Consider the following 143,625-nt stretch of genomic DNA (forward strand, 5'->3'; position numbering starts at 1 on the left):
GTACGGTGGGATTGGAAATGGTCGGGGATCTGTTAACTTGGCTTTCGAAGACTTTAGAAAGGCAGGGTAGGATAGATATGTTTGTACTGCTCCAGCGTCACAGAAGCTGAACTTAACCTGGTCTCTAGCAACGGCAATCGCCTGATTGAGTTACTTTTTCTGTTTCTGACACTCCTGGATACAAATGTAGAATAACAATATAAAATGTGCCACTTTGGTTAGCTCAAACCTCACAAAAAGTGAGATTCTTGGCTGTGTCAACTGTGTAAATTAATTTAATCAAAGACAACTTATTTCGATGAAACCAGCAAGCTTTTTTCTTTTATATATATATATTTTTTACCTTTATTTAACTAGGCAAGTCAGTAAAGAACAAATTGTTATTTTCAATGGCGGGGGCAGAACGACAGATTTTCACCTTGTCAGCTCGGGGTTTCGATCTTGCAACCTTTCGGTTACAAGTCCAACGCAAAATGTAGATAACACCTGCTGAAATCATCACGGTTGATTCAGATTCATTCATAGAATTGTTTTCACATGACATAAATTGAACACAAACATTGCCTTCGGAAAGCATTCAGACCCCTTGACATTTTCCAAATTTTGTTCGGTTACAGCCTTATTCTAAAATGGACTATTTTTTTTTTTTTTCTTCATCAATCTACACACAATCAACACCCAATATCGACAAAGCAAAAACATGTTTGGGGAAATTTTTGCAAATGTATTTAAAAGAATATCACATTTACATAACTATTCAGACCCTTTACTCTGTACTTTGTTAAAGCACCTTTGACTGCGATTACAGCCTAGAGTCTTCTTGGGTACGGTGCTACAAGATTGGCACACCTGTATTTGGCGAGTCTTTCCCATTCTTCTCTGCAGATCCTCTCAAGCTCTGTCAGGTTGGATGGGAGCGTCGTTGCACAGCTATTTTCAGGTCTCTCCAGAGATGTTCGATCAGGTTTAAATCCGGGCTCTGACTGGGCCACTCAAGGACATTCAGAGACTTGTCCAGAAGCCACTCCTGCGTTGTCTTGGCTGTGTGCTTAGGGTCGTAGTCCTGTTGGAAGGTGAAACTTCACCCCAGTCTGAGGTCCTGAGCGCTCTGGAGCAGGTTTTCATTAAGGATCTCTCTGTACTTTGCGCCGTTCATCTTTGCCTCGATCCTGAATAGTCTCCTTGTCCCCGCTGCCGAAAAACATACCCACAACATGATGCTGCCCCCACCATGCTTCACTGTAGGGATGGTGCCAGGTTTCCTCCAGATGTGATGCTTGGCATTCAGGCCAAAGAGTTCAATCTTGGTATATGGACTGATAAACTGTTGCAGCAGCTTCACATTTTGCAGAAAGACAATGGTCCATTGCTTACCAAACATAACATTGAATAGCTTGTTAAAATCAACCTCACAAAATCAAAGGAAATACCATCTAATTTTCCATCTCTCATAATGATTGTGTGTGTGTGTGTGTACATTCCATAAGTCAATGTGAGAGACCAAACCTGATAGTGGATGATGACGTTGGGGTCTCGGCAAATTGGATGGGGGTTCCCAAATATCTTGTCTCATCTCTGATCAAAACAAAACAGAAATAGTGATTAGAGGTTGCAGTCACGTCTGTCTGAGAATATAATAACAATAATAATAATAATATGGCGTTACATAGCCTAATACAAAGCAGACCGCATCATGGTAGACATCCTCTGATCATCTGTGCACTCCCCAAAGCCTAAACAATAGCTCAGAGAGTATCCAGGTTTCAGGCAAGATTACAGAACCATCTCTGTTACACTTACAATGTAGGTTGTGTGTGTCTTCTGAAGGGGGGATCCCTCCTTTGTGGTTCCTCCTGTAGTCAGACCACACTGGACTTGTCCATAGCGCTCTATGTACTCTAGTGATAGGAGAGGTAGTCAATGGTCACAGATATGGATGGATTAACAGTATTTAAATTACACTCCATTGAGCATGCTTTTTAGTGCAGGAACCAGGAGTAGGCTTAATCTGGTTCCGAGGAACCATCCCTTAGAAAATACAGCAGAGTGCACAGAGAAGAAATTCAAACTCTAATCTCCATACCTTTGCTCTGTCGGTGGCAAGAGCCTCCACTGCATCACTGGGGGTATCAGGCTGCAGTGCACCGACAGGCTGGACTGCACACCTGGAAACACAGTGACTGTCAGTTTTTTTTTTTTTTTACCTAACCTTAATTTAACTCTGCCAGTCAAGTGTGAAATTTGCAAATACAGTGTACTGTACACAAGACAATGATGCTGATACATTTTCATAGACTGGTTCTATGTGAAACATATTACTGGGGTTGCATTGGATGATGTACAGTGAAGATAAAATATGCACAATGTATAAAGTAAGGTACTGGTATGTATTTAGGTATGTTGCTAGCTAGCTAACTCTGTAACTTCCGCTAGCTGTAGCTGGCTAGTGTTTAACGCGTTACTTTAGCTCGGTCACTGTTTCGTGATGTGTGTGTGCAGCAGACGTCCAAGCTTTTGCTTATCTGATGTACTATAGACAATAATTGTCAAATACCAGATTCTGCAGAATATTCTGTAAAGTAAAGCGGACACACGGCATAAAATCCTTTCAATACTTGGTATGGACGCTGCCATTTTGCCTTTGACAACTAAGGGTTGAAAGGTTACAGGTGAAAGGGCAAGTAGCACATTTATTTTTGTGCATGGTCAAAGACTTTCCATTTGGACTCCAATTCATTTATCTTATGAATTTTAGTTAATTATTCATTTAATCATTTGAAATTAAACGGCAAGGTGTTGATAGTGTCCGAGGGTGTGGCAGGCAGCATGCTCGAGTGCATCGCAGCCATTTTGTAAAAATATTACAATCGAATTTATACCCAAATGTGATATTATGACTCAATACAAGCAACATATTTTGTGAGTTAGCACTGGTACTCATTACAATTTGTTTAGATAAGCAACAATAGACTTGGGATGTGAGGTAAATTGAAAAGAGAATGTACAAAACGTGCAGCGCCATCTTTCTATCCTTGAAGGCACATACAGAAAACACTGATGAAGGTCGTTCTACAACAGCTCGTCACCAAAACTCCATTTTGTTACCATGAAAAACCCATAAAGTGCATGCGCGAAAACGCATATGACGTCAAAAACGTCACAGGGTATAAATACCAAGCCCCTCCCCTTCCAGTTCATTCCTGGATTTGTTCTGAGGTGAGTAACGTCGAAAGAAATACTGCTAGTTTTGGAACAAAAACGACTGCGCAATTATTTATTTTAATCATATTCCATCATAACATAGCTATTTTAAGATTAAGGTGTGTATGAACACACGAAGAAAACAAGTGAATGTATCTTAAATGTATTTTTCGTTTTGTTTGCTCTTTTTTTCCCCTTCAGGTATTTTGAAGGAAGAGTGGCCGTCGAGGACTTTGAACATTTATTCAAAAAAAAACAGTTTTTTTTCTTCAAGTAATGGACATTTGATTACTATTTTTGCCTCCAGTTTGTTCCAGAGGGAAAAGCTAGTTTTTAGCTGCCACAACCCCGCCCATAAACCAGTTTGTTCCAGCCATAGATTGTTAACGTTATAAAAACATGACGGTTAACGATATAAAACTGATGTAACAAGAGATCTGTTGCTGTAAAGCACAATATACAGTAGTAATATAGCTACTCGAGACGCTGAAGTATTTATAGTAAGTGTTTATTTTCAAAGCAATCTGAACCTAAATTCACGAAATTATTAATTGTTTAGTCGTAGATTAAATGTCAAGTGTGCTAGTTGTTCTCCGTACGTGGTTAGCTGTTTTTTTGTAGTTCAAATGCAGCGAAGGCTAACGATAGTTTATGAGCTCACACAGGAAAGTGCAGAGTGGAAACGCTCCGGTTCTTTGTGTGTGAGACTGATACAAATCAACTAACACATGTTTTAAGTTAATCATAAGCAATCTACTCATAAAGATTGCCGTAGGAAATATTTTTTTGCCTATGAATCTGGATGTTTTTTTTAAATCTAAATAGGGGAGAGATCCTTGGAATTTACACCTACCGCAATCTATACATAAAGATTGCTTAGATTGAAGATTACGGACTTTTGGTAGTTTGCGACAACGTTGTATCGTCGATCTGGTTAGAGCAGGAAATACATTCCTACATTCCCCAGGTGTACGATATGTATACGGCAATCTAAGGATAAAGATTGCCTTATTGAAATGCGCAAGGGAGGGAAACGTCCATTCGAAATATTACAAAAGGCAGAACGGTGGTGTCGGAATTACATCAAAATGGCGGGCTTGTTGTCGTTTGTCCTTGCAGAACATGCAGCCATAATGGCTACTGTGTTTATATGGAGCGACAGTCATGTGTTTGGCTTCCCAGAATAGTGGAACGACTTTCTTCTCGCGATGTCCTTATCGCATGTTACAGCTATAGATACCTTCTCGTTTTTTGTCAATTGTAAATTATTCTCCGGCCGTGCAAATGTGATAGTATGCTAGCTGTGTTGTGTCCGGGTTAGCTGGCATACATTGTTCTTTATGTTCTCGAGGCTGTTGCAGCCACGAAGCAGTTAACAAAAGAGGGCAGGGCCTAGATGGATTGTCTGTATAACGGGTTAGTTTTTCCCCTTTTACGGCGAACTCCCCTAGCCTGAACTCGGTCATTGAACGGGATCTTTATTCTGGTGGTATGGTAGGGCGTGCATTGCAATGACATACCATTTGTCATAAAGGGCTCCCAGCTGCGTGATATTTAATTATATAACCGTGGTGCGTTTGTAAGGCATATACAGTTTCAGTAATTTGATTATCTACAGGCTTTCCCTCCATTATTTTCTATTTGTGACAAGTCATTTATTTTAGGATATCTGATTGGCATAGGCTACAAACAGCAGTAACATTGACCCCATAGGACAAAAGTGTTTATTTTATATAATAATGATTGTCAACCAGGGTTAAAACTAAACTACTAAAATATTATGTCAACAAAAATTGCTTGCTATTTATTGGCAGGGGTTTCAGCGAGTGTGACAAGTATTTGTTACGTTGTAGCTAAATGATAACATGTGATATCCCCTTTTCAACTGCATTGCTATATATTTGAGTAAATACAGCAAAGCAATTGTGTGTGTGTGTGTATGAATATTAATTTACTTGACTTCTCCCCCATTGAATTATTCTTTACTAGGCTGTCTTATCAATAACTTCATTCTGTTGACTGTGTGCGTGTGTAACAGTTGTGACATTTTCAGGAGTTGTGTGTTATTTCCCGTGTTGTGGAGTTCTGAGACTATATAAAACTTCTACAGTTAATCGGGTAAGACCAAACTGATTTCCTCACATGGCATTTCAAAATGAAATACTTGGATATTATCCAAGCAATACCTGGATACAGTAATTCAAAGTAAATAATGAATAGTCATAACCATATTATAATGACTTAAAATATTAACATGATAAGGGTTCAGTTATGCACTGAACAATGAGGAAAATGCATGCAGAAGTCCCGCCCCTGCTGTTAGTGTTATGATTATGCATAGTTTGGGTTTGAGCAAGGCTAAGTAAAAATTCTATTCCTATTTTACTGTATTGGTTTAATAGGTTAGTGGAGATTTGACTTATTTTTTTATACGTAAAGGATCCATCTATAGTCACTGGATTCTCAACTGAGGTCGGTCTACCAGTGTTCTCTTTTTATATGGCACAGTAATATGACGTCGGTATTTTCTGTTAACTATTCTTGTTTTAACCACCCACCTGTACTTGAGCCAATCTCCTGCTCAGCTTAAGTATACATTTCAAATATATTCATAGCCAAATTAAATTACTTTCTTTTGGTGAATTTGACATTTTTAAATATATTTGTATACATTTGCTTTGATACATGTATTCATTAATTAGTACATTGAAATGTGTGGATTTCTTTTGTCTACATTTGCATGGAGGTGTAGTGCTTGTACATTTGATACAATTTGTAATTCCTTGTACTAAGCTATAGGTGGCAGTAAATGCTAAAACATTCATCCACTGCTCCATGGGGCAGACCATTGAACCAAGGGGGTTGTCATTGGTTATGCTTCAGATGAAACATTCCCTTTATTTTAATGTTAATCATAGGCAATTAACATAGTCCTGTACACTTTAAGGGATGTATGTGCGAGGTCAACCACTTACAAAACCAATACTTACAATATCAATTCAAATAACTTCAATATTACTTTCAAAATAATTATTTATACTTACAAACACACACAAAAGTTAAATATGTTCCTTAGATAACTGAAATTAATAGTACTATGCATTTCTTAGAATAGGCTTCTTCTGCGCTCTGTTCAACCAACTGTATTCCTTGGAGTTCCCGTGCTACCTGAGACTACTGGTAAAGTGACTGCACCCTTCTCTATCAGTGAAGGAGCTGGTCAGTCATTCCAACTACCAGTTTAGTGCACCGCAAGCCTGAAACAATACCTGTAGACTTTCAGTTTGAGGGCCTTCCTTGTGTGTGCTTCAGTGTTTAGCTTCCAATATGTGTCTTATTAGTAAAGGGGGAAGCTACTCATGGTATTTTCCACCCACCCACACAACGTAGACTAGCATCGTCTGTTACCAGAACATCATCAGTAACATATTCTAGCTTCTACAGCTCTCGTCACCATTGACATTCAATAGGTAATTTCTCTGAGACTAGAACAGTACAAATGGCAGGTTGACAAGGCTGCTCCTCAGCCCAATGACTCATTTCCCCTCCACTGTAGGTTTACTGGTTGTTTCCTCATATCCAAGCCTAATCACTCATCTGTTTTTAATTTGCACTTACCATGAACTTGTTTATGTTGTACATATTATGAAGGCAATCATGAGTGGAAGGTTTTGTTGAAACTTATTTTGTAATGTTTTAATAATCTGAATAAAGCATAGCTACTTGAATGTATTGCGCCGGCCTTGGGGGAAGTCCACATGAACCTATTCTAAACTACAGCCCAACCTGTCATTTTCCCATAATGTCTGGTGTTGAACTGACTCCTTGCACATTTTCTCTCTCTCTGTTCTATTGAATTACTGACATAGAGAAAATGAACTAGCAGCATGGCCTATAAGCAGTCTTTGTATTAGCTTCTACCCTGCTGTCTTAGGGGAATCCTCCCGGAGCTGCTGGGAGAACAGGGACAGTAGGCCCTGTCAGTCATTACCTCTTCTCCCTCGGCTTTGGGAATAACCCCACAGAACAGACCAATCTATCCCTCCGGAGAAAATGAATTGCACATTTTTTTTAAAGAATGAGGCAACACATCAGTGAGTCATGGTGTTCACTAGTGCATAATTTGGAATGCGAAGGCAGCACCTTGGCTGGGGGGTTAGTTGGGACTGTCACTGCCCCCCTTTTCCTTGTTTTCACAGATTTCAGTGTAGCTGAAGATCTAGCAATGTGGGTATTTTTGACGTAGACCTCGGCCCACTGTGATGTTGCTCTCGGCTTTGTAGCTAGAAGGAAACAGTACAAACTGCAGTATGGATTTCAGCCTTGGTCGGTCGTGTGGTAGAGTGAAGTTTGGAGATGTCTTATGGTTTAGTACCTAGGTTGAATCGTCTGTAAGCCGTTACTTTTTGCAGGATTTAGAGATGAACGGATGGTGTCAGTTCCAAGGATCCCTCCCAAAACAAAGTCAAATCTGACATGCCTGGATGCAGTTCAGTGCAAACATCACTTTAGCAGCACATTGAAAAATAATATAACAATAACTGTTTAGTAAGCACCAGAGTTATACGATTTGATGATATCCTGTAAAGTATGTTTGTCTCTTCCTCTCTGAGAAGAGATGGCAGTGGGCCCAGTGGACCCCAGGGAGGTCCTAAAGGGAGTAGAGAACCTGCTGGGGAAAGATGGAGAGCTCCGCAGCCTGGAGGGTGTCCCCAAAGTTTTCAGGTAATTAACATACTGCCATTTTTTTTTACTTTTATGATGTGCTTTTGAACTTGTATAACATTTTTCCAGCTTTTAATGTTTAGTGTTTTTCATGAATTATTTTGACATTATTTTGAGTTGCCAGTGTAGACCGTAATGGTAGCATTCTTGTTCTGACCATTGGTTTTCTTGGTCTTTTCTCCACAGTCTCATGAAGGGCTCTCACAAGATGGTGAGCAGGTGTATGTACCTGAATATCCTACTGCAGACCAAGTCCCATGACATTCTCAACCGGTAAGATCTACTCCCATTTTATGTCATCTATTGTTTAGTAACTTGTTTAGTAACTTCACTAGGGAGTTTTCTGCCACTGTGCTACTGCTTGTTCTTTGGGGGGTTGGGGGTCTAGGCCAGATTACTGTAAAGCGCTTTGAAAATGGGCCATTTAGATTCAATTTGATTGACTCTTCCATCCAGGTTTATTCGAGTGGGAGGCTACAAGCTGCTGAACGCGTGGCTGACCTACTCCAAATCTAGCAACAACACCCCCCTGTTACAGCTCATCCTGCTAACGCTGCAGAAACTGCCCCTCACTGTAGACCACCTGAAACAGAACAACACTGCCAAGCTCGTCAAGCAGCTCAGCAAGACTGGAGAGACTGAGGGTATGTTTTTAAACAACTTTCATTTCTCTTGCGTGCCACCCTCTTCAATACACTGAGCTGACTAAATAGACCTCTATGAGGAAATAGTTTAGCATTTTATTTGTAACTCACTTTCTCACAAACCAAAAGTTCATGATACAGTTCCTAGTGGTGGTATCTATGCAGTAGATGTACATTTTTTTTTATGATCGTGTCTGAGGTTGATTTGCAACTAATGTTGTCTCTGTCTCTCAGAGCTGAGGAAGCTGTCTGCTGGGCTGGTGGATGGCTGGATGGCTACCATCCGTTCCCAGAGTGTCTCCGCCACCTCTCCTGCAGGTAACGACTACTCTCCTATCCCTCGTTCCCTCATTTTCACTTTCTTCCTCTCGTTAACTCTCCGCTCCCCTGTAATCTCAGTTTACATAACACCCTCTTTCTCTCTCTTAGATAAGAAACGGAAGAAGGAGGAGGGGAAAGTGCCAGTCCGAGAGGTGAAGGCGGCTGATGGAGGGAAGGCAGCGGAGGAGGAGAGGAAGAGGGAGAAGCCCAAAGCTCACGCTCCCAGCCATGCTAAGATCCGCTCCATAGGTAGACTACGCTCCCTTCACCGCCATCTTGTCAAACTACACGCACACCCTGTCCTCAGTTTATCACAAAGTTTCATTTACAAAATATGATTCTGTGTATAAGGTTGTCCTTCGATAAAAGACAGGCAACAGCAATATGCAAATGAAGAAGTAATTGTGTTTCTGGCTGTAGGGATGAAGCTCCTGCTGTTGCAAAAGTGCTGGATGTTGGACTATATAATATCCTGATCTGACCCTGTCCTGTTTGTTGTTGTCCAGGCCTGGAGATGGATGCTCCCTCCCCTGTCCCAGTCAAGAAGCCCCCCGTGGCCCTCCAGCTGGGAGACAAGTACAATATCAAACCATCCCAAGTCCTCAAGAGACCCAGGTAACCTACACTTCAGACAGTAATAACAGCTTTGTTCATATTGTGTATAGTCATCGTCCTTCTGCGTTTTACCAGGCAATAACAGGATACAAAAATTGCCTAACCACAACATAAAACACTGCTCAGTGCTTCCCCCTAGGTGGTTAATGAGAGTATTGACCAAACCTGTCTTTGCCATTTGTAATGAATATATTGGAACTATTACTCACTGAACCTCTCCCATGTATCTCTCTCTACCAGTTTGGGTCCTATATGGAGTCAAATTTAACATGTTTCTCTTGTCTTTCTCTCTACCAGTTTTGGTCCTCTGGACCCTCCCCCTGTGGAGAAGAAGTATAAACCCCTCAACACCACTCCTAACCACACCAAGGAGATCAAGGTGAAGATCATCCCGGCACAACGTAAGACCTCAACAGAAATCGGTATGTACTTATGGACCCCTTTACTGCATGTACAGTAGTAGATTAGACCTAACCCCTCAACATGGAGAAGATTAGACCTAACCCCTCAACATGGAGAAGATTAGACCTAACCCCTCAACATGGAGAAGATTAGACCTAACCCCTCAACATGGAGAAGATTAGACCTAACCCCTCAACATGGAGAAGATTAGACCTAACCCCTCAACATGGAGAAGATTAGACCTAACCCCTCAACATGGAGAAGATTAGACCTAACCCCTCAACATGGAGAAGATTAGACCTAACCCCTCAACATGGAGAAGATTAGACCTAACCCCTCAACATGGAGAAGATTAGACCTAACCCCTCAACATGGAGAAGACTAGACCTAACCTCTCAACATGGAGAAGATTAGACCTAACCCCTCAACATGGAGAAGATTAGACCTAACCCCTCAACATGGAGAAGATTAGACCTAACCCCTCAACATGGAGAAGATTAGACCTAACCCCTCAACATGGAGAAGATTAGACCTAACCCCTCAACATGGAGAAGATTAGACCTAACCCCTCAACATGGAGAAGATTAGACCTAACCCCTCAACATGGAGAAGATTAGACCTAACCCCTCAACATGGAGAAGATTAGACCTAACCCCTCAACATGGAGAAGACTAGACCTAACCTCTCAACATGGAGAAGATTAGACCTAACCCCTCAACATGGAGAATATATCAGGGTTGAGGTCAATTTCTTTTCAATTCAGGGAGTTACGTGAAATTCCAAGTATCCTAAGTACTTGTCTATGAGAACTTTTTGGAATTTGTTTACTTCCTGAGTTGACTGGATTGAAATTGAATAGACCTCCTCAACCCTGGTAGATACCCACACACTGCTATAAATGTTCCACTACTGGAAGGTCTTCAAGACTGAAACATTGCAGTAAACTAAGAGAGCATACAAACTGTTTCAGAGCATGAACACACATTTGTTTCTTTCACATGACATGTTGTTTTGCACCCAGCCCTGAGAAAATAGTGTGATGTGTGTAGTACACACTTTGAAACCCATCTCCCCCTCAACAAAACCTGCAGTATTTTGACTGTTAGTGACATGACTAAGGTACCCTACTCTCTCTGCAGCCCTTGAGGGTACAGGCTTCCTGGATGCCCTAAACTCCGCCCCTGTTTCTCTCATCAAGATCAAGAAGAAGAAAGGAAGGGAAGGGAGAGACCCCAAAGCTGTCTCTCCCACGTCAAACAAGGTAAACACATAACTTCCTGAGCAGACAGACCGCACAGACTACTCTCTCTGCTATTCTGACTCTACACCTGAATCTATGGGAAGGCCGTGCAAATGGAATTGAGTATTCACCCGTCTCTCTCTCTTTACATCCCTCCTCCTCTCAGCCGTGTCCATTTGAGGGTAAACCTCACTATCCTTCACCTCAGGGTGGCACCAAGCCCTCGTCCCCAGAGACCCAGGTGGCCTCCACCACCCCTCCCCACGAGGTCCCAGTAGACCTGGAGCAACCCGGGACGCCCGTGCCCGCCGACGACCCAGAGGCCATGGACACGGGCAGCGAGAAGCCCAGCGCCCTGGCTGAACCCCGCGGCGAAGAGGAGGGTCAGCTGACCAAGAAGGGCAAGAAGAAGAAGAGCGTGCGCTGGGCCGAGGAGGAGCAGCTCACACAGTACTTCTACTTCGACCTGGACGAGACCGAGAGAGGTGAGAGAACAAAAACTAACGGTAACTTCAATTCAATTTTTTCGGTCGGTGTTGTGTGTAATTGCACGTTAAACTGTGGTTGTATAGTCAAACTAGATAGCAAACAGCCCAATAAAGACATGCTCAACACTTTACATTTGACTTTTCTGTTAAATTTAGTCTTTTGGCAGGGACGTGACCCCTCCCCCCCCTGCTTTCCTGTCATTTATCTTCGAAAAATACCTATTCCCCTGTCAAAATCCAGCTTTTTCTGCTTTTCTATCTTGTCGTGATCACATCCCTGTTGTGTGCCATGGCTAACCTTCTCATTCTGCACCTCTCTCCTTCCTCCTGTTCCCTCTATCCCCCTCTCCAGTCAACGTCAACAAGGTCAAGGACTTTGGCGAAGCGGCGAAGCGAGAGATGATGATGGACCGCCACACGTTTGAGATGGCGAGGCGCCTGTCCCATGACTCCATGGAGGAGCGCGTCCCCTGGAGCCCCCCGAGGCCCCTGGCCCTCACCGGCCCCCTGGTCAACGCTGGTGCCAATAGCACAGAGAGACTCACACAGAGGGACCGCGAGACGGGCATCCTGCAGGAGATCTTCCTCACCAAGGAGAGGTACGGATTCACACAGACCTTAAAATATGGATCTCTATAGCCTAGTGGGTTACCAGGTGCTCAAAATGCCTCACATTCTATTGCGGAAACTCACCTCCTGTTTCTTCTCCTCAGTGTTCCTGACAGCCCCCATGAACCAGAGCCTGAGGCCTACGAACCCATGCCTCCACGCCTTATACCCCTGGACGAGGTGGGATATACCCTTTTCTGTCAATCACTTTGGTGCCGTTTGAAAGATGTGTTCAACTAAAATGAATGCACAACCAAACGTTTTGAACATAAAATAGGAAACATTACAAGTGTTATCCGTTTTGAATCTGAAAAAAGTTCTAAAGTCCTGTAATACATAAAGATAACGCTCAATGCTCCAAACATCCTGTCCAGTGAACTAACTCCCTCTCTTCTCCAGGACTCGACCATGGTGGATGACAGCTACATGGAGCCCATGGACACGTCGTCCCAGCCTGGCTCTGGCGTGGGCCCCGGGGGAGTGGAGGGCTCCAAGCTGCCCCCCGTCCTCGCCAACCTCATGGGCAACCTGGGGGCCAACAACCTTTTGAGTAACCTAGGCAACATTGCCCAGGGCACGCCTGGTGCCCCTGCTAACCCCTCCGTCAACGTACAGGAGTTACTCACCTCCATCATGGTAAGTGATATAGCATGAACTAATCCTGTTTTTGTAACCCTGCCATTATGTAATCTCATTGAGAAACTTTATGATTGGAGGATTACAAGTATTAATGTGTTTACCGTAACTGTTATAAAACACCTTCTGGTACCCCCGGAAAAGCCCTGTAACCAGTGTATCTGTGATGTTTATTTTAGTCTGTCATGATTTGGCTTAACCCCTCCCTCCCTCCCCTGTAGGGAGCTAGTGGTGGCCAGTCTACTGAGGACCTGATCAAGCAGCCAGACTTCTCTGAGAAGATCAAACAGCTGCTGGGCTCTCTACAGCAGACCCAGAACCAGGGCCCCCCCACTGGACCCCCGCCCGGAGGTACACACAAACCTTTACAACACACACACATAAGCACACACAAACCCCCTACACAACACACTATTGATCATAGTCTGTTGCTGGAAAAAGGTATGTGTTATGGCTTTACACACCCTGCTATATTGTGGATAAAGCGTTACCTGTCTAACAGAACACGGAGGGTGTTCTTTAATGGAAGCCTCTCCAACAAAATCCAGGCACAGTCAGGAATTCCCCAGGGCAGCTGTCTAGGCCCCTTTCTTTCAATCTTTACTAACGACATTTGAGTAAAGGCAGTGTATCTGTTTGCGGATGACTCAACACTATACACCTCAGCTACTACAGCGACTGAAATGACTGCATCAACGAGCTGCAGTTAGTTTCAGAATGGGTGGCAAGGAATAAGTTTAAATATTTTAAACCAAAAGCATTGTATTTGGGACAAATCATTTACTAAACATCAACTAAATCTTGTAATGAATAATGTGGTCATTGAGCAAGTTGAGGAGACAACTGCTTGGTGTAACACTAGATTGTAAACTGTCATGGTCAAAATATATTGATACAACAGTAGCTAGGATGGGGAGAAGTCTGTCTAAAATAAAGCGTTGCTCTGCCTTCTTAACAACACTATCAACAAGACAGGTCCTACAGGCCCTAGTTTTGTCGCACCTGGACTACTGTTACGTGTGGTCAGGTGCCACAAATAGAGACTTGCAATTGGCTCAGAACAGGGAAGCGCGGCTGGCCCTTGGATGTACACAGAGAGCTAACATTAATCATATGCATGTAAGTCTCTTGTGGCTAAAAGTGGAGGAGAGATTGACTTCATCACTACTTTTATTTATGAGAGGTATTGACATGTTGAATGCACCGAGCTGTCTATCTAAACTACTGGCGCACAGCTCAGACATCCATGCATACCCCACAAAACATCCCACAAGAGGTCTCGTCACAGTCCAGAACAGACTACGGGAGGCGCACAGTACTACATAGTCATGACTACATGAAACTCTTTTCCACGTCAAGTAACTCACGCCAGTAGTAAAATGAGATGTAAAAAGCAGATAAAAAATACACCTTTTGGAACAGCAGGGACTGTGAAGCAACACAAACACAGGCACAGACACATGCATACACACACACACACAATAACAAACGGACTATACACACATACACATTGATTTTGTGTTGTAGATATGCCTGATGGTACACACTTAATACGTTGTGAAATCTGTTGTGAATGTACTGTAATGTATAACTGCCTTAATTGTCCTGGACCCCAGGAATAGTAGCTGCTGCCTTGACAACAGCTAATAGGGATCCATAATAAATACACACCTTCCTCTCTCTAGTTCTAACACAAGCCAAATATTCTTACATTTCCTCCTACTCTTAACTGTATATCATGATATGCATACTAGAATGGTTGTTAAAGTATGTCTTTCCTCCACAGTGAGCCAGGGCCTGTTGGGCCACGGTCCAGGCATGAACAACATGCCCAACATGGGCATGCCCATGAACGGAGTTGGGTACCCTCCTGCAGGCAAGCCCCTGGGCCCTGGAGGCCCCCACTATAACCATCCTCCGCCCCCACACAACCATGGACCCCCTGGCTTCAACGCCAACCCCCGCATGATGGGCCCCCCGCCACCCCAGGGCCACGGAGGAGACAACAGCAACTACTGGGGGGACGACTCAATGAGGGGGGGCCCACACCGGGGCGGAGGGGGCCACTTCCACCGAGGGGGCCGAGGGAGAGGAGGGGAACAGGTGGGCTTCAGAGGGAGAGGACGAGGGGGGCCTAGAGGAGGACACAACATGGGAGGTGAGTTGACTTAGAAAGGGAATGTTCCTTCTACAAATGTTATTTATTTTAGACATATAGGGCCAGTCTGAAACACCACCCTGTGTTGCCCATGTAGGACTCTGCCCCACTATCGTGCAATAAAAGTAAAGACGAAGTTGATTTCCGTTTGCCATCTTCTAGCCTTGATGCAGTCAGTACAGACGTTTGGTTTGCCTGGCTAGTTTACTAACTCTGTTCTTTTCTCTCTCCTCTCAGACATGTCCAAGAGGCCAGTGTGTCGCCACTTCATGATGAAAGGAAACTGCCGTTACGAGAGCAACTGTGCTTTCTACCACCCTGGCGTCAACGGTCCTCCCCTGCCCCCCAACCACCCTGCCCACAACCAGTACAATGACCACGGACCCCAACACGGGCACTAGACCACCAACACACCTCGAACACAAATACATGACAATACCCTGATACTACCACTAGGTGGCAGAACTCCGAATTCATGAGCTGCTGGTTTAGTTTCACCACTGGAACAGAGAGACAGACAGCCCACCAGGCTAGAAAGAGAGTCGAATGTGACCATCAATGTGAGAGACAGACAAGGCTGTGTCCTGCAGCCTTAACAGCTGCTCTGGTCTGGTAATCTCAATGTGATTTTTCTGCAGGTCTGTTGAAGAAGCAGTTCCACTACTGTTCTCCTACTGTGTGACTGAGACTTTGATTTGAAGGCTCACCAGTAGCAGAGGAAGACACTGAATATAGAGGGCAGAATCAGACATTTATCTACTACTTTCTCTTCCTCTCTCCCCACACCAACACAATATGTCCCCCCAAGAAATTCTCGACTTCCTACGTCCATTTTTGTTTGCCCTGCTCGCTCATACTCCCTTGATCAGGGACAGAGGACATGGCTTGTACACCAGAATACACAGACGCTCATGCCCTGGCTTTGTAAAAGTATAGGTACTGCTATAGCTTTGAGATGATCATTTAGTAGGTTTGTTTAAATGTTTTATTGTGATCATTTTTAACACAGTTGCTTCAGGTTGATGAAGATGTACAGTAACCAGACACTATGACCACTATGACTTATGGTTGCGGTCTGTCACTTTCCCATATAGCCTATCAGCCAGCCTTGTCTAATGCACTTGTCTCTACATCTTTGTCTGCTACTTCAATCAGCACTGAGCTAAGAGGTCAGCAATGAAGATGGCAAATCAATAGAAACATCTCCAGGATCTCCCCAGTATTGAGTTGGACTTCTTGAAGCTAAATTACTCTAACATCATTCTGTTCTGTAGTTGTGTAGCGTCACTCCTGACCTGGCTGTGTCTATTGGACCATGTTCCCCTGACAGACAGGATCTTTAGCTAACCGTCAGCTCCAGAATGAGTCTAAGCCCCACCCTCCCTCCTGAATGACAATGTAGCGCTGTGGTCCTCTGAGTTTTCAAACTGTAGTCAAAAAGACGTGGCCAAATTACAATGGTCAGTACACCATTTTAAAACATATTTACGGCCAAGTGGCATGCAAGAAAGACATGCCACTTTTTCTACCGTAGGATTTCAACAGAAAACAAGACAATGAATGTGAAGTCGACCAAATAATTGTAACATTGTTTGATGTTGTTTGCCAACTTCCCCATAGGCAAGAGAGTTATCAGTTAGGAAGCACTTTAAGAGGAAAGATGAGGGCCAAATCCAAGTTGTTTCCACCAGGCAGCCTGACTGTCAGGACAGGACCCACCACGCTGCTTGTTCTACTACTATCTAGCTCCTGCTCTAGAAAGGCCTGCCTCAAACACTTCCCCTCAAGATCAAATGAATGAAACAGTATTAAGAAAACGTTTAGCTGAAACACCCATAGATGAATGCCTACGCACTGAACGAACAAACGTGTTGCGTTTTCTGATAGTGAGTACTAGTGGTCAGCCTATCACAGGAGAGGGGAACAACAGGAAAAAGCATTGCTTGATTTGACTGAGCCTTTTACCTAGAAGAGTACATTATAGTGAATGAAGTTCTGGTCTAATGGAAGCCTCTGTGATTTTTATATTTCAACAACTGTATAACCTGTACCACCAGGAGTATATATCTCTTCCATGTGACAAAAGCGATGGTTGGATGCCCTGTGACAGACACACAGTCCCCTTTTATAGAAGTGCTTCTTCATACACAGGCCTGTATTAGCTTGTATGGGCTTCAGTGTTCGGTCAGTGTTATGTCCAACGGGGTAAAACTAAGGAATCATTCTCTGGGTCAACTAATTCAAAGTGTTTTCTGTGAAAACCGTGGCCTTCATGTCTCTTGTGGGACTATAATTATGTCAAATTTAGTTTTGGGTTGGATTTATTGCATTTTTATTTTGATATGATACTGATGAGTTGGATCTCTCCAATTAGGTCCACGTTTTTGTTAAATTCTTGTATCCATTTATTTTGTACATGTATTAATAAATGTCCTAAAATGAATGTATCCGCGTTGTCTCTGCTGCTGTACTGTTTGTTGCTACTTGGCTACGTGCCAAACTTTTAATAACCATTTAATCAAGAATCTGCTATTAACAAATCTATCACTGGCTTGGTTTTGTTCTCGCTCTATGTTTTTTATTCAACTTTTTCACCCTGACAGATTCTGGGTGTGTTTCTACAGAAACAGCTAAGTAGTGACATTAACGCAATGCCATTAATTACAGTCGCTGTACTCCTAATATGGAGGAGAACTATCGCCTTATGGGTGAGGGTAAACCGAGTTGCAAGCCCAATTTCAGACGCAATCGTTTGGAAAGGATGAAACCGTATCCGTACCACCAGAGAGTACAGAAAGTAGAAAGTGTGCAGGCCAGGCGGCAGGCTGTCTGCTGATAGCACAGTCAGTGAAGTCAGCTTAGTTTCCCCCATTGAGACGGTGTCTGTGCCTCGATCTAGGTCGTGAAAAATATAAACATGATAGTGTTTGCTTTAGCAATCTCACTGAAAATAATTTTTGAAAGATACTGTGATAATGCCTCAACTCAAAATAGGACTATTTCATGTTAGATCCCTCTTCCAAGGCAGTCATAGTCAATGAACTAATCACTGATCATAACCTTGATGTGATTGGCCTGACTGAAACAAGGCTTAAGCCTAATGAATTTACTAAATTAAATGAGGCCTCTCCTCCAGTGACCATATCTGCATCCCGCAAAAGCAGAAGAGATTCTAAAAATGTTTTGCTGCAAATTTAAATGTATATAAAAACTAAAAATATATATTTTTTAATATTTTGAGTTTCTAGTCATGAAGACTATGCAGCCTAATCAAGCACTTTATAGCTACTGTTTACAGGCCTCCTGGGCCGTATACGGCGTTCCCTGAATTTCTACCGGACCTTGTAGTCATGGCAGATAATATTATAATTTTTGGTGACTATCCACATGGAGAAGTTCACAGACCCACTCCAAAAGGCTTTCTGAGCTATCATTGACTCAGTGGGTTTTGTCCAACGTGTTTCCAGACCTATGCATTGCCACAGTCATACCCAGGATCTGGTTCTATCCCCTGGAATAAAAACTGTGGATCTAAATGTTTTTCCTCACAATCCTGGACTATTGGAACACCATTTTATTATGTTTGCAATCACAACAAGTAATCTGCTCAGACCCCAACCAAGGATTATCAAAAGCCGCGTTATAAATTCTCAGACAACCCAAAGTTTCCTAGATGCCCTTCCAGACTCCCTCCACCTACCCAAGGACGTTGGAGTACAGAAATCTGTTAACCACCTGAGGATCTAAATTGAACCTTGCGTAATACCCAAGATGTAGTCGCACCTCTAAAAACCAAAAACATTTGTCACAAGAAATTATCTCCCTACCTAGCTCCCTACCCGAGCCCTGAAGCAAGCTTCCAGAACATTGGAATGGAAATGGCGCTCCACCAAACTGGAAGTCTTCCGACTAGCTTGGAAGACAGTACCTTGCAATATCGAAAAGCCCTCACTGCTGCTCGATCAGCCTACTTTCCTAACCTGATTGAGGATTATAAAAACAATCCAACATTGCAAAGCTAACTAAAAAGCAGCATTCCCCAAGAGAGGATGGTCTTCACTTCAGCAGTGATGAAGTCATGAACTTCTTTGACGAAAAGATCCTGATCATTACAAAGCAAATTACAGTCTCCTTTTTGAATCTGCGTATTTCTCCAAAACTCAGTTATCCTGAGTCTGCACAAAACTGCCAGGACCTAAAATCAACAGACACTCATGTTTTTTAATCATGTATCTCTCAAAACATTCACGAAAATTGTCATGGCCTCTAAACCTTCCAGATGCCTGCTAGACCCTATTCCAACTAAACTACTGAAAGAGCTACTTCCTGTGTTTGGCCGTCCTATGTCGAACATAATAAATGGCTCCCTATCCTCCAGATGTGTACCATACTCACTAAAAGTGGCAGTAATAAAGCCTCTCCTGAAAAAGCCAAACCTTGACCCAGAAAATATATCAAATCTCCCATTCCTCTCAATAAAAATGTTAAAAGCTGTTGCGCTGCAACTCACTGCCTTCCTGAAGACAAATTATGTATACGAAACGCTCCATTCTGGTTTTAGACTCCATCATAGTACTGAGACTGCACTCGTGAAGGTGGTAATTACTTTTTATTGACGTCAGACCAAGGCTCTGCATCTTTCGTCGTGCTCCTAGACAGTGCCGCCTTTGACACCATCAATCACCACATTCTTTTGGAGAGATTGTAAACCCTAATTGGTTTATACGAACAAGTTCTTGCCTGGTTTAGATCTTATCTGACAGAATAATATCAGTTCGTCTCTGTCGATGGTTTGTCCTCTGACAAATAAATTGTACTTTTCGGTGTTCCTCAAGGTTAGGACCACTATTGTTTTCAATATATATTCTACCTCTTGGTGAAGTCATTCAGAAACACAATGTCAACATTCAATGCTATGCGAACAACACACAGCTGTACATTTCGATGAAACATGGTGAATCCCCAACATTGCCTACTCTGGAAGCCTGTGTTTCAGACATAAGGAAGTGGATGGTGGCAAACTGTTTGCTTTCAAACACGCACAAAACAGAGATGCTAGTTCTAGGTCTCAAGAAAAAAAGAGATCTGCTGTGTCGCACCCTCGTCTGTTTCACCTGTATTTGTGATTGTCTCCACCACCCTCCAGGTGTCGCCCATCTTCCCCATTATCCACTGTGTATTTATACCTGTGTTCTCTGTTTGTTTGTTGCCAGTTCATCTTGTTTGTCTTTCTCGCCCCCCTGGTTTTGACCCTTGCCTGTCCTGACTCTGAGCCCACCTGCCTGACCACTCTGCCTGACCCTGTGCCTGACTGCCGACCTGTACCTTTGCCCCACCTCTGGATTCTTGACCTCTGCCTACCCTGAGCCTGCCTACCGTCCGGTACTGTTGCCCCACCTCTGGTTTACTGACCCCTGCCGGCCTTGACCTGTCTATTTCCTGCCACTGTTGGATTATTAAACCATTGTTCATTCGACGTTGTCTGCATCTGGGTCTTACCTTCATACCTGATAGCTGTTTGATCTGACAATGAATCATATTGGTTGTACAGTCGTCTCAAATAAAACTGTGCAGGACTTTGGCATCCCTTTGGACCGTGATCTCTCTTTTGACGAACATATCAATAATATTTCAAGGGCACCTTTTTTCGGTCTTTGTAACATTGCAAAAATCTGAAACATTTTGTCCAAAAATGATGCAGAAAAGCTTATCCATGCTTTTGTCACTTCTAGATTAGACTATGGCATTGCTCTACTCTCCAGCTACCCAGTTAAACCACTAAATAAACTTCAGTTAGTGCTAAATACGGCTGCTAGAATATTGACTAGAACCAAAACATTTGATCATATTACTCCAGTGCTAGCCTCCCTACACTGTCTTCCTGTTAGGACAAGGGCTGATTTCAAAGTCTTTACTGCTAACCTAAAAGCATTACATGGACTTGCTCCTACGTAAATCAAATCAAATTTAATTATATAGCCTTTCGTAAATCAGATGATATCACAAAGTGCTGTTCAGAAACCCAGCCTAAAACCCCAAACAGCAAGCAATGCAGGTGTAGAAGCACGGTGGCTAGGAAAAACTCCCTAGAAAGGCCAAAACCTAGGAAGAAACCTAGAGAGGGACCAGGCTATGTGGGGTGTGCCGGGTGGAGATTATAACAGGACATGGCCAAGATGTTTAAATGTTCATAAATGACCAGCATGGTCAAATAATAGTAAGGCAGAACAGTTGAAACTGGAGCAGCAGCACGGCCAGGTGGACTGGGGACAGCAAGGAGTCATCATGTCAGGTAGTCCTGGGGCGTGGTCCTAGGGCTCAGGTCCTCCGAGAGAGAGAAAGAAAGAGAGAAAGAGAGAATTAGAGAGAGCACACTTAAATTCACACAGGACACCGAATAGGACAGGAGAAGTACTCCAGATATAACAAACTGACCCTAGGCCCCGACACAAACTACTGCAGCATAAATACTGGAGGCTGAGACAGGAGGGGTCAGGAGACACTGTGGCCCCATCCGAGGACACCCCCGGACAGGGCCAAACAGGAAGGATATAACCCCACCCACTTTGCCAAAGCACAGCCCCCACACCACTAGAGGGATATCTTCAACCACCAACTTACCATCCAGAGACAAGGCTGAGTATAGCCCACAAAGATCTCCGCCACGGCACAACCCAAGGGGGGGCGCCAACCCAGACAGGATGACCACATCAGTGAATCAACCCACTCAGATGACGCAACCCTTCCAGGGACGGTATGAGAGAGCCCCAGTAAGCCAGTGACTCAGCCCCTGTAATAGGGTTAGAGGCAGAGAATCCCAGTGGAAAGAGGGGAACCGGCCAGACAGAGACAGCAAGGGTGGTTCGTTGCTCCAGAGCCTTTCCGTTCACCTTCCCACTCCTGGGCCAGACTACACTCAATCATATGACCCACTGAAGAGATGAGTCTTCAGTAAAGACTTAAAGGTTGAGACCGAGTTTGCGTCTCTGACATGGGTAGGCAGACCGTTCCATAAAAATGGAGCTCTATAGGAGAAAGCCCTGCCTCCAGCTGTTTGCTTAGAAATTCTAGGGACAATTAAGAGTCCTGCGTCTTGTGACCGTAGCGTACGTGTAGGTATGTATGGCACTAACTGAAGCTTATTTAGTGCTTTATCCGGGTAGCCGGAAAGTAGAGCATTGCAGTAGTCTAACCTAGAAGTAACAAAAGCATGGATTAATTTTTCTGCATCATTTTTGGACAGAAAGTTTCTGATTTTTGCAATGTTACGTAGATGGAAAAAAGCTGCCCCTGAAATGGTCTTAATATGTTCTTCAAAAGAGAGATCAGGGTCCAGAGTAACGCCGAGGTCCTTCACAGTTTTATTTGAGACGACTGTACAACCATTAAGATTAATTGTCAGATTCAACAGAAGATCTCTGTTGAAGATCTCACAGCCAGAAGAGGACTGGCCACCCCTCAGAGCCTGATTCCTCTCTAGGTTTCTTCCTAGGTTCTAGGGAGTTTTTCCTAACCACCATGCTTCTACATCTATATTGCTTGCTGTTTCGGGTTTTAAGATCGGTTTCTGTAGAAGCACTTTGTAGTGACATTTGCTGATGTAAAACGGGCTTTATAAATACATTTGGGGTGTGAAAATGAGATGTAATCCATTAATAGTTTCGTTTCAAGTTCTTATCTAACAGATGTTTCATTATATGAATTAATTCTTACCTCAGTTTCTTTGAAAATAACTGCCATTATTTAAACTTGTTTATTTGGAATATCAATGAAGAAGGTTTCATATAATCAGAAGACCCCAAGAAAGGAACATACAAAAGTTTCAGGGGATCTTTAAACAATCTCAAGCGTCATCATGTACATCACACAACCTAATCCAAGCTCCTACGTCCTATTACCATAGTAGTGTGTGGTAGATCCGTGTTCTCAGGGCGAGGCTAATGACAGGTGGCCCAGGTGGCAGACGATGCAATGTGTAACCGGGAGTGGCTTTAACCCGGCCCTACACTGCAAATATTGACCCGGGGACAACCCACGTCAGGAACAGAGAGAAAGGAGGATAGTCAGTGCCTTAGGAGCTAAGGACACCTCAGCATTCTGAGAGTGCGAAGAATCAAGTAAGAAAGAGAGAATACTAAGGACAGCACAGCATTCCACTGCTCCAACATCCACACTAGAATTCATGGCAGCCTGATTTCCGGTCCAATGTGATATACTACACAGCCCTATCCTTTTGCATTTCACATAGGTTAAGTAACAAACACTCCACACCAACTCATATTACATCAGAATCCCATAAATCCAGATTTGCATCATTCAAACATGGATTTATGGCACAGTGGAATAAATAAAAAAATGAGTGCAGACATCATTCAGAATGGGATTGGGATGTAATATGCATTGAAGTGGTGTGTTTTAGAGTGTTTCCTAATATGCTTTAGACCTATTTCATATTGCATTATAGTCAATGGCAAGTGATGACTAAGCAAAATGTGACAACCAATTATCTCAGTAATGAAACAAAATATTATTTTTTATTAAACTAAAAAGTAAACTAAAAAAGTGAAAGCACAAAAAGAGTGAAAATAAGGCCACAAAAAATGGGTTAACTTCCCCTTTAATCTGTTAAATCTTTTTGTTTACTTTATGAAAGGTAATTTATTACTATTTCAAATTTTAAAACAAATATTTTATCTTTAACTCTGCGTTGTTGGAAAAAGACCTGTATGTAAGCATTTCACTGTAGTTTATCTGATTTTATTGAGAATGATGTCAATCTTACGGATCTGACCTGATCCATGAACTGACTAATAGCCCCGATATCAAACAGATTGCTAGATTTAATGCTGACCTGTCCTTGGATCTGTGCCAACTATTACGATTCAACAGTTCCGTTACCCATTCTTATTATAAAAGGAAAACGTACATAACAACACTATCAAATTCTACTTTAATCAAACTTAATGATATACCTTAAAATGGCTGTCTGATAGTGAAATAATGGCGAGAAAGTTAAAATTCTAGAAACGAGGGAACTGTCTGCCTCTACATATTCCATCAGAGCTTTGGGGGAGAGAGGGAGAGGGTTGGTGTGTGGGAGGGGCCATCAGGTGAGCTTGGGGCCGGTGTATAAGAGCATGTCCAGGTGATAGAGAAGGGACACGGCAGTGCGAGTAGCAGCAGAGAAAAGGAGACTTACAAAGGTGCCACGGAGAACAGGTAGGAAATATATCTCTCCCTCTCTACCACAAATCTTTCTTCACTATCCCTTATCCCTCAATCTGATCCTTTTCCTGGTAAATGTGCCTTAAATGCTGTGAACTTTTCCAGACTCTTTCAGTCTATAAAAACGTGAACAACTCTGAATAGATGTGCAATTACTTGTAATTCTGCATGGCAGTTATTCATTATTGTTTCCACTCAGCTATACTTTTGAGTTATAATGATATGAGGACAGAAGCAGATTATCTGTGCAGTTTTGTGACATGCATGTGGTATCTGGGTCTGTATTCACAATGATACAGAATAGAGGTGCTGATATAGGATCAGTTTTGACTTGTAGATCACAATGATTAAAATGATATGGACAGGGGGAACATGATCCCCAATCATCACTCCTACCTACTCTGAGATGCTCAATAATAAACTCTTGTTTCCTTCCAGAAAGGTATTAATCATGATCCGAGGTCTGCTGTCGGTGTTGTTTGTCCTTGTGGCCGTAGCTGTGTCTTCATCTTTGGCCAAGCCTGAGAAGAACATTGCCAAGAGGGGGAAGAGGATCCCTCAGACTCTCTCTAGAGGTAACACTCCCTCCCCTTACTATTTTTCAAGGCTTATCACAGTGTGGTGTTTGAATGAATGAAAGAAAGGTTTAAAGAGTACAGTACACTTTTTCCTTATTCTCAAAGCACTGGTCTGTGTGGTCTAAGATATCTAATGAATAGAGCTGACATACGATTCCTTATTCTACATGTCAGCGGAGGCATGTCTGTTCTACGCAATATATCTCTACCTGAATGTTCTGTAATGTTGCATCTTCGTGAGCGGACCCCAGGTATTCTGACACTGTTCTTCCTTTCGGTCTCCTGTAGGCTGGGGTGATCAGCTGATCTGGGCTCAAACCTATGAGGAGGCTCTGTACTGGGCCAGGGCACAGTGAGTGAACAAACCTTTATGACTACATGCGAAATGGCATCCTATTTCTTATGTGGTGCACAATAGGGAGTAGGGTGTTATTTCACATACTTACAGTGGGGCAAAAAAGTATTTAGTCAGCCACCAATTGTGCAAGTTCTCCTACTTAAAAAGATGAGAGAGGCCTGTAATTTTCATCATAGGTACACTTCAACTATGATAGACAAAATGAGGGAAAAAAATCCAGAAAATCACATTGTAGGATTTTTAATGAATTTATTTGCAAATTATGGTGGAAAATAAGTATTTGGTCACCTACAAACAAGCAAGATTTCTGGCTCTCACAGACCTGTAACTTCTTCTTTAAGAGGCTCCTCTGTCCTCCACTCGTTACCTGTATTAATGGCACCTGTTTGAACTTGTTATCAGTATAAAAGACACCTGTCCACAACTTCAAACAGTCACACTCCAAAGAGCTGTCAAAGGACACCAGAAACAAAATTGTAGACCTGCACCAGGCTGGGAAGACTGAATCTGCAATAGGTAAGCAGCTTGGTTTGAAGAAATCAACTGTGGGAGCAATTATTAGGAAATGGAAGACATACAAGACCACTGATAATCTCCCTCGATCTGGGGCTCCACGAAAGATCTCACCCCGTGGGGTCAAAATGATCACAAGAACGGTGAGCAAAAATCCCAGAACCACACGGGGGGACCTAGTGAATGACCTGCAGAGAGCTGGGACCAAAGTAACAAAGCCTACCATCAGTAACACACTACGCCGCCAGGGACTCAAATCCTGCAGTGCCAGACGTGTCCCCCTGTTTAAGACAGTACATGTCCAGGCCCGTCTGAAGTTTGCTAGAGAACATTTGGATGATCCAGAAGAAGATTGGGAGAATGTCATATGGTCAGATGAAACCAAAATATAACTTTTTGGTAAAAACTCAACTCGTTGTGTTTGGAGGACAAAGAATGCTGAGTTGCATCCAAAGAACACCATACCTACTGTGAAGCATGGGGGTGGAAACATCACGCTTTGGGGCTGTTTTTCTGCAAAGGGACCAGGACGACTGATCCGTGTAAAGGAAAGACCCCATTCATATGGGGCCATGTATCGTGAGATTTTGGGTGAAAACCTCCTTCCATCAGCAAGGGCATTGAAGATGAAACGGGGCTGGGTCTTTCAGCATGACAATGATCCCAAACACACCGCCCGGGCAACGAAGGAGTGGCTTCGTAAGAAGCATTTCAAGGTCCTGGAGTGGCCTAGCCAGTCTCCAGATCTCAACCCCAAAGAAAATATTTGGAGGGAGTTGAAAGTCCGTGTTGCCCAGCAACAGTTCCAAAACATCACTGCTCTAGAGGAGATCTGCATGGAGGAATGGGCCAAAATACCAGCAACAGTGTGTAAAAACCTTGTGAAGACTTACAGAAAACGTTTGACCTCTGTCATTGCCAACAAAGGGTATATAACAAAGTATTGAGATAAACTTTTGTTATTGACCAAACACTTATTTTCCACCATAATTTTGATTTTTTTTCTCTCATTTTGTCTGTCATAGTTGAAGTGTACCTATGATGAAAATTACAGGCCTCTCTCATCTTTTTAAGTGGGAGAACTTGCACAATTGGTGGCTGACTAAAAACTTTTTTGCCCCACTGTATAATAGATCTGGATAACTGATGTGTTGTCTTCGCAAAAAAAGCAAATACATTTCAAGGCATTTCTTGGCATCTCCTTTCTATTCTAATCTATTGTAACCAGAACTACTTTGTCTCCACAGGAACAAGCCTCTGATGGTCATCTTTCACCTGGAGGACTGTCCCCACAGCGCATGTAAGACCCTGATCTCTAACCCCTGACCTCTAACCCCTGACCTACAGCAAATAAACTGCCACTTTATTGCACTTTCCTGAACAGACCTCAGGTCAAAGTCACTCCCTTGGCTAGTTATGCATCCTGGCATTCTCCCAAATTGTGATGCATCATTCAGTTGTATTAGATGCCAGGACTTGTTTAAACAACAATTATCAAACTCGTAGTAGAACAAACAGGACTCTGTTTACCAAGGTGTTATATATCTCCAAGGTGTTATCTATCCTAGTATGTTACTCAACTGTTAATAGATGGAGATCTCTTAAGTCAATATAATGTTTTCCATCATTTATTTCATGATCTCTTTCGTGTATCCAGCCATGAAGAAGGCCTTCGCTGAAGACAAGGACATCCAGAAGGTACTTGATGAAGACTTCATCATTCTCAATCTGGTGGTGAGTTTTAAATTCAGACTTTGGAAAACGTGACTAGAATCATGCCAAGCACAATACATACATGAATTATCTTTTGATCTATTTTATGATTTTACTTTATAGTATATATACTTTTTTGTATTCATATTTTACTTTGACTTTTGTTTTAGTTTTTTTAAACAGACATTTAGTATCTAGAAAGACATAAATAATGACGTTGTGTTTCTCTCCCTGTGTTATCAGTATGAAACCACAGACAAGCATCTCTCCCCTGATGGCCAGTATGTCCCCAGAATCATCTTTGTCGGTGAGTGATGAGGTCACGTTTTCCATGCAGCATTACATGCTAACACATTTCAATACTTTGTCTCTGATGGCATCAAACAAAAGTGCCAGATTTGAATCAATAGTTCTCTCTCCCCCTCCCCCCCTCTCTCTCTCTTTCTCTCCCCTCAGATCCCTCTATGACAGTGAGAGCTGACATCACAGGACGCTACTCCAACCGCATGTACGCCTATGAGCCTTCTGACACCCAACTCTGTGAGTACAACTTGATCTTATCTCCCTCTTGAATGTTTGATTGCATACTAACAGTTTACATACTGTTAATAAATCAGTATTTAGTAGATTATAAATATTTAAGCATTTATTCACATTTATAAGGTTTTATAAATGTAAAGTATTAGAAATTGTAACCAGACATTGTTTTATAATTCAAATATATTACATTTGGCCATTAGTGCCATCATCAACAACAACAAATTACTCCTCTGTGAGAAACAACCTGCTCTTGAACGACTCTTGTGTGACTTAGTCTTGAATTCTCTTGAGTGACTCTTCATTTTCCCTTCTCCCTACAGTGTTGAGCAACATGCAGAAGGCCAAGAAGCTGCTGAAGACTGAGTTGTAAGCACTGACAATGCATGTGACCCGTTGACCTTTGCCTGTGACTTCAGAGGTTTTCTGAACATTCTCAGAATGATCTCTGGAGCCTAGGAGTCAGCCAGTGGGATACTGTCACCATGTAAACCTAAGCACTGGAAAAAACTAGTCTTCACTTTCACAAACTAATTTAAATGTTTTGGGGGGATTTTCCCTGAAACTCTGTCTACATTTGTAATGTATTGCTGTACATCTAAGATGTATTTTTATTAAATATAGTGCAATTCTTAAATTATGTGTGTATTATTGTAAAACCAGAGTTACCAGTATTACATTTTTTGACTCAAGTTAAAAGAGCTATTAAAAAGACAGAAACTGTGTGCGCATGAATGTGTGTGTGCATGTGTATGTGTGTATCTAGGGAGTGAGTGCTGACATCCTGGTCACATCCTGAATGGGCTTGGCCATTGAGGGTATGAAAGAACTTTTTCTGAGTCACTCCTGGTTGCCTGGTTACTGAACCGGTCACAGCCTGGTTGCCTGGCTACCGAACCTCAACCAATGCCTTTGTTGTATAACGGGGCTTCCTTCTTAAAAAAAAAAAAAAACACACACATACACACACACAGTGACCTGAGTAGTTATCTTTGCTCTTCATGGGAATCTATGCAAATGATATGCCAGAAAGCAAATAAAAGCATTACTTACAAAACTGATTTTAGTTTCTTGGAAATGCTTAGGCTCCTGCTGTGAGCTGAGCTCAACATTTTGCAACTTCACAGGTTGTGTTTCTATTGAAACAGAGCACAACTAACCCAGTGAATGTCGACTGGTCAACTTGACTGGGCATCGTTGGGAAATGAGTTACTATCAATGTTGATAGGAGAACAGAAACGGGATGAAAAAGATGTAAAATATCAATTTTATTGTGATTTCTTGTACAAAGGCTCAGGTACCTAGTTCACAGAACCATCAGTAGCAGCAGCACATCCTAGCAGAGACATGATGCAGCAGCACATCTTAGCAGAGACATGATGCAGCAGCACATCCTAGCAGAGACATGATGCAGCAGCACATCCTAGCAGAGACATGATGCAGCAGCACATCCTAGCAGAGACATGATACAGCAGCACATCCTAGCAGAGACATGAAGCAGCAGCACATCCTAGCAGAGACATGATGCAGCAGCACATCCTAGCAGAGACATGATGCAGCAGCACATCCTAGCAGAGACATGATGCAGCAGCACATCCTAGCAGAGACATGATACAGCAGCACATCCTAGCAGAGACATGAAGCAGCAGCACATCCTAGCAGAGACATGATGCAGCAGCACATCCTAGCAGAGACACGATACAGCAGCACATCCTAGCAGACATGATGCAGCAGCACATCCTAGCAGAGACACGATACAGCAGCACATCCTAGCAGAGACATGATGCAGCAGCACATCCTAGCAGAGACACGATACAGCAGCACATCCTAGCAGACATGATGCAGCAGCACATCCTAGCAGAGACACGATACAGCAGCACATCCTAGCAGAGACATGATGCAGCAGCACATCCTAGCAGAGACATGATGCAGCAGCACATCCTAGCAGAGACATGATGCAGCAGCACATCCTAGCAGAGACATGATGCAGCAGCACTTCCTAGCAGAGACATGATGCAGCAGCACATCCTAGCAGAGACATGATGCAGCAGCACATCCTAGCAGAGACATGATGCAGCAGCACATCCTAGCAGAGACATGATGCAGCAGCACATCCTAGCAGAGACATGATACAGCAGCACATCCTAGCAGAGACGTGAAGCAGCAGCACATCCTAGCAGAGACATGATGCAGCAGCACATCCTAGCAGAGACACGATACAGCAGCACATCCTAGCAGACATGATGCAGCAGCACATCCTAGCAGAGACATGATGCAGCTGCACATCCTAGCAGAGACATGATGCAGCAGCACATCCTAGCAGAGACATGATGCAGCAGCACATCCTAGCAGAGACATGATGCAGCTGCACATCCTAGCAGAGACATGATGCAGCAGCACATCCTAGCAGAGACATGATGCAGCAGCACATACTAGCAGAGACATGATGCAGCAGCACATCCTAGCAGAGACATGATGCAGCAGCACATCCTAGCAGAGACATGATGCAGCAGCACATCCTAGCAGAGACATGATGCAGCAGCACATCCTAGCAGAGACATGATACAGCAGCACATCCTAGCAGAGACATGAAGCAGCAGCACATCCTAGCAGAGACATGATGCAGCAGCACATCCTAGCAGAGACATGATGCAGCAGCACATCCTAGCAGAGACATGATGCAGCAGCACATCCTAGCAGAGACATGATACAGCAGCACATCCTAGCAGAGACATGAAGCAGCAGCACATCCTAGCAGAGACATGATGCAGCAGCACATCCTAGCAGAGACACGATACAGCAGCACATCCTAGCAGACATGATGCAGCAGCACATCCTAGCAGAGACACGATACAGCAGCACATCCTAGCAGACATGATGCAGCAGCACATCCTAGCAGAGACACGATACAGCAGCACATCCTAGCAGAGACATGATGCAGCAGCACATCCTAGCAGAGACATGATGCAGCAGCACATCCTAGCAGAGACATGATGCAGCAGCACATCCTAGCAGAGACATGATGCAGCAGCACATCCTAGCAGAGACATGATGCAGCAGCACATCCTAGCAGAGACATGATGCAGCAGCACATCCTAGCAGAGACATGATGCAGCAGCACATCCTAGCAGAGACATGATGCAGCAGCACATCCTAGCAGAGACATGACGCAGCAGCACATCCTAGCAGAGACATGATACAGCAGCACATCCTAGCAGAGACATGAAGCAGCAGCACATCCTAGCAGAGACATGATGCAGCAGCACATCCTAGCAGAGACACGATACAGCAGCACATCCTAGCAGACATGATGCAGCAGCACATCCTAGCAGAGACATGATGCAGCTGCACATCCTAGCAGAGACATGATGCAGCAGCACATCCTAGCAGAGACATGATGCAGCAGCACATCCTAGCAGAGACATGATGCAGCTGCACATCCTAGCAGAGACATGATGCAGCAGCACATCCTAGCAGAGACATGATGCAGCAGCACATACTAGCAGAGACATGATGCAGCAGCACATCCTAGCAGAGACATGATGCAGCAGCACATCCTAGCAGAGACATGATGCAGCAGCACATCCTAGCAGAGACATGATGCAGCAGCACATCCTAGCAGAGACATGATGCAGCAGCACATCCTAGCAGAGACATGATGCAGCAGCACATCCTAGCAGAGACATGATGCAGCAGCACATCCTAGCAGAGACATGATGCAGCAGCACATCCTAGCAGAGACATGATGCAGCAGCACATCCTAGCAGAGACATGATGCAGCAGCACATCCTAGCAGAGACATGATGCAGCAGCACATCCTAGCAGAGACACGATACAGCAGCACATCCTAGCAGAGACACGATGCAGCAGCACATCCTAGCAGAGACATGATGCAGCAGCACATCCTAGCAGAGACATGATGCAGCAGCACATCCTAGCAGAGACACGATACAGCAGCACATCCTAGCAGAGACACGATACAGCAGCACACAATCGACTGCCAGGCTTTGTAACACTATCAGCAGAACAAAGTGTATCATATGTGTTTTCAGGTCAGACTTCCCCAGAATGACATAGTGTTGATATTCAGACGGCATAAGCAACTGACTCTTACATTAATGCATTTGGTTTAGCAGATTTCTAATCATTAGGAATGTTTACACAGAAATACACATACAGAACAACTTCTTTGTTGAATACTGTGTAGCATGATGACGTGAAGTAAAGGCAACAACAAGCTGCTTAAATAGCTGTAGTTATGTAGTTACAGCACACAACTGTCAACAGCGCGCTACAGTCCTGTTATTGAGTGTTAAAATCAAATGTACAAATATTCAATGATATCTTCAATCGCCATGCGCTCAAAATAATACAAACTGTTCTTCATTATGTCAGTCGTTGTTTGTACTACAGGAGTCATTCAGTAGTCACAACATCACAGTTCACATGCTCTAATACTGGTCTGAGCATACTGAACGCTTGCCCATCAACGGTGTATCAAATATCAAATGTATTCTCTGAAAACGTTGAATCCAAGAGATTTGTCATCGGAAGCAGAGCCATATACGTATGAGAGGTTAAATACAGGATATGATTGGGATTGGGAGTGGCTTCAGGTGTCCTATTAGGGTAATAGACTCATGCAGCATTTTAATATACAGCCGGGTCGTGTTCTTTAGGGCACACAACAGAAAACATTTAGCAACTGAAAATGTAAAGGAAAATGTAGTTCCTCCTGTCTCAGTCAGTTTTCTCCTGTTTAGTGCCCTAACGAACGCGACCCAGTTATTTTCCAGACACACACCTTTATGAAACACCACACAAAGGCCTGCCGCTGCGCTCAGCTGGTGAAAACACACACAAGTCACTCGCTTATCTACAAACACAGCCCCTAAAACAGGCGGCAAACCCACCAGGAGAGCTACTGCAGGCTTTTGCTCCGGCCCCACTTTAACTAACACAACCGATTCAGCTGAAAATGGTCCCGATGAGCAACTCATTTGTTTAGAATCAGCTGTGTTAGTGTTAGTTAGAGTAGGGCTTGAGAAAAAGCCTGCACATCCATTAGCTCTCCAGGAGGAGGGCTAGCCACTTCCAGGATGTGGGGTGAGGGGGGCAGGGCGCAGAGCCAGCAGTTGCCAGCAGTTACAGGAAGGCACTGGGATTGGCTCGAGGGTCTTTCTGGTTCCTGTATTGATACGTTAGCCACACCCCCAGGATCTGAAGCAGGAATAAAGAATAAACATTACTGAGCCCAGTTTTATCATACTGACCCTACAAATAACAGATCGTATACTGTAAATATACATTTTCATTCCCTATTAGATTTTATAAACTGCAGTTTACTGTAAGTCATTAAGTTCAATTGATTGAATGCTTGATTGAGACCCCAGACCATTCTCTGACTGTATATAAAGGGAGATCTCACCTCAGTGAAGCTGAAGAAGAGGCCTATCCCGCCCACGAAGCGCAGCACCTCTCCTGCATGCGCCTGGATGTGCTCAGCACACGGTGAACAGGAGTGGTTGGGGAAACAGGCCTGTAGAGGGACACAGAAACACCACACAGACCAGGTAGTCAGGAAAACGGCTTCACAGTCACAATACTGAATATACAGCAGCTGATATCATCAGAACCAGTTTGCTAAAAATATCAGAGCCATATCAACACAGATGTATGGGTAAACACACGTTTTTTAGACAATCCCATTTGTTGTAATGATACATCTTGATATGTACCAACAGAGCTTGTGACCTGTGATGGAGAGGTCAAAGACAACATACTGTACATTCAGATTCAGTGCACCAGAGGGTTCATTTGTTAATGCTTACAGCGTCACAGGTCCCGTTGTTGTCTACGTGGTAGAAGCCACAGCAGTTGAGACTCTTCTCTACGTCTCTCTGGGTGGTGTGAGAGTTGTTCCATCCCACCTCCAACAGTTGTTCCTAAAACAGGGGTACAACAGCAAGCACTGACCACCATAGATACACCCATATACATATACATTAGGTGCATTACAATGCCTGTATACACAGGACCAGACATTTCTAAGGTAGTCTGCTGTTCTTGAACCAGATGGAGGTAAGTCTGAATGAAATAGTGATTTTATTTTTTTTGAATTTTACCCCTTTTTCTCCCCAATTTCGTGGTATCCAATTGTTGTAGTAGCTACTATCTTGTCTCATCGCTACAACTCCCGTATGGGCTCGGGAGAGACGAAGGTTGAAAGTCATGCGTCCTCCGATACACAACCCAACCAGCCGTACTGCTTCTTAACACAGCGCGCGTCCAACCCGGAAGCCAGCCACACCAATGTGTCGGAGGCTACACCGTGCACCTGGCAACCTTGGCTAGCGCTCACTGCGCCCGGCCCGCCACAGGAGTCGCTGGTGCGCGATGAGACAAGGAGATCCCTACCGACCAATCCCTCCCTAACCCGGACGACGCTAGGCCAATTGTGCGTCGCCCCATGGACCTCCCGGTCGCGGCCGGTTACGACAGAGCCTGGGCGCGAACCCAGGGACTCTGATGGCACAGCTGGCGCTGTAGTACAGCGCCCTTAACCACGGGAGGCCCGAAATAGTGATTTTGAAAGGTACTCCATAGCGCATGGAACCGGAACACACCGTAGTGCCGAGACATGGGAGGTCCCTAGATCTGAGATTTCACCACAACATTAACCAATAACAGACACATCATGATTCATTAGCATATGTTGTCTCTGTATCTATCTAGAATTGAATCACAAGATTTCTGTGATTTGTCTGAAAAGTTGTTTTTGTTCCTATAGAACTGAAAGGAATGTTGTTGTGATTGACAGGAGTTTGTGTTCCTACCTGCTGATCCTTGTTGATGGCCAGACAGGCGCTGGAGACAGAGAACTGGACGATGAACACCATGAAGAGGATGATCATATACTGGGCTCCACTGTCAAGGAACAACACTCCAATACACACATTCTCAACACAGAGCTTTTGTAGTTTTGAACCAGTTGGTCACACTTCCGAAGGCAAAGGTTACTTATTTTCAACAGTCAACTGTTTTATTTCTCTAAACTTCTGTATTAGTAATATGGAATATTATAGATTAATACTATAATAATGTAATAATAACACTGTAATAATGACTGAAAGCCAGTCGGTATTATGCCCCGATGACTAAGCCAGAAGCAGGGGTCGGCAGTGTCTACGCAGGCTGACTACAATGTGCAATACGATACTAGACCTGGTCTCACAGATGTTATTGCGTGTGCATGCCATGCATGAATGGAAAATAGGCAGGGATTTTTCCACAACATACAGTAGGGTAGGGAGGGGTAAGATATCAGTACAGCCTGGAAAACAACTAATGGATATACCACAACATACAGTAGGGTAGGGAGGGGTAAGATATCAGCACAGCCTGGAAAACAACTAATGGATATACCACAACATACAGTAGGGTAGGGAGGGGTAAGATATCAGTACAGCCTGGAAAACAACTAGTGGATATACCACAACATACAGTAGGGTAGGGAGGGGTAAGATATCAGCACAGCCTGGAAAACAACTAATGGATATACCACAACATACAGTAGGGTAGGGAGGGGTAAGATATCAGCACAGCCTGGAAAACAACTAATGGATATACCACAACATACAGTAGGGTAGGGAGGGGTAAGATATCAGCACAGCCTGGAAAACAACTAGTGGATATACCACAAGGGGCTATGAGTCTTATTGAAATAAAGCACAGCGGGTGAGGGTAAAGGACAACGTGGAGAGGATTGTCTCTTTCAGACGATCCCTTTTGGCGAGCTGCTGAAGCTATTGGAAAAGCTTATTGAAACTTCAGTTCTTTTGAATTTAACACATCTACTTGACCTGAAACTTGACCCCAAACCTGAACTCAAGCCATAATTCAAATTCTAGACCCCAAATTCACTTGGGTCTTGGGTCAGGTCAAGTCTGCCTTGGTGGAAGGTTAGGATACGAAGAAGAGTAGGACCTGGTGGTGCTTCACGGCCCCAATGAGGCCGACCAACGCCACGAAGAACAGGAAAACGCCTACTCCAATGACTCCGCCCACCACCTGGAAGCTGGACACCAGGCCGAACCACTTCCCCCACGCAGCGATGCCGATCATCAGCAGACTCACCAACTAGAGAGGGAGGGACGGATAGACGGACCGACAGAAAGACGGATAAATAGACAGGCAGGCGCAGACACAAAAACAGAGACAGACAGCCAAGATGACCCTAAACAACAGATACAGTGGGGAGAACAAGTATTTGATACACTGACGATTTTGCAGGTTTTCCTACTTACAAAGCATGTAGAGGTCTGTAATTTTTTTATCATAGGTACACTTCAACTGTGAGAGACGGAATCGAAAACCAAAATCCAGATAATCACATTGTATGATTTTTAAGTAATTAATTAGCATTTTATTGCATGACATAAGTATTTGATACATCAAAAAAGCAGAACTTAATATTTGGTACAGAAACCTTTGTTTGCAATTACAGAGATCATACGTTTCCTGTAGTTCTTGACCAGGTTTGCACACACTGCAGCAGGGATTTTGGCCCACTCCTCCATACAGACCTTCTCCAGATCCTTCAGATTTCGGGTCTCTGGGCAATACGGACTTTCAGCTCCCTCCAAAAATGTTCTATTGGGTTCAGGTCTGGAGACTGGCTAGGCCACTCCAGGACCTTGAGATGCTTCTTACGGAGCCCCTCCTTAGTTGCCCTGGCTGTGTGTTTCGGGTCGTTGTCATGTTGGAAGACCCAGCCACAACCCATTTTCAATGCTCTTACTGAGGGAAGGAGGTTGTTGGCCAAGATCTCACGATACATGACCCCATCCATCCTCCCCTCAATACGGTGCAGTCGTCCTGTCCCCTTTGCAGAAAAGCATCCCCAAAGAATTATGTTTCCACCTCCATGCTTCACGGTTGGGATGGTGTTCTTGGGGTTGTACTCATCCTTCTTCTTCCTCCAAACACAGCGAGTGGAGTTTAGACCAATTTGAGACTGTGGTGCCAGCTCTATTCAGGTCATTGACCAGGCCCTGCCGTGTAGTTCTGGGCTGATCCCTCACCTTCCTCATGATCATTGATGCCCCACGAGGTGAGATCTTGCATGGAGCCCCAGACCGAGGGTGATTGACCATCATCTTGAACTTCTTCCATTTTCTAATAATTGCGCCGACAGTTGTTGCCTTCTCACCAAGCTGCTTGCCTATTGTCCTGTAGCCCATCCCAGCCTTGTGCAGGTCTACAATTTTACCCCTGATGTCCTTACACAGCTCTCTGGTCTTGGCCATTGTGGAGAGGTTGGAGTCTGTTTGATTGAGTGTGTGGACAGGTGTCTTTTATAAAGGCAACGAGTTCAAACAGGTGCAGTTAATACAGGTAATGAGTGGAGAACAGGAAGGGCTTCTTAAAGAAAAACTAACAGGTCTGTGAGAGATGGAATTATTACTGGTTGGTAGGTGATCAAATACTTATGTCATGCAATAAAATGCAAATTCATTACTTAAAAATCTTACAATGTGATTTTCTGGATTTTGGTTTTAGATTCCATCTCTCACAGTTGAAGTGTACCTATGATAAAAATTACAGACCTCTACATGCTTTGTACGTGGGAAAACCTGCAAAATCGGCAGTGTATCAAATACTTGTTCTCCCCACTGTATCTTATATCATTGTATGAAGTACAGTGCCTTGCGAAAGTATTCGGCCCCCTTGAACTTTGCGACCCTTTGCCACATTTCAGGCTTCAAGCATAAAGATATAAAACTGTATTTTTTTGTGAAGAATCAACAACAAGTGGGACACAATCATGAAGTGGAACGACATTTATTGGATATTTCAAACTTTTTTAACAAATCAAAAACTGAAAAATTGGGCGTGCAAAATTATTCAGCCCCTTTACTTTCAGTGCAGCAAACTCTCTCCAGAAGTTCAGTGAGGATCTCTGAATGATCCAATGTTGACCTAAATGACTAATGATGATAAATACAATCCACCTGTGTGTAATCAAGTCTCCGTATAAATGCACCTGCACTGTGATAGTCTCAGAGGTCCGTTAAAAGCGCAGAGAGCATCATGAAGAACAAGGAACACACCAGGCAGGTCCGAGATACTGTTGTGAAGAAGTTTAAAGCCGGATTTGGATACAAAAAGATTTCCCAAGCTTTAAACATCCCAAGGAGCACTGTGCAAGCGATAATATTGAAATGGAAGGAGTATCAGACCACTGCAAATCTACCAAGACCTGGCCGTCCCTCTAAACTTTCAGCTCATACAAGGAGAAGACTGATCAGAGATGCAGCCAAGAGGCCCATGATCACTCTGGATGAACTGCAGAGATCTACAGCTGAGGTGGGAGACTCTGTCCATAGGACAACAATCAGACGTATATTGCACAAATCTGGCCTTTATGGAAGAGTGGCAAGAAGAAAGCCATTTCTTAAAGATATCCATAAAAAGTGTTGTTTAAAGTTTGCCACACGCCACCTGGGAGACACACCAAACATGTGGAAGAAGGTGCTCTGGTCAGATGAAACCAAAATTGAACTTTTTGGCAACAATGCAAAACGTTATGTTTGGCGTAAAAGCAACACAGCTCATCACCCTGAACACACCATCCCCACTGTCAAACATGGTGGTGGCGGGCCTCCCGGGTGGCGCAGTGGTTAAGGGCGCTGTACTGCAGCGCCAGCTGTGCCATCAGAGTCCCTGGGTTCGCGCCCAGGCTCTGTCGTAACCGGCCGCAACCGGGAGGTCCGTGGGGCGACGCACAATTGGCCTAGCGTCGTCCGGGTTAGGGAGGGATTGGTCGGTAGGGATCTCCTTGTCTCATCGCGCACCAGCGACTCCTGTGGCGGGCCGGGCGCAGTGCGCGCTAGCCAAGGTTGCCAGGTGCACGGTGTAGCCTCCGACACATTGGTGCGGCTGGCTTCCGGGTTGGATGCGCGCTGTGTTAAGAAGCAGTACGGCTGGTTGGGTTGTGTATCGGAGGACGCATGACATTCAGCCTTCGTCTCTCCCGAGCCCGTACGGGAGTTGTAGCAATGAGACAAGATAGTAGCTACTACAACAATTGGATACCACAAAATGGGGAGAAAAAGGGGTAAAATTCAAAAAAAAAAAAAAGAAAAAAAGAAAAGAAAAAAAAAGAAAAATAAAACATGGTGGTGGCAGCATCATGGTTTGGGCCTGCTTTTCTTCAGCAGGGACAGGGAAGATGGTTAAAATTGATGGGAAGATGGATGGAGCCAAATACAGGACCATTCTGGAAGAAAACCTGATGGAGTCTGCAAAAGACCTGAGACTGGGACAGAGATTTGTCTTCCAACAAGACAATGATCCAAAACATAAAGCAAAATCTACAATGGAATGGTTCAAAAATAAACATATCCAGGTGTTAGAATGGCCAAGTCAAAGTCCAGACCTGAATCCAACCGAGAATCTGTGGAAAGAACTGAAAACTGCTGTTCACAAATGCTCTCCATCCAACCTCACTGAGCTCGAGCTGTTTTGCAAGGAGGAATGGGAAAAAATGTCAGTCTCTCGATGTGCAAAACTGATAGAGACATTCCCCAAGCGACTTACAGCTGTAATCGCAGCAAAAGGTGGCACTACAAAGTATTAACTTAAGGGGGCTGAATAATTTTGCACGCCCAATTTTTCAGTTTTTGATTTGTTAAAAAAGTTTGAAATATCCAATAAATGTCGTTCCACTTCATGATTGTGTCCCACTTGTTGTTGATTTTTCACAAAAAAATACAGTTTTATATCTTTATGTTTGAAGCCTGAAATGTGGCAAAAGGTTGCAAAGTTCAAGGGGGCTGAATACTTTCGCAAGGCACTGTATGAACTGTATAAACTCTCCACAGTCAAAGAGTAAAAACTGCACTGTGCCGGTGTGTGTGTGTGTGTGTGTATGTGTGTGTGTGTGTGTGTGTGTGTGTGTGTGTGTGTAAGAGAGAGAGAGAGAGAGAGAAAGAGCAAAAGAGAGAGAGAGAGAGAGCGAGAGAGAGAGAGAGAGAGAGAGAGAGAGAGACAGACAGAGAGAGAGAGCGAGAGAGCGAGAGAGAAAGTGAGTGTGGACATTGACCGGAAACTATCAGATAGGGTTACAGGTTATGTATGATATGTAATAAAACAAAGTGAGTGATGTTATTGCAGTGGTATAACCTGTCAGAAGGACACAAGCTACACCTCAAGACTGTGTGCTTTTAGAAATAGACAGGGGCGCAATGTCCCCAGTGAAATTTGCGCCCCTGGAAATAGAAGAAGCAACAGTCAAAAGTGGAACATAATTTTCTATCATTAAAACATTTATATGCCTGTAAATGTATATTCAGTTTAAATATAGGTCACCACTGTGGTCTGTTTTGATGCCACAAGCACTCCTGCAAAACATTGGGTCGTGTTGTGAACATTTGAGGCCCTATGTTGAGGGTTTGTATTGGAATGCTATGGAGTCTACACACACCCTATGTCCCATATAATGTTGTTTTCAGTAACAACCACTTGATAAGAGATATCAGGAATGGTTAGAGCTGAACACAGATAGGATACACCCTTGCATTGGAAAGTGTCAGGACTCAAGAGAGGAAACGAGATAGGAAATAGAGAGAGGAAATAATATATATAGGGCATTTTAAATATTCAGTTGCCTAAATACTGAATATAAATCCTAATATTTGTACGTGCTGAGGTTGCCTTTGTCAAGCAGGAGACGCAAATCGTATTCAAGACAAAGGTTCAGTTTTAATTATTTATAGCAGCAGAGCCTGGTCTGACCCAATGTATTTTTAAAACAGGCTGTACCGCAACAATGTTTCTTACACACCCGCACAGACCGCATAAAAAACGTCATATAGGCTACCGAACCAACGCCCAAAACCTGTTACAGTATAGCTTAGTAATACTCCATATGGTCAATTCTGGAATCGCATACTCACAACATAAAGGATATTGAGCGCACAGAGGCAGTGCTTGGAGCAGGTGAAACCGGAGCAGGCCATCATTGAGATTTTTGATAATAAACCAAACGAATAATAAGATAAAGCAAATCCTTGTAAAAACGAAATAAAAATGGAAATATTCCAAATCAAGACGGTTATGATTGTCCCCACTACAAAGTCTGGTCGCGAGATGAACTAGTATCCTGCCAGCAGCACAAACGTTGACGTGACTTGTGTATGGTAATGAGGAAACCTTCAAAAATAAAAGCCTACATTTCAAAACATTGCAATGAGGATAACTCGTTGCAATGTGATATTGCATTTTAATCAATGGCCACTTTTATTGTGCCAACAAGAAAATGCAATAAGTAATTTCTGAAAACAAATTACAAATAATATATATTTTTTAAATGAACAATGTTTATAATGGAAAAAATACAATGTTGACACTGGTATACTGACAATATTGGGCTGTAGGGAGAACACTTTTCTACCTTTCTCAGCTAAAGTGGGGTGAAAAATACTCACCCAAATATGGTTAGTTTTGGAGGGGAATGTTTTATGGACATATCAAATCAAATTGTATTTGTCACATGCTCCGAATACAGTGAAATGCTTACTTACAAGTATTTAACCAACAATGCAGTTTTATGAAAAATAAGTGTTAAGTAAAAAATAGATAAGTAAAACATTGAAAATAAAAGTAACAAATAAATAAACAGCAGCAGTAAAATAACAATAGCGAGGCTATATACAGGGGGTACTGGTACAGAGTCAATGTGCAGGCTATATACATGGGGTACTGCTACAGAGTCAATGTGCAGGCTATATACAGGGGGTACTGGTACAGAGTCAATGTGCAGGGCCACCGGTTAGTCGAGGTAATTGAAGTAATATGTACATGTAGGTAGAGTTAAAGTGACTATGCATAGATAAAAAACAGAAGCGTAAAAGATATGTCTGGGTAGCCCTTTGATTAGCTGTTCCGGAGTCTTATGGCTTGGGGGTAGAAGCTGTTAAGAATCCTTTTGGACCTAAACTTGGCACTCCGGTACCTCTTGCAGTGCGGGAGCAGAGAAAACAGTCTATGACTAGGGTGGCTGGAGTCTTTGACAATTCTGTAGTGCAGTGATCCAACCAGTCAGGATACTCTCGATGGTGCAGCTGTAGAACCTTTTGAGGATCTGAGGACCCATGCCAAATCTTTTCAGTCTCCTGAGGGGGAATAGGAGTGGTCGAGCTCTCTTCACAACTGTTTTGGTGTGTTTGGACCATGATAGTTTGTTGGTGATGTGGACACCAAGGAACTTAAAGCTCTCAACCTGCTCCACGACAGTCCCATTAATGTGAACAGGGGCGTGCTCGGTCCTCCTTTCCTATAGTCCACAATCATCTCCTTTGTCTTGATCACGTTGAGGGAGAGGTTGTGGTCCTGGAACCACACGGCCAGGTCTCTGACCTCCTCCCTATAGGCTGTGTCATCGTTGTCGGTGATCAGGCCTACCACTGCTGTGTCATCGGCAAACTTGATGATGGTGTTGGAGTCGTGCAGTCATGAGTGAAGAGGGAGTACAGGAGGGGGCTGAGCACGCACCCCTGAGGGGCCCCTGTGTTGAGGATCAGCGTGACGGATGTGTTGTTACCTACCCTTACCACTTGGGGGCGGCCTGTCAGGAAGTCCGGGATCCAGTTGCAGAGGGAGGTGTTTAGTCCCAGAGTCCTTAGCTTGGTGATGAGCTTTGATGGCACTATGTTGTGAGCTTTAGTCAATGAATAGCATTCTCACATAGGTGTTCCTTTTGTCCAGGTGGGAAAGGGCAGTGTGGAGTGGGAAAGGGCAGTGTGGAGTGCAATAGAGATTGCATCATCTGTGGATCTGTTGGGGCAGTATGCAAATTGGAGTGGGTCTAGGATTTCTGGGATAATGATGTGAGCTATGACCAGCCTTTCAAAGCACTTCATGGCTACAGATGTGAGTGCTACGGGTCGGTAGTCATTTAGGCAGATTACCTTAGTGTTCTTGGGTAAAGGACCTATGGTGGTCTGCTTGAAACATGTTGGTATCCCAGACTCAGTCAGGGACAGGTTGAAAATGTCAGTGAAGACACTTGCCAGTTGGTCAGGGCATGCTCAGAGTACATGTTTCAGTGTTACTTGCCTCGAAGCGAGCATAGAAGTAATTTCATCTGGTAGGCTTGTGTCACTGGGCAGCTTGTGGCTGTGCTTCCCTTTGTAGTTGGTAATAGTCTGCAAGCCCTGCCACATCCGACGAGCATCGGAGCCGGTGTAGTACGATTCAATCTTAGTCATGTATTGACGCTTTGCCTGTTTGATGGTTCGTCTGAGGGCATAGCGGGATTTCTTATAAGTTTCCAGGTTAGACCCCGCTCTTTGAAAGCGGCAGCTCTACCCTTTAGCTCAGTCCGGATGTTGCCTGTCATCCATGGCTTTAGTTGGGGTATATACGTACGGTCACTGTGGGGACAACATCATCGATGCACTTATTGATGAAGCCAGTGACTGATGTGGTGTACTCCTCAATGCCATCGGAAGAATCCCGGAACATATTCCAGTTCTAACAAAACAGTCCTGTTTCTTAGCATGTGCTTCATCTGACCATTTTTTATTGATCAGGTCACTGGTGCTTTCTGCTTTAGTCTTTGCTTGTATGCAGGAATTAGGAGGATAGAATTATGGTCTGATTTGCCAAATGGAGGGCGAGGGAGAGCTTTGTACGTGTCTCTGTATGTGGAGTAAAGATGGTCTAGTTTTTTTCCCTCTGGTTGCACATTTAACATGATGGTATAAATGAGGTAAAACGGATATGTTTCCCTGAATTAAAGTCCCCGCCCACTAGGAGCGCCGCCTCTGGATGAGCGTTTTCCTGTTTGCTTATGGCCGTATACAGCTCATTGAGTGCGGTCTTAGTGCCAGCATCGGTTTGTGGTGGTAAATAGACAGCTACGAAGAATATAGATAAAACATATTTTGGTAAATAGTGTGGTCTACAGCTTATCATGAGATACTCTACCTCAGGCGAGCAAAACCTAGATACTTCCTTAGATTTAGTGCACCAGCTGTTGTTTACAATATACATAGACCGCCACCCCTTGTCTTACCAGAGGCCGCTGTACTATCCTGCCGAAAAGCATAAAACACCCCATCTGTGTGTTATTCATGTCGTCGTTCCGCTCCAACTCTGTGAAAAATAAGATATTACAGTTTTTAATGTCCCGTTGGTAGGATATATGTGATCATGGTTCATCTATGTTTTTAACTATAGTGTCACGCGGGACTAGGTGTGTGTGCAGGAATCAGACGCAGAGAGAGAGTAACGGAGTAAAGTGCTTTACTATTGCACACCAAACTGATAAGCCCAATAAAATACAGGGCGCAGGACACTATACCAGACAACCCAAAACCACAGGGTGTCCAGTATAGAAAACAAAATACACCACGACCTAATATGTACACACGTAACAAAAGACAATCCCGCACAAAACAAGGGCGGGTCAAACTACTACATATAGGGAAGCTAATTAAACCAAAATACACACAGGTGAAACTAAACTAAGAAGACAAAACCAACAGACAAACGAAAAAGGGATTGGTAGCGGCTAGTAGGACGGCGACGACGACCGCAGAGCACCACCTGAACAGGCAGGGGAGCCAACTTCGGCGGAAGTCGTGACATATAGACTGTACAGTCGTGGCCAAAAGCTTTGAGAATGACACAAATATTAATTTCCACAAAGTTTGCAGCTTCAGTGTCTTTAGATATTTTTGTCAGATGTACTATGTAATACTGAAGTATAATTACAAGCATTTCATAAGTGTCAAAGGCTTTTATTGACAATTACATCAAGTTGATGCAAAGAGTCAATATGTGCAGTGTTGACAAATCTTTTTCAAGACCTCTGCAATCTGCCCTGGCATGCTGTCAAAACTTCTGGGCCACATCTTGACTGATGGCAGCCCATTCTTGCATAATCAATGCTTGGAGTTGGTCAGAATTTGTGGGTTGTTGTTTGTCCACCTGCCTCTTGAGGATTGACCACAAGTTCTCAATGGGATTAAGGTCTGTGGAGTTTCCTGGCCATGGACCCAAAATATCGATGTTTTGTTCCCCGAGCCACTTAGTTATTACTTTTATCGTATGGCAAGGTGCTCCAGCATGCTGGAAAAGGCATTGTTCGTCACCAAACTGTTCCTGGATGGTTGGGAGAAGTTCCTCTCGGAGGATGTGTTGGTACCATTCTTTATTCATGGCTGTGTTCTTAGGCAAAATTGTGAGTGAGCCCACTTCCTTGGCTGAGAAGCAACCCCACACGTGAATGGTCTCAGGATGCTTTACTGTTGGCATGACACAGGACTGATGGTAACGCTCACCTTGTCTTTTGTTCCCACATGCTTCAAGAGGGCCACCATTGTTCCTGTTCCCAAGAAAGCTAAGGTAACTGAGCTAAACGACTACCGCCCCGTAGCACTCACATCCGTCATCATGAAGTGCTTTGAGAGACTAGTCAAGGACCATATCACCTCCACCCTACCTGACACCCTAGACCCACTCCAATTTGCTTACCGCCCAAATAGGTCCACAGACGATGCAATCTCAACCACACTGCACACTGCCCTAACCCTTCTGGACAAGAGGAATACCTATGTGAGAATGCTGTTCATCGACTACAGCTCGGCATTCAACACCATAGTACCCTCCAAGCTCGTCATCAAGCTCGAGACCCTGGGTCTCGACCCCGCCCTGTGCAACTGGGTACTGGACTTCCTGACGGGCCGCCCCCAGGTGGTGAGGGTAGGCAACAATATCTCCTCCCCGCTGATCCTCAACACTGGGGCCCCACAAGGGTGCGTTCTGAGCCCTCTCCTGTACTCCCTGTTCACCCACGACTGCGTGGCCACGCACGCCTCCAACTCAATCATCAAGTTTGCGGACGACACAACAGTGGTAGGCTTGATTACCAACAACGACGAGACGGCCTACAGGGAGGAGGTGAGGGCCCTCGGAGTGTGGTGTCAGGAAAATAACCTCACACTCAACGTCAACAAAACTAAGGAGATGATTGTGGACTTCAGGAAACAGCAGAGGGAACACCCCCCTATCCACATCGATGGAACAGTAGTGGAGAGGGTAGCAAGTTTTAAGTCCCTCGGCATACACATCACAGACAAACTGAATTGGTCCACTTACACAGACAGCATCGTGAAGAAGGCGCAGCAGCGCCTCTTCAACCTCAGGAGGCTGAAGAAATTTGGCTTGTCACCAAAAGCACTCACAAGCTTCTACAGATGCACAATCGAGAGCATCCTGGCGGGCTGTATCACCGCCTGGTATGGCAACTGCACCGCCCTCAACCGTAAGGCTCTCCAGAGGGTAGTGAGGTCTGCACAATGCATCACCGGGGGCAAACTACCTGCCCTCCAGGACACCTACACCACCCGATGTCACAGGAAGGCCATAAAGATCATCAAGGACATCAACCACCCGAGCCACTGCCTGTTCACCCCGCTATCATCCAGAAGGCGAGGTCAGTACAGGTGCATCAAAGCTGGGACCGAGAGACTGAAAAACAGCTTCTATCTCAAGGCCATCAGACTGTTAAACAGCCACCACTAACACTGAGTGGCTGCTGCCAACACACTAACACAACTCCAGCCACTTTAATAATGGGAATTGATGGGAAATGATGTAAATATATCACTAGCCACTTTAAACAATGCTACCTTATATAATGTTACTTACCCTACATTATTCATCTCATATGCATACGTATATACTGTACTCTATATCATCGACTGTATCCTTATGTAATACATGTATCACTAGCCACTTTAAACTATGCCACTTTGTTTACATACTCATCTCATTTGTACATACTGTACCCGATACCATCTACTGTATCTTGCCTATGCTGCTCTGTACCATCACTCATTCATATATCCTTATGTACATATTCTTTATCCCCTTACACTGTGTACAAGACAGTAGTTTTGGAATTGTTTGTTAGATTACTTGTTATTACTGCACTGTCGGAACTAGAAGCACAAGCATTTCGCTACACTCGCATTAACATCTGCTAACCATGTGTATGTGACAAATAAAATTTGATTTGATTTGATTTTTTCCAGACAAGCTTTTTTCCGGATGCCCCAAACAATCGGAAAGGGGATTCATCAGAGAAAATGACTTTACTCCAGTCCTCAGCAGTCCAATCCCTGTACCTTTTGCAGAATATCGATCTGACCCTGATGTTTTTCCTGGAAAGAAATGGCTTCTTTACTGTCCTTCTTGACATCAGGCCATCCTCCAAAAGTCTTCGCCTCACTGTGCGTGCAGATGCACTCACACCTGCCTGCTGCCATTCCTGAGCAAGCTCTGTACTGGTGGTGCCCCGATCCCGCAGCTGAATCAACTTTAGGAGACGGTCCTGGCGCTTGCTGGACTTTCTTGGGCGCCCGAAGCCTTCTTCACAACAATTGAACCTCTCTCCTTGAAGTTCTTGATAATCCGATAAATGGTTCATTTAGGTGCAATCTTACTGGCAGCAATATCCTTGCCTGTGAAGCCCTTTATGTGCAAAGCAATGATGACGGCACTTGTTTCCTTGCAGGTAACCATGGTTGACAGAGGAAGAACAATGATTCCAAGCACCACCCTCGTTTTGAAGCTTCCAGTCTGTTATTCGAAATCAATCAGCATGACAGAGTGATCTCTAGCCTTGTCCTCGTCAACACTCACACCTGTGTTAACGAGAGAATCACTGACATGATGTCAGCTGGTCCTTTTGTGGCAGGGCTGAAATGCAGTGGAAATGTTTTTTGGGGATTCAGTTCATTTGCATGGCAAAGAGGGACTTTGTAATTAATTGCAATTCATCTGATCACTCTTCATAATATACACTGTTGCAATTCATCTGATCACTCTTCATAATATACACTGCTCAAAAAAATAAAGGGAACACTTAAATAACACAATGTAACTCCAAGTCAATCACACATCTGTGAAATCAAACTGTCCACTTAGGAAGCAACACTGATTGACAATACATTTCACATGCTGTTGTGCAAATGGTATAGACAACAGGTAAAAATTGTAGACAATTAGCAAGGCACCCCCAATAAAGGAGTGGTTCTGCAGGTGGTGACCATAGACCACTTCTCAGTTCCACTTAAGAAGCAACACTGATTGACAATAAATTTCACATGCTGTTGTGCAAATGGAATAGACAACAGGTGGAAATTGTAGGCAATTAGCAAGGCACCCCCAATAAAGGAGTGGTTCTGCAGGTGGTGACCACAGACCACTTCTCAGTTCCTATGCTTTCTGGCTGATGTTTTGGTCACTTTTGAATGCTGGCGGTGCTTTCACTCTAGTGGTAGCATGAGACGGAGTCTACAACCCACACAAGTGGCTCAGGTAGTGCAGCTCATCCAGGATGGTACATCAATGCTAGCTGTGGCAAGAAGGTTTGCTGTGTCTGTCAGCGTAGTGTCCAGAGCATGGAGGCGCTACCAGGAGACAGGCCAGTACATCAGGAGATGGAGGAGGAGGCCGTAGGAGGGCAACAACCCAGCAGCAGGACCGCTACCTCCGCCTTTGTGCAAGGAGGAGCAGGAGGAGCACTGCCAGAGCCCTGCAAAATGACCTCCAGCAGGCCACAAATGTGCATGTGTCTGCTCAAACGGTCAGAAACAGACTCCATGAGGGTGGTGGTTGTGCTTACAGCCCAACACCGTGCAGGACATTTGGCATTTGCCAGAGAACACCAAGATTGGCAAATTTGCCACCCTGTGCTCTTCACAGATGAAAACAGGTTCACACTGAGCACATGTGACAGACGTGACAGAGTCTGGAGAAGCCATGGAGAACGTTCTGCTGCCTGCAACATCCTCCAGCATGACCGGTTTGGCGGTGGGTCAGTCATGGTGTGGGGTGGCATTTCTTTGGGGGGCCGCACAGCCCTCCATGTGCTCGCCAGAGGTAGCCTGACTGCCATTAGGTACCGAGATGAGATCCTCAGACCCCTTGTGAGACCATATGCTGGTGCGGTTGGCCCTGGGTTCCTCCTAATGCAAGACAATGCTAGACCTCATGTGGCTGGAGTGTGTCAGCAGTTCCTGCAAGAGGAAGGCATTGATGCTATGGACTTGCCCGCCCGTTCCCCAGACCTGAATCCAATTGAGCACATCTGGGACATCATGTCTCGCTCCATCCACCAACGCCACGTTGCACCACAGACTGTCCAGACTGTCCAGGAGTTGGCGGATGCTTGAGTCCAGGTCTGGGAGGAGATCCCTCAGGAGACCATCCGCCACCTCATCAGGAGCATGCCCAGGTGTTGTAGGGAGGTCATACAGGCACGTGGAGGCCACACACACTACTGAGCCTCATTTTGACTTGTTTTAAGGACATTACATCAAAGTTGGATCAGCCTGTAGTGTGGTTTTCCACTTTAATTTTGAGTGTGACTCCAGACCTCCATGGGTTGATCAATTTGATTTCCATTGATAATTTTTGTGTGATTTTGTTGTCAGCACATTCAACTATGTAAATAAAAAAGTATTTAATAAGAATATTTCATTCATTCAGATCTAGGATGTGTTATTTTAGTGTTCCCTTTATTTTTTTGAGCAGTGTATATGAAAATTGCCATCATACAAACTGAGGCAGCAGACTTTGTGAAAAATAATATTTGTGTCATTCTCAAAACTCTAGGCTAATAGGACCGATGGTGAATGGAGATTACCTACTCGCTGTCAGATCCTTTCAAGGCACCCAGACCTTCGTTCTCGATATCTCCGTCTCTTTCTCCTGCGAATGACAGGGATGAGGGCCTTGTCGGGCGTCTGAATTAAATCCTTCCCGTCTGACTCGTTAAAGAAGAAGTGTTCCTCCAGTACGAGGTGAGTAATCTCTGTCCTGATATCTAGAAGCTCTTTTCAGTCATAAGACACGGTGGCAGAAACATTATGTACAAAATAAGTTACAAATAATGCAAAAAAAACACTCACTTAGGGGATTGTAAAACGGCAGCCATCTCCTCGGGCACCATTATCCATATACATTTAGTCCTGCATGTATATTAATTCCAAAACAAAACATGAATGTACTGTTGTTGTGTTTAATGTCAGTTGTAACGACAAAACACTTGAACACTCTGTTAGCTTCCCGTGTGAAATAAAATGTAAACAATAGTGGAATGGCGTACCTGTTAACAGCCTAGCCCAATGGCGATGGCAGTGGCTGCACCTTGACAGATGTAAATCAGCCCAAGGCCAGCATTGATGTGTGCCAAAAAATGCATCAGGTCATTTTCTAGGCCTTATCCTAGTAAACTCATGTTGCTATAAGTTTAGCCTTCCAACAATTTTCTTAAACCCACCTTGGTCGCAATCAATCCAAAGGTTGGCCTCTTGGACAATACAAATTGTAATTTGTGAGAAAATACAAATGATTATTACTTGGCCTTTGTCTTATTAGAAGACCTGTTTTATTTAAAGTCCTAAGCAAGCACAATACCAGGATGAAATACCTTTTCACCTGTTTAATATTTGATTAAATAATGGTTGTTTTAACTTGTGCTCCTTCGACCTTGCTTCCTATTGCTGGGTAACATTTCCTACAGAAATCTATCATTTGATAGGCCTATCTGTTAAAGGGGAGGGGTGGCATATCCCCTCAACCAGTATGAAAGAGTCTTAAAGCATACCCTACTTTCACCAGTTTTAAAATGTCTGTAGTAAATTGAGTTACAATACCATGATGCATCTACAAATCTTAGATGCATCTGTCTTATTTTTTTTTATTGTACATTTTCGCCTGTATTTTGTACATTTTCACTCCAAATTCCCATTTGCGAAATTCAAATTAATTTTATGAAAACATTTATTTTGAAAAACCTAACTTATTTGAATAAAACACAAAATATGTTGCTGTAGTTTGTCTATAAATCATAAAAAATGTATAATAGTTGAAGTTTGCATTACACTACAATGTTTATTACGTACCAACACTGTGTCTGAGGACATACAGTACCAGTCAAAAGTTTGGACACACCTACTCATTCAAGGGTTTTTGTTAATTTTAACTATTTTCTACTTGTAGAATAATAGTGATGACATCAGAACTATGAAATAACACATATGGAATCATGTAGTAAGCAAAAAAGTGTTAAACAAATCATAATATATTTATATTGGAGATTCTTCCAACTATCAAATCAAATCAAATCAAATCAAATGTATTTATACAGCCCTTATATAGCCCGTACATCAGCTGATATCTCAAAGTGCTGTACAGGAACCCAGCCTAAAACCCAAAACAGCAAGCAATGCAGGTGTAGAAGCACGGTGGCTAGGAAAAACTCCCTAGAAAGGCCAAAACCTAGGAAGAAACCTAGAGAGGAACCAGGCTATGTGGGGTGGCCAGTCCTCTTCTGGCTGTGCTGGGTGGAGATTATAACAGAACATGGCCAAGATGTTCAAATGTTCATAAATGACCAGCATGGCCAAATAATAATAATCACAGGTCTCAGAGCGAGGGACTTCGCCGATTGAAACGGTATTAGCGCGCACCCCGCTAACTAGCTAGCCATTTCATATCGGTTACACTAACATAATTGCAGAAGCGTTTTCTAATGATCAATTAGCCTTTTAAAATTATAAAATTGGATTAGCTAACACAACATGCCATTGGAACACAGGAGTGATGGTTGCTGATAATGGGCCTCTGTACGCCTTTGTAGATATTCCTTTAAAAATCAGCTGTTTCCAGCTACAATAGTCATTTACAACATTAACAATGTCTACACTGTATTTTTTTTAATCAATTTGATGTTATTTTAATGGACAAAAAAATGGCTTTTCTTTCAAAAACAAGGACATTTCTAAGTGACCCCAAACCTTTGAACGGTAGTGTATATTTGTCTTAATTAAACATGTATTTCTTTAAATATAGCCTACACAAAAGTCTTCAACATACCAGTTTTTTTGTAAACTTTCAAAAGAAATGCTGTTATAAATAATACAATATTACACATAAAATACTTCAAATTATCCATTTATTTTTTCAAAGGTGGTTGCAATGCTGTGTAAAACAGTTGTACTGCACTAGAGTCATAAAATACATCGACATTCTCAACATTTAGCATGTCTTTGCAGGGGGGCTATTCAAATAAAAATGTGTCCGCATCGTGCTGCCAGCATAATATTCTGCTGCTAGGAGAACAGTAATGCGGGATGACATGCCTAAAAGGGAGGTTGCTCTGGAGCTTCCACAGTGCTCTGATTGGTTAAAGGATCACGTTTGTAATTTATATATAAATAATTGCGGTGATGCGGTGGCAGTGATGATGGTAGAGGGTTTCAAACTGTTGTCTCACCGCCAGACAGCTCCAACTGGTGCAGGTTTTGGGTGCCTTCCAGATAGATAGCCCATATTTATGTGCTTCCTTTGCCAGTGCAGAATGTCCAGTATGTGTCTGGAATTTACCCAATCCCTCCCCTTTAGTCTGACATCTAAAGTTCCAAATCCAACTGTAGGCCTTGACTCCAACTAACCTAATTTCTCAGGACACATGACAGCCTCCTCTATATCTGAATACCCCCATGAGAATTGGAGCTGGCTAATTAGTTGAGGTTCTCAGTGAGAGTGCATGTGTGGAAGTGCATGTAAGGCCAGAGTCACATTACAGATATAGGAAGGCCTAGTTCATGAATAATTCATCATCCTCTGTGGGTCAATCAGGCCCTGCATGGCTAGGATCTCCATGCTCACCTGAACCTGAACACAGACAGACAGAGACAGGAAAACAAATACAGACAGACAGACAGGTTTGGGTATTGGGACATCCAGATACCCAGAAATGACACGCACGCACGCGCGCGTACGCACACACGCGCACACACACACACACACACACACACACACACACACACACACAAACACACACACACACACACACACACACACACACACACACACACACACACACACACACACAATATCTATGTCAGAGTGAAAGCTGTTCAGGCATTTACTTGACCTACATGCACCAATAAGCTGAAACCCCCAAAGAGAGTGGACTCTCATGCCCTGGATGAAGTAAAAACAGTCTGATATCAGGTTATGGCTCTAGTGAATATTACAGTTTTCTTTTATTGCTTTGGAACTATTTTCACAAGTTTGTGGTACATTTTCACAACTCTTAGTACAAAACTCAAAACTGGTCACACGTGTAACGCAGTCAGTCTTTCATTGCAAACCTGTCATTGTGCATTCATTTGGATTGTAAACATCTCTCCCCACAAAACTTTTGATTCAAAATATACAGTACGTTTATTGTGAAATGTAATGAGAACACTGGTTTAATCACCAAAACACAACATATTGATAGCTTTTCAATTTAGTCGTTTTAACTACTAGTTAATCCAATAGCAAACAATGCCCTTAGAAGTGCTGAAAGTAATATGCTACAGTACTGTAGATTACAGTAGATTACACAGTTTTCACATAAGGCAATACACCTACATTACGCAAAACAATTGACAGAAATCTATACCAATCAAAGGTGTGCTCAATGAAAACATCCTCTACGATCATTCATGCAAAAAAAATAAAACAAATCCTGATATAATTGCAACTGTCTCTAATCAAATATAATAAATTAAATGAAACAAATTAAATGAATGAAAATAAAACATAAGGCTTAGCACATATTCATTTGCATCAAGCCTGTCTTGAGCATTTGGCCGATGTGTTTCATAGATACCTGGTGCCACTTCAAAAGGTGTCCGATTGTTGGTAGGCTGAGGGATGCCACATTGGCAAAGGTGTCATCGTTTACCTCAACGGCCTGATTTATTTCAGACAACCGTCTGTCATTCCTGGCCCTCACCATTTCCACCACTGTCCACTCCTCCTGGTCGGTCAGCACACGGCCACGGCCAACAATATGGGCTGTTCTGTCAATTCTGAGGGTAGAACAGAGTATACTGTCAATATATCATACTGTAAGAATACTGGAACATGTTCTGTGAATTGACATGCATTATAATATGTAATTTCCTGTAAATGTCATGGTGAAGCATAGTTCATATCCTGCAGACTTACTGGTTTTCTTGGCGAAACGTTATCATGATCAAATTGACAGTTGATCTTTTCAGATTGGGGTGAAATAATCTGGCAGATTTGTCCATGGTAAGGCCTCTGTTTACCACATGGTCAGCGGAGATGCTTTCTATTTCGCAACAAAGCCTCCTTCACTTACGCCGCCAAACTTACCCTTGTAAAACTGACTATCCTACCGATCCTCGACTTCGGCGATGTTATCTACAAAATAGCTTCCAACACTCTACTCAGCAAACTGGATGCAGTCTATCACAGTGCCATCCATTTTGATACCAAATCACCTTATACCACCCACCACTGCGACCTGTATGCTTTTGTCGGCTGGCCCTCGCTACATATTCGTTGCCAGACCCACTGGCTCCAGGTCATCTATAAGTCTATGCTAGGTAAAACTCCGCCTTCTCAGTTCTCTGGTCACGATAACAACACCCACCCGTAGCACACATTCCAGCAGGTATATCTCACTTATCATCCCCAAAGTCAACACCTGATTTGGCCGCCTTTCCTTCCAGTTCTCTGCTGCCAGTGACTGGAACGAATTGCAAAAAATCGCTGAAGTTGGAGACTTTTATTTCCCTCACCAACTTCAAACATCAACTATCTGAGCAGCTAACCGATCGCTGCAGCTGTACATAGTCCATCTGTAAATAGCCCACCCAATCTACCTACCTCATCCCCATACTGTTTTTATTTTATTTACTTTTCTGCTCTTTTGCACACCAGTATCTCTACTTGCACATCATCATCTGCTCATTTATCACTCCAGTGTTAATCTGCTAAATTGTAATAATTCGCTCCTATGGCCTATTTATTGCCCTCCTCCTCATGCCATTTGCACACACTGTATATAGACTTTCTTTTTTCTACTGTGTCATTGACTTGTTTGTGTTATTGGCTTGTTTATTGTTTACTCCATGTGTAACTCTGTGTTGTTGTCTGTTACACTGCTGTGCTTTATATTGGCCAGGTCGCAGTTGTAAATGAGAACTTGTTCTCAACTAGCCTACCTGGTTAAATAAAGGTGAAATAAATCAAATAAATTCAAATGTTGATAGAAATTGCAAGTGTTCACACATCCCCTTTAGCATCTATATGGTGACCAACTGTGGTTACCACTATGTGAAATCAATTAGCAATAATGAGTAGTCATTACGTAAGGTTATCATGTATCCTACATGTCATTTAGATGTTTAGACTTCACACACATTTCTGTAGTTCTCAAAATCCATATAGAGTAGACAAAATAGTTACAAATCTATAGGTTTACCAAACGGTTAGTTTAGTGATTAACCATTAAGTGCAGTTGGATTAAGTGATGGTCAAATGTATTTAAATAATTAAGAGAATCGTGTGAAAAGTATTGTGAGCATTGCATTGTGAAAGGCAATTACTTTATATGAAAGGTATTTCTAGATGAAACACGGATTTAGGTTTGATGAAAAAGTTAGTGTGATTTCATGTGTTGTACTTAGTCAATTGAAAAGGTGCTTAAAGTTTTGAAAAAACAGCCTTTTTGTTCATCTGTTTGGAGTTTTGTACGGAGTTGTGAAATTGTACCACATACTTGTGAAAATAGTACCAAAGCAAGAAAAAAAAAGGGCAGGCAACATGCTGCTCTGAGAAACAGACCTACAGTAAATGCAGTAGTATGGCGTTGATGTAATTCTCTAGTTCTACAGTGGAGGTCCCTGTTGCTCATTAACTCCCTGGAGTCTATGACCCAAATGGCAACCTCTTCCCTATGGGCCCTGGTCAAAAGCAGTGCACTAGATAGGGATTAGGGTGTCATTTGGAATGCAAACCCAGTTTGTTTACCCAAGGTCCATTAGAACTCTGGGCCTTTTCACTTGAAGCACAGGACAGAGGTCACAGTAGTGTCAACAGCATTCCTTCACCTGGCCTGTGTATACGCAGGGGCAGAAGCAGGTGCATGAAAGTTACACAACGATTGGCAAGACTTCACCTCTCTTTAATAGCCATCACAATCACCCACTTTCTCATTCAGTTCTGAGTTACTGAGCACCGAACTAATTAGGAAGTCTTTCAATAAACTCTCTTAACCTCCATCAGACATATGAACAGAAGCCTTATTTACTTGCCAATTTATTTAAGAATACAACACAGAAACAATACTAAACAAATGAATACATAGAAAAACACTTTATTAATAAAAATATTAAAGCATTGCCAAGTTACACAAAGTTGAGTTTTCATAAAACGAGGATGACAATCTACTGCAGATTGAGGTCTTGACTTCCTCTCTAAACATGAACAATGTTGGTAAAGGGAGTTCACTGACTGACCTCTAATGAATCCAATTCTTAAAAAAAAAGAAAAAAGCTTAAATATCACAGATGGGTGGTCTTGATAGATGACATCTAGTCTCCTATCCTCCTGAAGTTGAGTCGGAGGTCCCGTGGTTTTTCACTGAGGGTTGCACTGTGATTGAGGAGTCTAGGACCCCTGGTCGATTAGGCAATATGGATGGGCGTGTTCCAGGTCGTTTTTATTGATAGATGACATCTAGTCTCCTATCCTCCTGAAGTTGAGTCGGGAGGTCCCGTGGTTTTTCACTGAGGGTTGCACTGTGATTGAGGAGTCTAGGACCCCTGGTCGGTTAGGCAATATGGATGGGCGTGTTCCAGGTCGTTTTTTATTGCAGTCACACTGCACACATTATCTCATACTTCTTACAATGCCTGGATAAGTATTTATCTTGAATGTAACAGGAACCACATTAATATGATAGTCTAGCAAATCTTCTAAAAATACGAGATGGGGACTACAGGCTGATTGACATATACAGGCCACAGGATGCAGCAGACTTCAGAGTTAGACTCCTTGTTGGGTTGGTCTGCTAGTCCTCCTCTCCCTCAGACTCGGACTCTACATGAGAAAATATACAGATTATTATTAAACAGCTCCTCTTAGTGGTCAAAATAGGAATTACAGGTGAGTGCTCATCACAGCCCAAGTCTACAGAATGTTAATAGTCCAGTTTCATTGATTCAACAATGATTTTCTGAAAATGCAATGGCTTTCTTTTCAGTTATTGATTAGGTTACCTGTAACTGTAACCTGTATTTAACCTGTAAATGGTACCTTCTTCTGCATTTTGCAGCCACTCAACAAACTTCTTCATCTGCTCGACAAAGACACCTTTCCCTTTGGTGGTGTGAGTGTCTTTGTACCACCTCAGAATGGCCTCCTCACTCAACACATCAGCTGGGTGGAGAGAAGACGGACAGAACAGGAACATTTAGCATAGCACCACAAGGAGAAGTTATGTGAAATTGGAATTTCAGTTTACTTCCTAAATTGAAATGGAATTGACCGCAACCCTGACTACTAAGACAAATGAAAGAGATACTTAAAAACTTTGGTTTTTTTATTTTTTTATTTTTTTATTTTTTATTTCACCTTTATTTAACAAGGTAGGCTAGTTGAGAACAAGTTCTCATTTACAACTGCGACCTGGCCAAGATAAAGCATAGCAGTATGAGCAGACAACACAGAGTTACACATGGAGTAAACAATTAACAAGTCAATAACACAGTAGAAAACAAAGGGGGAGTCTATATACAATGTGTGCAAAAGGCATGAGGTAGGCGAATAATTACAATTTTGCAGATTAACACTGGAGTGATAAATGATCAGATGGTCATGTACAGGTAGAGATATTGGTGTGCAAAAGAGCAGAAAAGTAAATAAATAAAAACAGTATGGGGATGAGGTAGGTGAAAATGGGTGGGCTATTTACCAATAGACTATGTACAGCTGCAGCGATCGGTTAGCTGCTCAGATAGCTGATGTTTGAAGTTGGTGAGGGAGATAAGAGTCTCCAACTTCAGCGATTTTTGCAATTCGTTCCAGTCACAGGCAGCAGAGTACTGGAACGAAAGGCGGCCAAATGAGGTGTTGGCTTTAGGGATGATCAGTGAGATACACCTGCTGGAGCGCGTGCTACGGATGGGTGTTGCCATCGTGACAAGTGAGCTGAGATAAGGCGGAGCTTTACCTAGCATGGACTTGTAGATGACCTGGAGCCAGTGGGTCTGGCAACGAATATGTAGCGAGGGCCAGCCGACTAGAGCATACAAGTCGCAGTGGTGGGTGGTATAAGGTGCTTTAGTGACAAAACGGATGGCACTGTGATAGACTGCATCCAGTTTGCTGAGTAGAGTGTTGGAAGCCATTTTGTAGATGACATCGCCGAAGTCGAGGATCGGTAGGATAGTCAGTTTTACTAGGGTAAGCTTGGCGGCGTGAGTGAAGGAGGCTTTGTTTTACATAGAAACTGTGAAACATTGTCCTGTATAAAATGATAACACTGACCTTTGTAGAAGAGCACCACTATCTTGGAGAAGGACTTCATGAAGTGGATATTGTCATAGCAGTACTCCTGGATCCTCAGTAGCAGCACCAGCTCTGACTGGCCCTGGGTGCTGAACGCTGCTAGCAGGGGGGCATAGTGCTGGAGGGGAGAGGATACACACCCCATCAACTGTCATTATATTCATGGTTGATGTTAGCGTTGTGCAGTACTTCAAGGTGTTTGAGAGCCTCCACAGTGACCAGCTCTCATGTTATAGAGTGGTTGGGTTAGGAGTGAGATAAGTTATTAATGGTTGATGTTATGATGTACTTTAAGGTGTTTGAGGGCCTCCACAGTGACCAGCTCTCATGTTATAGAGTGGTTGGGTTAGGAGTGAGATAAGTTATTAATGGTTGATGTTATGATGTACTTTAAGGTGTTTGAGGGCCTCCACAGTGACCAGCTCTCATGTTATAGAGTGGTTGGGTTAGGAGTGAGATAAGTTATTAATGGTTGATGTTATGATGTACTTTAAGGTGTTTGAGGGCTTGCTCGGTGACCAACTCCTCCTTCTTGTTCCACTCCACAGCATTCATGAGAATGTTCCACAGCAGACCAATCACAGCCTGCTCCTGGAGAGCACTCCTCTTCATCTCCTCCTTCACGTACACCACCATCTAGAACCACAGAATAATTCTTTACTGTCCATTATGTTGGAGAATGGAATTTATCATTTTTGCTTCTACAACCCAACCCAGAGACAAACACACCCCAATGAGGGGTTGAAAGCAGAGGGGGACGCAATGCAGTGCTCTTGGAGCTTGTTCAAGGGCACAAAGGCAGGACATGGTATCTGGTATTACACCTCTCGTATGGGGCAGTCCTGAGAGAGGCGCTCCTGCAGTTCTTTCTGCAGCTCCTTGCGTGTTCCCTGAGACTGCTGTACACGCATAAAGTCTGACAGCTCCTTCAGCCCCGCCTCATTGAAGTACTTTGAGAAGTGCTCCATGTTCTGCTTGTTGGCAGGAAACAACTCCTAGAGAAACAACAAGAAGTCTTGACTCAAACAACTTCCAATGAGCTTCAACCCTACAAATTCACTACAACAGTTCCCTTTTGTGGCTGAGCACAGTAAAACAAATTGTAGCACTAACCTCTAGGCCAGAAGTTCCCAACCTTTTCCGTTCCAGGGTTCAAAACCACTGCTCTAGGATACCTGCCTAAAAAGTGTTTCTTACCAGGAGTTTCTTATCCAGGTTAGCCTTCCTCAGGGCTGAGGTGACTGCATTGGCATCTTTCTCAGATATCCATGCCTTGAACATCTTCACCGCAAAGGATGCAGAGATACCTGCAAGATACCAATAACAGACAAGAGTTAGAGAGCAACTTGGAAGAAAGCCAGAGCTATGAATATATGGCAAAAATATATGCCTCAAGACCCCCCCCCCCCCCCCCACCCCCACACACACACCTTCCTTGACAACATTGTCACTGAAGAGGCTGGTGAGGATGGGTGGGGGCAGAGTGCCGTTAGCCAATAGGATACCAGTCAACATAGCCAGCTTGGTCTGCTCTGATTCGCTGAATGCCTTCAGGAACAGCAGAAGCTACGGGATAAAACATCAGGACAGGAAATTATGTAAACTAAAGACAACAGGATAAAAAATATCTACACAGTTGAAGATGCAAAGTCTAAGGATAATCCAAAACATAGGATAATCCAAAACTGAAGTAGAACTGCTGTAGCGACTTCATACGAGCGTGTTTCCTGTGAATACTTTACCTTTTTGATTTCCTCCTCGAAGGCATTCTGCAGGTACTTGTACCTCCTGATAAGCTTGTTAAAAACCTACACAAACACACAGAGGGACATGAGATTCAGTGACAGACACAGAGAGCTGGGACAGAGAGAGACAAACAGATCGTGAAGGAGTGCAGTGACTTTAATCCAGGAGGATAATATAAAAATTGTTGTTGTGGACACACTGGATACTCCCAGGGGATTGGTGGGTATTAGCAGATCTAATACCACTCCACTGCGGGTGTCTCCCTCCGACATCCCCTTCTACCCCAGTCAATGGTAAAACAGAGAGAGTATGTGTATACATGTGTGCTCACGCATTCATGAACAGCCATGGCCTGTTCACCCCACTATCATCTAGAAAGCAAGGTCAGTAAAGGTGCATCAAAGCTGCGACAGAGAGACTGAAGAAAAGATTCCATCCCAAGGCCATCAGACTGTTAAATGGCCATCACTAGCCTGCCTCCACCCAGTACCCTAAATTTGGTCACTGTCACTAGTCGACTACCACCTAGTTACTCTACCATGCACCTTAGAGGCTGCTGTATTTGATTGTGTGTGTGTGTGTGTGTGTGTGTACCAACCTGAGCATAGTGGCGGAGGTTGGCATGGTTCTCCTTGGTGGTAAACACACAGTGTTCTGTCACCTTGGTCTTGTCCCCCTCGTCAATGCGTGTCCCACCGGGAGCTGAGACAGACAGTTATTTACATTACGATTGTAGTGATTGAGAGGGCAGAACCAGCACAGCCGGAGAGGGTAGTGACCCTGGTGCCATAAAGATCAACACACCACTTCAATGACCATCTATCCCGCCCAGCCATAAAGCGATTAGAAAGAAGAGACGAACGGACATAGACAGACGGACAGAAAGACGTGGCAAGTCATCAGGGTCAAGGGTTAAAGCTTTAGCCCCGTTAGCTAGCAGCATGGGTATGTCCTTCCTGTCAGCTATAACTGTAGAATAATCAGAGCGAGACCTACCTATCTACCCTATGTTCATGATTGATTGATTTAACAAAAAGTTGTGGATATCATGGAGATAGTGGCGCATAAGGATGGGAGAGATCAGACCCTGATGTACAGTAATTAGTAATCACACGTTAACTGGATTATTACACAACATTACTACACCCATTCACAGGAAGGAGAGAGAGAGAGAGCGCGCTTTGTTTCCGCCTAGTCAATCATCTATTTACTATCATCTCTCCATTTTTTCCCCCTTTATCTGTTCCACCCCTGAGGTGGCTGTTGACATAGGGTGATCCATTGTTGTATCCTGTTTGGGCTAAATGAGGATGTATGTGAGGGCTTAACTACTCACTACACTTTCTGAAGTCTTAGAGCCGACCTGTTAGATCTGGATCTAATGTCTACTATCCCTGTTGACTTCATAACTGCTTCATAGGACTGCGGTGGATTAAAAAAAAATCATCACTTACTGTATGTATTCATGCAAATATCATACCGTCAGTGTAGCACATTTTATTAATAGTGTGCCTGCATGAACCAGGTACCGAGAGGCTGGTTCCTTTCATGTATCCCTGGTTTCCATCTGAGCTGCTGTCTCTCCCCTGACACTGCCAGGCTCTTATTATAGGAGCAGGGTAAACCGGTTATCTCTAATGGGCTTGACATGCAGTATGCAGTGACTGACACAGGCCCCATCCTGTGTGTGTGTGTGTGTGTGTGTGTGAGAGACGGAGACAGATTGACAGAGACTTTACATTCAATTCATTCTACAAAGATTACACACTGCAGGATGTGAATGAGCATGTGTTTGTGAGTGTGGTCAAAGACATACTCTTTGTGAGAACTCCATGCCATGTAAACAATGAGTGTGTGGGGAGAAAGACAGTGATTATAGAATAAATCTACCAGCTTAGGTCTGCAGGGTCACACTGACCACCAGTTAACAGGACAAAGGGTTCAGCATATTAATCAATGCCCCACCCCCCACCTCACTGAACACAAATATGTGTTCAAGTACCCTCATCTATTAGTGAGGAAAACGTGGGAGTTAGAACAAGTGAATACAGCTCAACGAGCAGTCCACTGACACATACAGGAGGAACAGTGTATCCGGTTCTCTGATAGGCCAGGATGTCTTTGACCCTGGTAATCTGACAAAGCCAGCAGTGATCTGTTTGTCCTTGCCTGAGAGGACATGGGCATGCTTGGTGCCCTAGTGCGAATACTGATACGAAGGGACCAGGATGGCCCATTACGGAGCAGTGAGCTGAAACCAGGTGCAGATGGCCATGATACTGTAGCTACCTTAGTACAACACCTAGCAACCTCATCAAGCGGGGCAGACCTCTTGGTGTAATGGCAAAGATTATGTACTGACAGTCCTGGGACCTGGATTCAAGGCCCGGTCGGGCTGCCTGCTAAATTCGGCGCAATCTACTCACCGAGCATGCTCCCCGCGATGAGGATGTCGAAGAGAGTGTCGGCATAGCGACGGTAGTCGAGTCGGGACCCGGTAACGTCCAGGAACTTGGCTACAGCATCGAGGTCCCCTCCTGCTTCGTTGAGGCCCAGAATAATTGTGTCTCTAAAAACTGTGGGCTCAAACTTCTCCTTTTCATCTGGGTGGGGAGGAAAGGGCAGAGGAGAACATCCTTGTTGCATGTACACTAATGTGTGTTAAACCTTAACACAGTTAACATCAGAAAGTGAGGTATGGTAAACCATGCATAATACAGTAGATTCCTTATGCCAGGGATCATCAACTAGATTCACCTGCAGGTTGATTTTTTTCTTGAGTGGATGGTCAGGGGGCCAGAACAATAATTACAAATAATTGGTAGACTGCAAATTGACCGCAAGAAGCCTAAACAGATTTAATATTTGACTAAAACAATCACGCTTAAATTTGTATACAGATTTTCCTAAATTAAAATCACTTGAAGCGTATTTTCACAATCTTTTACAATACAAATAAAATAAAAATGTGCTCAGAAAACTTGTCGGGCCAAATAAGACATCCCTTCAGTTCCCTAGCCAAGGTGTGATGAGGACAAGGGACCCTGCCCTGATGGGACACTACTTACCCTGGGGGAGAGTTAGCCTCCCCGATTGATCCTCTGTGGTTTTCCCAAAGAACAGTGTCCAAACGATATCCCCTTCATTAACAGATCACTGGGTATCAACACACGGCTCAAGAGAATCAACAAGGTGCCCCACGGAGTATGAACCCAATGTCCCTACGACACTACACGTTCTTCTGCTCTGTGAGTAATATATATAACAACACCCACTGCTTCTGGACTGGCAGGAAGTTCAGCTATAGCCTGGTCCCAGATCTGTTTGGGTGGTCATGTCTGGGAGTTGCCAAGAGAGCACAAACAAGAGAGCTGACGTTCTAGGAACTTAAACATCTTATTGACTGGGAGCCAGCCTGGATCGCAGTAGGTGTTGTGTAAGAGGGAATGTAAAGCCACAACAATCCATTGCTGCAAGATAACCCTAGACACAAAGAGTATTTATAGTCTGTTTATGTGTGGAGAGGACAGAAGAGAACAGGAGAACCCTGCTAAACCTTTGCTGGTCCCTTACTAAGAAGCAGATCTTAATAGGAGAAATCTACGCTAAAAGTGTGCATTGACACTCTGGAGGTCGTGAGACTCAAAAAGATAATCAAGACATCTCACAGTCTTAAAGAGGCAGTTGATTTAAGAAACGGGTTCAATTATTTGGTACTGCAACGTAACATTGTCTGTCGTCTTGACAACATATTGGTATTGCAATTTCACACCATGCATGTTGTCTTGCCAACATACTGTATGTGGTAAACATTAGGCATTGACATTGGGCGTTGACAGCTGTCTGTGGCTGTAACTCAACTCACCCCTTTTCCTGGTCTTGAACCGCTGGCCTGTTAGCACTGGCTTCTGTTGCTTACCGGTATTCATAAAAGTCTTGAGGAAGAAAACACACACACAGAATCAGGAAATGAGCAGACCATTAGCACTACAACATACAATAGTACCATTCCATCGAATGACAGAATAACTTTGTTTCTGTCGGGCCTACTGCAACAGCAGTCTGTAAACAAAACATATTTAAAGGCCTGTAACATTATTTATACGTGTTAATATGCCCAAAATATACAATGTCTGACAGTTTACTAACAGCCAACAAACCATTTAATAATAGTTTATAAGCGCTTCAGTCCACCTCAGACCTTCAAAATGTCACTGAGCAACCATTTATTTTCTACAGGCTTCCACAACTAAAAGTCTTATTTTCTTATGCCCAACTAGAGTCCAGACGGCTAAAGGAACAGGTGAAAGCTCTATGCTTACCGGCTGTGAGTCCCTCTTACCAGTGACAGTGAGTTATTTAGAGTGTCACTGAATGCCCTGTGAATGTATCAGACTTGTCCTGCCTGTCAACCTTGTGCCCTGTGCTATATACTGTATGTTGTAGGCTCATCCCGGTCCATGTCCCTGCAGCGTAAACTAGTCTCTCCCTGATTCGCTCAATCTAATTCCCTCTGAATCCCCCCTCGCCCTCTCTTAGACGCGTGTCAAATTACACCAAGGACATGTCGGACCACGGTACACACACACACTCACACACACACAAAGGTTCTTTGAGGGCACACTCCTCCTTAGGACAGACATATACAGTCAGACAGGCCAGTACTAGAGGGTCAAGTGATTAAGGTACTGTATAATCTACTTTACCACACCAAGACATGTTGTCTGGAGGGGATTCCACAGAGCACACAGTAGTAACCTTGTCCCAGACCTGGATGTGCTTTAGCCAACTTCTCTGACTGGGTGACATATCATAATTGGTACAGCAGTGTCAGGGTACAGGCAAAAGCCAGGGTGACAAGTCTGCTGAAAAAAAATGGAAAAAAACCCAAAACATTTCTGGACAGCTACTAAACAAAAATGCTGAGGATGGCAAATAAAATAGCAGAGTACCCCTCCCATTTGGGTTCAACTCAAGAGTTTGCGCTCCTGCCGTCCAGGAAGCACTACAGACTCCCATGTGTGCCACACAAACTGACCCTGATGAATAAATAAGGAGAACAATAGGGACATGCCATCTCGCTCACCATTTCGCAGTGCATTCTCTTGTACGTAAAGCAAAAATCAGACATTTCGACAAAGAAATATCTAATATGTTTGGCATGACAAGGAATGAGCAGAGCAGGGAGGACTTGTCTGAATTTTACAGATGGGTTTAGGCTGTCTGTATCTGAAATCAAATAAAAGGTGTATTGGTCACGTAAACAGATTTGGAGAAGTTATCACAGGTGCGCCAACAATAGCTAGAAAACAATATGCAAATAATCCCAAAGTAAAAATGCACTCATCAGAACGAGCAATGTCAGAGACCGTAATATAAATACAGGACCAGTCAAAAGTCTGGACACACCTACTCATACCAGCGTTTATTTTCACTATTTTCACTACTCCAGAGTACAGGCCTCGGTGTAACACCCATTCCTCCGACGCTAAAACGCAAATCCGACCATCACCCCTGTGTCTTGTTTTGTCTAGGGGTTTTGTAGTCTATGGGGTTGTGTTCAGTTGAGTGTTCTAGGTAAGTCTATGGTTGCCTGGAGTGGTTCTCAATCAGAGGCAGGTGTTTATCGTTGTCTCTGATTGGGAACCATATTTAGGCAGCCATATTCTTTAGGTATGTTGTGGGTGATTGTTCCTGTCTCTGTGTTTTGCACTAGTTAGGACTGTTTCGGTTTTTCCACGGTTTCTTATTTTGTATAGTGTTCACGTTTTCATCTTTCATTAAAGATGTTTAGAAATTACGACGTCCTCCTCTCCTTCCCAGGAAGAAAACCGTTACACATATATGCTTATTACAATCTATAAAGCATTATAGATGCAAGTGTTACCAACAAATCACATTTGATGGTTAGGGGTTACTTAAGGTTAGAGTGAGCCTCTTGTCTCCCTACAGCTCTGCACAATGTTTATTCTGTAAAAAGACCTCTAGAAAGCACCAGACAATACCCACGGCTTCAGTCTTTTTACCACAGTGAGAGCACAGAGAGCTGAGGACGGATAGTCTGCCTTGGGGGATGGTGGAAGTGGTCCCACAGCAATTATCAGTGTGGAAGATGTAAACAGGACTCACCTGATGTAAACCTCCACACAGTTGTGTCACCTCAGATGTAACATTGTGAAAAGGAGAAGAAAATCTGACATTTTCTGTGATGAGGAATTCAATCTGAATAATGTCCCTTTTCAATACTAGGTGGGGGGGAGATAAAAATCAACCCTCCTTTCACAATATTACTCCTCTGTTCATTTAGGCATCTAGAGCCAAATCTCAGGGTAACAGTCTGTCACGAGAGACTCCTCTGTTAGTGGACCTCTACTCTACTTCATTGACTCCATGACAGAGGACCAATTTGATGTGGATGGCTGCGCTAGTAACGTTGCGGACCAGTTTCATAACCACACGTAGATATGGTCAGTCACAACTAGGGTTGCAAAGGATAGGATATTTTCCAGTAAATTTTCCATGGGACGTTAAGCCCTGGAATTAGGGGAATTAAAAAAACAACAAGTTAGCTTATAACAGTGAACCTTTTTTGTGGGATAAACATGAGGAAATTCTAGGTCCTGCAGGATATTTTGGTTAAACTATCCGCAATTGTATGCACAGTGCACTCTTCCATCACATGTACAGTGCATTCTTCCATCACATGCACAGTGCACTCTTCCATCACATGCACAGTGCATTCTTCCATCACATGTACAGCTGATTCTCAAGATCTTCCACACTAATGAGATGCTATTGAGCTCACACTACTACACTGTCTGAGCCAAGGACTACATGCTTTCTGGTAAGTTTTGATTACAATACTGGGTGGGGTGAATATAATTTTATATGACACTATTTTTTTATTAACTAGTAAATAGTAGCTTACAGCAACGTGTGTTTAAAATAATTTCTAATTTAACAATTTCTGCTAGTTAGTTTTTGCTACCATGTGGGTTTTAGCTTGCTTGAGCCTGCTAACTGAAGAGTGTTAATGCACCTGTTTCCATACATGTTTCATTTTAAAATATTTATCTTACAAAAAGAGTTGAGTACATATGCAAATACTGTGCCAAATCATACGTGAAGAATGTAAAGATGCAGAATCATCTTGCCAAGTGCATAAAGTTCCCTCAGCGCTCACAACAAGCAAACTGACAAAAGTCCCTCTAGTTCTAGTCGAGGTGAAAAGTGATGAATCAGACACCTTATCGATAGCAACAGCTCATGGTCCTCCTGGAATTAGAAGTTGTTTTTTTTACTCAATGGAAGAACATAGAGAAATGCTGATGAATGTCTTTCTCGAGCTGTGTATGCAACTGGTTCACCTCTGATGCTCACAGGCAATGTGTATTGGAAGAGATTTCTGAATGTTTTTCCTCCCAGCATACACACACCTCCAACCAGACATGCTTTATCTACTCATTTGCTGGATGCAGTTCAACAGAGTTCAAGTGAAGGTCAAGCAAATCAGAGAAAGCAGACTGTGTTGCAATCGTCTCTGATGGGTGGTCGAATGTTCATGGGCAAGAAATAATTAACTACATCATCTCAACTAGTATTCTATAAGAGCACATACACAAGGGACAACAGACACACTGTTCTCCACATTGCAGATGAGCTGAAGGCAGTCAATGACCTTGGACCACAGAAGGTATTTGCACTGGTGACAGACAATGCTGCGAACATGAACGCCCATTGGCTGTGCTGCTCATGCATTGAATCTGCTCATCAAGGACATCATGGTACTGAAAAGAATGGAAACACTCTACAAGAGAGCCAAGGAAATGGTTAGGTATGTGAAGGGTCATCAAGTTATAGCAGCAATCTACCTCACCAAGCAAAGTGAGAAGAATAAGAGCACCACATTGAAGCTGCCCAGCAACACCTGTTGGGGTGGTATTGTCATCATGTTTGACAGTCTCCTGGAGAGGAAGGATTTCTCTCCAAGAAATGGCCATATCACAGTCTGCCGATATGGACAGCCCCATCAAGAGGATCCTCCAGGATGATGTATTTTGGGGGAGAATGGTAAGCAGCCTGAAACCTATAGCAGTAGCCATTGCACGGATTGAGGGAGACAATGCCATCCTGATTGATGTTCAGACTCTGCTTGCCGATGTAAAAGAATAAATCTGTACTGCCCACTTCACTGTTGTGCCAAGCAGAGGAAATTCTGAAATACATCAAAAAGAGTGAAGAGTTCTGCCTGAAGCCCATACACGCCGCAGCGTACATGTTGGACCCCAAGTATGCTGGCAAGAGCATCCTGTCTGGTGCAGAGATCAACAAGGCCTTTGGTGTCATTACTACCGTGTCTCACCACCTTGGCCTGGATGAGGGCAAGGTTTTTGGCAGTGTGGCGAAGTACACTTCCAAGCAAGGGCTTTGGGATGGAGATGCAATATGGCAGTCGTGCCAACATATCTCATCAGCCACCTGGTGGAAGGGACTTTGTGGATCTGAGGCTCTTTCCCCTGTTGCCTCCATCATCCTCCAAATCCCACCAACATCAGCCGCCTCAGAGCGCAACTGGTTCTTGTTTGGGAACACACAAACACTGACCAATACAAGGGTTGAAAAATTGGTGGCCATGTGGGCAAATTTGAGGTTTTTTGAGCCTGACAACCAGCCATCCTCAAGGTTGGAAAGTGACAGTGAAGATGAGGCCTCAGAGTCTGATGTTCAAGAGGTGGACATTGAGGAGGTCCAGGGAGAAGACATGGAAACCTGAGAGGAAGACAACCAAAGCTTTAGTTTCTAGATCATTTTACAGATTTAGGAGATGTGATGGATCATTCAATATTCCCTTTCTTTTGTTGTTCAGTGAAATCATCCCATGTGAAGAGTCAACTAATTTAATTAAAATTAAATTTGTAACTAAATTGTTTTTAAAAATGATTTATATTGGAAGGATTTAATCATTTGCAATTATGTCTACGTATGATAAGGCAAAAGGTTTGTTTGTCTCCATATGATATGGTAAATATATTCAATGCAAAAAACATGACATTTAAATGGTATTTATATGCATATATTCCCGTTAATTCCCGTATATTCCCGTTAATTCCGACGGAATGTTTCCATCTGTGAATATTCCCCAAAATGTGCAACCCAAGTCACAACCAGTGCTTTCAAAAACACACCCCTTGTGATTTCACGTCAAACCATGTGCATTGTCACCATCAACACACGTCTACCTGCCACCAACATGCATGCACGGACACATATCAAATGTTATTAGTCATGGGCCTTCCGGGTGGCACAGTGGTTAAGGGCGCTGTACTGCAGTGCCAGCTGTGCCAGCAGAGACTCTGGGTTTGCGCCCAGGATCTGTCGTAGCCGCCCGCGACCGGGAGGTCCGCGGGGCGATGCACAACTGGCCTAGCGTCGTCCGGGTTAGGGAGGGCTTGGCCGGTAGGGATATTCTTGTCTCATCGCGCACCAGCGACTCCTGTGGCGGGCCGGGCTCAGTGCACGCTAACCAAGGTGGCCAGGTGCACGGTGTTTCCTCCGACACATTGGTGCGGCTGGCTTCCGGGTTGGATGCACGCTGTGTTAAGAAGCAGTGCGGCTTGGTTGGGTTGTGTATCGGAGGACGCATGACTTTCAACCTTCGTCTCTCCCGAGCCCGTATGGGAGTTGTAGCGATGAGACAAGATAGTAGCTACTAACAATTGGATACCACGAAATTGGGGAGATAAAGGGGTAAAATCCCCCCCCCCCAAAAAAATGTTATTAGTCACATGCTCCGAATAACACCTCACAGTGAAATGCTTACTTATGAGCCAAGTAATTAAAGAGCAGCAGTTAAATAACACGGGGGGTACCGGTACAGAGTCAATGTGCAGGGGCACCAGTTAGTTGAGGTAATATGTACATGTAGGTAGAGTTATTAAAGTGACATAGATAACAAAAGAGAGTGGCAGCGGTGTGAAGGGGGGGGGTAGCGGCACTGCAAATAGTCTGGGTAGCCATTTGGAATAGGTTTGTTGAGCCCTCTTCATGACTGTCTTGGTGTGCTTGAGCTTGATAGTTTGTTGGTGATGTGGACACCAAGGAACTTGAAGCTCTCAACCTGCTCCACTACAGCCCCGTCAATGAGAATGGGGGTGTGCTCTGTCCTCTTTTTCCTGTAGTCCACAATCACCTCCTTTGTCTTGATCACATTGAGGGAGAGGTTGTTGTCCTGGCACCACACGGCCAGGTCTGACCTCATCCCTATAGACTGTTTCGCCTACCACTCTTGTCTCATCAGCAAATGTAATGATGGTGTTGGAGTCATGCCTGTCCATGCAGTCATGAGTGAACAGGGAGTACAGGAGGGCACTGAGCACACACCCCTGAGCACCCGTGTTGAGGATCAGCGTGGCAGATGTGTTGTTACCTACCCTTACCACCTGGCGGCAGCCCAGGGAGGTGTTTAGTCCCAGGGTCCTTAGCTTATGGATGAGCTTTGGGGGCACTATGATGTTGAGCACTGAGCTGTAGTAAATTAATAACATTCTCACATAGGTGTTCCTTTTGTCCAGGTGGGAAAGGGCAGTGTGGAGTGCAACATCTGTGGATCTGTTAGGGTGGTATGCAAATTGGAGTGGGTCTAGGGTTTCTGGGATGATGGTGTTGATGTGAGCCATGACCAGCCTTTCAAAGCACTTTATGGCTACATATGTGAGTGCTATGGTAGTAATTTAGGCAGGTTACCTTAGTGTTCTTGGGCACAGGGACTATGGTGGTCTACTTAAAACATGTTGGTATTACAGACTCGGACAGGTTGTACACACAGGCTTTGTAGGCCTGTCCAACTGACATTCAATGCCCAAAATACAATTCCTGGAAACAGGCAACAGTCGCCAGAGAATGCTGACAGGGAGACTCAACAGCCTCTGTGGAGCTCAATGTTTCTGATAAGAACTACAGAAAGTGTGTGCTGGTATGAGAGAATGACATTGAAACGTGACTACAGTATAAACAGACTGGTCTCATAGATTAGACATAACATAGTAAACATGTTACATTTGGTACGGTTAAATAAGACAGATGGTTAAAACAAAAGTAGAGTGGTTGGTCAGGCTGGATGGCTAGGTGTATAATGCGAACGTCTAGCAACCCAAAGGTTGTGAGTTTGAATATCATCAGGGACAACCTTAGCAATTTTCAACTACTTACTACATTTGAGCTACTTAGCATGTTAGGTAACCCTAACATGAACCCAAACCACTAACCCCTAGCCTAGCTAACGTTAACCACCAAGTTAGAATTCATATAATATTGTATGTTTTGTAAATTTGTAACATAGTGTAACGACCCTGGGTTTATAAGCGCGGAAATCGACTCTGCCGTTTGAGCATGCTTTTACGGCACAGTCGATAGCGCGCCGGAGCTCGGGCTCGAAGGTCGAGGGTTCGAGACCTGCTCCCTGCTGTTTGATTACACTGGTGTCAGAAGTGGGATAAAACCCAGGGTCGTTACAATATCATACGAAATGGGGTGTCTCGGATTTATGTACAGAATAATACGAAATGCTCTGAGATTAGGTTGGTATAAAATAATGCACCTCAATAAGTGAGTGCCCTATCATATTGTAGGTTGGCATTTTGTCATGTTTGTTCTGGAGGTACTAGCTAGACTCTGTAACAATAACCACATAAAATCAGATTTTAATCCTAGCCCGAACCTTAACCTCACCGCTAACCCTAACCATAAAATAAGACCAAAAACCTTATTTTTGTTTCATGAAATTTTACAATAGACACTATTTTGACTTTGCAGCTAAGGGGAAATAGCTCAAGTTCTTCCTCAAGGACAAGCCTCATGATTCAGACTTTATTTTCCCTTACGGTTAAGGTATAATTCAATACAAAACCGTAAATGATTTATAATCCACATGATAATTCAAATGCCCTGTTGCTGCTGTAGCAAACTGTCTACTATAGCCATTTAGCCAATGCACTCCCAACGAGCTCAGCAGCAGAGCGGTTACCTCGATCGTTATTATTGGATCACTGATAATCTGTACACGTGAAGACAGAGAGAGCTGCATATGATTATTTTATTAGGCAAGTCAGTTAAGAACAAATTATTATTTACAATAACGGCCCAACCATAACCCGGAAGATGCTGGGCTAAATTGTGCGTCGCCTTGTGGGACTTGTGGGACTCCCAATCACGGCTGGAATCGAACTCTGAGATGCAGTGCCTTAGACAGCTGTGCCATTCGGGAGCCCCGAGGCTATTCAATTCCAAATATACCCGAATGCCAGTCTCGTTCTCCAATATGTTATTAGGTCTTTGGAGGACGTGGGCACTATCATGTCACAAATAATGTTTATAAAGCTTCTTTAAAATGATACATAATAGGTAGTAGCTACATTGTACAGTAAGTAGCCCATGCCCGTAGTCATTTCCAAAAACCGCCCAACCCCTGCGCGCACCTGTAGCGCACCTCATGGTCGGCAGAACCAGCTTGATATTTGTCGAATAAAACAACTTCTATAAAGAAGTACTTACGACGAACAACAAACAGTTTAGGAGAGTGTAAGGCATGATTTAAATTCCGTTACATGACTAAACTTGTCACAAAATCTCGCCAAACTAATCAAGTTTAACAGTTAAACCTGAAATAGTATTACATTTCACGATGTGAAATACTTGAGGGACTTACCCTGCAGTGGTTGACTCTACAACAAGTTGAGATGACAGAAGAGAATAAAGAATAGGCACTTATCGCAGCGTCGGACTGACCACTTGAAATACAGTCGGGATAAACCAAAGACGTCAGCATAGTGGAATCCAGGCAGAATTAAATATACCAAACGATGACAACATACGGCGATCTTTGTACTTCAAATACATTTATTACAAACAATTTGATTATAAAGAATAATAATATATATGTTCGATATACATGCATGACATTAACGCTATGGACATTCTGTCACCGCTTTCTTCACATTGTGGTGTAGTCCAAGGATGGTTTATTCCTTTTAGAAATTTGGTGAAGTAAATCATCTTCTACTGTCGTCATGTCAAATGGAGTGACGAGTTTGGGATAAATCCATATCCACAGCCATATATTGTTTGTCAACACTTGTGAACTCAGAATATTAATTACATGTGAACAACAAAGATAATGGCTGCTCCCAAGAAAGGTGATATTTCAGCACACGAGCGGGAAATATTTAAGGTTATTGCTGCAGGTAAATTGCTTGAAGATTTTTTTTTGCCTGACTTTGTAAACACGCTTTTCTGTTATATTGATTTTTTCAGTGCATATTGCCACAATATTGTCTTGCGTTGTGACACCAATATGATTAAAGCAATTATCCACAGGCATTTTTGCTGTTGTCATGTATACTCCCTCATCCGCCTCTAGGTCATCAGGCTGCTGATTATCCCGCACACCTGTCACCAACGTCAAGCGCACCAGCACCTCATGACACTCACCTGGACTCCATCACCTCCTTGATTATCTTCCCTACATCTGTCACTCCCCTTGGTTCTTTCCTCAGGTGTTATGGACTTTGTTTTCATGTCGGTGAGATGTTTGTGGGTGATGTTGATTGGGTTGTTAATTAAAACACTCCCTGTACCTGCTTCCTGACTCTCAGCACACTCGTTACAGCTGTAATAATTTTATAGTAATAATTTCATTAGCCTAGGTTACTTCCCATAGTAGTCGCAATAACACTATGACAAATTAAATATATTTGTATACCAAACTGCTGGAGTGCAGCTGTTTTCACAATCGCAGTTTCTTGCCAAATTGTATACCTATGGGGTGAGAATGAGATATTGCACAGATCATTTATAAGAGAATGTATGAGATCGAGGTATTGCATGTTTCAATCTATATCTAAAATCTCTCTCAGGTGATGTGCAAGATGTTGTAGAGCTGCTGGGCTCCAATGATGTCAGAGTCAACTGTCTGATGAGGTATGGATGGGGCTAGGGAGTCTTGTGGAAATCTGACAATGTTACCTGTGGCGTTTGTGTCATTTGTCAATGCTAAAATGAGATTTGTCATTCATTTGCACAAGATATCCTTGTCCCAGATCCATATGCTAGCCATAAATACCCCTGAGATGTTTAGAATATTATAAACCATAACTGTCATTTAAAAGTGAATTTCACTAAAATCCTCTACACATACATGCTAATGGTTAGTGCCACAAACAGAGTGATGTAATTGGGATGATGTAGCCATAGAGGCGTGTGTAACGTGGGTGTAGGCCTGCAGCGTGTGTTTTCCATTGTTATGTAGACAGATGGCGAAGACTCTTGAGGGCAGGATGCAGTACTCCAGGACGTTCCACAATAGCATCACGCTGCCACTAGATGTAACCCACAGACTACTTCAGACCACGTGTTGTGTTGTGTTGTGTCCAGTCTGTCAGAATCAGATGGGGCAGCAGAGATGACAGTATATACTTTGGTGCTGCTGCCCGCTTTAGATCTGTCTGAAGAGATCTATCTGTCTGGACGTGAACGCAGGACACAGAGAGAGGTAACACTCTCAGACCTCTTCTATATAAGCCTGCTGGCTACAGTCATGTTTTATTAGTTGTATGTACAGGTTACACATGGTATACATCGTCAGGGCAGTGCACCAATGTACAAGAATAGTCTGATCTGTTTTGACTGTCTAACCAACTGCATACGCCTGGTGGCTGTCATTCTTCAGTTAGATGAGAGAACCTAGTTATTTACAAGTGTTTTTCTGAGTCAGTTATGAAGTCATAGGAGAGTGTTTATTCTGTAGCCTACCAAGTGACCAGTCAGTACTCAGCTTGAGGTTTCTGCCACAGTGTTTCTGTGAAGATTAGTGCTTCTTTACGTAATAGGATTTCAGTTTGTTGAAACATTGGAAAGTGTTAATTTGTTTCTCTTGAACAGCTTTGTTTGACATCTTCTCTAGAACATGAGCTGTGACGGCTTCGCTCTCACACACTCTTAGGAAAAAAAAGGTGCTCTCTAGAACCTAAACGTGTTCTTTGGCTGTCCCCATATGAGAGCCCTTTGGAGAACCCTTTTTGGTTACAGGTAAAACCCTTTTATTCCAGATAGAACCCTTTCCACTGGGGGTTCTACATGGAACCCAAAGGGGTTCTTCAAAGGGCTCTCCAATGGGGACAGCTGAATAAGCCCTTTGGAATCCTCGCTCTTTATAGTTCTCTCCCTCGCTCTTTATAGTTCAATTCAATTCAAGGGCTTTATTGGCATGGGAAACATGTGTTAACATTGCCAAAGCAAGTGAGGTAGACAACATATAAAGTGAAAAACAACAAAAATTAACAGTAAACATTACACATACAGAGGTTTCAAAACAGTAAAGACATTACAAATGTCATATTATATATATATATATATATATATATATATATATATATACAGTGTTTTAACAATGTACAAATGGTTAAAGGACACAAGATAAAATAAATAAGCATAAATATGGGTTGTATTTACAATGGTGTGTGTTCTTCACTGGTTGCCCTTTTCTCGTGGCAACAGGTCACAAATCTTGCTGCTGTGATGGCACACTGTGGAATTTCACCCAGTAGATATGGGAGTTTTTCAAATTTGGATTTGTTTTCGAATTCTTTGTGGATCTGTGTAATCTGAGGGAAATATGTCTCTCTAATATGGTCATACATTGGGCAGGAGGTTAGGAAGTGCAGCTCAGTTTCCACCTCATTTTGTGGGCAGTGAGCACATAGCCTGTCTTCTCTTGAGAGCCATGTCTACCTACGGCGGCCTTTCTCAATAGCAAGGCTATGCTCACTGAGTCTGTACATAGTCAAAGCTTTCCTTAATTTTGGGTCAGTCACAGTGGTCAGGTATTCTGCCGCTGTGTACTCTCTGTTTAGGGCCAAATAGCATTCTAGTTTGCTCTGTTTTTTTGTTAATTCTTTCCAATGTGTCAAGTAATTATCTTTTTGTTTTCTCATGATTTGGTTGGGTCTAATTGTGCTGTTGTCCTGGGGCTCTGTAGGGTGTGTTTGTGTTTGTGAACAGAGCCCCAGGACCAGCTTGCTTAGGGGACTCTTCTCCAGGTTCATCTCTCTGTAGGTGATGGCTTTGTTATGGAAGGTTTGTGAATCACTTCCTTTTAGGTGGTTGTAGAATTTAACGGCTCTTTTCTGGATTTTGATAATTAGTGGGTATCGGCCTAATTCTGCTCTGCATGCATTATTTGGTGTTCTACGTTGTACACGGAGGATATTTTTGCAGAATTCTGCGTGCAGAGTCTCAATTTGGTGTTTGTCCCATTTTGTGAAGTCTTGGTTGGTGAGCGGACCCCAGACCTCACAACCATAAAGGGCAATGGGCTCTATGACTGATTCAAGTATTTTTAGCCAAATCCTAATTGGTATGTTGAAATGTATGTTTCTTTTGATGGCATAGAATGCCCTTCTTGCCTTGTCTCTCAGATCGTTCACAGCTTTGTGGAAGTTACCTGTGGCGCTGATGTTTAGGCCAAGGTATATATAGTTTTTTGTGTGCTCTAGGGCAACAGTGTCTAGATTGAATTTGTATTTGTGGTCCTGGTGACTGGACCTTTTTTGGAACACCATTATTTTGGTCTTACTGAGATTTACTGTCAGGGCCCAGGTCTGACAGAATCTGTGCATAAGATCTAGGTGCTGCTGTAGGCCCTCCTTGGTTGGTGACAGAAGCACCAGATCATCGGCAAACAGCAGACATTTGACTTCGGATTCTAGCAGGGGGAGGCCGGGTGCTGCAGACTTTTCTAGTGCCCGCGCCAATTCGTTGATATATATGTTGAAGAGGGTGGGGCTTAAGCTGCATCCCTGTCTAACCCCACGACCCTGTGTGAAGAAATGTGTGTTTTTTGCCAATTTTAACCGCACACTTGTTGTTTGTGTACATGGATTTTATAATGTCGTATGTTTTACCCCCAACACCACTTTCCATCAGTTTGTATAGCAGACCCTCATGCCAGATTGAGTCGAAGGCTTTTTTGAAATCAACAAAGCATGAGAAGACTTTGCCTTTGTTTTGGTTTGTTTGGTTGTCAATTAGGGTGTGCAGGGTGAATACATGGTCTGTTGTACGGTAATTTGGTAAAAAGCCAATTTGACATTTGCTCAGTACATTGTTTTCATTGAGGAAATGTACGAGTCTGCTGTTAATAATAATGCAGAGGATTTTCCCAAGGTTACTGTTGACACATATTCCACGGTAGTTATTGGGGTCAAATTTGTCTCCACTTTTGTGGATTGGGGTGATCAGTCCTTGGTTCCAAATATTGGGGAAGATGCCAGAGCTAAGGATGATGTTAAAGAGTTTTAGTATAGCCAATTGGAATTTGTTGTCTGTATATTTGATCATTTCATTGAGGATACCATCAACACCACAGGCCTTTTTGGGTTATTTTGTCCTGTAACTCATTCAATGCAATTGGATAATCCAGTGGGTTCTGGTAGTCTTTAATAGATGATTCTAAGATCTGTATTTGATCATGTATATGTTTTTGCTCTTTATTCTTTGTTATAGAGCCAAAAAGATTGGAGAAGTGGTTTACCCATACATCTCCATTTTGGATAGATAATTCTTCTTGTTGTTGTTTGTTTAGTGTTTTCCAATTTTCCCAGAAGTGGTTAGAGTCTATGGATTCTTCAATTGCATTGAGCTGATTTCTGACATGCTGTTCCTTCTTTTTCCGTAGTGTATTTCTGTATTGTTTTAGTGATTCACCATAGTGAAGTTCTCTCCCTCGCTCTTTATAGTTCTCTCCCTCGCTCTTCATAGTTCTCTCCCTCGCTCTTTATAGTTCTCTCCCTCGCTCTTTATAGTTCTCTCTCTCTCTCTCCCTCGCTCTTTATAGTTCTCTCTCTCTCTCCCTCCCTCGCTCTTTATAGTTCTCTCTCTCTCTCCCTCCCTCGCTCTTTATAGTTCTCTCTCTCTCTCCTTCCCTCGCTCTTTATAGTTCTCTCTCTCTCCCTCCCTCGCTCTTTATAGTTCTCTCTCTCTCTCCCTCCCTCGCTCTTTATAGTTCTCTCTCTCTCTCACTCTTTATAGTTCTCTCTCTCTCTCTCTCCCTCGCTCTTTATAGTTCTCTCTCTCTCCCTCGCTCTTTATAGTTCTCTCTCTCTCTCCCTCACTCTTTATAGTTCTCTCTCTCTCTCTCCCTCGCTCTTTATAGTTCTCTCGTTCTCTCCCTCGCTCCGTCTCTTTGTCTAACATTCTCTAACACTTTCTACCCCCCTCCCCCAGCTGGTGCTTCTGATCAGGGAATGCCCTCTGCTGGTGGACGTGGGCGCATTAGAGAAGTGTTACCATGTCATGGACCGGCTATGTGAGCAGTGTGTGAAGTAGCAGGATATGAACGTGGTGCTGGCCATGAAGATGCACTACATTAGCTATGTGCTGCAGAAATGCATGGCCTTTCTTCTGGACTGTGATTTAAAAAAATGTTTTATTTCACCTTTATTTAACCAGGTAGGCTAGTTGAGAACAAGTTCTCATTTGCAACTGCGACCTGGCCAAGATAAAGCGTAGCAATTCGACACATACATCAACACAGAGTTACACATGGAATAAACAAAACATATAGTCAATAATACAGTAGAACAAAAGAAAAGATTGCATTGCTAGCATTCTAACCTGTACCCATCCAATTTAATTATTTCTTTTAACATTTACAGACTAACCATTGGGTACTAATTGTTGTGTTTTATAGTGCTTTATATTGCGTGCATACCTTATGTAAACTGTATCGACAGTTCCCTAGACAATTTCCATGTTTCATTGTCTTTAAAATATATTTTTTTGTAAATCTCTTCTCTCAGCCTGTTGAAGGGGAGGGATGGAGATGGTTTTCCTCAGTACCAGGAGAAGTTCATTAGAGACTGCATCAGGAAGTTTCCCTGCTGTGAAGCCGCACTGCTACAGCAGCAGGTCATGAGCATCGCAACAGTGGAGATCGTGAGTGAACTTCCACTCATTCATCCATTCAAACCTTCCTTTGACTTAGGTCTCATCCCCCAAAATTGTTTTAAACTGCATTGTTGGTTAAGGGCTTGTAAGTAAGCATTTCACTAAGTTCTACCCCTGTTGTATTCGGTGCATGTGACAAACAACACTTGATTTGATTTGGTGTAAGGCTCCTATGGACTCATGTAATTTGTCCCTGCGGAAATGAATCAATTGAAGATGGATTGGATTATGCAAAACATTTTAAATGTGTAATTTGCATATTAAGGAGACCATGTTCATTCTCAATTAATTTAGATTATATTGACAATTGATGTTATTACAAATGCCTTTCTGTATGGCAATGTTCACTCTTCAATGTTTAACATTCCATGTTCCACTGCTTCTCGTCTCCAGGGTAACGACCAGACAGCGTTCTCAGTATTAACCCAGGCTCTCATGGGTAAGATGACCTTCATAGATGCTGATTTCTGCACTACGTGTGGAGAGAGAGGGGCAGAGAAGAGATGTTCCCTCTGCAACATGGTAGGAAAACCACCTCCGAACTCTGATACAGAAGCACGTGGTTTCTCTCATTTGTTTCCCTCTCTATTACTTTGGTTACACTTAATGATTTCAGCCATGAATACGCCATGCTTATATGCTAATAAATGTTTTATTTTACTACTACAGGTGACTTACTGTGGCCTGATTTGTCAGCGACTCCACTGCCCCACCCATAAGATCTGTAGAGGACTGCAGGAGAAGGATACCCCGAGACTGAGGGAGCACTGTGGTAAACTACGCACTCCTATCTGTTGAAAACATATACAATAGGTTTGCTATAGTTATACTACACTGTGCTATGTTGCTCCATACTGGACATGCTTTTTAGACCAGGAATAGGCTTATTCTGAGTGTGGGATACAGGCCACAATAGCCTACTTTACTACTGTAGCTTGTTACATACTTGTAGCTTTCTGATGCCTTCAAAGTTCAGCTTTAGACTGTTTCCCCTCTCTATCCTGGGTCCAGACGAGGAGAGTGACATGGTGAAGGAGACAGCCAGCTTCCTGGCAGAGCTGCGTTTTTAAGGCAGAGGAGCATTGCGTCGTTAGGGTGTCCCAGTCCCTCAGCGCCAGACCAGCTAAACTGTCCCTCCACATCCTCAGAGGGACCACTGTCCTGCCACCAGGAATGAGAAGGACTGCTGGTGTTCTTTTCTACTGGGTAGTTAATTGATTCATTGATGAAATGTTACTGATTGGCCAGAGTTCAGTGAAATTAATAATGAAGTTATATTGAACTGAATTGATTCCATTCACTTGGTGTATGAGGTCTGAATCAATCCCTGATTTAAAGGAGAATGATGAAAATCAGCATTATTACTGATTGGCCAGGATGTCCAGATTGAGAGAAAGGGGAATGATGAAAATCAGCATTATTACTGATTGGCCAGGATGTCCAGATTGAGAGAAAGGGGAGAGTGAGGATGAATGCTTTATTCACCAAGCAGCTGGACTGGAGTTTAAGGAAGGACTGTTACTATGGACCCAATGAGGTCTATTCTGTTTAGAATAGGGGAGACTGAAGTATTCAGGGTGTGTATATGATGCACAATAGCATATTGGGTGCGTTTACACAGGCAGCCCAACTCTGATCTTTTGCCCCCCAAACATATTTTGACCAGTCAGATCAGATCTTTTGCTGAAAATTGGGCAAAAGATAAGAATTGGACTGCCAGTGTAAAAACAGCCATTGAGGTGTAGTTGTATTGGCTCTAATGTGACTTGCTAGTTTGCATGTCTTTTGAGCAAATTCTTTCTTATTTCAAATGTGAGCCTTTAATAATCTTTAACGTCTTAAAATAACAATTTCCTCCCTTACATTTGTAATGTGAAAAATACTTTCATGTATAAATAGGACCACCTGACTGAACAATACGTGTCATTGTTATGGCAGTGGATAAAACACACAATATGTGTTACTCTAAACTTGTGATTTCCTTCTATAACTTGAGACCCATGGATCATCTTACCAGTGATGTATCCATATCAGTCCATGTCACAGATGATCCACGGATGACCCAATGACGATCTGACTTCAATGCTGGACCAACATTTACACCCAATTGAAAATGTAAAACTGGGAACCAAAACAAATGGCAATCACATCAATAAAGAGTGCCTTAATAGTTGTCCTTCACTGTCCATTTTGTTGTTATGGGGACATTCCCATATTTTTGTTTTGCCACTAGATGGCAGCTTTCCCCTTTATTGCCATCCATTGCAATGATTCTAATGACTGGTTATTCAGCTACTGCACTCTGTCGGCAGGGTTCAAAGGGTACTGGAGCATGATGTTTTGGCTGAATCTATAGTTCTATACAATATGCTGTCAGACTTTCTTTGCAGAGAGTGAGCATTCTCTACATAAAACAATGTTCATTCCAATTCTCATAGTGCAGACAGTAACCTTTAATTCATAGTCATGTGTCAGCCAGTCAAGACACAAGGTCTTCATAAACAAATACATCTCCCAATATTTCAATAACTCCATTGTTGACCTGTTTTTGTTAGCGGCCTCCTCTTGGTTGCTATGCCAGAGTGGGTCTTCAACACCATCTATATAATAACTATAGTTCCCCAAGGGCAGGAAAGGAGCACTCATGGACCATCTTCTCACACAAACATCAGATACTTCAGGTAGTTAAGTCCTACGGCCATGCTGTTGAATTCTATAGACCCCTGTCTCCGCTTCCTGTCAGTATTGTTCTCAAGCTTCCACTGCCCAGGGTCCCACGGGAGAACAGACAGTGGCCCCTGCCTCTTATGGCTGCTGCTGGTCATAGTGTATGTGTGTGGTTGCTGCTCATAGTGTGTGTGGCTGCTGCTCATAGTGTTTGTGTGTGTGGCTGCTGCTCATAGTGTGTGGCTGCTGCTCATAGTGTGTGTGGCTGCTGCTCATAGTGTATGTGTGTGGTTGCTGCTCATAGGGGCCAGCTAACTAACGAGCATGGTGCTGTCATGTTGCCTGTCTGAATAGAGCCATAACTGACTCATCCCCCATCCTCCACAACCCCTCTGTTAACTCATCCTCCACAACCCCTCTGTTAACCCATCCTCCACATCCCCTCTGTTAACTCATCCTCCACATCCCCTCTGTTAACTCATCCTCCACATCCCCTCTGTTAACCCACCCTCCACAACCCCTCTGTTAACCCATCCTCCACATCCCCTCTGTTAACCCATCCTCCACATCCCCTCTGTTAACCCATCCTCCACATCCCCTCTGTTAATCCATCCTCCACATCCCCTCTGTTAATCCATCCTCCACATCCTCTCTGTTAACCCATCCTCCACATCCCCTCTGTTAACCCATCCTCCACATCCCCTCTGTTAACCCATCCTCCACATCCCCTCTGTTAACCCATCCTCCACATCCCCTCTGTTAACCCATCCTCCACATCCCCTCTGTTAATCCATCCTCCACATCCCCTCTGTTAACCCATCCTCCACATCCTCTCTGTTAACCCATCCTCCACATCCTCTCTGTTAACCCATCCTCCACATCCCCTCTGTTAACCCATCCTCCACATCCCCTCTGTTAACCCATCCTCCACATCCCCTCTGTTAACCCATCCTCCACATCCCCTCTGTTAACTCATCCTCCACATCCCCTCTGTTAACTCATCCTCCACATCCCCTCCGTTTCCTCATCCCTCACATCCCCACTGTTACCCCCCCCCCTACCATCCCCCTGTTTCCCCCTCTATTATCCCTCTCTCTTCACCTATATGTCATGTCACTCACGGAAGCATAAAAGGATTGATCTCAAATTTCAGTTTTTTGAGATGTATAAATGTGCGAATGCTGCCTGCGTCATGGTATCATATAACTTTGATAGTCCTCTTTTAAGCCCCCAGGTTCCCTCCTCTCAGTTTCCCCTCAGCCTCATCCATTCCCTCCCCTTCTTCCAGACAGTATGACTAACATTGCTTTTTGGAGGTAATAGGAGATTGTTTGGACAGCGGGGCTTTTAAAAAGAAAGAAGAAATAAGATATGAAAAAGAAAAGCTACTTATTTAACAATATGGCATGAGCCTGGACAGTTTTACAGTGGATTTATTTTCACTCTTATCAAAGGAGGGGACATAGCTGAGGAGACGTTGGGTGAATTCATTGTCAGGGCAGGCCTGGGAAAGGAGTGAAAACAGACACTGGTTCTTAGGGGCAAGGAGTCGACAGGATGAATGGGTGGATGGAGGGATGAAGGAGGAGATCTAAACGTTTGTCTTATTCTCTGATTTGGGTAATGCATCATACATCATGTTGGTGAGTTTACCTGAAGCACCTGAACTGCAGAGATGGAGAGATCACTGGATGAGAGAACACATGAGAACTACAGTAATCACTACCTCTGATCCAGGGCATTAGTGCTTTCCGCTAGGAACGCACACTATCGCCCTGGACCAGAGTTATGTACTCACCTGGTCTGACTGCAGGGTCTCCAGCTGAGCTTCCTTGTTAAGACAAATCAATCCGTTCAGAAATTGAATTTTTTTTAAAACTATAAACTTACAAATCATCATGAAATAGAGTATCAAAGGATATGCCACTGGTATGTGGCACTCTTTGATTATCTACATATGATTTGCATACATTCATTCAATAATGAATACATTTACCTGATGGTCAACAAACCAGTAGTATTGCTAGTTTGTTATAAACCTTTATATAGGTGTTGATCATGTTTTGTCCACTGGCCTATCCATAGAGGACAGCAACGTTCATCAAACTATGTTGACAGAAACATCTATTAATTGTCTGTCTATGTGTTGACTCAACTGACTGGCCGCCTATGTACATAGTACTTGGAGGAGTATACAAGCTGTAAAAAAACGCACTGCCCTTTGCTTTTGTGGGCGTAGCTGTGAGTGAAAACGCCTAGGTCATTCAGAAAAAGCATGCACTGCATGCGCACTAAGATGTTGTGGCAAAACAAGAGGCGGGTATATAAGCGACTGAACAATAGGTAAAGTAACATCATAACGACCTAATTCCTCCTTTAGATCGCTGCACATACATTCTCTCACTCTCTACCTACCTGCCTGCCGAGTGCCTACGGGGAGGTGCAGAGATGCTTCTTACCACGAGTGGGTACCAGCTTGCGCTATTTTGCCTTCTGATAAGAAGCTGTCAAGCTGTCAAGAACGGCGCCACGGAAACGTTAAACGCTCAGTTGATCAGCACGGTCCAGGATACACCGAGTAGTAATGTATCAATGAATCAAGCACGCAACGGAGGAAGACGCTTGACCAGCGATGCGAGGAAAGGTGAGTTGCATGTTTATGCACATTCTAAATGGATTAATTCAACAATTCATAGTGGACCAAACAGAATCATTGTATACACTGATCCTGAAGTGTAATTTAGCAAAAGGTCAATATGTATATTGCTAAAGTATTGATTATATAGTATTGGAATTTATATAATTCTGTATATAGGCACATTTTCCACAGACAAAAATGGGAGTTAAATAAACTAAAGTTGAATCATAGACTTGAATGGGAGACTTGAGTGTTTGAATGGGAGAAAAGTTAAAAGTTCAAGCATTTGTAATTGTGTTGGACTTCTTGTTAACTCATGCTGCACATCAGATTACCCTGACCATGCCACAGTTATTGTTGAACTGTCAAAACCAATCTTTAATAAGAGCATTACATGGAATAATCCCAAATGCAACTCCAAAATAAATCAAACACACCTAAAATACTTTCAAGTATTTGCATGTCATTATCATTTGAGCATCGTTTGATTTATATTTTAGTTAGAATTTTTGGGATTACTCAATGTTCTGCCTAAAAGTGTGACAGCAAGATTAGGTTTTGACAATATGTATCTGACAGAAGGTAACAGTCTCTCTCGCTCTGTCACAGAGCAGGGCCAGGCACAGAGCCAGGTGGGCTGCAGAGAGCTGCGCTCCACCAAGTACATCTCAGATGGCCAGTGCACCAGCCTGAACCCGGTCAAGGAGCTGGTTTGTGCCGGGGAGTGTCTTCCCTCCCACCTACTGCCCAACTGGATCGGCTCCGGTCCCGGCTACACCGGAAAGTTCTGGAGCCGGCGGGAGGCCCAGGAGTGGCGTTGCGTCATCGACCGGACCCGGACCCAGCGCATCAGACTGCAGTGTCAGAACGGAAGCTCCAGGACCTATAAGATCACTGTGGTTACTTCCTGCAAGTGTAAACGCTACTCCAGGCAGAACAATGACTCAGGGAATGGGAAGTCAGAGGTGGAGGTCAGGCAGGCCCAGGGGCAGGGCCAGGGCCAGGGCTCCACACTCCAGGGGCCCAAGAGGAGGAAGGGAAAGGAAGGGAAGAATGGACCTTCTGGGCAGGAGGACTGGGCTGAAGAACAGCCTAAAAATGACTGAAAGGAGACTTCTGGTCAGGGGTGCTCTGTACACCTCTGAGGGGATGGAAGGTCTCTCTGTGCCCCCACTTAAGAAACAACTGCAGCACCAACAGACACTCGTTTTGTATAGCTGGAGCCAATGTGTTCGCTATGTTTAAAGTAGCTATATGGAGAAGGCTATGCAATGATTCTTCAGACAGTGCAACTGGTTTGCCAAATATTGACCACTGTGGATGTGTTTGTAAATGTATGTGTTTTTGTATGTGATAGAAGACTAGTTTGATTAGTACAAGAACCACATTAGACAACGTGAGATGAAGTGTTCCTATCAACAGCTGAGTATGTTGTCCAAATAGTCATGTTTATAATAACATAAAATGGCATGGTATGTATATAAATAGTGATTCTATACTCTTTGTGTTACTTTTCAAAGTATACTAGTAAAGAACAAGAAGGCCCTCATACTGTTAAGACTCCCAAATCATCGCTTTCTTGACAACATTTCCAACCCAAACAGATCTTCTTCTTGTCCAACAGACTGAGTGCTCACTTCCCAAAATATACACATTTCACCTCACATGACCAAATAAGCACATGATGCATGGTGGGGGCAAAAACAATTTGTGCATCTCTAATAATGTGATATCAATGAGACGGGCACATATAGTAGTTTCAGAAAATAATATTTAGGTACAAAAGGACCAAGTAAGAGACCTGGAAGGCAAGGCAAATCAAAGTGACAAATTCATGTAAGAAAGAGTCTGATATTAAACTCTTGGTTCAGACCTTTAGGAGACATGGTACCACAACGGTGAATCCAATACAATCCTCTTCTCAGTAATAGATGATCAGTATCTCACCCCCTCCTAGGAGTCTTTACATGTTCAATACCAATGTATCTCAGAGAGCTGATGTCGTGACGAGCCTCCATGAAATACGCAGCCACAGGGTTTCTCTGTACAAGTATCCCGGTATTACTCCTGTGTTCTGATATCCTTGTTTTCAGAGTTAGGCATAGGCCACAAATACACTTGATCAGGTATATCACTTTTTTTTTGTGGAACATGCCTTTAATCCTAATGACCTTGCCCGTAATAAGGTGATTGAACATTGTGCATTTGTTCATAAAGTTACACTAGGTACATCAGCCACATCTATAATTACTTTTAAAAGTATGTAACGGATTACTATGACAATGTAATATATTTTTGTAAGGAGATAGCTAAACTTAATAGAAATAAGCTCATCTTTTTTATATATATATTTGCTACATTCCATGTAATCACTTTCTGGACAAGTTGTGTCTCAAATTATTTGCCTTTGGATAATGAAATAAATATTGTCTACTATGATTAAATCACTGATTTAATATAAAAAAATGACTTTTCTTTAATTATTTGTATAATAACAATTGATTTACTTGTCAATAAATTGTGCTTTAATCATTAGTAGTTAAATGCCTTGAGCATGAGGCCACAGGCAGAGGAGCTATAACTTCACAGCAAACAGGAAGTCAGTAACAACAGAAGCATTAGCCAGTGATGAAATGTTCTATTGAGTGTAATAGAAACTGTACTCTGTGCAGGAATCCTCTCTCCTTCAGGCTACTGGGCATGTTCCAGTCAGGAGCTACATGTTAACATACATGATTGTGTCAGATACACCTTCATTGTAATACCATGAAAGCTATATATTTAGTACTTGCAGTGCAAGTATTACGGGGAAGTTATGTCTTCCTCAAAGAGCATTGGGAACCCTTGATATTCCTAGTTAGGGGATGGCAGCTAGTTTTGGCATTAGGACAGAGTGGTTCTAAATCTGACAGCACCAGAGTGGTGTGTACCATAAGGTGGAAGAAGCATAGGGAAATCATGTCTGTGAATCTCAGAGCAGAGCTTGTGTCATTGACACAATAATACAAGGCTTGTAAAACTTCCTCTCTGTAATTGTCCCTGACAACATATTCTCCTCCTGAGTAGCAGTGATGCTATAGGACTTGTAACTACTACCTTTAATTTGAATTGTAACTACCACAAACACACTATGAAAAAATGCTCTTACAATAAACTCATATTTGCAAAGTCAATCGGATGCCGTTAAAGAATTATAGACATTGTCCGACACTCTGCAATCATATTACTTACTCATTATTTTCCTCTCTCTCTCCCCTCTCTTTCTCTCCCTCTCCCCTCTCTTTCTCTCCCTCTCGCTTTCCCCCCACCCCTCTCTCTCTCCCCTCTCTTTCTCTCCCTCTCACTCTCCCCCCACCCCTCTCTCTCTCCCCTCTCTTTCTCTCCCTCTCGCTCTCCCCCCCTCTCTCTCTCCCCTCTCTTTCTCTCCCTCTCACCCCCCCCCCTCTCTCTCTCCCCTCTCTTTCTCTCCCTCTCGCTCTCTCCCCCTCTCTCTTTCTCTCGCTCTCCCTCTACCTCTCTTTAATCTTGAAGCATGCAATTTGTAACTTATACCCTCTCATCACATCCTAGCCTGCCAGTGTTTCAATCTCCACACTGCTGGCCCCACCACATCCCCCCTCTCTCTCTCTCTCTCTCTCTCTCTCTCTCTCTCTCTCTCTCTCGCTGTTCAACCCTGGCTCTGTGTAGGACTGTGAACCATAATTACATGCTTATGGAAGCACTTCTGAAGCTCAGCCTTGTAATCTTGTAATACTTGACTTGTACAGAACTCCACATCCTGTCGTAGTCTGATGTCTCACACTGATAGAACTGCATCGAATACTTTCCCAGGAAGTGTGAGGCACCTTTCTTCTTTCTACCTCCAGAACCTATACCTGAGAAACTAGGGTCATGATCATTAGCGCCTGAAGAAACAAGAACTAAATCAGGGAGGGACTACTTGGACTTCATACTATTCCAATCAAAAACAGTCATTTTCATTTTCCATAAAAAAATTTTTTTGTTTCCTTTTCTATGGTGTGCCCAACTGAACTCAACCAGGTGGTTGATCTGATGACAGGGGGTAGATGGTGACCTTCTCACCCCAGCCGGGTGCTGGGCAGGTGGGGGTCGGAGCTGAACTGAGCGGTGTCCATGTGGTAACGATTCATTATAATGAGGCCCAATTAATTATGACATAATTATCTGCTATTACCAGGCTGGCTGCCAAACCAGAGTGTCATTTAGAGCCAATGCCACTACAAGGCTAATCCTCCCTATCACCAATAGTAGACATGAGGATACATGGGCTAGCAGCTTCCATGATCTGACACTGATCTGACACTGATGGGAAAAATGATCAGTCACAGCAAGCAGCAACACTGCATCAATCCATCTCCTTGCAACCAAACATCGTATCCCTTTTGCACAGCATAGAGCATATTGGTCGTAGTCAAAATAAAATGACTACTTCCGGAATGGCACCCCTGTTTAAAGTATTTAGTGCACAACATTTGGCCAGAGCCTTGTAGATGGACGGCGAGCCGGGCGGTCTCCATGTGTGTTCCGATTCTGAAACCAATAGCCAGGGTGTCAGGGAATGGCTGCTTAATTCTCAGAGAGAGAGAGAGAGGAGTTTAATCTCTGGGATGCACGCCTGATTCTAATTCCTGCAGGATGTTACACAAGGATGTCTTCATCCAGACCGTACAGAATCTGTCCTGCTAGACAAAGACAGCCTGTGATTGGTAGACTACAGCCCAGTGGAGGCCCCTGGGTTTCCGTTTCTAAAAGATCAAATCTTAGAACTGAAATTTCAGTTAGTTTCTGTTTTAGAGTACATTGGTGGAATGTAATGGCAGTTGACCTCATATGTAAATTCAGGAGAAAATCCAGTGTCCAAATTGACTTGAAGCCAGAGCTTAGAAGTGCAGTGTGGATTTAGTTTTCACCCTGTTCTAATGACAGTTTTTAATTATTATTATTATTATTTGTTTACATTATATGACCTGTTTATCCATGCTGTGACAGCTGGCTCTATCCCCATGCCCTCGTCACCCATTTTCTCCCTTCAGTCTGACATCATTGCCTCACTGGGACAACTACTACAATATAACCTTTTGAGAGTCTAGTAGAAGCCCAACACCTAACACTGGGATAATAAAAAATGCACCTAAACAGGTATTTTATTAATGAACATTTTACTGCAGTGGGCTAAATCAGGGTCAAACAGTGTTTCTTGGTAGTCTTTCTACTTGGAAACACAAGTATTACACCTCACACACAAGGTTATGGGCTCACTAAAAAGAAGACATCTGTACCATGTCAGATATAGAGTTGAAATGTATTACGTTTGGAGTTTGTATACAGTACATCACATGTTATACACATCACAGAAGACTGAAATATAAGGAAACCGTTTGACATAGAAACACCAGATTTTTGGCGTTTTAAAAAAAGTTGATTAATTATGAAATGATGAAACATGTTTAAAACATTCCACACATGACGCCACTAGAGAGTGATTTGGAAAGGTTTTTAACATTCATACAGTATATCACTCTGTAGTCAATAGTTCTCAACAGTTTAAATATCAGTGGCCAATACACAACACAGATAGGAAAACGTAGATGAGCAGATAGAACATTTTAGTTAATGAGCGTGCGAACCGGCTGGATATCTACGTGACCGGCACGCACCATCCCAAACAGTCCACAGACAATAGGCTGTGGTGATTAGGCCTACAGGTCGATGATACAATGTAGGCTACCTTTATAATAACCAGTCAATGTTATCATCTCTACTCACTTGTGATATGTTGTATAACAAGCGTGGAACATGTCTAGCAGTAGGAACGCTCTTGAAAATGCTAGCATGATATCTAAACATTAGCAAACTGTGGATGATGCCAAATATGAGGAAAATGCAATGGAGTGGAATGTCGGAGGTGATGGGCAGTGAGCATCGTCAAGAGTTGATATAGGCTAGTGTCAGCCAGGGAAGGAAGTGGATAGTGGGGTTAGTTGACCCTTGAGCCAAAAGGGGTGAGTCGAGCCACCTTTGTTTCTAGGAAACCATACACAAAATATATCATTTGACCAAATATTTAGTGAGGCTTCATACTTTCACGGAGTCTGTGAAGCAAGAAACCACATGGGAAAAGTGGTAAATTAGGTCTAAAAAACAGATTTTCACGAAGTCAAATGAATTTATTGTGTTACAGGTTTCATGATGCTTGTATTTAAACCAAAGTAGATACTTTAAATATTGTTCTATATGCCAATTGGGGTCTCTATAATCTTCAATATGAGGTCCTTAACCTAGCATGAAAGTACATCCCTGTAGCTGTGTGGGCTAATATTGTCATAATGTTTGCCTTGGAGTTAGTTGAGCCAATGGTTGAGCCAATGGTTGAGCCAATGGTTGAGCCAATGGTTGAGCCAATGGTTGAGCCAATGGTTGAGCCAATGGTTGAGCCAATGGTTGAGCCAATGGTTGAGCCAATGCAAGTTGAGCAAATTGAAGTGTTTTCTTCCCAACTGTAATGCAAGGCATTATCATTGAAATATGAGGTAACTACAGGGCCTGGCCTATGTTAAAAGTGTTTTAACCTGTGATTTGGTATTTTTGGTATTGTATTAGGCTCCCCTGTTGCAAAAGCAGCAACTACTCTTCCTGGGCTCCCCACAAAACATGAAACATGACATAATACAGAACATTAAAAGACAGGAACAGCTCAAGGACAGAACTACATGAATGTAAAAATGGCACATGTAGCCTACATGTCAATACATACACACACACTATCTAGGTCAGATAGGGGAGAGGCGTTGTGCCGTGAGGTGTTGCTTTATCTGTTTTTTAAAACCAGGTTTGCTGTTCATTTGAGCAATATGAGATGGAAGATAATTCCATGCAATATAGCTCTACATAATACTGTACCCTTTCTTGAATTATGTTCTGCATTTGGGGACTGTGAAAATAACCCTGGTGACATGTCTGGTGGGGTAAGTGTGTGTGTCAGAGTTGAGTAAGTTGACTATGCAAACAATTTGGGATTTTCAACACAATGTTTCTTATAAAAAGAAGTGATGCACTCAGTCTCTCAACTTTTAGCCAAGAGAGACTGGCATGCATAGTATTTATATCAGTCGTCTGATTACAATGAAGAGCAAGACGTGCCACTCTGTTCTGGGCCAGCTGCAGCTTCACTAGGTCTTTCCTTGCAGCACTCGACCACACAAGTGGACAATAATCAAGATAAGTCAAAGCTAGAGCCTGCAGGACTTACTTTTTGGAGTGCAGTGTCATAAAAGCAGAGCATCTGCTTAAAACGATTAAAATACAAAAAAGCGATTGTGATTGTGTTGAATGGCCGATTTCTAGATGCCGATTATGGCCGATTACATTGCACTCCACGAGGAGACTGCGTGGCAGGCTGACCACTTGTTACGAGAGTGCACCAAGGAGCCAAGGTAAGTTGCTAGCTAGCATTAAACTTATCTTAATCACTAGTTAACTACACATGGTTTGTGTTCATCTTGTTTATTTGCCTGAACACTAAAATACAAAATAACAATGTGAATAAACAAAACAAATGAAACAGTTCCGTGTGGAACAAACACTGACACGGAAAAGAATCACCCACAACTCAAACGTGAAACCAGGCTCCCTAAGTATGGTTCTCAATCAGGGACAACGATTGACAGCTGCCTCTGATTGAGAACCATACCAGGCCAAACACAGAAATCCCAAATTATAGAAAAAGGAACATAGACTGCCCACCCCAACTCACGCCCTGACCATACTAAAACAAAGACAAAACAAAGGAACTAAGGTCAGAATGTGACATGGTTGATGATATTACTAGTTTATCTAGCTTGTCCTGCGTTGCATATAATCGATGCGGTGCCTGTTAATTTATCATCGAATCACAGCCTACTTCTCCAAACGGGTGATGATTTATCAAGCGCCTTCGCGAAAAAAGCACTGTCATTGCACCAATGTGTACCTAACCATAAACATCAATGCCTTTCTTAAAATCAATACACAAGTATATATTTTTAAACCTGCATATTTAGGTAATATTGTCTGCTAACATGACTAACTTTTAACTAGGGAAATTGTGTCACTTCTCTTGTGTTCATTGCAAGCAGAGTCAGGGTATATGCAGCAGTTGGGCTGCCTGGCTCGTTGCGAACTGTGTGAAGACCATTTCTTACTAACAAAGACCGTAATTAATTTGCCTGAATTTTACATAATTATGACATAACATTGAAGGTTGTGCAATGTAACAGCAATATCTAGACTTAGGGATGCCACCTGTTAGATAAAATACAGAATGGTTCCGTATTTCACTGAAAGAATAAACATTTTGTTTCCGAAATTATAGTTTCTGGATTTGACCATATTAATGACCTAAGGCTCGTATTTATGTGTGTTTATTATATTATAATTAAGTCTATGATTTGATATTTGATAGAGCAGTAGAGCGGTAGTAGGCAGCAGCAGGCTTGTAAGCATTCATTCAAACAGCACTTTCCTGCGTTTGCCAGCAGCTCTTCGCAATGCATGAAGCACAGCGCTGTTATTGACTTCAAGCCTATCAACTCCCTAGATTTAGGCTGGCAATACTATAGTGCCTATAAGAACATCCAATAGTCAAATGTATATGAAATACAAATGGTATAGAGAGAAATAGTCCTATAATTCCTATAATAACTACAACCTAAAACTTCTTAACTGGGAATATTGAAGACTCATGTTAAAAGGAACCACCAGCTTTCATATGTTCTCATCTTCTGAGCAAGGAACTGAAACGTTAGCTTTCTTACATGGCACATATTGCACTTTTACTTTCTTCTCCAACACTTTGTTTTTGCATTATTTAAACCAAATTGAACATGTTTCATTATTTATTTGAGACTAAATTGATTTTATTTATGTAATATATTAAGTTAAAATAAAAGTGTTCATTCAGTATTGTTGTAATTGTCATTATTACAAATATATATGTAAAAATCGGCAGATTAATCGCTATCGGCTTTTTTTGGTCCCCCAATAATCGTTACCGGTATCGGCGTTGAAAAATCATAATCGGTCGACCTCTAATTCTGATTAACTCCAGAGATACACAACATCCTGAAATATATGTAGACATAATTGTTAGAAAGAATACTATACATGCGTTTCCCTTGACGGAGTGATGCTGAATGTACTCTCCCTTACATAGAGTATGTTCAAGCCTCAACCCAGTCTATAAAATGCAACACAGGGATATTTTCCTAAGACATTTTGTCATCATTATCCTCACAACTTCAAAACGTCTAGATCTTGACAGATCTATAAATGCTTTCATTTCAAGTCTTTTTCCTTTTCTCTTCATTGGCACCTGTAGGATTTTCCCTCATTAGTGAGAAGTGTTGGTTTTGTCACCTCATCTGAAGAAACGGCCATTTTAGTTCCGTAATGACCTGGCACAGTAACTGGCAGCGACACTGAGAGAAATAAATGTCACACACAGGAAGAGTTATGTTCTTTTGGCCCCAGCGTAACTGATGAATGATAATTGAAAGTGTGTGTGTGAGAGCGTGCATGCATGTGTGTGTGTGTGTGTGTGTGTGTTTGTGTGTGTGTGTGTGGGCACACGTGTGCCTGCGTGAGAGGGTACTTTGCACAGAGGCCCTTCATGGGTACTCATGTCCTTATCTTCAGTTCATTCCTCTTACCTGACAGAGAGCGTAAGATATCTGGCCCTTGAGAGTTTGGGGAGCGCTTCCAGACATCTACAGAGAGATATCAACAGTGAGAGTGGTCTGGGGAGTGCTAGACTGAGTATGCTCTTAACACCCTTTCAACTCAGAGCTGACAGGACGACAAAGAGACACCTGATCGGGTCACATGATGGACTGATTTAAGGCTAAAGAGTACAGTAATATTCTCCTGATCCCAGCAGATGGTTGGTAGGTTTCCAAAGAAATAGGATTGTCACGACTTCCACCGAGGTCGGTCCCTCTCCTTGTTTGGGCGGCGTTCGGCGGTTGACGTCACCGGTCTTCTAGCCATCGCCGATCCACCTTTCATTTTCCATTTGTTTTGTCTTGTTTTCCCACACACCTGGTTTGCATTCCCTCATTACTCGTCTTGCATCTGTTTCCCCCCATATCTGTGTGTGGAATTGTTATTTGTAAATGTATGTGTACTCCAGGCTGGTTTGCGCCGGGTTATTGTAAACCGTGTGTGTTTAGTTTTCTGAGTGCCGTGTTTTGTTCGCCTCAATAAAGGGCTCCGTTTGCTACCCATTTCTGCTCTCCTGCGCCTGACTTCCCTGTAGCCAGTTACACACACCATTACAAGGATGACTAGCACAATAGAATGGACATTCCCAGTCAGGTCAACATTGTCACATTTCTAGTGATAGTTCAGCCTCTCACCACGACATAGAAATACAATTGATTTATTTTATTTAACCTTTATTTAACTAGGCAAGTCAGTTAAGAACAAATTCTTATTTACAATGACGGCCTACACCGGCCAACCCCGAAAGACGCTGGGCCAATTGTGCGCTGCCCTATGGGACTCCCAATCAGGGCCGGTTGTGATATAGCCTGGATTACAACTCAGAAAGCAGAAACCAGATGGGCAAATAAATAATGTTTCTATACTTGAACACTCTAAATATTTATAATCATTATTGTGGTGAAAATGCTGTTAAGAGATCTTGACAGTCAGACAGACAGGCAGGCAGACATGTTGTGTGCTGTTGTTTCTCCAGCCATGCTGTATTGTAGGTGTTTACTTTGATTCATGTGAGTCAATAGTCTACTGTCAGCTAGAGATGATGGCAGACATCGTCACCTTGTAATATGGTTTAGATTAGCTGTGCTGTGTATTGTGTGGTATACATGTATGCTGTTGAAATACCACTTGGAGGAGTGATTCAGCATTTTACTCTCAGCCTGTGGTCCTCTCTCTCTCGTTCTCATTTTCTCTCTCTCTCTCTCTTTCTCTCTCTCTCTCTCTGAGTCTTCCCAGGTGAGCTCGTCTGTGTTGTCCCAGGTGTGCCATGAAAAACAAGCCTGTCAGGTCATCAGCTGCAGAAGGCAAAGAGTGTGTGTGTGTCAGGTTGTGTGTGTCACCAAGCTTTGTTGCCGGGATGATGACGATGATAAGCCTCTCTTCCTCCTGGTGAGTGCTCATCAGTCATCGCCAGGAGAGATCACTGGGTTCTACTTGGGTGGGCCGGCTGGGGAGTCACATAACTGAGACTGAGCCAGTCCAAGAGGGGTAGTCTCACTGGACTCCTTCTCTCTTTCTTACTCACTCACTCACTCACTCACTCACTCACTCACTCACTCACTCACTCACTCACTCACTCACTCACTCACTCACTCACTCACTCACTCACTCACTCACTCAATGAACACTTTCTCCCTCTGAATCAAACTCTTGACCTGATCTTGATCTGTACTGAATAAGATCTGTGGAAAATCTATTAACCTCGTGATGATACATATTGATCCAAAGTACTGTACACACACACAGGAAGTGAACATAAAAGAACGTGTTATCTCCACATGCGAAAGTAACCTTTTCACCCTCTGGAAAAGTTTGGTTAGAAGAACAACAAAGTGTTAGAGAGAGAAAACAGCTCCCTGGCTCTTAGTCAACACTGCTCCTTAAGAACTATTCCTAATCACTGGAAAAGTTGTATACTAAAATCTGATTAAACAAGTTATTTTGTCAAGAGTCAAGCTTGGATGAAATATGACAGATTAGCATAGCATGGCTCATAGTCAACAGGACAGGGGCTGTAACACGAAGAGTTATACAGGAGATTGACAGCTCATAGCCCCAGGTAAAGAGAGAGAGGGTAACGTTAGGGTAAACTCACTAGCTCACGTAGCACTGTAAAACTGCAACCTGATGATTCATGATGAGTTACATTGGCTTTTAGTACTCCTATGGAAAATGTATATTTGATATTAATTTACCTATTGTATGTACATGCATCATATCCACATCCCTACCTTACATAAGCTATGATTCCTGAAAGTACAGTATGTAACATTTTTTATTCAATGATTATAATTCAATATTTTGCAGTGAGATCACGTGTAGAATGACACTTACCTGTCCAAGCAGTGGTAGTGAACTTCTACACGGGCTTCTGCCCATGTAATAGAGGTGGTTCGGTGTGCTGCTCTCACATGATGAGTAATCTTGTCTGAGATCTGAAGACTTGCAATAGCTCCCCAAGCTAACTCCTAGACTTTAGCTCAGCGGGCTAACAAAGTCTATTGGAAGCCAACCCAGGTTCAAACCCAGTCGCTAGTATAAAGTAGGAGGAAATAATGCCTGAGATGATGAGAAATAGCTACCCATAATGGTTATTGTATCAGAATACATTTGAATCATCTAGTGTGACAAGCCATTATATTCATCCACTTTAAAAGGTTAAGTGCTCCTCTCTCTGTCTGTGTAATAAGCGTTGCTCACAGCTTTACTGTGAAACCTGTCGATGTCACTGTGCAGGACCACTTTAGGCATGAGCTCAGGCCCCATAATCACTGACGATTAAACTATCCCCGTACACAAGACTGTGCTATTGTGACAGACACCTGATCCTGAAATACAGGAAATAGAAAGAGTGATGTTATTTGTTTCTTGTTGAGTATTGTGTGACTGGAGATGAATATACAACAGCCACCTGATACTCCTGCTCCTCTGTGGATGACTTCATGCTGCTGGTTGCACCATGCTCTGAAATGACAGAGTAAAGGACTGGTAGCACTCAAGTACACTCTACTGTGGTGTACACTAATCTTAACCCAGTATAGCCAAAGGAAAATGGGCCTCACCTGTTGAGAGATGGGTTCCTCTCAAGGTGTCTTCCTTGTCACTGTGTTTCTGCTAGCTTTTTGGGATCTAGGCCAATGCCATTGAGGTGAACAGACACTAAAGCCCTCATAATTTGGGCAAATAGAAGGTAAAACGTTTGCCGAACATACAAATGGCAACCCAATATATCTGTGGGTGATTGACAAAGCTCCACAAACCGAGGCAGTGTGTATAAATGAGCTTAGTGGGGAGTGTGAGTGGTTTAGTGGAGGGTAATGGAAAAATACATCTGTTGAATGGTGAATAATAATAATATTATGGGAAAAGAACATCGCTGTGGATAGAATATCTTCTCCTATGACAAATTATAACTGCAGCTTTAAAATCCTAAAAATCTGTTTCGAGTTACAGAGAAAGCGCTACTGCTTTGCCAAATAGTGTTGTGAGCCCCGCTGACAGAGTTGGCCTCTTATGGTAGTGAGCATCAGATCCCAATTAGGGTCATGCAGAACACAGACATGGGTTCAAATAGTATTTGTTTTCTTTCAAATACTTTGAGCGTTTGATTGAGCCTGCCCTGGAGTGCCAGATGTGCAGGGTTTTGCACTTTTGGGGCTATTCCATTGATTCCATTGTACCAGGCAAGCTCAGTTGAGCACGGCCAAAGTATTCGAAAGATAACAAAAAGTGATCCCAGGTCTGTGTAAAATACATAAACAATGGATGGACTTCCAACGTCGAGTCATTTGTCAAACTATTGGATGTAAGATTCTGCTAACGACCAATGTGATATTAGGATGTCTGTTGGAGTGGGTGGAGATTTGTTACCGTCACTACGAGGCCTTCTAGACTAGAGAGGACCTACAGCAGTGAAATAGCACATGTTTTGGATTATTTGTCAAGGATTTTTCCATTTATAGACTCGATGTATGGTTCTGAAGTTCTGCCCCACATGCATTCCTAGTTCAAACTCCAAAGGATTACATGCAAATAGATTGTTGTTGCAAATCGGCATATTGTGATTATGTCCTCACATATGTCTGAGACTCTAGAACACACATGTATCCATTCTGCCTCCAAACCAGTGCTAACAGTTTGGCCGGCCCAACCAGTGAACTCATGGATTTCCCAGTTTTGTCTGCAACTGCGGAATATACAGTGCATTCGGAAAGTATTCAGACCCGTTGGCTTATTCCACATTTGGTTACGTTACAGCCTTATTCTCAAAGGGATATTTTTTCCCCCTCATCAATCTACACACAATACCCCATAATGACAAAGCGAAAATGTATTACAAATAAAAAAAAACAGATACCTTATTTACATAAGTATTCAGACCCTTTGCTATGAGACTCGACTTTGAGCTCAGGTGCATCCTGTTTCCATTGAGCATCCTTGAGATGTTTCTACAACTTGATTGGAGTCCACCTGTGTTAAATTCAATTGATTGGATATGATTTAGAAAGGCACACACATGTCTATAAAAGGTCCCACAGTTGACAGTGCATGTCAGAGCAAAAACCAAGCCATGAGGTTAAAGGAATTATCCGTAGAGCTCCGAGACAGGATTGTGTCGAGGCACAGATCTGGGGAAGGGTACCAAAACATTTCTGCAGCAATGAAGGTCCCCAAGAACAGTGGCTTCTATCATTCTTAAATGGAATATGTTTGTAACCGCCAAGACTCTTCCTAGAGCTGGCCGTCCGGCCAAACTGAGCAATTGGGGGAGAAGGACCTTGGTCAGGGAGGTGACCAAGAACCCGAAGGTCACTCTGACAGAGCTCTAGAGTTCCTCTGCGTAGATGGGAGAACCTTCCAGAAGGACAACCATCTCTCCAGCACTCCACCAACCAGGCTTCATGGTAGAGTGGCCAGGCGGAAGCCACTCAGTGAAAGGCACATGACAGCCCACTTGGAGTTTGTCAAAAGGCAAGCAAAGGACTCTCAGACCATGAGAAAGAAGATTATCTGGTCTGTTGAAACCAAGATTAAACTCTTTGGCCTGAATACCAGTGTCACATCTAGAGAAAACCTGGCTCCATCCCTACAGTGAAGAATGGTGGTGGCAGCATCATGCTGTGGGGATGTTTTAAAGCGGCAGGGACTGGGAGACTAGTCAGGATCAAGGGAAAAATGAACAGAGCAAAATATAGAGAGATCCTTGATGAAAACCTGCTCCAGAGCGCTCAGGACCTCAGACTGGGGCGGAGGTTCACTTTCTAACAGGACAATGACCCTAAGCACACAGCCAAGACAATGCAGGAGTGGCTTCGGGACAAGTCTCTGAATGTCCTTGAGTGGCCCAGCCAGAGCCCGGACTTGACCCCGATCGAACATCTCTGGAGATACCTGAAAATAGCTGTGCAACATCGCTCCCCATCCATTCTGACAGAGCTTGAGAGAATCTGCAGAGAAGAATGGGAGAAACTCCCCAAATACAAGTGTTGCAAGCTTGTAGCGTCATACCCAGGAAGACTCGATGTTGTAATCGCTGCCAAAGGTGCTTCAACAAAGTACTGAGCAAACGGTCTGAATATTTATGTAAATGTAATTTCTGTTTTTTATTTGTAACAAATGTGCAAACATTTCTGAACCTGTTTTTTGCTTTGTCATTATTGGGCATTGTGTGTAGATTTATGAGGATTATTTAAAAAAAAATCAATTTTAGAATATGGCTGTAACGTAACAAAATGTGGAAAAAGTCAAAGGGTGTGAATACTTTCCGAATGCACTTTATCTTATTGAGATACTGTACAGGATTAAGAGATAGGATTATGATTGTCTAAGAGCTGCAGACTCTGTTTCTGTCCCTTGGGGATTTCAGCTATATCGCTGTGCTTTGTCCAGTTGCCAATAGCTCCATAAACATGAGACGCCTCTAGCAGAGGACCATTACTTCCCTTTGTACTGATACTAGTTGGACACATTTACTTAGATAACTATAAGAGAGAATGACTATGATCATAATTTTACCTGACACAAGTTCATTCAGCCATAGCGACATTAGACAGTACCACAGGGAGCTGTTGACATACAGTGGGTTGCTATGTAATTCATATAATTGTCAGAGAGTGTCTCTTAGCAACCAAACATTTGTTTAAGCTTCATTGCACGAGGTGCCTTACCACAGCAGGTAGTCCAGACCCATGCACCAGTGTTTGCATTGTCTTACTGTAGGGTAAGCTGTTGTGTAGTAGGCCTGGTGAAACAGCACCAAGGGTTTCACTGTGAGAGGTATGCAATGCATCATGAGTAGACTGAGACTGATTAAAAATAGTTTGCCCAGCTTTTGGAATTTTGGGGGGGGAAACTATTATTTTGGAAAACTTTTGAAACTTACTCATTACATTGCCTTGCAAAAGTATTCATCCCCCTTGGCATTTTTCCTATTTTGTTGCATTACAACCTGTAATTTAAATAGATTTTTATTTGGATTTCATGTAATGGATATACACAAAATAGTCCAAATTGGTGAAGTGAAATGAAAAAAATATCTTGTTTAAAAAAAATCTAAAAAATTTAAAACGGGAAAGTGGTGCGTGCATATGTATTCACCCCCTTTGCTATGAAGCCCCTGAATATGATCTGGTGCAACCAATTACCTTCAGAAGTCCCATGATTTAGTTAGATTGCACACACGTGGACTTAACTTAAGTGTCACTTGATCTGTAACATGATCTCAGTATCTATACACCTGTTCTGAAAGGCCCCAGAGTCTGTAACACCACTAAGCAAGGGGCACCACCAAGCAAGCGGCACCATGAAGACCAAGGAGCTCTCCAAACAGGATAGGGACAAGGTTGTGGATAAGTACAGATCAGGGTTGGGTTATAAAAAATACCAGAAACTTTGAACATCCAACAGAGCACCGTTAAATCCATTATTAAAAAATGGAAAGAATATGGCACCACAACAAACCTGCCAAGAGAGGGCCGCCCACCAAAACTCATGGACCAGGCAAGGAGGGCATTAATCAGAGAGGTAACAAAGAGACCAAGATAACCCTGAAGGAGCTGCAAAGCTCCACAGCGGAGATTGGAGTATCTGTCCATGGGCTTAATAGAAGAGTGGCTAGAAAAAAGCCATTGCTTAAAGAAAAAAATAAGAAAAAACATTTGGTGTTGCCAAAAAGCATGTCGGAGACTCCCCAAACATATGGAAGAAGGTACTCTGGTCAGATGAGACTAAAATTGAGCTTTTGGCCATCAAGGAAAATGCTTATGTCTGGCGCAAACCCAACACCTCTCATCACCCCGAGAACAACATCCCCAAAGTGAAGCATGGTGGTGGCAGCATCATGCTGTTGGGATGTTTTTCAGCAGCAGGGACTGGTCAGAATTGAAGGAATGATGGTTGGCGCTAAACACAGGGAAATTCTTGAGGGAAACTTGTTTGTCTTCCAGAGATTTGAGACTGGGACGGAGGTTCACCTTCCAGCAGGACAATGACCCTAAGCATACTGCTAAAGAAATACTCAAATGGTTTAAGGGGAAACATTTAAATGTCTTGGAATGTCCTAGTCAAAGACCAGACCTCAATCCAATTGAGAATTTGTGTTATGACTTAAAGATTGTTGTACACCAGCAGAACCCATCCAACTTGAAGGAGCTGGAGCAGTTTTGCCTTGAAGAATGGGAAAAAATCCCAGTGGCTAGATGTGCCAAACTTATGGAGACATACCCCAGGAGACTTGCGACTTTAATTGCTACAAAAGGTGTCTCTACAAAGTATTGACTTCAGGGGGATGAATAGTAATGCACGCTCAAGTTTTCTGTTCTTTTGTATTATTTCTTGTTTGTTTCACAAGAGAAAATATTTAGCATCTTCAAAGTGGTAGGCATGTTGTGTAAATCAAATGATACAAACCCCCCAAAAATCTATTTTAATTCCAGGTTGTAAGGCAACAAAATAGGAAAACTGCCAAGGGAGTGAATACTTTCGCAAGCCACTGTATATTTAACTGCTTCTGTCAGGCTCATGAAAACCTACATTTTATTCATGAAAACCTCTATTTAGCGGCACAATGCGGACTGTGAAGAGACACACACACACATATAATACCCACTCTAAAACACCCACTCTACACACACCCATACATTATTCTTAGTAATGCCATGTAGTACTGTAATATTGTAATGTAAGAATGGAGCTGATGTAATATTTTATCTAAGTTTGGACCCCAGGAAGAGTAGCTGCTACCTTGGAAACAGCTAATGGTGATCCTAATAAAATACTACATCTGAATTATGAGAGGACAGTGTCACCTGGTGGTGTGTGTCAGTAATTCTAACCATATGTCAACTGCTTGGTGAGGACAGAGAGGGCTTTTACTTAGCTGCAGTCTTTTCGCAGTGTGGAGTCACGTGTGGTGTTTAGACTACCTGAACTTGTCCAATAAGAAAGGCTTGTTTTTGGTTTGAACAAGACCGTAGTTTGTGGTTAGGGATGAGAGGTCAGGGTCAGGGAAGGGTCTCACAGGGCTAGCGTCTACAGTAAGACCACAGAACTGTGAACAGACATACTCTAGGACAGAATAAATATGAAACCTGCCCTTCCACATCACAACACTGTGGTGGTTTGGTCTTTCCGGTTAGAAAATAAACACAAATAGACCTTTAGCCACAAGGGAGAAGGACATTTTATGCCAATGCCAGTTCTGTCCTTTGCATTCTCAAAATGTACAAACCCAAAATGAATGAAGTGAAATGGGCCAAGAAATCACTCATTACCACTGCAATTTCCCCTCTATACCACACCCCTTTCAGTCAATGAAAATACAGCGTGTTTACTCTCTGTATTGTTAGTTATTGATGTGAACTGATATTTAGAGTGGGAATGAAGGGGTGAAATGTTCTGCAGGAGAAAATGTATGGCCTCGTTCAGAATAAGGAAGACCAGGGATGTTCTCTTGAAACGTGTGTGAGTATTTTCCTGTCCTGCTAAGTACTTTTGGTTGTCAGGGAAAATGTGTGGAGTAAAAAGTACATTCTTTTCTTTAGGAATGTAGTGAAGTAAAAGTAAAAGTTGTCAAAAATATAAATAGTACAGTAAAGTACAGATACCCCCAAAAACGACTTAAGTAGTACTTCAAAGTCTTTTTACTTCAGTACTGTCACCTTATAAATCTAACTAGAGCCATGGCAATTCACTGCACCTATTTGTGTGAAAGTCTTTTTGGGGGAGCCTAAAAAAACCCACATCAGATTTGCAGCCATTTCCACTTCCGGCAGGTACAGGTTTTTGAGTTATGTAATTGACACATCCCAGGATATAAACCTCCAACATGGTGACAAGTTTAGTTTACTGCACTGTGAGATGGGTCCTTGGCTGGCCAGAGAAACTATACTAGAGTGGCTGATGTTATAAACCTACACAGCTCTAGAATGTGTTCTAATTATATTTATAAGCTGACAGGTCACAAGAGAGCAGAATAGACCCGGAATGATCCATGTGGTGATTCTGCTACAGCCTTTGACAACACAAACACATCCATCCACTCTAAGTGTAAAAAAATTCAAACCAAATGTTTCCTCGTTTCGTTGCTGTCGGTGACAAAAATAGTTTTCTTTGAGATGGAAAACATGGTGCCAGAGACTCCATCATCGTCAAAAGCCTGTCAGCACCATATCTGTAAAAATGGATTTGCAGTGTGTGAATCGGTCTTTAACTATACTGTAGTATGCTTGTTCCAGGTCCCAAGAAACAAGGAGATCTTCTGTTGAATCTGACAATTCATCTTAATGGTTGTAGAGTCGTCTCAAATAAAACTGTGAAGGACCTCGGCGTTACTCTGGACCCTGATCTCTCTTTTGAAGAACATGTCAAGACTGTTTGAAGGACAGCTTTTTTCCATCTACGTAACATTGCAAAAATCTGAAACTTTCTGTCCAAAAATGATGCAGAAAAATTAATCCATGCTTTTGTCACTTCTAGGTTAGACTACTGCAATGCTCTACTTTCCGGCTACCCGGATAAAGCACTAAATAAACTTTAGTTAGTGCTAAACACGGCCTCTAGAATCTTGACTAGAACCAAAAAATGGATCATATTACTCCAGTGCTAGCCTCTCTACACTGGCTTCCAAGGGCTGATTTCAAGGTTTTACTGCTAACCTACAAAGCATTAGATGGGCTTGCTTCTACCTATCTTTCCGATTTGGTCCTGCCACACATACCTACACGTACGCTACGGTCACAAGACGCAGGCCTCCTTACTGTCCCAGCAAACAGCTGGAGGCAGGGCTTCCTCCTATAGAGCTCAATTTTTCTGGAATGGTCTGCCTATCCATGTGAGAGGCGCAGACTTGGTCTCAACCTTTAAGTATTTTTTGAAGACTCATCTCTTCAGTGGGTCATATGATTGAGTGTAGTCTGGCCCAGGAGTGTGAAGATGAACGGAAAGGCTCTGGAGCAACGAACCGCCCTTGCTGTCTCTGCCTGGCCGGTTCCCCTCTCTCCACTGGGATTCTCTGCATCTAACCCTATTACAGGGGCTGAGTCACTGGCTTACTGATGCTCTTTCATGCCGTCCCTAGGAGGGTAAGTGGTAAGTTGGTGGTTGAAGATATCCCTCTAGTGGTTTGGCGGCTGTGCTTTGGCAAATTGGGTGGGGTTTTATCCTGCCTGTTTGGCCCTGTCCGGGGGTATCGTTGGACGGGGCCACAGTGTCTCCCGACCCCTCTTGTCTCAGCCTCCAGTATTTATGCAGCAGTAGTTTGTGTGTCGGGGGGCTAGGGTCAGTCTGTTATATCTGGAGTACTTCTCCTGTCTTATCTGGTGTCCTGTGTGAATATAAGTATGCTCTCTCTAATTCTCTCTCTCTGTCTCTTTGTCTCTCTCAGGCGCTGAGCTCTAGGACCATGCCTCAGGACTACCTTGCATGCTGACTCCTTTCTGTCCCCAGTCCACCTGGTCATGCAGCTGCTCCAGTTTAAACTGTTCTGCCTGTGGCTATGGAACCCTGACCTGTTCACCGGACGTGCTACCTGTCCCAGACCTTTTCAACTCTCTAGAGACAGCAGGAGCGGTAGAGATACTCTGAATGCTCGGCTATGAAAAGCCAACTGACATTTACTCCTGAGGTGCTGACCTGTTGCACACTCGACAACCACTGTGATTATTATTTGACCCTACTGGTCATCTATGAACATTTGAACATCGTGGCCATGTTCTGTTATAATCTCCACCCGGCACAGCCAGAAGAGGACTGGCCACCCCTCATAGCCCAGTTCCTCTCTATATTTCTTCCTAGGCTCTGGCCTTTCTAGGGAGTTTTTCCTAGCCACTGTGCTTCTACACCTGTATTGCTTGCTGTTTGGGGTTTTAGGCTGGGTTTCTGTACAGCACTTTGTGACATCAGCTGATGTAAGAAGGGCTATATAAATACATTTGATTGATAGCATGGCATTGTGCTGAATGACTCTCTAGTCATCAAACATGGAATATCCCAGGGTTTGAAATACCATGTACTGTACAGATGTAGGATCTTAATTTGATCACACTGTTGCAGGAGAACCTTCTAGTGTATTTGAGGTTTTACAAAGGCTTCTGAAGCTTGCTATTTCCACGTAGAAATTTCAGACTTGATTTTCTTTCATGAAAAATGTATCAACCCCTACAAAATAATGTCTGTTCATTATAATCAAAATAATCATTCACATTTCCTGTTGCTGCAGGATTAAGATCCTACATCTGTAGGCCTATGTCTTAAATCCAAATACTCCTATATGACTTCCACCACAAACCAATGGTCCATAAACAGATCAACACAGAGAGAAGAGTAGAGTGCAAGGTTTAGAGCAGCTTTCTCTGCATGGTTATAGGCTAAACTGTGAGTCAAATCAAATTTTATTGGTCACATACACATGGTTAGCAATGCTATTGCGAGTGTAGCAAAATGCTTCTGTCATATCCTCTCATACCTCTCATATCTCTTATCATCTCTCTATCTCTCTCGCTCTCTTTCTCTCTGTCCCTCCTTCTCTCCCTCTTCCTCCTCCTCCTATCCTCAGCATGCTCAGACGTTGCTGCCTTTCAGTTTGTGGTAAGGTGGTGGTGGTGAGTCATGTTGGAAATGCTCTCGTCACGTGCCGGTAGCCCCCTAGATGGAAGATGGAGGCTCCATGCCCTTCCAGGGCCTCTTTTCTTTCCTAACATCTGAAATAGAATGTTTCGGAGCCAACTCCACCACCCTCAGCCCTCCTCTCTCTACCCTCCACCACTCTTCACCCTGCACCCTGAACCAGCCCCCCTTCAGTCCCTCTCCAGCATCGCACAGCAATATTTGCCCTCCTAAAAGCAGGAAATGAAATCATCTTTGTGGTTTAGATGGCATGCAGCTAGCTTCACCCAAACAGTATGCTGGCAAAATCACTTGTGTAATGTAGACGTTAACTAATGTGGGGGCTCTGGATTTACTGTGTGGCTCACATGACCAGACGTCTGCGGTCGACCCGGTGGTACCGACATTCTGGGGCCCATCCCGGACCCATCAGGACTGGGTTGATGATGGGTTCCTGAACAGACAATCATGAGGTAGGAGACATAAGCCACCGTAGCCAATTGCAAACCTGTGTTAGCGTTGGCTGTATTGGTGTGCTGAGCCTGCGCCAGGCTATAATAGATATGTTGGTCACTCGTCTGAGGCCCTGTGGAATACCAGTGATCTCTGCGTGTGACTGTGTGTGTGTGTTTCCGCGTGTGTGCGTTCGTGCGTGTGTGTGATATCCTTAGGCCGGTCGTCCACAGGGCATCATCTGGCCATAAATAAAACAGCTTTCTTGGTGGAGGAGAACTGCCTGCTTACTGAACTTTCCACCCAGAGAGAGGGAGCAGCTGTATCTTTCATCCTTCAGCTTCATGGCTGCCCTACATGACACATTGGTCTTGTCTTCAATTAGAGAGCTCTGATTGCATGTGGATGATTCAGCCGTGGTCAACCTCTAGTTCCATATGCCTCAGGATCCTGGCTTTAGAAAGAGGCAGTGTTTGGCGCTATACCGGCTGGATTCAGGGTTTGAACTGTGAGTGACAGCATGATTTATATTCTTCCACTCTGTCTTATATGGAGGCAAGCATATGAAGGCCAGAGACTATGGGACTAGTGAAAGTGGTCTTTCCTCCTATCACAGCCTGCCAAATAATCTCATTCCTTCAGTCAGATTTAATCGGATTGTTGTTTAGACTCTCACCATGAGAGTTATAATGTTATAATGGCCAGCGATGCAGTCTCTCTCTCTCTCCTCTTTCTCAGACGGGGCTGTCTGTCTCTTCTTTATCATTGCTGTATGACTGGGCAGGATAGATAGTCGTTGAAGAGGTGTTGACCTTTATGGCACAAGGGTCACTGGTTCAAGTCCCTCTCAGGCTGTGCTGGTTCTGCCACCTCAATCATTACAGTCATAATGAAAATAGGACTCCCAGGATATTGACATGAACACAGTGAACACATCCACATATTGTGTTGTCCTCCAGACAGAACTGAGAGAACAGAGCCAGGCTACCACACCTGATGGTTTATGCACGTCTGTTTATCACAGTGTTTATGACAGGCAGTGTGATCACAGAAACACAACAGATGTACTATTTACCCTTCATCACCATCATCATCACAATAAATAGGATTATCTCCTACAATTCTGTCAGTAATTCTGTCAGATGAACATCCTTGACAGGGTCTGGTGTGTGTGTGTGTGTGTGTGTGTGTGTGTGTGTGTGTGTGTGTGTGTGTGTGTGTGTGTGTGTGAGTGTGAGTGTGTGTGTGAGAGAGAGCGAGAGAGAGAGAGAGAGAGAGAGAGAGAGAGAGAGAGAAAGTGTGTCTGTTTTAAGAGAGTGTGCATGTTTGCATACGTGTGTGTGTGTCCATGTCTGTATTACCCACTTGTAACAGGGAAGTAGAGAGAGTGTAGCTATCTAACATTTAAGGTTTTCCCTTAATTAGGCCTACAGTGTTTGGGATTAATCAGCTCTGTAAAGAGGCCAGTCTGGCTCCATGTAAACATGGCTCAGCGCTGTGTCATGGCCCATTAGCTAAGAAAATGCGGCATTCAGGCCCATTTGATTGTGGCTTTTTTAAAGGAGCGGTACATGCTGTATTTACGACCCACACCACAATGCAAGCATGGCAGACAGGGCTCTGTGTGTGTTTGTATGTGTGCACGCTCCCTCTGTTTACAGTTCATCCTCCAACAGGATCAGAGTTCTGGGGGAAAATCAGAAACTGTGTCCCTGATTAGAGAACAACCACGACTGAACATGTGCATGTGTGTGTGCGTGTGTGTGAACATGTGTTCCAGAATGTGGGTCTGTGATTTACAGGCAGAATTAAACGCTTAGCCTCGACTGGTGTGTTGTTTAAAACAGGCTGATTGAAGCACCTCATGTAAAAACTGAAGTGATTCTACAGTGGGTTTTGTGTCCAAAACTCTGTGATGGTTTGAGGGTGAACCAAGCAATGCTTTTGTTCTTGACCTCTTGTACTAATCAGCTGCTCCTCAGGACCTTGTTAGGGGAATCAGGTGTGTTAGAGCAGGGCTGGAGCAAAAGCCTGCATGACACGGTTGACCAGGTTGGTCACCCCTGATTTAAGGATCAGCCTATAGGACCATGGATGGGGTTCAGAGTCAGACCTTATACTCTCCAGCTGATGTTACTGTACAAATGTAGGATCTTCACTTGAGCCAGTTTGCTACAGCAGGAATATAATCCTGCAGCAACAGGAAATGTGAATTATAATGTGATTTATAATGAATGGACATTTTTGTAGAGGTTGATCAAGTTTGAAATTCCGAAGTGGAAATTACAAAGTTCAGAAGCCTTTTTAAACCTCAAATACATACAAAACATGTCCTGCGTTGTAGCAAAGTTATTCTGCAACAGGGTGATCAAATTAAGATCCCACACTGGACCTTATCTGGACCTCATTGTGTAATATCACTCCAGACCAGTAGAGGGAAGTGTGTCCAAACAGTAGCCTGCACCCCTTGAGCGGGATACACTGTAGGGTTGAAATTGAATAGACATGTGTCCCATTCAGTTTCTATGGGCATGACGCCCCAATGTTTAGTAAATTGGGATCCAGTCTCAAAGTACATGGTCTGGTATGTACAGTATAGGCACTGATTAGTCACCAGCCCCCATTGAACCGCACTGGCAGCGAGACATATTGGAACATATGAATCATTGGACTTGATCACAAATGCAGTGAATGCGTGCAACACATTTAGGAGAAATACATTTGTTACATTCTGTGGCAGGAGGAAAACAGCTGGATGAATGAATCATATGTTTAAAGATCATTAGTCATACATTTAGATCTATGCGGGAATTTGCTCAGTACAAAGCCATTGGCAGAATGAAATAGCAGTTAGGATGTTGGCCAGAGAGCCTGAAGACCTTTAGAAGGGAAGGAGAGGAAACCATTAAACCATGACATGTCAGCTTCACTTTTCTGAAATACAGTTAATATTAGAACAACATGTGGAGAGAGAGAGAGAGAGAGAGAGAGAGAGAGAGAGAGAGAGAGAGAGAGAGAGAGAGAGAGAGAGAGAGAGAGAGAGAGAGAGAGAGAGAGAGAGTGAGAGAGAGAGAGAGAGAGAGAGAGAGAGAGAGAGAGAGAGAGAGAGAGGATTTCTCTGTAATTCATGATTGTGACTGCTGAAAAGTGCCAGTGGATTTTGTGTTTGTTAGAAACCATTTGACTTTTAAGAAGGGTTGACAGTGTGATGTACACAGCATGGAATCCTTTATTCCTGATATTGGTCAAGAGAGTCTGCGTCACCGACTGGGGTCAGATGGTCTCACATAGATACACACTCTGCACAGTGTCAAATGTCTGCTGGATTACTGATAATACACCGTAAATTCTCCCCAGTAAAATATGGTGTTTAATTTCATGCCTCTATAAATATGTATATAACATAACTACACTACTTTGTTTGGAGTGGGGGCCACAAAAAAAGATGAAATCATCATGAGGGGCTGCCGTGGCTCTCGGATCTGGGTATCCACATCCATACCCACATGCAGTCAGAGCTGGCCCTAGACCTTTGGGGGTCCTAAGCGAAATGTTGTTATTGTCGACATTTAGAAAGTTTGCATAGAAAATAGACAATTGTCTGCTAGGGAACGTTTCCATTTAACTACACTGAACAAAAATATAATCGCAACATGCAACTATTTCAAAGATTTTACTGATTTTACAGTTAAAGAAATCAGTCAAGTTAAATCAATTCATTAAGCCTTCATTTATGGTGTCGTGAAGTTGTATTACTTAATGTGACGACTGTTGTTCATTAAAGTTCATTAAGATTAAAGTTTCTAATTGCGTAATTAACTGAATCAAGCAATTATTAACTCATTAACCTGGGGCACCATGGGAAAATGCATTTTTATTGAGTTTCTATTTCCCAAATTAACTCAAAGAATATCAGAATATCGATTTTACAACAGTCGCTAATTAACCAGTTGCCTCTACAATATCGTTCTGAACGTCGTATAGCCCGTGAATCTGCACGGACCCGGGTCTCACCAATGAGTTCGTACCACACCAATCTTAGTTGAATATTTATTTACTAAAAAGCTCAAATTATGATAAAAGATACACATAGACAAAACACATTATAGGCTATTAATTAGAACTTAGTATAACGGGCCAACACACTATGGCGCGTGTTACCCACAATGAGGATTTCAAAAGAGAGAGAAAAAAGAAAGTACACAGAGAAATATACATTTGGGTGAATTTGTCAGCTATGCTATTCTAACCCTAGCCTTGCCCCAAACTGCCGCTCTTATGGGTCAGATGTAATTACGTGGGGATGATCTCCGATGATTCTCTACGTAGGCCTTCAGGCTGCTCGATGACGCACTACTCCAGCGCCTCTCTGGTCGTCCTCTCAATGTCAGTGTCCTTTCGGCTTAGGAGTCTGTTCCCTCACCCTTTGCTGTGGAAGGGGTCTTCTGACGACAGACAGCTCTGTAGCTCAGAGCTCACAGCATAGGAATGAAACCCTTTAGATACCACGATTCGATGGGAGATGGAGGCTAGGTGGTTCGACTTGAATTCACTCGCTTAGACACAGCTACTCATCCATAGCTTGCGTAGAAAATGATTTCTTTGTCTCCAAACTTGCGTTGTGTTCTGGGTTCGTTGACTTTTTAGACCTTGCTGCAGCTTGGGTCACGTAGTCTCCTCTGTAAATTCTATACTCACAGGTTTTATACCCTTGAGTCAGAAGTGGGCGTAACCGCCTTTAGGGCAATTCTCTGGGTGTACCAAGTTAATGAAGCAAGTTCTAGATTTGATTCAAATCCAATTTTAGACAACTAACTTAACATTTCATCTTCCCCAAAACATTCTCTTTGATTTGGATATTTTCCATACAACGTACAATGTATAAACATCAAACCTATACTAGGAAAACTCTTCACATTACAACGTTTTCCTAATAACGTCATCTATTAACCTTTAATAACAAAACAAAAATGACATACATTTTCATATTCCATCTATCGTCATGACCACCGTTGTGGCTGACGGAAACCATTGTTCCAAAGTCCCTTTATTTCATGTTTAATGTTCTGAGGCTGGTTCGCCATAGTAACAGGACAAAGGAATTTGTCTGTGGCCTGAGATTTACCAGCGGCGTGAGGGGTCATTAAACCCCCCACATGTTCAGACCCCTAGATCTCTCCTCCTCTGTTGGGGTTGAGAGATAATCTGTAGGGTTGTGGTCTCCTGTAACCTGACCTGGTCAGGACAGTCATGACAATGGATTTCACATGACTGGAAATGCAGATAGATGTATGTCTGTTGGTCACAGATATCTTAAAAAAAGGTAGGGAGTGGATCAGAAAACTAGTCAATAGCTGTGCAAAGTTGCTGGATATTGATGGGAACTGGAACACTCTGTCGAACACATTGATCTAGAACATCCAAGCATGCTCAATGGATGACATGACTGGTGAGTATGCAGGCCATTTTCAGTTTCTAGGAATTGGGTACAGATTCTTGCAATTTGTGGCCATGTGTTATCATGCTAAAACATGAGGTGATGGAGGTGGATGAATGGCACGACATTGGACCTCAGGATCTCACCATGGTATTTCTGTGCTTTCAGCTTGCCAACATGCAATTGTGTTCATTGTACCTTATGCCCACCGACACCATGGGGCATTCTGTTCACAACGTTGATATCAGCAAACCGCTCGCCCACACAATGCAATACACACTGTCTGCTATCTGCCCGGTACAGTTGAAACCGGGTTTTATCTGGGAAGATCACACTTCTCCAGCGTGCCAGTGGCCATCGAAGGTGAGCATTTTCCCATTGAACTTGGTTACGACGCCTAACTGCAGTCAGGTCAAGACCCTGGTGAGGAGAACGAGCACGCAGATAAGCTTCCCTGAGACAGTTTCTGACAGTTTGTGCAGGAATTCTTCGGTTGTGCAATCCCACAGTTTCATCAGCTGTCCGGGTGGCTGGTCTCAGACCATCCCGCAGGTGAAGAAGCCGGATGTGGAGGTCTTTGGCTGGTTTGGTTACACGTGGTTGTAAGGCCGGTTGGAGGCGGCTTATGGTAAATTAATTATCTGGCAAAAGCTCTGGTGGACATTCCTGCAGTTTGCATTTTGCATTTTGTTGTGTGACAAAACTGCACATTTCAGAGTGGCCTTTTGTTGCTTCCAGCACAAGGTGCACCTGTGTTATGGACATGCTGTTTAATCAGCTTTTTGATATGCCACACCTGTCAGGTGGATGGATTATCTTGGAAAAGGAGAAATGCTCACAAACGGATGTAAACAAATTTGAGAGAAATACGTTTTTCGTGCATGTGGAAAAATTCTCATGGATATTTTATTTCAGCTCATGAAACATGTGACCAACACTACAGTACATGTTGCATTTCTATTTTTGTTCAGTGTATCTTGTGTCGATAAAAACAGCTGGACGTAATGACGTCACACCTAAAGGAAAGTTTCCATTACCCATTTAGGCAAACTGCTCTTTAATAAACTGGTGAAAGCCTGTATGCCCTCCTACTTGTCTGTTTCTTGTTTCAGGTAGCCAACGTATCGTCAAGGTTTGTGCAATGGTGAAACTTGAACTCCTGTAGATCTGAAATAATTGATGGTGAAACTTGCAAGTCTACCAGAAAAGCAAGGCGAAGCAATTCAGGCATTCTTGAAAGTCAGGACAAGTCTTGCAAAGAAACACAATTGTTATAGTTGAATTATTTTATTTAACATTTAGAATTAAATATTAAGTGGAGCTATATTGTTACCATCATTTATGAGAAAAGCACTGTTTCCATCATCATTTGTCGCAATTAAGAAAGTTTGACAAAATAAAAATCCACCTCTGTCGAACGAATAAAAATGTTGTCGCTCATTAGAAAATGTCTCCCATTACATTTGTTTTGCAACATTGTTTTTGTCAGTAAAAACCTGGGTCAACGGAAACCTGCCAAGAGAAAAACTGCTGAACACATTTTTTCCAAATTTTGAAATTGCACCTTGTCGATTCTAACTCCCAACAGTAAGTTGAGCTCCCGACTGAACCCCCTCTGCCAGTTGCCCATCCCTGATCTAAACAAATGATGCTGATTTTATGAAGACACATTTTCTTCAAAAATAGGAAAGTGATTTGTAGAGCTATTGTAGTTCATTATTGTACTTATAGTATGGAATAGTAATCTACATTTCATACTAACTTTCAGACTTTCCCTTTCACTCAACAGACACATAGTGACAGTATGACAGTTCAAATCCCATAATAAAACCTCTAACACCATGCTATACAGTAATACAACAGGTGTAAGAGTATGGGATATTATTTTGTGTATGACATCAAAACCCATCCAAATTATACTGTATATTGTTATATAGAAAGCGTCTGAATTGCTTTTGTATGCGTTGAAAGTACATTATCCCTTTGTTATGATTAATTGACTATTACCATGACAACTATTAATCATTATGTTGTTGTAGAAAGAATCTGAAATGTCTTTACATGCTTTGATATAGTGTTATCTCAGTGAAGCAGTAGCTGGCATCGGCAGAAGGAAGACGCAACGGCTGTTGAATCTATCTGATACGCTGGCTGACGGAGAGTTTTACAGTTAGTCTCACACACACACACACACACACACACACACACACACACACACACACACACATACACACACACACACACACACACACACACACACACACACACACACACACACACACACACACACACACGCCTTCTCCGTTTCTTGTATCACAAAACAACAGAGTTACAGTAGTTTCTAATTTTGTGAGAAATGATCCAGGGAAATCTTTGAGGCTCAACACTAAAAGCACCACAATAAAGGAGTAGGACAGACCAAAGTTAGGCTTTCATTATAGTTCTTCATTTGGTAAGTTGTCGTTTGAAAACTCCTTAAATGAATATGTAACAATTTCAGACTTCTGAAAGAATTGAAATTAAAGTTCAGAGGAATCCCAGTATAAAATATAGAAACCTAACAGCACACAAGAAAATGGTATACTCATTATGTATGTTTTATTTCAGTTTAACTTTATTTAATTTGATACATTTTAAGACAGTAAAATCTGACAATGATGCAATAAATCACAAGCACAATTTTTATTCATATTTATATTTTAATTATCAAAACTAAACTATGAAGTTTAGTGAGGCGCTACTGTTTGTAATGCATTGTATGCTAGCGGTATGCCACAGGCTTTGCTTCTCACAGTGTAAACCCAGACTGATTGACAAAGCCAGGTTACAGGGTGAGCAACAGCTGCAGTTAAATGTCTAACATCATATTCACTATAGACACTATATAAACACACACAGGAACACACACACATGCACAGACACACACATTGACACACACCTGCCATGGCCCACAGTGTGAAAAAAGTCAAAGGACTCACCTGTTGAAAATCCCTTTCCTCCAGGGAGCAGTCAAATTATCGACCGGGTGTTAGTTACGGAGGTTTAGGGGTCTTCGTCGTTCTGCGAAAGGGGCTGCAAGTGCATCCCGGACTGGGCTGGAGAGCAACATCTACCCCTGGGGAAACCTACCTCCATGCTACAGCCGGTCTCCATACCCAGGACCAAAACGAAACCATATGAGCATATAAGTGAGGTCCTAAACCCACGGATTACTTTACACAGCTACTAATTGGCCTAATTTGTAAAGTAAACACAGTATTTTTCTCCAGGACCCCTAGCTATAGGACCACCGGATGTGCTGGTGCAGCCTAAGACTCTTTGTATACGGCTACAGCTCAGAGAGATCTACTCCAACAGTGGATGGCGGGACGGCTCTCACTCCCTCTCCTTCTGTTAAAACAATTTCCTTGAAAATGAATCTAATTTCCTCTCCCACTACCCGGCTTCATGTGTGTGTGGTTTCTCCTGCACCGAGGTCGCCTTTAAAATAGCCAGGACGCAGATATATATCAGTAGATGCTTTTAAAAGCAAACCAGCAAAGGTAATATTTCTAACTCAAATGCTAAAGTTTGTTTGAGTGAGATTGAGTGAATTATCGTAGGGAATAGTCTGGAAAGAATTGAATCATAGACATAATCAGTCTCCAAAACAAAGACTATTACCAAGTAACCACCATTTTGAGTGCATTTATTTCTCAAATCTAAAGTGCTACTTTTGTTATAGTGTTCATTATGTAGAAATTGTTTTGATGAAATGGTGAGAAGGGAATAGAAATCTGCTTGAAATTATGAATAGCATAACACTGAAACAAACTGTATAACATTTATTAGAACCACAGTGCCTTCAGAAAGTATTCACACCCCTTGACATTTTCCACATTTTTTGGTATTACAGCCTGAATATAAAGTGAATTACATTGAGATTGTGTGTCACCGGCTTACACAAAATACCCCATAATGTCAGTGTAATTATGTTTTTAGATATTTTCACAAATTCGTTAAAAATGAAAAGCTGAAATGTCTTGAGTCTATAATTATTCATCCCCTTTGTTATGTCAAGCCTAAATAAGTTCAGGATAAGTTCAGGAGCAAAAATGTGCTTAACAAGTCACATAATAAGTTGCATGGACTCACTCTGAGTGCAATAATAGTGTTTAACATGATTTTTGAATGACTACATCGCCTCTGTACCGCACACATATTTAAGGTCCCTTAGTCGAGCAGTGAATTTCAAACACAGATTCAACCACAAAGACCAAGGAGGTTTTCCAATGCCTTGCAAAGAATGGCACCTATTGGTAGATGGGTAAAAATAAAAGAAGCATATCCCTTTCAACATGGTGAAGTTATTAATTACACTTTGGATGGTGGATCAGTACACCCAGTCACTATAAAGATACAGGTGTCCTTTCTAACTCAGTTGCCAGAGAGGAAGGAAACCGCTCAGGGATTTCACCATGGCTGTGATAGGAGAAAACTGAGGACGGATCAACAGCATTGTAGTTACCCCATAATACTAACCTAAATGAAAGAGTGAAAAGAAGGAAGCCTGTACAGAATAAAGTATTCCAAAACATGCATCCTGTTTGCAATAAGACACTAAAGTAAAACTGCAAAAAATTTGTTGAAGAAATTAACTTTATGTCCTGAATACAAAGTGTTATGTTTGGGGGCAAATCCAACACAACAGATTACTGAGTACCACTTTTCATATTTTCAACCATGGTGGTGGCTGCAACATGTTCTGGATAGGCTTGTCATCGGCAAGGACTAGGGAGTTTTGGGGCATGAAAATAAATGGAATAGAGCTATGTACAGGCAAAATCCTATAGAAAAACAAAGTTCAGTCCGTTTTCCAACAGACTGTGTGAATAGTTATGTAAATGAGATTTTTCTGTATTTCATTTTCAATACTGTGCTAAAATTAAATAAAGAAATGTTTTCACTTTGTTATTATGGTGTATTGTGTGTAGATGGGTGAGACAAAAAAATCTATTTCATTTTTGGCTCCCGAGTGGTGCAGCGGTTTAAGGCACTGCATCTCAGTGCAAGAATCATCACTACAGACTCTGGTTCAATTCCAGGCTGTATCACAACCGGACGTAATTGGGAGTCCCATAGGGCAGCGGACAATTGGCCCAGTGTCATCTGGGTTAAGGTTTGGCCAGGGTAGGCCGTCATTGTAAATAAGAAGTAAAGGGTTATGAATACTTTCTGAAGGTGCTGTGTGTACAGTAAAAGTCAAAAGTTTGGACACACCTTCTTATTCAAGGGTTTTTCTTTATTTGTACTATTTTCTACATTATAGAATTAAACATAAACTATGAAATAACACATATGGAATCATGTAGTAACCAAAAAAGTGTTAAACTAATCCAAATGTATTATATATTGGAGATTCTTCAAATTAGCCACCCTTTGCCTTGATGACAGCTTTGCACACTCTTGGCATTCTCTCAACCAAGTTCACCTGGAATGCGTTTCCAACAGTCTTGAAGAAGTGCCCACAAATGCTGAGCACTTGTTGGCTGCTTTTCCTTCACTCTGCGGTCCAACCCAAACCATCTCAATTGGGTTGAGGTCGGGTGATTGTGGAGGCAAGGTCATCTGATGCAGCATTCCATCACTCTCTTTCTTGGTCAAATAGCCCTTATACAGCCTGGAGGTGTGTTGGGTCATTGTCCTGTTGAGAAACAAATGATAGTCCCACTATGCGAAAACCAGATGGGATGGCGTATCACTGCAGAATGCTGTGGTAGCCATGCTGGTTGTGTGCCTTGAATTCTAAATAAATTATAAACAGTGTCACCATCATAGCACCCCCACACCATCACACCTTCTCCTCCATGCTTCACGGTGGGAACCACATATGCAGAGATCATCCATTCACCTACTCTGCGACTGCACTTGAAGAAACGTTAAAAGTTTTTGATATTTTCCGCATTGACTGACTTTCATGTCTAAAAGTAATGATGGACTGTCATTTCTCTTTGCTTCTTTGAGCTGTTCTTACCAAATAGGGCTATCTTCTGTATACCACCCTACCTTGTCACAACACAACTGATTGGTTCAAACATATTAAGAAGGAAAGAAACTCCACAAATGAACTTTAGACAAGCAACACCTGTTAATTGAAATGCATTGCTGATGACTACCACATGAAGCTGGTTGAGAGAATGCCAAGAGTGTGTAAAGCTGTCATGAAGGCAAAGGGTGGCTACTTTGAAGAATCTCAAATATAAAATATATTTTGATTTGCTTAACATTTTTGTTGGTTACTACATGATTCCATATATGTTATTTCATAGTTTTGATGTATTCGCTATTATTCTACATTATAGAAAATAGTAAAAATAAAGAAAACCCTGGAATGAGTCTCTGTGTCCAAACTTTTGACTGGTACTGTAATTGTAAATGAAAGCTGGTAAAAACAACTGCCAAGTGAATCACTTTGACAAACAATAACTCATTTCATTGCGCTAAATTAGTTTTTCTCACTCTATTGCGTTTATACAACCCCCCTATAATTTTCCATAATGAATTCACATGAAGTCTTTTCTAATGGCTGAAAAAACTCAGATCAAAGAGATACTTTGACAGTTAAAACACACAGTGAAAAAGGGAAAAACTTAATGAAGACTTGAAACATGAAAATACATTTAAAGAATGACAAAGTGATGTTTAAAATTACTAGGGCTTAAATGCTTAGGAGTGTGTGTGTGTGTGTGTGTGTGTGTGTGTGTGTGTGTGTGTGTGTGTGTGTGTGTGTGTGTGTGTGTGTGTGTGTGTGTGTGTGTGTGTGTGTGTGTGTGTGTGTGTGTGCGTGTGAGGGTGAGGGGAGTAGAGTGGAGGGGTTAAGGGGTAATGTTAACACACATACAATATTTGAAGATTTGGATAAAAAGTTGATCAAATCAATCAGATGCTGAATGGAGTCCAATATTGGGCCACATACACACAGTAAACATATTTTCAAATGACCTATACACCTAAATGCAACGCATCAGCAGCTATATGCAGTAAACACACAAACAGCAGATAATGTTGGGGTGTTGAACCCCCAAACCCTCATATCCAACCCCCTAAAGTCTGACGCAACACTGCACTTCTCAGAAATCGTGTCGAGGGGGTCGGGTGGGTCCAAAATAAATTGCCCACTTTTCTGGAGGCCAGGCCATTGGAATGGTTTAGATTTATTGTGCGTTGCGTTTTGGAGGAAGATCGTATGCATGTGGTCAGAAGCCTAGCAGTGAGTCAGTTCACCAGTGACCCGGCCTCCCTCTCACGTTACGTCCTATATATAACATCCCTGCTCCTGGCCTCCTCCCACCCTCCCTCCCTCTCATTCTCTCTCCCAACTTCCCTGGAACCACCTTCTCCCTGGAACCACTCTGGCCTCAGCCGTCTCTCCTCTCCTCCGTCTCTCTTCTCTGTCTACCGTCTCCCTGTGTCCTGACACCCGAGCTCCAGCTCAGCAGAGTCAGTGTTTACCCGCGCTGTGCCTGGCAACAGGCTGCATGCTCGGGATAACCGGAGGCCCTACCTTTCAACGCTGCGATCTCTGCCTTCCTTCAGCCTCCTCCGATCACTTTCCCTGGGAACTAACGGGGAGCGCACGGAGGTGAGAGGTGAGAGAGCCGTGGAGGAGAGCCCTGATTTGAGGCTCTGGGTCCACCCACCTCCCTCAACTGGCTTCAGTCTGCTCTACTCTCTGTCCTGCAACATCGCTGTCTTGTGGCCTCAATTAGTCACTCTGGTAGTTCCTGTAAGTTTTTGTGGTTGTGTGTGTGGTGGACTTAGGGGGGTTCGTCTTTTGGGTGGATCTTGTGGAGCACTGTTATGGATCACTCCCTGTTTGGGTGCCTCCGTAGCCCCCACGCCCCGGCCCAGGGTCTGCACCCCCACCCTGCATTTAGCCAGTCCCCGCTGGCGCTGCACGGACGCTCTGACCACATATCCTACCCTGACCTGCCTGGCTCCTCACCCCCATGTGGGGGGTACCCTGGACCCGGGGAGGAGGGCGTGTACGGAGGGCAGCAACACCACCATCGTGGAGGACACCCGCATCAGCAGCACCCCCACCACCCACAGCACCAGACCCACCAGACTCCCTGGCATGTCCCCCAGATGCCCTCAACCAACACTAGGCATGGCCTCTGCCTACCTCCCCCAGACAGCCAAGTCTCAGAACGGTGTGGTGGGGGGACCCCAAATCTGTGTGGCTCCAACACCAACCCCAGTCTGGGAGGTAGTAGTGACCCCACAGGTGTATCCTGTGTCCCTGGGGACTTTGGACGACAGACGATGTCCCCGGACGAGACTGAACAGAGACGGAACAGTAAGGGGAAAGATGATTTGCACAGCTCAGGTAAGATGAGGACAATGAGGACATTATTCTCTTCTCTCCTCTATGCTTTTCTTAGCTTTGAGTTCAGGCTCAAAGTTTTGATTGTTTCTTTCAAAACTCACTGAGGAATTTTCATCACATAGCGAGGGAGTATAACGATTTTAAGTTTTTGGTTTGTCTATTCTCATATTGGGGATTTCACCATCTGTGTGTAAGCAAACACAGTCCACAGATGTTGAAACCGGAGAGAACAGTTTGTGATACAGTAATAAAACACACAAATGAATCGTTTGCATTTGAACTAATTGGCTAATGTTTTCATGATCACTGAAAGCGCTGTAGTCTTCTGCGTCAATGCTCCTAAATTCGAGAACCTCATGAGAAGTTGTGCAATGACAACAGGGTTCAGTGCATACTTTTTAGTTTCAAAGTCAATTCAAAGTTTGAACCTTACTAACAAGTAGGTAGGCTTATTGTTTTAGCATTTGGGCCTTGTTTTTACACTGGTTGTCCAGATAATATTGAGGGCCGTGTGTCATTGGCATTTTTCTTCAGGTTTATTTGAAACTGACTTAGTTCTGATAATTGAAACCGATGTCTTATTTGATTACCGACTGCTTGATGCTCATGGTTCAATGTTGGATATAATTTTGTTTTCTTAATTGTCTACTTGCAAATGTAATTCATTCATTTCAATGACTAGCTATTGCACTACAGTTAGCTGTAATGGAACATTAAACTCTATTAGCATCTCTTTATGGGAAGATATGTATACCCACATTTCAGTACTATAACACCTTGTGTTGTAGGATCTTTAAAGATCTTATTTGAGCTCGATTATGTCTTATCGCTACTGTTTTCCATGCTCTATTGACATTCATTCATATCTGGAATTACTGTCTAGAATTTTACGAGGTAGGATTATGCTAACTTTATTGATATTTAAATTAAATGCAGGCAAGTGCTTTTTAGAAACAGCGCCTTGATGTGTGAAACACTAGGCGGCAAGGCCACACACTTAAAATATGATCTTGTACTTCATTTCACCTGAATTCAATGAATCAAATTATTCTCACACCATCATTTAGTTATCTTTTCAGTAAAACAAGAGATAAATAATGAATTAATGTTTTTATAAATATATCTATTATGGAAAAGTTTTTTTTTGGAAGCAAAATGATAATCACAATTCAATTAAACCATTTGACTTGATAAAAAGGTTAAATTGTCTTTCTAAATACTAAGGTCAATAGTCATACTATTCTATTGATAATCTTATATGAAGAAATGAGCAAGTGTGATGCATTACAGATTTGCAGTCATCTTCTGTTAGTTGAAGCATTAGATCCATTACCTTTCTGCCTACATTTGTTTTAACAGATATCAAGATACTTTGGTTTCCTCTCTCAGTGTTAAGCAATAGGGAATTGATTTACTTCTGTTATTTGCTGCAATATTGACATAGATTGAACCGGTAGAAAGTCACTGAGACAATCTTCCATTTTCATTAGAATCAAAGTGCCCTTTAACATTCCTCAATCTCAACCCCCTCAACCCCATTTTATAGGTTATAGCCTGGCACAGCCAATATTTTATTTGTCCCTCTCTTCAGGCTCCCAGGGATAATCAACAGTGACATTTTCCTCCAGGGTATTAATGGCCTGCAGGTGTGATTTCTGTGAAGCCTCCTTTTAAACTGTTACAATGGGCACACCTGGGCTTTTTCATAGGCCTAAACCTACATAGTATTTATGGCTGTAGAACGTATGTACCTATAGCATTAGCCGCGACAGCTGTGTGAAAAAGCCGCCTCTTAATAATAATAATAATGTGGGTGGAGAATTAATCCATAACACTTCTGGAAATCACTGTTGGTCATCGACAGTATGGATGATAGAATGAAATGTAATGGAAGAAAATAGAATAGAATATAACTATTCGTCCATTGGTGACGTAACAAAAAGCTCTATATTTAGGTCCAATTTCCACATTTGTTAAACAACTATTTTCAGATGAGCCCATTCAGTGGCACGTGGGAATGTGTACCTAAGTCAGTGATATTATAGATAATTTTACACACTGTCCTCCCAACGACTATGTTGCCTTTGAGAGCACTGAGGTTGTAAGGACAAACTGATCTGTACCCCGGGTGGAGTCTCAAAATGGCCGATGGCTAAATGCGTTGGACACGTCATGCAGGGCACCGCACTAGACCTAATATGGCTGTATATGGCTGTAGCCCTCATTATCAGCAGTCATCATAATAATGCAAGCTCCATCCATATCTGGGCTGGGGACCAGACAAGTCAGGCCCTTAATAAGTTACTAGCACAGTGTCTGGACTTCCTGGCGGCTACACGAGGGCTGATTCAGGTCATCAGTGCAGGGTCACGACAAGAGCACTGCTCTCTGTATCCAGAAGCCATTTCACTGACACCAGCTTCCAGTGGTGTCGTGCACCAACAAATTTTATTGGGGCACTGATAGGATGGCCAAATTCCCTTTGCATTCATTCTGTTAGTTATACTGTATTGTGCCTTTTTTCATCCTAAAAATGTATCAAATTGAATGAGCAGGAAGGCTCTGCCAGGTCCTACTGTCTGTATCGTATCGTTCTCCCTGCAGGGAAACCCACCAGGTAGAAGTGCTGTTGTTCCCAGTAGTTAACTTTCCACTTCCATTTGCCATCTCTCAGGTTAGTTTTACCCCGGGGTGCAATTGTAATTGACAGCCAGTAGAACTGTGAAGCCCTACCCAGGAGCTGCACCTCTAACACCAATCACGTTTCCTAACATTAACCTCCATTGCGCGTTATAAAAGGCAACATGGGCTTTATTTGAGGTCCTATTTCTGATGAGGTAACGGTCTTATGAGGTAACATGCTGTGGCAATAGTGAAATAAGTGGTAAAATAATGGTCAAATGCACCTTCTTGATACATAACAAAGGATGCTAAACAAAAGTTAAAGATGTAATGTAGATTCATGTTGTAGGAATACTAAAGGAGTGTTGCAAGACACTGTACGGTATAAACCATTAAACAATTGTTTCAAATAAAATAAAATACCTAAACCATGTGAAAGATATTTTGTTTGAAGATTTTATTTCCAGAAATGTCTTCGTCCCATATTCTGTTTTTATAAATCGAGTGCCATGAATACAGGGGACTGGATGTGGCAGAGAGAAATACTTTCCTGACACTATTTCATTTGTCAGCACATCCAGAACGTCCAACAATTACAGTTGAACTGAGAGAATGTTAGCTGGTTTTATTTGGCGTGGACTAGAGAACAACATGTCAATTACAGCTCAACTCTTTTGATGAATTGTAGTGTTATTAAGAGATATTTGAATGAGGTTCACCCAATTTGAAGACACATCTATATGAAAAAAACATTTGTAAAGGATTTGATTAAATGTACCCTTTTCAGAATCCAATTGAGCAATCTGGATTAAATACAGACAATTAGACCAAAATAAATTACAATCTGGAAAGTCTTTCTGAAGTCTACTTAACTTCAATCAAATATACAATGAATCGCACCACACACTCTTACCAGTGGCATCTGCAGAAACGCTTCAGCCTGTATGTAGAGTGGGCCGGTGTAAGATTTCCAATCATGCACCATTTGATGTCTAGGCCCGTGGGTGGTGCTTAGCTGATCTATGTATCTATTGGTCTATTGTTCAGTCTGCCAGGTGATAGGTGGGAGGTTCACACCCTACATTACCTCCCCACATTACCACATCACATTATCACGCTACCACATCCCACATAGCAGAGGCAGCATGCACCTCATTTTTGGGGCATGAGTAGGATGGCCAAATTCAATAGCTTTACTTACATTTTTAATAAAAGAAAGAATACCTTCCATCTCATCATTTAGTTACAAGGGACATTAGCTCCACACTATCACATGCATTATTACATCAGACATTACCACATGCATTACAGCTTCACATTACCCCACACCTGACTGACCTCAGCTTCACCTTCCCTCCGGTCCACCAGAGATGAACTCTTGGAATCACTTTTGTCTTAGAACAATAGAACTACAGTATCGAGTTGGCTAGCCTCAAATATTAGCCCTCTTTTTGGATGAAACTTCTATTTAGAACAGGTGATAAAGTACTGGAGAGAGGCAAAGACAATTCCACCAACTTTCCAGTTAAACAAATGATTGTTATAGGGCCTACAGTATTCTCTGTGTTGCCTAGGTTTAAATGAAATGAGGCAATAGAAAATTGATTTGTGGATTTTCCACATACGGTAAGAATGTGTTACAACTTGATAATATTTGAGTGATATCAGTCTGTTTCTTTCTATGCTCCAAGGAGTGAAGATGAGTGAGTTTGTTTCAGAGAAAGAACACAGGGTAGTTGTTGGAGGGAGCTGGGCTCTGAGACTGTAGAGAACTCCCTGCCTGCCACCTCTCATGCAGCTTCCCCCTCCTCCAGTAAGACACTATAAAGTGTGCATGAACAGTATCCCCATAATAAAAGGTGATTGTCACCCCTAATTGTTTTGCTTTCATTTTGCATTTCAGCCCTGCAGTTTATCACACAATCCCTTCTTTTTTCACCACGTTTTCCTCTCCTTTCGTTTTTGGCGACTCAACAGTGTCTGGAAAAAGTTCTGTTTTTCATTTCAGATTCCCAGGACGGGAGCTATAAGTCTGACGTGAACAGCAAGCCCAGGAAGGAGAGGACAGCGTTCACCAAAGAACAGATCCGGGAACTGGAGTCAGAGTTTGCGCACCACAACTACCTGACGAGACTGAGGCGATATGAGATAGCAGTCAACCTCGACCTCACAGAAAGACAAGTACGTTACCTGTTGTTGTGTGGAAGCAATCAAATCTACACATTTGCATATAAAACAAGTGAAAAGTGACAAAGAAAAAAATAAGTATCTTACCTGTGTGGTGTTGATAAAACAAAACAAGTTAATTTGTCATATTGGCTTATCATATTGGCTTATCATATTGGCTTATCATATTGGCTTATCATATTGGCTTATCATATTGGCTTATCATATTGGCTTATCATATTGGCTTATCATATTGGCCTATCATATTGGCTTATCATATTGGCGTATCATATTGGCTTATCATATTGGCTTATCATATTGGCTTATCATATTGGCCTATCATATTGGCTTATCATATTGGCCTATCATATTGGCTTATCATATTGGCTTATCATATTGGCTTATCATTTTGGCTTATCATATTGGCCTATCATATTGGCCTATCATATTGGCTTATCATATTGGCTTATCATATTGGCTTATCATATTGGCTTATCATATTGGCCTATCATATTGGCTTATCATATTGGCCTATCATATTGGCTTATCATATTGGCTTATCATATTGGCTTATCATTTTGGCTTATCATATTGGCCTATCATATTGGCCTATCATATTGGCTTATCATATTGGCTTATCATATTGGCTTATCATATTGGCCTATCATATTGGCTTATCATATTGGCTTATCATATTGGTTTACCATATTGGCTTATCATATTGGCTTATCATCTAATCATCTAATGACAAAACATTATGCAGTTCATTTCTCTCTTTGATGATCAAATAAATCCGAACATTTTGTGTGAACAAATTATCTGAAAGAATCACGGTTAGAGGACTGATTCTGTAATTACCCTAAGAACTCACAGACTCATGTATTCAAAGACTCACACAGAAATGTCAGCTAACAGCAGTTGTTAGGGATTCTATTAAAAACTGCACAGGCCTCAGGATGAAAACCCTGTATGTTTTGACATTACCAAACGCTTGTCATGCTAATGTTCTGAATCTCATCGCTTCCAAACCAAAACCACTGAGGCTTTTTGATATATCTGTGCTGCATGTGTGTGTGTGTGTGTGTGTGTGTGTGTGTGTGTGTGTGTGTGTGTGTGTGTGTGTGTTGCCAGCACCACTGGTCTGTGTGTGTGTGTGTGTGTGTGTGTGTGTGTGTGTGTGTGTGTGTGTGTGTGTGTGTGTGTGTTGCCAGCACCGCTGGTCTGTGTGTGTGTGTGTGTGTGTGTGTGTCTGTGTGTGTGTGTGTGTGTGTGTGTGTGTGTGTGTGTGTGTTGCCAGCACCGCTGGTCTGTGTGTGTGTGTGTGTGTGTGTGTGTGTGTGTGTATGTGTGTGTGTGTGTGTGTGTGTGTGTGTGTGTGTGTGTGTGTGTGTGTGTTGTCAGCACCACTGGTCTGTCTCTGTGTGTGCAGGGACTGTCTCATGGCATGTGTCAGACACCAGATGTTTCTGTATTCCCTTCAGACTCTAATAGGAAGTACACTGACATTAAGGGGCGGATTCCCACACAGTATGCAGAAGGGAGAATCTCTATTGAAAGTGTTGTTTAGTCCAGTATGTAGGATTAAACTGGGGCCAGGATAAAAAGAAACACACTTTTCATCTAAATATTTATTTTTTAATGTCTTAATCTGCCTTGATCTAAAAAGTTGGTCTGCATAAGTCTGTTGGTAGTGATGCGTTTAACCAAACCAATCTACACACTCACCACACCCATAAGTGCTTTTGGAAATCATAGTCTGTTGTATAAGTCCAATCAGACTTTCAAGGCCAGGCCCAGGCAGCCAGGCAACAACCCACTGAGGACTTAGGCCTTCCAGCTAGGAGCCCTGTCCTTCACAATCACTCCCACTCATATTGGCTGCCTCTCCTCTCTTCCTCTCTCCTCTCCTGTCCTCTCTTCTCCACACATTCCCAATGCAAGGCCTATAAATCTGGATGTGCGTGGGGGTTGTGTGTCTGTGTCTGTCTCTGTGTGTGTTAGTGTGTGTGTACATGTGTGTGTACATGTGTGTGTGTGTGTGAGTGAGTGTGTGTGTACGTGTGTGTGTGTGTGTGTGTGTGTACGTGTGTGGGGGTTGATCTTGGATGTTAAACCCACTCTAACATCCTCGTGGCTATTATCTTACAGTGCAGCTTCTACCTCCCTGATCTTGCTATTAACTACTATATAGCTTTACCAATAATGATTGTACATTCTGGCCTCAGCCCAAGGGCATATACAGTGGCAGGGGTTTATACAACTTGTGGACACCAATCCTCATCTCGTCTCGCCACTGAACCCTGCGAGTGTGTGTGTGTGTGTGTGTGTGTGTGTGTGTGTGTGTGTGTGTGTGCAACAACTTAGGTAGAACTTACTGATTGCCCAATTAGAGTTGCACCCAAGGCTGGCAGAAGATTTTGTATGGCTTGTGGATATGTGTGTCCGAGTGCATTTGTGTGTTTGTGTGTATGTAAAACAAAAACATACGAAGGACTTAGTTTTATGAGGCGGTCGATGCTAAACCTGTTTATTCGAAAATGAGCCACACATGCGTGTTTACTCTGTAAACTTAACTCCTGTCTTGGGCCTGTGAGTGGCAGGCCACAATGCCTAAAATAAATCCAGGAGAGCTTTGGACTCCTGTGAGAAAGCAGGTCGCTCAGGGGGGTGGATAAGAGAGGGGTGGGGATGAAGGGAGTATAGGAGGGGGTTGGAGTTTGTGGGGCATGGGGAGGGCCAACAGGAGGGGTAGGGCTGTGAAGGGTCGTCAGTGGGGGATGGGGAGGGCCAACAGGAGGGGTAGGGCTGTGAAGGGTCGTCAGTGGGGGATGGGGAGGACCAACAGGAGGGGTAGGGCTGTGAAGGGTCGTCAGTGGGGGATGGGGAAGGGAGCTTCGCTCATTCCCGATCCGATCGGGCCGTTTTAGGCAGCAGCTTAATCATCACGAAGAAGAGACGCAAATACTGAAGGATCTGTGGAGTCAGGAACAGGATCCGAGGCAGGGCCCCCCGCCAGTGTGCGGACGTGACCCATGCATCAGCACATACCTGGCCATGTCGAAATAAGACGCCCCAACAGCCAACACTAACCACGACAGCCAACACTAACCACGACAGCCAACACTAACCACGACAGCCAACACTAACCACGACAGCCAACACGAACCACGACAGCCAACACTAACCATGACAGCCAACACTAACCACGACAGCCAACACGAACCACAACAGCCAACACTAACCACGACAGCCAACACTAACCACGACAGCCAACACGAACCACGACAGCTAACACTAACCACGACAGCCAACACTAACCACGACAGCCAACACTAACCACGACAGCCAACACTAACCACGACAGCCAAAACTAACCACGACAGCCAACACGAACCACGACAGCCAACACTAACCATGACAGGCAACACTAACCACGACAGCCAACACGAACCACGACAGCCAACACTAACCACGACAGCCAACACTAACCACGACAGCCAACAATAACTGGCCCTACTGTCATCGAGTGCTACCTATACCCTACACCCAGGGTTCAGTGTCACCCTGTGCAACCTACATCGTACACAGTGGGGTCAAAACCCAAAGTACCCCGTCGTCTACAATGGGGGAACCAAGACTCAAGTGGCGTGCGACTGTAATGTTCTTGTAGATAATGATTTAGCACTCGGCTGCCAGCTCTGGTAGACGAGGTGTCTCTCAGGGTTTACGTAAGATCATACCGTGTGAAGAGGGAGGTGGGGGAGCTAGAGAGTGTGTGCGAGGGGGGGAATGGTGTGTCGGGAGGAGTGTGTGTGTGTGTTAAAAGAGAGGTGGGGGAGCTGGGTTGCACACTTGTGTTTGTGTGTGTGTGGGAGGGTGGGGGGGGGGGAATGGTGTGTCGGGAGGAGTGTGTGTGTGTGTGAAAAGAGAGGTGGGGGAGCTGGGTTGCACACTCCTGTATGTATGTATGTATGTATGTATGTATGTATGTATGTATGTGTGTGTGTGTGTGGGTGTGTGTGTGTGTGTGTGTGTGTGCGCGTGTGCGCGCACATGCTCTGCTCAGACAGAGGTCTGTTTCACTGAGGCTGTAAATCTCTGTCACACACACTGATAGAGAAGGGTTCACACCAACAGATTCAGGACATTGGTTTCCTGACGCACAGGGGGACGCTAGGGTTTTACTGAGGGGGAACGGGAGGGAAGAGGTGGGGGGACGCTAGGGTTTTACTGAGGGGGAACAGGAGGGAAGAGGTGGGGGGACGCTAGGGTTTTACTGAGGGGGAACGGGAGGGAAGAGGTGGGGGGACGCTAGGGTTTTCTGAGGGGGAACGGGAGGGAAGAGGTGGGGGGACGCTAGGGTTTTACTGAGGGGGAACAGGAGGGAAGAGGTGGGGGGACGCTAGGGTTTTACTGAGGGGGAACGGGAGGGAAGAGGTGGGGGGACGCTAGGGTTTTACTGAGGGGGAACGGGAGGGAAGAGGTGGGGGGACGCTAGGGTTTTACTGAGGGGGAACGTGAGGGAAGAGGTGGGGGGACGCTAGGGTTTTACTGAGGGGGAACGGGAGGGAAGAGGTGGGGGGACGCTAGGGTTTTACTGAGGGGGAACGGGAGGGAAGAGGTGGGGGGACGCTAGGGTTTTACTGAAGGGGAACGGGAGGGAAGAGGTGGGGGGACGCTAGGGTTTTACTGAATGGGAACGGGAGGGAAGAGGTGGGGGGACGCTAGGGTTTTACTGAGGGGGAATGGGAGGGAAGAGGTGGGGGGACACTAGGGTTTTACTGAGGGGGAACGGGAGGGAAGAGGTGGGGGGACGCTAGGGTTTTATTGATGGGCCTACATACCAAGAACTCCAGAACGCCACGAACCAACAATGGCATCGAGTTACCTCAGAACCTCACACACAATATACACCCCATCTCCACTCGCTCACAACAATGCCTGAACACTTTGTGCACTTCAAATGTATTGAAATGTTCTTCATGTGGTTATTATTATACTAAATACATGTTCTTAAACCTTGGCTAATATTGCCCTTGTTACTGAGAAGGGCTATGATCCCCCAGCCCTCCTGAAAACAACCCAAGTGTCAAACTCCAGTCCTTGAGGACCACAGCATCTGCAGGTTTTCATTCCTCATAGGAGTGTCTAAATCAGACACCAAAGGAATGAGACGAAATTAGCAGTCACTGTCGCCCTCCAGGTTCTAAGGTGGACCCCCGCCGTATAACTTCCACGCTATTTCCCTGTAAACTAATTGTTCTCTTCTCCTCCAGGTAAAGGTGTGGTTCCAGAACAGAAGGATGAAGTGGAAGCGTGTTAAAGGAGGTCAACAGGGGGCAGCAGCGCGAGAGAAAGAACTGGTCAACGTGAAGAAGGGAACTCTGTTACCCTCAGAGTACTCTGGCATGGTGGGAGGACTACATCACTCCACTGGTTCCCCTGGTAATGAGGACAGTCACGACAGTGACCAGAGCTCAGAGCATGCTCACTTATGACCCTGACCTGCCACATATGCCACGCAGAGGTCAAAGGTTAAGTTTGCGGCCATTTGAACAAACGTCTAAAAATGCAGTGAGTTGATGAGATCATGTTGCATTTACAGGTACAGCATTACATACAGTATGTTGAGATTAGACTCAGAACTCAGAAAGAACACCTAGGCCTTTTCTCTCAGGAACCAGCAACAAACAGGTTTTCTGACTGAAGGTGTTTGTTGAGGAGTGAAGAAAGAAAGAAGTCAAGGTTAGCAAGAAGAAGAAGGAATGGAAGGAGCATGGAATTAACAACTGGATGTGTGAAATAAAACAACAAATGATATGCTTGTGAGCAAAGCCTCAACCTCATGAGACTGTAAATTGGGAATAAAATTGTATATTATTGTGAACATTCCACACGTGCCTTGATAGAATGGCTTGGATTTTTGAACTGTCAAATATAAAATTCTACTGTATTTACTCCGTTTGGAATACAAAAGTCATCCAATTAGTTTTAAGTAAAAATGTGGAATTTAATTGAATAGTAGGCTATTACCGTGAGTTCTACTATGCTGATTTACTTACAACATAACTGAATGGTGCATATTAGCAAACATCTCCATTGGTTTTACATTTTGCTTCCACTAAGAGTCTTAAAAGTTAATTTTTTTTGTGAAAAATGTATACTTTTATTACATATAAATCTGGGACATAATGGTTTCTGAAGTGAATAAAACTGATCAATCAAAATCATTTTTGTCATTGTCCGGTTCTTGAACATTCTCACAATATTGCACAATTGGTATGTTACTAGATCTGTAAAAAAAACATGTTAATGTAATTTAAAACCATATGTAGACCTAGAGTTTCTTTGCCTTCTGTATGAGTGTGCATTCTAATTTGTGTCGATTTGTGTCGATTTGGCCGTGGCAGAGCCGTAGAGTTTTACAGTACAGAACCAGCTGGTTTTGGCCGTGGCAGAGCCGTAGCCTCTTACAGTACAGGACCAGCTGGTTTTGGCCGTGGCAGAGCCGTAGCCTCTTACAGTACAGGACCAGCTGGTTTTGGCCGTGGCAGAGCCGTAGCCTCTTACAGTACAGGACCAGCTGGTTTTGGCCGTGGCAGAGCCGTAGCCTCTTACAGTACAGGACCAGCTGGTTTTGGCCGTGGCAGAGCCGTATTCTCCTACAGTACAGGACCAGCTGGTTTTGGCCGTGGCAGAGCCGTAGCCTTTTACAGTACAGAACCAGCTGGTATTGGCCGTGGCAGAGCTGTATTCTCCTACAGTACAGAACCAGCTGGTTTTGGCCGTGGCAGAGCCGTAGCCTCTTACAGTACAGAACCAGCTGGTTTTGGCCGTGGCAGAGCCGTATTCTCCTACAGTACAGGACCAGCTGGTTTTGGCCGTGGCAGAGCCGTAGCATCTTACAGTACAGAACCAGCTGGTTTTGGCCGTGGCAGAGCCGTATTCTCCTACAGTACAGGACCAGCTGGTTTTGGCCGTGGCAGAGCCGTATTCTCCTACAGTACAGGACCAGCTGGTTTTGGCCGTGGCAGAGCCGTAGCCTCTTACAGTACAGAACCAGCTGGTTTTGGCCGTGGCAGAGCCGTAGCCTCTTACAGTACAGAACCAGCTGGTTTTGGCCGTGGCAGAGCCGTATTCTCCTACAGTACAGGACCAGCTGGTTTTGGCCGTGGCAGAGCCGTAGCCTTTTACAGTACAGAACCAGCTGGTTTTGGCCGTGGCAGAGCCGTATTCTCCTACAGTACAGGACCAGCTGGTTTTGGCCGTGGCAGAGCCGTAGCGTTTTACAGTACAGAACCAGCTGGTTTTGGCCGTGGCAGAGCCGTATTCTCCTACAGTACAGGACCAGCTGGTTTTGGCCGTGGCAGAACCGTGGCCTCCTAAAGTACAGGACCAGCTGGTTTTGGCCGTGGCAGAGCCGTAGCATCTTACAGTACAGGACCAGCTGGTTTTGGCCCTGGCAGAACCGTGGCCTCCTAAAGTACAGGACCAGCTGGTTTTGGCCGTGGCAGAGCCGTAGCCTCTTACAGTACAGAACCAGCTGGTTTTGGCCGTGGCAGAGCCGTAGCCTTTTACAGTACAGAATCAGCTGGTTTTGGCCGTGGCAGAGCCGTATTCTCCTACAGTACAGGACCAGCTGGTTTTGGCCGTGGCAGAGCCGTAGCGTTTACAGTACAGAACCAGCTGGTTTTGGCCGTGGCAGAGCCGTATTCTCCTACAGTACAGGACCAGCTGGTTTTGGCCGTGGCAGAACCGTGGCCTCCTAAAGTACAGGACCAGCTGGTTTTGGCCGTGGCAGAGCCGTAGCCTCTTACAGTACAGGACCAGCTGGTTTTGGCCCTGGCAGAACCGTAGCCTCTTACAGTACAGAACCAGCTGGTTTTGGCCGTGGCAGAACCGTGGCCTCCTAAAGTACAGGACCAGCTGGTTTTGGCCATGGCAGAGCCGTAGCCTCTTACAGTACAGGACCAGCTGGTTTGGCCGTGGCAGAACCGTGGCCTCCTAAAGTACAGGACCAGCTGGTTTTGGCCGAGGCAGAACCGTAGCCTCCTAAAGTACAGAACCAGCTGGTTTTGGCCGAGGCAGAACCGTGGCCTCCTAAAGTACAGGACCAGCTGGTTATGCAATAACCGCAAGTTTGGATTTAACTGATTTGTGGCTTTCCAGCTCCCTCAGAATCACAGACAAAGTGGATTTGTGTTCAGTTGTGGTCAGATTTCATCAGACTCCAGAACCCTGCTTTCTCTCTCTGTTTCTTTTATTAGCTGACTGTCTGATTTAGCTGTTTGTATATGACATCGCCTGATCAAAGTAGAACACATAGACGGTTCTCATCAGGAATGTCGGTCAGAGCTGTTGGAGAATAAATTAGAATGAGGAATGTATTCATGAGGATTTATCGTGAAGCTTAGCCATATGTTCAGCTGGAGTGATCAGAGACCTGTCTAAACAGTGTGATGGATTTGACCCTGCTGAGGCAACAATTACAAGACAATTGAATTCCTACATGAGCGGATAAACAAATGTACACAAAGAACATGAACATTGACAACCCAAGAACAGCATCTGAAAGATTTGTAAAGCTTTCTTTGACAGAGTAGATCACACACTTAACATGTGTTACATTTTGTATACCCATTGATATGACACGTAGTCAAATGTAGACAGCTAACGTAATTGTGTCTAATTCCATTTCAATGGTGCTCCAGTGTTCTGCATTACAGTGTGAAGGGACGGTGCGGTACAGGCGAAAGCCTGTCGTTGTGGAATACCTCTGCACCGTGTAACTTCTGATCTTGAATGAACCTTCTACCTTGATCCCTTCGGGAGCAGCTTTCGTTCTGCAGGAAGGGTAATGTTGTCATTACAACCCTCCATGCCAAGAACAACACACGCCAACTAAAGTCTTTTCCACATTGAATCTGAGCATCTCCTTTGCTTTTCCAACTGAAAGGATTTAGTATTATTCTCAGTATAGTGTAGGTGTTGAAAGATGATGTACACTGTAGTACGATACCCAAAACTATAGTGAATATTGTGATTTCTGTTTCTCTCTGGTAGCGGAATATGTTTAAACACACCGCGATCCAGACTCGGAGTGCCAGAATCCTTGTCTTGAATCTAGAATCGCTTTCCAGCAACACAATGTAAGCAGATACTGACATTTTGCTGTTTACAAAGTGAGTTTAAACTTTTTTAGCTTTTTCTCAGTGACTGAGTTGCTTTGAGAATAACATTAACCGTGGATATGCCTGTGTTGAATTTCTCACCGTTTATACAGGCAGTTTGGGACATGTCCAAGACATGGTACATCTGGGATAAATTAAAAAGGCCAACTGAAAAATCTACAACTACATGTTTATTTAAATAATTAGGCATAACTCACAAATCAGGTCACATCACATGCTTCATGGCTGGTTAGCATTCCAGGGTGTTTAAGGCCAACAGTGTATCTTCTTTACCTGGGTTTTATATCATAATGATCTGAACAAAACAGCACTCTGCCCAAAAAATTATCTAGGCCTACTCAAGGCTCAAACTGACCCACATCATGAAGTTCTTCAGCATCACAAAATTCCTCAGACATTGGCAAATTTCTGGTTACGTCACTGTTTAATACAATAATGATGGAATTTGTGTAATAACATAATAACACAGTTAAGTCTAATATCATAATGTAGTTATAGTTGTGACAGTGGAGAGAGCAGAATATGAGACACTAAGGGATTGAACTCGTGCTCAGGAAATTGTTCCGAATCACAAGATTATGGCCGGATGATATTGGATGACGAAATGCAGGAAACCACAAGTCCTCCAATAAACTGGCAGGGGACCATGAGTGACAGCTGTTTTAGCCATTTAGAGCCTTATTTATTGGCATAAGAGACACTTTTACAATAGCTGGTATGAAGAAATGGTTCTGGCCTGGGCCAGGAACTGAAGGGTGCAGATAGTGACTTCACACCTGGAGCGATAAAGGACTCAGTCACGCATATTAATACTACAGCCAAACTAGATGCTATCATAAACAATACAGACATCACAGCAAAATATGTCTGTATACTACAGTGTCCTCCTGAATTATTGACACCCTAGGTAAATATGAACAAAAAAGGTTGTGGAAAAAAATCACATTCTTGTTTATCAGCTTGATCGTACATTCAAAATATCATATGAATCTAATCATTAATTTAGTTAAAATTGTTCAAAGAAAAAAAATGATCAAGAAAAAAAAGTATTCAAAAACATGTGTCACAATTATTGACACCCCTAGAAATTCTTAAGAACAAAATTAAATTGATGTGTATTCTGATTAAGACTTTTTACCCCTTTTCTGTGATATCCAATTGGCAGTTACAGTCTTGTCCCATCGCTGCAACTCCCCTACGGACTCGAGACAGGCAAAGATCGAGAGACAAGCGTCCTCCAAAAAACAACCCTGCCAAGACGCACTGCTTCTTGACACACTGCTCACTTAACGCGGAAGCCAGCTGCACCAATGTGTCAGAGGAAACACCGTCCAGCTGGGGACCGAAGTTAGCTTGCAGGCACCCAGCCCACCAAAAGGAGTCGCTAGAGCATGATGGGCAAGGAAATCACAGCTAACCCAGGAGTGACGCTGGGACAATTGTGAGCCGCCTCATGGGTCTCCCGGTCACGGCCGGCTGTGACAGAGCCTGGGATTGAACCAGGGTCTGTAGTGATGGCCTGTTTCACTAGGGTATAAATGTGAGGTGACACACAGGCTAAACTCCATCAATCATCCATCAACATGGAAAGACCAGAGAACACACAAATGAAATGCAACAAAAGGTTGTTGACTTTCACAAATCAGGCAGTGGCTGTAAAAAGATAGCTTCACGCCTGAAAATATACATCTCCAATATTAGGGAAATCCTTTTAAACAACTGGAGCTGTGATGAACCTGCCAAGAAGAGGACGCAAGTGTACAGTGCCTTGCGAAAGTATTCGGCCCCCTTGAACTTTGTGACCTTTTGCCACATTTCAGGCTTCAAACATAAAGATATAAAAATGTATTTTTTTGTGAAGAATCAACAACAAGTGGGACACAATCATGAAGTGGAACGACATTTATTGGATATTTCAAACTTTTTTAACAAATCAAAAACTGAAAAATTGGGCGTGCAAAATTATTCAGCCCCCTTAAGTTAATACTTTGTAGCGCCACCTTTTGCTGCGATTACAGCTGTAAGTCGCTTGGGGTATGTCTCTATCCGTTTTGCACATCGAGAGACTGAAATTTTTTCCCATTCCTCCTTGCAAAACAGCTCGAGCTCAGTGAGGTTGGATGGAGAGCATTTGTGAACAGCAGTTTTCAGTTCTTTCCACAGATTCTCGATTGGATTCAGGTCTGGACTTTGACTTGGCCATTCTAACACCTGGATATGTTTATTTTTGAACCATTCCATTGTAGATTTTGCTTTATGTTTTGGATCATTGTCTTGTTGGAAGACAAATCTCCGTCCCAGTCTCAGGTCTTTTGCAGACTCCATCAGGTTTTCTTCCAGAATGGTCCTGTATTTGGCTCCATCTATCTTCCCATCCATTTTAACCATCTTCCCTATCCCTGCTGAAGAAAAGCAGGCCCAAACCATGATGCTGCCACCACCATGTTTGACAGTGGGGATGGTGTGTTCAGGGTGATGGGCTGTGTTGCTTTTACGCCAAACATAACGTTTTGCATTGTTGCCAAAAAGGTCAATTTTGGTTTCATCTGACCAGAGCACCTTCTTCCACATGTTTGGTGTGTCTCCCAGGTGGCTTGTGGCAAACTTTAAACAACACTTTTTATGGATATCTTTAAGAAATGGCTTTCTTCTTGCCACTCTTCCATAAAGGCCAGATTTGTGCAATATACGACTGATTGTTGTCCTATGGACAGAGTCTCCCACCTCAGCTGTAGATCTCTGCAGTTCATCCAGAGTGATCATGGGCCTCTTGGCTGCATCTCTGATCAGTCTTCTCCTTGTATGAGCTGAAAGTTTAGAGGGACGGCCAGGTCTTGGTAGATTTGCAGTGGTCTGATACTCCTTCCATTTTAATATTATCGCTTGCACAGTGCTCCTTGGGATGTTTAAAGCTTGGGAAATCTTTTTGTATCCAAATCCGGCTTTAAACTTCTTCACAACAGTATATCGGACCTGCCTGGTGTGTTCCTTTTTCTTCATGATGCTCTCTGCGCTTTTAACGGACCTCTGAGACTATCACAGTGCAGGTGCATTTATACGGAGACTTGATTACACACAGGTGGATTGTATTTATCATCATTAGTCATTTAGGTCAACATTGGATAATTCAGAGATCCTCACTGAACTTCTGGAGAGAGTTTGCTGCACTGAAAGTAAAGGGGCTGAATAATTTTGCACGCCCAATTTTTCAGTTTTTGATTTGTTAAAAAAGTTTGAAATATCCATAAATGTCGTTCCACTTCATGATTGTGTCCCACTTGTTGTTGATTCTTCACAAAAAAATACAGTTTTATATCTTTATGTTTGAAGCCTGAAATGTGGCAAAAGGTCGCAAAGTTCAAGGGGGCCGAATACTTTCGCAAGGCACTGTATTTTCCCCCCACGCACAGTGTCAAAATAATCTCTAAGGATCACAGTTGGAGAATTGCAGAATTTGGTAACATTTTGAGGTCATTAAGTCTCCAAAACTACAATTATACCCCACCTCCATGCCAACAAGTTATTTGTAATGGTTGCCAGAAGAAAGCCTGTGCTGTCACCAAACCACAAGCCTACACTCCTCGAGTTTGCTGAATGTCATTGAAACTTTGATTGCAACCAGATTCTATGGTCTGATGATACTAAAATAGAGCTTTTTAGCAACAAACACCAGAGGTGGGTTTGGCATAAAAAGAGCCATGGTCATGCAGAAAATTAAAATAACATAGTCCCCACTGTGAAGTATGGTGGTGGATCTGTGATGTTGTGAGGCTGTTTTACTTCCAAAGGCCCTGGGAACCTTGTTAGGATACATGGTATCATGGACTCCATCAAGGACTGTACCAGGAGATTTTAGGCCAAAACCCATCTGCCTCTGCCAGGAGGCTGAAACTGGGTCGTCGTTGGATCTTCCAACAGGACAACGATCCAAAGCAAACCTCCAAATCCACATGAAAATGGTTCACTGACCATAGAATAAAGCTTTTGCAATGGACATCCCAGTTCTCTGACCTAAACCCCAATAAAAACCTGTGGGTTGAGCTGAAGAGGAGAGTCCACAAGCGAGGACCAAGGATTTGGAGAGTTTCCATATGGAGAAATGGTCTCAAATCCTTTCCTATGTGTTCTCCTACCTCATTAAACATTATAGGAGACAACTCAGAGCTGTTATCTTGGCAGAGTAAGGGAAGACCCCCATGAAATGGACAATAATGACTGGCAACTTATTGGCATTGGGCGAACCATATACACAATTGCAAATACCACTCAAATGGACGGCAGTTAATCAAAACCATATTGCAAACGGAACATTACAAATGCCAAGTGTAATAAACCAAAAATCCCATAGGGGGTGAGCACGCTCCACCATAGATTTTCATACGAGAAATGGTCACAAAGTCAGGTCAATAATACAAATCTAGTAAGTGTATGGACATACATTTATCTTATTTTATTGAGTTTGTCCATAAGGCCTATGTTTTGTCCATTTGCCATATTGGATCATAGGAAGTCGGCTTCTGAACCCAAAAAGTCAGGGAACCATGTCCAAATGGCATAAGAAATGTCCAAATGGCATATATACTGACCAACTGATATATATCACTATGTTAAGCCCTGAATCAACATAGAAAGTCTATTTGTCATGTCTGATAATTGGAAGTCATAGGAAGTAAGAATTTCTCATTGATGTTGATTCAGCATGTCCATTTCATAATGGGAAGTCCTTATACATTGGCAATGGACACTGTCAACTTGCAGAAGAGCATGTTCACACTGACAATATAGCATATGTGTAATGGACACTGTCCAATCGCTTGTTGGTGTTGATTTCAGCCTGTCCATTTGGTGATGGAAAATCCCTCATCTTACAATGGGCATTTACGAATTGGACATGCTCTAATATACTGCAGAAATGCCCAATTGACTGGCTCATTGAACTCGGGATGGCCGAGCAGTGATAGTGGTTCCTCTCCATCTCTTGGTTGTGTTGATTTCAGCCTTTCCATTTGGTGATCTTAAATCCCTCGTTAAATACATTTTTACCTTTCATTTTAACTTTCATAAAATCACAAGTGTAATACATCAAAATAAAGCTTAACTTCTTGTTATTCGAATTTCAACCAGGCAGGTGTGACACAAAAGTCAGAAATAGCGATATAAAAACATTCCTTACGTTTGATGATATTCTTCTGTAGGCACCCCAAAAGGTCCCAGTTACATCACAAATGGTCCTTTTGTTAGATAATGTCCTTCTTTATATCCATAAAAACTCAGTTTAGCTGGTGCGCTTCAGTCAATAATCCACCCAGTTTCCCTCCATCAAAATACATAATCCACCCAGTTTCCCCAGTTTCCCTGCATACAAAATGAATCCCAAACGTTACTAATAAACTTTTCCAAACAAGTCAAACAATGTTTATAATCAAACCTTAGGTACCATAATATGTAAATGAACTATAACATTTAAGATGGAGAATCGTTATTGTCTTTACCGGAGAAAAATACCAAAGAACGCAATCTCATTCACACGCTTGGACACATTACAGACAAAATGGGAGCCACCGAGAAAAACTACAATTTCTGGCTCATTTGTCCAAAAACCAGCCTGAAACTCTTTCTAAACCCTTTTGACATCTATTGGAAGCATTAGGAACTGCAATCTGGGAAGACTTCGCCTTATAAGAAAAGTGACAGCCATTGAAAATAGTGGTAAGCTGAAATATATATACTTTTTGGGATGGTTTTTCCTCAGGGTTTCGCATGCCATATCAGTTCTGTTATACTCACAGACATTATTTTAACAGTTTTAGAAACTTTAGAGTCTTTTCTATCCAAATCTACCAATTATATGCATATCCTAGCTTCTGGGCAGTTGACTTTGGGCACGCGTTTCATCCGGATGGGAAAATACTGCCCCCTACCCAAGAGAGGTTAAGCTCTACAACAAGTTTATAACGTTTCAGAGCTCTTGGTCTGACGGTTCTTTGATGGTGCGAATGCCGGTAACTATTGTAGGCTCTGTGTGTCACTCCATCCAGGCTGTGTGTGTGTGTGTGTGTGTGTGTGTGTGTGTGTGTGTGTGTGTGTGTGTGTGTGTGTGTGTGTGTGTGTGTGTGTGTGTGTGTGTGTGTGTGTGTGTGTGTGTGTGTATGTGTGTGTGTGTGTGTTTGTGTGTTTTTTCTTGGACATCTGGTGGAAGAAATGACTGATTTACAGTTCATGAGCGTTGTCTAATCACACATACAAAATTTTAGAAAGATGTGACCTTTTTAACCCTTTGAAATAGCCCCCGTGACACCAATTTAAGGCACTTCCGGTTGTCACAGGAAGCTGAAAGTAAACGCATATCTTCAGTGGGGCAGGCTTTTACAGAATCCTGAGTTTAAAGTCTTTACGTTAAGAACTGACTGATTTACAGAGGGTTGAATGCAGTGTTTTTCACTAACTGTAGTGAAATCAAAACCACTTTTAGGGTTAATTTAACACCTTCTGGCAATCATAACCCACATAGGCATCAGGTTGAAGTTAGAGCAACAGGCAATGTATTCCTATGGGAAGAGATGTCAATGTAAACTGTTAGAAGAAAACACCCTGTTTTCACTGTTAAGGGTTAATTCCACACAGTCAAGGTTAGGTTTGCACAGATCGGGAGGACCTTAGGAACGTTCCTGTGGTTGAATTATGCTTCTAGCCTTAATGGTTCTGCCACTGTCACCCAAAAGCATCACAAATTTAGGTCAGGCTTTATTTTGGGCCTTGTGCTAAGACCTTTCTGGATGTCAATATCTTACCACAAAAACGTCAGAGACAGAATTAGCTCTTCACATATGTGGCTCTTTATATGCCCCCCAACCATAAAATATATTAAATTCAGACTACACATGGATACATAGCACTACCTATATGGAATTTGTAATCCTTCCAAAAAGGGCAGAAAACACCCCAGATAAAAACATGGTTAGAACGCAGGTAACTTGCAGGCTCCGTGTGTCTGTAAACCCCACACAGTGTCACTCCACATTGACTGTGTGTGAGTACAGAAAATCACAGAAATGACAGAATAACAGATTTGCCTTAACATGCCGCAACTGGATCTATATTAACCGTCATCAAACGGACATTGTACGATTTCCCAGTGAATTACGATAAATAAATGGCTGGTTCTATTTTTCCTCACACAGTAGGTTTATGTACTTTGACGTGAAGCGGTCAAATTAGCGCAGTATTACCGTTTTTGACCTTTAATCCCAGAAAATGGGCTTTAAACTCTAAGAGCGTTGAGGCCTCGACACCATCTTGTTTCTGGGCTAAAAGTACATTTGGCCAAACCTGTACTCACCAAGTTTCGTCTTCAAAGTCTTTTCCATTTATGAGAAACGGCCATGTCCATTTGGTGATGTTTTGTACATTTGCTATATACAGCCAGTCGCCATCTAGTGGAATTTTCTGTTACAGCAGAAAAATGTCAATAAATGTCAAATTTTATGCCGTTGAATCCAAATGTCAGAGAGACTTTATTTGATGACATCCCGGGAAGACCAGGCCCTGGGGGACAACCTGAGGTCGTCGGCCTATTTTAATAACACCAAGGGACCTTACACTTGCAATGTGGAGATACTCATCAATCATATGGGAAATGCCACTCGCGTCCCTTATGAAGGAGAGGGTGCACAAAGTCCTAAGGCATTTCTGTTTTTAACTTTTTATTAGCAAAAATGTCTAAAAATCTGTTTTTGCTTTGTCATTATGGGGTATTATGTGTAGATTGATGAGGAAAATAAATAATTTAATCCATTTTAGAATAAAGGTGTAACGTAACAAAATGTGGAAAAAAGGAAGGGGTCTGAAAACTTTCTGAATGCACTGTATGTATATTATACAGTTAAAGATAATTAGCTTAAAATGACTTAGCTATCACAATCATGTTCATCTATCATCAGAAAAATAAAAAAAAATTGATATACAGAATTTTTCATTGAATAGTTGTGCAATTGATTATGGTAATAAACAATGTGAAATAGGAACACTAAGGTCTGGATTCAATCCGTAACACGTTAAAGCTCGATTGAAATCTAAAGGCAATGTTTCTGCGTTCGTGGAGACTGCATTCACGGTAATCACATTTTACCGTTAGTCTTAAATGTAACCTAGTACAACTTACATACAAAAATGATATTACAGCCTGAACGCTTCTATCCAAGCATGTCATTGTTATTTTAATTAAAAGTGGCCATAAACAATACAGATTAAATGTTTTAATAAAAAGCAGGGCTATATAGGAAAATATCTTAATTCCAAACTATCGAACAACATTTATTGTGTGTTTGTATTTTCAATCTTCTAAGAATGTATTTCATTTTTCTTCAGGACAGAAACAAAAAGCTTTCAATGCATTACTGGACCTAACAAAATGAATATACTAATCGATTGAAGTTGATTGATTGAAGGCTGAAAGGAATGATTGTTATTATTACATGTATTTCCTCACTGATTTTCTCACTGAAAACCAGTCTTCACACACAGCACAGCAGCCATCCTGAGACCTGCCAGATCGTTCACTTTGAACACATCACAAACATCTGTTCAACAAATGCTGTCATTGTCTTTCCATGCAAGACCTGAGCCCAGAACTTGACTTACTGTGAAACTGCATCAGTTTTAACATTTGGCAACTTCACATAAAGGCCAATGTTTGAGGGTTCACTTACTTTGTTTTAAAGTATAATGTTTTATTTTTCTGAGAGACAAATTGCACCGCTTTTATCTTTGTATTATTTCAAGATTATATTGCATACATGTAGTTATGTGCTTGACAGTCAGCTAAAAACACAATACAATTATTCTTTGCACACCCTCTCCATATTCATGGGTAGTCCCTAAATGAGATCGGAAAATCAATCTAAAACTCAATTTATAAAGAGGGAAAAGTTAATATGGCTTCCAGAAGCTTCCATGGTTCTGCCACTGGCCTCAGCCCAGGATTAGCAAGTGGGACATTAGTTAGAGTCTCCTTCCTGCCACACGCAGTCTGGTC

At 43.0% G+C, this 143,625-nt stretch overlaps 7 protein-coding genes and 1 long non-coding RNA gene across 23 annotated transcripts; 5 read left to right on the forward strand and 3 right to left on the reverse strand.

Annotated features, from left to right (window-relative positions):
- Window positions 1–1,176: 1,176 nt before the first annotated feature.
- LOC110488119 lies at window positions 1,177–2,678 on the reverse strand. 3 transcript variants are annotated; one of them, XR_002468351.2, is made up of 5 exons: window positions 2,555–2,678; window positions 2,084–2,165; window positions 1,801–1,898; window positions 1,507–1,575; window positions 1,177–1,336 (listed from the first exon to the last, which is right to left on the reverse strand). It is a non-coding gene; the product is annotated as an uncharacterized LOC110488119 (long non-coding RNA). The 3 variants fall into 3 exon arrangements; XR_002468349.2 differs by having other exon boundaries at window positions 1,181–1,369; XR_005041283.1 differs by having other exon boundaries at window positions 1,198–1,575.
- Window positions 2,679–3,062: 384 nt separating this feature from the next.
- On the forward strand, window positions 3,063–17,482 carry LOC110488120 (serine/threonine-protein phosphatase 1 regulatory subunit 10). 8 transcript variants are annotated; one of them, XM_036970697.1, is made up of 18 exons: window positions 3,063–3,216; window positions 3,403–4,772; window positions 5,255–7,690; window positions 7,818–7,926; window positions 8,113–8,199; window positions 8,383–8,570; window positions 8,805–8,888; window positions 9,000–9,140; window positions 9,398–9,506; window positions 9,804–9,928; window positions 11,048–11,169; window positions 11,315–11,654; window positions 11,989–12,235; window positions 12,350–12,425; window positions 12,645–12,881; window positions 13,103–13,232; window positions 14,668–15,039; window positions 15,277–17,482. In XM_036970697.1, exons 3-18 carry the CDS (start codon window positions 7,678–7,680, stop codon window positions 15,438–15,440), a joined length of 2,544 nt encoding a protein of 847 aa, XP_036826592.1. In that variant the 5' UTR covers window positions 3,063–3,216; window positions 3,403–4,772; window positions 5,255–7,677; the 3' UTR covers window positions 15,441–17,482. The 8 variants fall into 8 exon arrangements, with proteins under 8 accessions (XP_036826592.1, XP_036826594.1, XP_036826593.1 ...); XM_036970699.1 differs by having other exon boundaries at window positions 5,255–5,319; XM_036970698.1 differs by having other exon boundaries at window positions 3,403–4,617.
- A 6,653-nt stretch (window positions 17,483–24,135) lies between these two features.
- LOC110488122 (anterior gradient protein 2 homolog) lies at window positions 24,136–28,600 on the forward strand. Of its 2 annotated transcripts, none has more exons than XM_021560150.2 (8): window positions 24,136–24,258; window positions 24,703–24,839; window positions 25,131–25,194; window positions 26,961–27,013; window positions 27,371–27,447; window positions 27,670–27,733; window positions 27,883–27,966; window positions 28,287–28,600. In XM_021560150.2, the coding sequence occupies exons 2-8, from the start codon at window positions 24,716–24,718 to the stop codon at window positions 28,334–28,336; spliced, it is 516 nt and encodes a 171-aa protein (XP_021415825.1). In that variant the 5' UTR covers window positions 24,136–24,258; window positions 24,703–24,715; the 3' UTR covers window positions 28,337–28,600. The 2 variants fall into 2 exon arrangements, with proteins under 2 accessions (XP_021415825.1, XP_021415826.1); XM_021560151.2 differs by having other exon boundaries at window positions 24,152–24,258; window positions 24,707–24,839.
- A 612-nt stretch (window positions 28,601–29,212) lies between these two features.
- On the reverse strand, window positions 29,213–41,165 carry LOC110488121 (tetraspanin-13). The gene is made up of 6 exons (XM_021560148.2): window positions 40,923–41,165; window positions 35,935–36,102; window positions 34,800–34,880; window positions 33,795–33,908; window positions 33,392–33,502; window positions 29,213–33,183 (listed from the first exon to the last, which is right to left on the reverse strand). Exons 1-6 carry the CDS (start codon window positions 40,986–40,988, stop codon window positions 33,109–33,111), a joined length of 615 nt encoding a protein of 204 aa, XP_021415823.2. The 5' UTR covers window positions 40,989–41,165; the 3' UTR covers window positions 29,213–33,108.
- A 15,038-nt stretch (window positions 41,166–56,203) lies between these two features.
- On the reverse strand, window positions 56,204–73,012 carry LOC110488123 (basic leucine zipper and W2 domain-containing protein 2). Of its 3 annotated transcripts, none has more exons than XM_021560152.2 (12): window positions 72,875–73,009; window positions 64,037–64,106; window positions 62,598–62,774; window positions 60,770–60,873; window positions 60,168–60,233; window positions 59,856–59,991; window positions 59,623–59,732; window positions 59,250–59,420; window positions 58,915–59,061; window positions 58,405–58,543; window positions 57,172–57,294; window positions 56,204–56,955 (listed from the first exon to the last, which is right to left on the reverse strand). In XM_021560152.2, exons 1-12 carry the CDS (start codon window positions 72,992–72,994, stop codon window positions 56,927–56,929), a joined length of 1,392 nt encoding a protein of 463 aa, XP_021415827.1. In that variant the 5' UTR covers window positions 72,995–73,009; the 3' UTR covers window positions 56,204–56,926. The 3 variants fall into 3 exon arrangements, 2 of the variants coding, with proteins under 2 accessions (XP_021415827.1, XP_021415828.1); XM_021560153.2 differs by lacking the exon at window positions 72,875–73,009 and adding an exon at window positions 64,494–64,664; XR_002468352.2 differs by lacking the exons at window positions 56,204–56,955; window positions 57,172–57,294; window positions 58,405–58,543 and adding an exon at window positions 58,575–58,632 and having other exon boundaries at window positions 58,833–59,061; window positions 72,875–73,012.
- A 668-nt stretch (window positions 73,013–73,680) lies between these two features.
- Window positions 73,681–81,329, forward strand: LOC110489407 (ankyrin repeat and MYND domain-containing protein 2). 4 transcript variants are annotated; one of them, XR_005041391.1, is made up of 5 exons: window positions 73,681–73,747; window positions 79,023–79,158; window positions 79,564–79,692; window positions 79,840–79,942; window positions 80,182–81,329. XR_005041391.1 is itself a non-coding variant. In XM_036971659.1 (5 exons), the coding sequence occupies exons 1-5, from the start codon at window positions 73,986–73,988 to the stop codon at window positions 80,238–80,240; spliced, it is 432 nt and encodes a 143-aa protein (XP_036827554.1). In that variant the 5' UTR covers window positions 73,797–73,985; the 3' UTR covers window positions 80,241–80,663. The 4 variants fall into 4 exon arrangements, 2 of the variants coding, with proteins under 2 accessions (XP_036827553.1, XP_036827554.1); XM_036971659.1 differs by lacking the exon at window positions 73,681–73,747 and adding an exon at window positions 73,797–73,990 and having other exon boundaries at window positions 80,182–80,663; XM_036971658.1 differs by lacking the exon at window positions 73,681–73,747 and adding an exon at window positions 73,784–73,990 and having other exon boundaries at window positions 79,564–79,942.
- Window positions 81,330–84,100: 2,771 nt separating this feature from the next.
- Window positions 84,101–87,624, forward strand: LOC110488124 (sclerostin domain-containing protein 1-like). The gene is made up of 2 exons (XM_021560154.2): window positions 84,101–84,481; window positions 85,085–87,624. Exons 1-2 carry the CDS (start codon window positions 84,286–84,288, stop codon window positions 85,579–85,581), a joined length of 693 nt encoding a protein of 230 aa, XP_021415829.2. The 5' UTR covers window positions 84,101–84,285; the 3' UTR covers window positions 85,582–87,624.
- A 31,941-nt stretch (window positions 87,625–119,565) lies between these two features.
- LOC110488125 (homeobox protein MOX-2) lies at window positions 119,566–131,627 on the forward strand. The gene is made up of 3 exons (XM_021560155.2): window positions 119,566–120,612; window positions 125,243–125,415; window positions 130,677–131,627. Exons 1-3 carry the CDS (start codon window positions 120,084–120,086, stop codon window positions 130,896–130,898), a joined length of 924 nt encoding a protein of 307 aa, XP_021415830.1. The 5' UTR covers window positions 119,566–120,083; the 3' UTR covers window positions 130,899–131,627.
- Window positions 131,628–143,625: the final 11,998 nt, after the last annotated feature.

Source organism: Oncorhynchus mykiss, chromosome 32 (assembly GCF_013265735.2).
Source record: "Oncorhynchus mykiss isolate Arlee chromosome 32, USDA_OmykA_1.1, whole genome shotgun sequence".
In the NCBI taxonomy this organism is placed as follows: domain Eukaryota; kingdom Metazoa; phylum Chordata; class Actinopteri; order Salmoniformes; family Salmonidae; genus Oncorhynchus; species Oncorhynchus mykiss.

Bases quoted from the DNA above. Each gene is read 5' to 3' on its own strand.
- LOC110488120 (XM_036970696.1), top strand. The intron at 7,927-8,112 runs GTAATTAACATA...TTTTCTCCACAG, and splicing joins GGTGTCCCCAAAGTTTTCAG to TCTCATGAAGGGCTCTCACA. The intron at 12,882-13,102 runs GTAAGTGATATA...CCTCCCCTGTAG, and splicing joins AGTTACTCACCTCCATCATG to GGAGCTAGTGGTGGCCAGTC.
- LOC110488122 (XM_021560150.2), top strand. From the start codon at position 24,716: ATGATCCGAGGTCTGCTGTCGGTGTTGTTTGTCCTTGTGGCCGTAGCT. The intron at 25,195-26,960 runs GTGAGTGAACAA...TTGTCTCCACAG, and splicing joins CTGTACTGGGCCAGGGCACA to GAACAAGCCTCTGATGGTCA. The intron at 27,734-27,882 runs GTGAGTGATGAG...CTCTCCCCTCAG, and splicing joins CCCCAGAATCATCTTTGTCG to ATCCCTCTATGACAGTGAGA.
- LOC110488121 (XM_021560148.2), bottom strand. From the start codon at position 40,988: ATGATGGCCTGCTCCGGTTTCACCTGCTCCAAGCACTGCCTCTGTGCG. The intron at 33,909-34,799 runs GTAGGAACACAA...CCCCTGTTTTAG, and splicing joins CCATCAACAAGGATCAGCAG to GAACAACTGTTGGAGGTGGG. The intron at 33,503-33,794 runs GTAAGCATTAAC...GTCCCTCTACAG, and splicing joins ACAACGGGACCTGTGACGCT to GCCTGTTTCCCCAACCACTC.
- LOC110488123 (XM_021560152.2), bottom strand. From the start codon at position 72,994: ATGCTGACGTCTTTGGTTTATCCCGACTGTATTTCAAGTGGTCAGTCC. The intron at 60,234-60,769 runs GTTGGTACACAC...GTGTTTGTGTAG, and splicing joins ACCTCCGCCACTATGCTCAG to GTTTTTAACAAGCTTATCAG. The intron at 59,421-59,622 runs GTAAGAAACACT...TTGTTTCTCTAG, and splicing joins ACCTGGATAAGAAACTCCTG to GAGTTGTTTCCTGCCAACAA.
- LOC110489407 (XM_036971658.1), top strand. The intron at 79,159-79,563 runs GTGAGTGAACTT...TCTCGTCTCCAG, and splicing joins GCATCGCAACAGTGGAGATC to GGTAACGACCAGACAGCGTT. The intron at 79,943-80,181 runs GTAAACTACGCA...TCCTGGGTCCAG, and splicing joins GAGACTGAGGGAGCACTGTG to ACGAGGAGAGTGACATGGTG.
- LOC110488124 (XM_021560154.2), top strand. From the start codon at position 84,286: ATGCTTCTTACCACGAGTGGGTACCAGCTTGCGCTATTTTGCCTTCTG. The intron at 84,482-85,084 runs GTGAGTTGCATG...GCTCTGTCACAG, and splicing joins GACCAGCGATGCGAGGAAAG to AGCAGGGCCAGGCACAGAGC.
- LOC110488125 (XM_021560155.2), top strand. From the start codon at position 120,084: ATGGATCACTCCCTGTTTGGGTGCCTCCGTAGCCCCCACGCCCCGGCC. The intron at 120,613-125,242 runs GTAAGATGAGGA...TTTTCATTTCAG, and splicing joins AGATGATTTGCACAGCTCAG to ATTCCCAGGACGGGAGCTAT. The intron at 125,416-130,676 runs GTACGTTACCTG...CTTCTCCTCCAG, and splicing joins TCGACCTCACAGAAAGACAA to GTAAAGGTGTGGTTCCAGAA.